Here is a 144,179-nt window from a genome sequence, read left to right as displayed (position 1 = left end):
CTGAGCAGTAAAGCATGGCCATAATCATTGCCACATACAGCACCAGGAGGTGAAGTCAGAACTCCAGTTTCACAATCCCTCAATAAAACTAGTTTAAAACTTACTGTCACTGTCCACAAAAGGAAAACACAATAAATACTGTGTTAAAAATACCTAATAAATTACAATAAGACCTTCAACAATGACCACATCTTCTTATTTCAGCTACAATCCTGCTGAGCAAAGTACATCTCCCAAAAAAACAGACTCCCAAGCAGTAAGTGAAAAAAACTAGACAGCTAGCAATGTAAATAACAACCTTCCATTGACACAAACACATGCAAACTGAAATTACTGCACACTCAGAGTGTAGGAACACTAGCAACGTGTAAATAATAAACCTATAATACAAAGCTTTACACTATATAAACCATATGACATGGAAACAAAGTACATCAAATACACATTTTCTACTTAAATTTCTTCAGTAATGAAACCAAACACAAGACATGCCATCAATAACACATAGTTTAAATCAGAATCTCCAAAACATAAAAATGTTCACTTACCTGTAAAGTCCAAGTATGTAGTCTAAACAAGTCATTAAATCATAGGAAGTTACTGGGCTATTGCCCTGAGGCCCTTACAATACAAGCCTAGCCATAAATTTAACCCACATTCCAATAAGTTAGCACCCTATAACACTGTCCAGCAGGGGCATAGGTGGAATCCCAGGGGTCCTAATGGAGAGAGGGGTCCTAGGGGGTCCTAATGGAGAGAGGGCTCCTAATGGAGAGATGAAAAGTCAGCAAGCAAAGGAGAGTAGTAATGCTGAAATTGAATTCATCCTCAAGTCTTGATTAGTACCTTCGCGAGGTGGATAGACTGTTTTTATACAGTATACATCATGGACAGACGTAAGCCAAAAACAAAAAAAGATAGCTGGGTGCACAAGACACAGGATAAAATTGCCCAATCCAGGTAGGTGTACTGGTGCCAGAACTGGAAAAAATGACAGTGTAGAATCCTTAGAATATGGAAACATCCCTACAATGGGGCCAGGTCAGGCCCAGGGGGAGGATGCCTCCCCCCATTGTAGAAGGAAGTAGCAGTCCACAAAAATCACAAAGGAAAAGCCATGAAGACAATAGTGTGGACTATTGAGGATAAGAAAGAAATTATGTATTGTTACTATTATGTAAAAAGCCCAGAATTTCCAGGCACAAGATATACAAAACAATTAAGAGAGAAATTAGAGGAAAGAAAAATACTTCCACAGGAAAAACTGTCAGAATTCATTAATACAACAGATTTTTGAAAAACAGTATATAGATACAGAAACAGTGATCTGTTTGGAAAAAGAAGCGTCTGAGGAAGTGTGAAAATATAAACAACAAAACCTAGATATATTTGAAAAATATAAAACATAAATATGGTCATGGGAAAGAAAGATTGTTTTGATACAGTACAATATTTATGCAAAGGAGAAAGCCAAGTTAACTAATATAGAGAAGGCAGTCTCAAAGATATTTGAAGAGAAATACAGGCAAAAGCATCCAGATATGGAAAATTTCACAATAAAAAAAATAATATCACAAAGGTTTAATGTGGAAAAGAAGATTAGTAAAGCAGAAGTTAAAGAAATAGAAGATGAAGTTATGGAGTACCTGCACAGTGAAGGATTTAATTTAGAAGGTCTAACACAGACTACATCACAGCATGCTGGAGTGAGTCCCCAGAATAAGGAAACGCAAGAAGATCAGGAGACATGTGAAGAAGAAATATGGACATGGGAAAGGAAAAGAGATTTAATATGGTGTAATATTTATGCAAAAGAGAAAGCAAAACTAACCAATACAAAAACAGCAGCACCAAAGATATTTGAAGTGAAATACAGGCAAAGGAATCCGGATATGGCTACAAAAAATAAGAAGACTAAGTGGAAAAGTAAAAAAAGAGATTAGTAATGGAGAAGTCAAAGAAATAGAAATTGAGGTTATGGTGCAGCTGCAAAGAGAAGGATTCAGTACAGAAAATCAAATGCAGAAAGCACCACAACGGGATAAAGCAATGGATATTCAAATGAAGGGGAACAGTGCAACAGGAAGCAATTGGTCAGATGTCATATAAAGACATTTTGGAGCCTTCCACAGAAAACCAGTACAAATGTTCACTTGAAGCTAGACAGCAATGAAAGGAACAGGAAACTGTGGAAACTGATGCAGTCAATGTTGAGGAGTGATAGGCCAGTGAGTTCCCATATGACAGAGCAACAGATGACACAGGATGAAATTGAAGAGAATGTGTCACAGGAAGATGCTATAGAACTTTTTATAGAATGCCTGCAGGAAATAGAAAACAAGGGATATGCCCTCAGTTTGGAAGAAAAGGAGGTAAGAGAAGAGTTGCTTGATTTAATGGATATGGATAGATATATTAAGATCAATGAGAGAAATAGACTGCAGAAGGTCAATAAAACCCAAAATGTAAGAAGGCTGATAAAACAAATGAATGCAGTAATTAGGACTGTCCATAGAGATTCATGTGATATAATAGAAGTAAACAGGATATATTACTGTGCAGCTAAATTAATAATTGATAAAGTTTTACTACAAGAATACAGGGGTGTGAGGGAAAGGAAGGGGAGAAATCGAATACCATCATGGAACTATCGAATAGAGAAAACTATAAAGCAGTTAAGACAAGAAGTGCCACTGTTAGAAGATTATAAAAGAGGGAATAGATCAACAAAAATACTAAGAAAGATAGATGTGATTAAAGCAATGCACAATATTAGAACAGATCAGGATCTATCATGCACTATCACAAATAAACTAAAAATTTCAGCACAGGTGGAAAAACTTAGAAGATACACAAATAAATATAAGGGGAAAAGTACAAAATAAACAATTTATTGATGACCCAAAAAAGTTTTATAGAGAATTGGGAAATAAGGTAAAAGGAATTGAAAGATCGCCGAAAAAAGAGGAAGTAGATACATTTTGGAGAAGTATCTATGAAGATCCTGTGGAACATAACAAAGATGCTAAATGGACAGAAGTAAAAGAAAGAAAGAATAAGATGTTACAGGATATGAAATGGGATGAAGTAACAGCCAGAGAGATTGAAACAAAGTTGAGAAAAGCTTCTAACTGGAAAACCCAGACCCAGATGCAGTACCTAACTTTTGGTTAAAAGTATTAACATCTTTGCACGAGGATTTAGCTATGAGTAAGAACTATTTATATTTATACCCCGAACAGACACCACACTGCCTAACAGGCAAAACAATACTCTCACTTAAGAGTGAACCTGCAAGCTACCCTAAATATTAGAGGCCAATAACTTGCCTTCCGACAACGTATAAACTATACACGGGAATTAACGCAGACAGAGTTTATAGTCATTTAGAAGAAAACAATTATGGCAGTAGAACAAAAGGGCAATAAAAGAAAGCCATATGAAACAAAGTAGCATTTGTTGTTAAAGTTATAGTGGAGAACTGTAAAAAGGGGAATAATCTAAGTATGGCATGGATTGACTACAAAAAAGCATTTGATAGTGTCCCACATTCATGGATAAAAGAGTGCTTAATAATGTATAAGACTATTGACTACATTACAGTAACCATGAAACAATGGCAGACCACTTTGCAATTAATCCATGATAAAGGACAGATAATTATTCCAGGGATAAAAATTCAAAGGGGGACATTCCAGGGTGACTCTCTGTCACCGTTGCTATTCTGCCTTGCCATTAATCTATTAAGCTGTTTACTTAACAGCTTACGCCATGGCTACAAGTTGGCTCCTACAAAACAACAAAGTCAAATGACATATCTGTTTTTTGTCGATGATTTAAAACTATATAGCTCATCAGATGAGGAACTTAAAGCACAGATGCAGGTTGTCAAAACTTTTTCAGATGATATTAGAATGTCATTTGGTCATGATAAATGTGCAAAAGCAACTTTTAAAGCAGGAAAACTGCAGCACCAGGAAAACAGTTTGGGATAAGAATGCGATATAAAAGAACTTGAGCAAGAGGGAGTGTATAAATACTTGGGAATTTATGAAGGATCAGCAATAAAACATGAACAAATGTGAATAAAACACAGTAAGGAATACTTTAGAAGATTTAAATTAATCCTGAGAACAGCATTGACATCTAGAAACAAGATCCGAGCTATTAATCAATTTGCTCTTCCTGTCCTAACGTATAGTTTTGGAGTGAATGACAGGCCCCAAAAAGTGTTGGATAGAGTAGATATTAAAACAAGAAGGATGCTTCATGCTCACTAAATGATTTATAAAAATCAGTGTATACCAAGATTATATATTCCCTGTTCCGAAGGAGGGATGGGCCTCCTTGAAATTGATTACATGTATAGATCTGCAATCGTGGGACTCCACACATATCTACTGACCTCACAAGATCCAAATGTAGTGAAAGATGAGTTCTCTGCTTAATTTAGCAGAAGCATATCGACGTCAAGCAGGAATGGAAATCAAACCAGAAGTAGATAAAAACCAGGCAGCAATTGAATGTGCCAAAAAAAAAAACAAAAGAAAGAATATAAGGTGAAGAACAAATGAGAAGGCAAGAAATGTGGAAAAAACATAAATATAGTTGCAAGTATAGAAAACTTCTGGAAGAGCCTCATGTTGCTCAAGAACGAATACTGGAATGGTTAAGGAGAGGCAAATTCAAACCAAGAAATGAAAGGTTAATATTGGCAGCCCAAGATAGTGGGCTATGTACATGTTGGTTTACAAAGTCCATCGAACATGTGGGAGAAACAGACAAATGTAGGTTTTGTAAAACCGAACTGGAAACAGTCACACACTTTGTTGCTGGTTGCGACACACTAATAGCAAGAGCACTGTATACTGAAAGGCATAATAATGTGGCGAGACTGTTGCACTGGGGATTGTGCAAACATGGTATTGAAGTGGCTGAAAAACACTGGAAACATGAGCCACAAAGTATCACAGAAAATGATGAAGTTTATATCACATGGGATCACCCATTACCAACAGTTCAAAGGACAGATGCTAGAAAGCCGGATTTAGTGGTCCAAGAAAAGAAGACAAAAGTAGCACTGATCATTGAAATTGCCACACCCAGTGATTATAATGTCCTGCATACAGAGAGACACAAAGTCATAAAATACCAGGATATGCAGGCAGAAATGACAGCAATGTGGAAGAAAGATACCCAGACAGTTCCAATAGTAGTAGGAGCAACGGGCCTTATAAAAAAATAATTTACAATCATATTTAGATATGTTACCAATCCATGTAACCCTGTACAAATTACAGAAGGAGTCATTACTGGGCACATTACAGGTGCTGTGAAGAGCACTTTTGGCTGACATCAAAGATTGAAGACATACTAATTTCATGAACTTTAATCATACTTTAAGTTAGGAATGGGGTCCATTTCTGTCATGGTATTAAAAACCCAAAAGATTTGGAGAAATTACAAAGTGTATTTTCTGTTTCCCATCCAATTATTCAGGTTGCGCCTAAAAAGGTTTAATGAGGTAGTCTGCTTTACATGGAGAGGGAGTCTATTCCACAAAAGGGGGAGTCTCTGGGACACAAATCTGTCCAGTGGACAAGTCCTATTGATGTCACAGACCAGGTTCAGGTCTCACGTGTGGGTTACTCGAGTGGAGCTTGACTTGCGGATATGCAGAAGTCCCATCAGGGCAGGGTCTGAGATTGCTCTGTATACCAGACAGAGGTCACTTCTGAGGAGTCTGTAGGAGACTGAGTAGAGGGACAGGGCTTTTAGCCTATCTGGGTAGGGTAAATGTTTCAAGCCCTGGATTCTCTGGGTGAGGAATCCCTGTGGCCTCTCCAGCTGCTGCATGTACTTTGTGAGGTACATGCCGGAAGGGGCATTGTATTCAATAATCAGTCTTATAGGAGAAGAATACAGGGATGTTATAACCACCTTCTCCCTGGAAGAGGTTCCTTTAGTAATGAGGTGGGCCATGTAGAAAGCTTTCCATACAACAAAGGCAATATGGTGGTCAAAAGTTAGTTTGCTATCAACCTGGGTTCCCAAGTCTCTCATGACTGATTGTGTGCTTAGTGCCTTATTATCAATGTGATAATTTGTGGGGACATCATTCTCCCCAAAAGGGATGATGATGATGATGATGCATTTTTTTGGCATTCAGTTTGAGGCCATGTTTCTGGCACCAGTCATTTGTTTGGGTGAGGCCCTCTTGGAAGATGTCCACATCACTTTAATTCTTCAAGCAGCCATCTCTTACAAAGCTGACTGCTTTTGCAGATGACTTGCACATACTCTACAGAACAGCTTCAACAGCATAATATAGCCATTATCTGTAAAACTTACTCCAAAATTCTATTCACCTACAGCAAATTGTGACAGTCATTTATAATCCCTCTGTCACCAACCAGAAAAAGTTAAATACTTAAAAAGGTAGTAATTTATAAAAAAAAGGCTGCACTAAGCTCCAGTCCAACCTTCCATTATGACTATGAGTTTAACAACTGAGGGGAATTATGTAGAACATGACACACACATCATTTCATAAAACAGTATACCAACCCCAAATATGACTAGCAATTTCAGAATAACTAACATGCAAACCAATTGACCCAGCCTTCTCTTGCTACAAACTGAGAATCATGTAACTATTTTTTATATATTTAGTCAACTTTTTAGTTAGTGTAACAAAGTTTAAGAAACTGAATTTTCACTGGAGATTGATATCTGCAGAAAATGATAACAAACCTACATATACTGTTTGAAGTTCCCTATTTATAGGCTTGTAAAAGACTTGGAACAGCTGTGAAAAAAACTATTTCAGTGAAAATCTGGAGAACCACAAATATCAGATGCCCAAGAGGAGAGTTAGAGAAGCAGAGGTTGGCATGAGAGGAAACATTCATTTTAATGATGCACTTCCACTGCAAGAACAAAAACCTCTAAACTTACGAGATGGGTTAAACTTACAGAAACCAACATCTCAAGATGACCTGAAACAGAAAAGCAAAAAGTACATTAAAGTATTTTGACGGATACATATATATATATTTTTTTTTTTTGTAGTCATTATGTAAATCTGTTATGGTCTTGAAATGCACTCTCCAGTGCTCATACTGTGTATAAAATACCATGCATATACATTTGTCAAAGTCTTCTTGACAAAACTGTAAACAATGTCAGCCTTCAGTGCAAACAAGACAGCACATACTTCTCCACTCCCACATACTGCAAATCCATGCAGGTCATCCAAGGCTCACCGGGAAAGCAAGCCTAAACCTGTTATGCCCACTAACTCTGCTTACAGAGGACACTTACAGATGACATACTAATGGAAATGGACAGAGAACAATTCTCAGTAGCAATGTTCTTCAACCTAACCAAAGGGTTTGACAGAGGAGACCACCTACTCTTCCACACAACTCTCCTAATCCATGTATTAGTCCCAGGCCTTCCAATGGCTTCTCTACTTTTCTTCTCATCACACATTCAGGCATTTCCTCATCAACCAAAGCATCCTTATTCAATGGAGTATCTCAGGGTTCAGTTTTTCCAACCTTGTCTTTCTCAATGTATATTAGTATCTTAGAAGATCTATCCCAACTACAAATCTTTCTGTATACAGAAGCAGTAGTCGTATACAGATCACATCCACCCAGCTACCTCTCAAGTTATTCATAACTAACTTCAGCATAATCTTCTATCCCTCGACAACTGGCTAAACTGAAGAAAGCTGATATTAAACCCAAATAAAACTAAAGCCATGCTGTTTTCTAGCTCCAAAAGACTAAAAATATGCACATCCCACTTTACCATCATTGATCACCAGCAAAACCCACTAGAAAGCACAGATGCATTTAAATACCAAGGACTCTTCCAGGACCATAACCTAAATTTTGAACTTCACATTAACAAACCCAAAGCTAAGATAAATCAAACATGTTTCTAAGTATGAAAAATCTATCACTTTTTATCAGCATGGGGTAGAGAAGCCATAGGGAAAGGCATCCTCATGGCACAGTTTGAATATGCTTCCCAATGAAATGCCTCACCCTCAAAAGAAAATCTAACCCTCACACCAAAAAACATCCAATGAAGCACACTGCTTCAGCTCCCTAGCAGCAGGAAGACTATTACTCTTCTGTCCACAAAAAAGTAAACTAGCTTCCAATTCAACAAAGAGCAAATCTACTAGTGAAAAATGTATTATTCAAATATTCATTTGAACGGATTACAGGCAATATTTTTTGTATATTATTCAAATATCTTAACCAAAACTCCTTCTGCTACCTAGTATGAACATTCACGTTAAGATAAATAAGTTATAAAATCTCAGATACTAACCTAATATTACCCCTGTCTTCACCATCTTTTCCAAAAAAAAAATATATATCAATGCCAGTTTCTCCATACTTGGCTCTAAGGTATGGGAAAGTTCATAAGTACCCTATGTCAGTTCCAAAATGCTGTCAAACAACAGTTCAGAAAGGCAGCAAAATGCCAGTGCTTTGTAGTTATTACTTTACCCTATATCTCCTTCTTGCTGCTTTCCAGTTTCTCTATCGTACATCCTCTGTCACACCCATGTACTTGCGTTTCAGAAAATATACCTGGAAATATGTGTATAATGTTACTATCTGTTCTTCACTGTACTTGTTTTGACCTTATAATTTATTTACTAAGAAAATGTATATTTACCTGTATTCAACTCCTGCAGTGTATACTCCAAAAGTTTCAACTGCAAATTGTGCTATTTACTTGTATTCTTTAGACCAAGGCTGAGCCTGAAATTGATTCACATGGATCAGCACTCCACACCAGTTATGGTAACCCATGAGCATGTAGCAGATAAAACAAATTTATTCAAATACATGTAGCAAATAAGGTCTGAGGGACACACCTCTCATCTGTACCTTATTACTATGAACATTCCTTATTTGGTATTGAAATCAATGCTGTATGCTGTTTGCTTACTTGCAGTTTGATAACCTTGTAAGTGGTCTGGTCCTTAAATCCTTTTCAATTACAAGAATACAGAGTTTCAGTTTAAGTAAATTCAAGTTTAGAGAAACTGTTTCATATGCATGAAAATACAAAAGAAATTTCCAGTGACCTAACAGCACATTCATACTATTAAGTAGTGTCAAAGAACTGGAATAGTCAGAGCGCCAGATCCAGCAGTACGCAGCATGGGCAGCCCCCTATTGCCCTGTGAAGGCTAGGGGTCTCCCAAAAAAATATAAAAATGCTGAAAATGTATAAAAACACACTGTGCTGCTGTTCATTTTTTTTTAAATCAGATTACGATCCGATAGTTTACACTGTTGTGCTCTACTACTTTGCTTGGCTTCCTTGACTTCCACTTTAGTGTGTAGGGGTTTCTACTTCTGGGATATATGAAGCAAACACCACTAAGCAGGTGCATTGGACTACCTCCCCCCTGGCCTGACTTAGTAGTTCAGTCTGCTCAGGGTTCAGAGGCAGGTCACACAGGCAGGTGTATACATTGGCCGTTAAAACTGTTGTGTTTATGTGACATTACCACCTTTTTTCTTAGTTACTACTCTGCAATCGCTGACCAGACAGACATGAAATCAGTCCTCCCTCCACTCCTCACTCGAGACGCTCACTTTGAAGAAAAAGAAAAAAAAGAATTTATTATAGTGAAGTCTATTTATTGCTGTCAGTGCTGTGGTGCTGGTGGTATGTTAAATGTATTACTGTCTTCTTGCAGCCTATACAGTGCAGTTTATTCATTTATTTTATCTATTTTTGGCAGTTTGTTAACCAGGCAGGAAAGGCAATGGGTGAGGGTCTAATGCATATTTTACCATTAAGTGAAGAAATAGTATTTCAAGACTTGAAAGTGCTTTTTTTTTTTTTTTTCTGGCATCTAATGCATACACGGACAGACTACAAATGGGATCCTTTGGGGAAATTATTTATTTTGATGTTATTTGTTGTTTGTGTGCATACATAGACAGACTACCGAAGAGGTCGTTGGTGAAACATTTTTTATTTTAGTGCTTGTACATACATAGACAAAGTACTGAATGAGTCATTGGGGAACATGTTTAATTTTTGTGCTTGTGCATACATGAACAAACTACGCAAGGGATCCTTGGGAGAAATGATTCATTCTGATGTAATTTTGTGCTTATATGCATACATAAGCAGACTACTGAAGAAGTTGTTGGGGAAAATGTTTAATTTTTGTGCTTGTGCATCATTCATAGACAAACTAGTGAAGGGGTTGGGGAAAATGTTTAATTTTTGTGCTTGTGCATACATGGACCAATGAAGTAAGGGATCCTTGGCGGAAATTATTGATTTTGATGTAATTTTGTGCTTGTATGCAGACAAGAGCAGACTACTGAAGAAGTTGTTGGGGAAAATGTTTTATTTTTCTGCTTGTGCATACATGGAAAACTAATTAAGGGAACCTTGGGGGAAATTATTCATTTTGATGTCATTTGGTGCTTGTGCATACATGGACAGACTACTGAGCGGGTCATTAGGAGAAATGTTTCATTTTGGTGCTTGTGGATACATGGACAAACCACTGAAGGGGTCATGGGAGAAAATGTATTTACTTTATTTATTTATTTTACATTTGTTGACCGGGATAGTCCAACTGGAAAAATGTCCATTTTCAGCGGAGGGCCAGGGAGAAAAGCTCCAAGATAATACATTTACTTTTAATTTAATTGAATTTAATACATTTAATTGGACATTTAGTAAATGCTAGTTTCAAACACATTACAGTCATAAGTAATACCAGCATTTAGCACATATAGTACTAGCTTATTATAGAACACTTTACAAAACATAAGATTAGTTTCAAAGTTATATATACATAACATTACATTCAGGTTTAAGACACATTGAGCAGCAGTTATACAATTGACCTTTCCTGAAATGGTGTGGTAGAAAAAAGAAGTAGCTGAAGGTAAGGCACCTAAATAATAGAGAGGTCACTAGTCGGGGTTACTGCAAGGACATAACCAATGAGTTTTGAAGTATTTCTTGAGTTTGTTTTTGAATCAATTAGTGAGGGTTCTAGGATCAAGTCAGCTGGGAGTCTGTTCCATGTTTTTCCAACAGAGTTGGCAAACAGAGGGTCCCCAGATGAGTAGTTGGATCTGTATGTTTGAAGTAGGAGTCTAGTGGATGATCACAGTGGCCAGGTGCTAGTGTAGGGGCTGATAATATTTTTTAGTGCAGGTGTATTTTCTGGTTGGTAAAGGACTTTATGTGCCACTATTAGCTGGTTGAACTGCAGAAGGCTAGGCAATTCAAGCCATCCTAGGCAATTTAGGTTGTGACAGTGGTGTGTCCGGTAGGCTGTGCCAGTAGCAAATCTGGCAATGTGGTTATAGCAGGATGATAGTTTATTAAGATCTGTTTTGTTTAAGTTGGAGAATAGAGGTGAGGCATACAGAAGAGTTGATAGTAGATGGGAATGGGCAATTGCAGTTCTAACAAGTGGGGTAAGGAAAGGTTTGATTCTGTAAAGAGAGCCAAGTTTGTTATTAATGGTTTTGATAGTTTGATTGATATGTGCATCAAACTCCAGGTAGTTATCAACTATGACACCCAGTAGTTTAGTTTGGGCTTCTGGGGAGATGATAGTGCCACAAGGATGGCAGGGGGGGGTCCTACGTGTGGGGGAAAAGAGGAGCAGCTTAGTTTTGTTGGGGTTTAGGATTAGATGTTGACTGGAGAGCCATTTTTCCACTGTATTGAATATATTTGGAGTTAATATGAATAAAGTAGCTGGTGAGGTATCAGAACAAATCAAGGTGGTGTCATCCGCATATTGAATGCAGGTAGTATCTGGGATGACTGAATGAAGGTCGTTGATAAAGATGGAGAAAAGAAGGGGTCCTAGCATCGAGCCCTGGGGGGCTCCTAATCTGATGGGTAGGCGAGATGATAGCTTGTCCTGCCATAGGACTGCTTGTTGCCTGCCCTGCAGGTAGGATTGAAACCATTGGAGTGCATGGTTGTTTAAACAGAAGGCCTTCAAGGTATTTATAAGCATTTTGTGGTCAACCATGTCAAAAGCCTTGGAAAGATCTAGAAAGAGTGCTGAGGATACTTTGTTATTATTGCAGTTGTGGTTAATGATGTTACACAAAGAGAGGAGGGCAGAAGTAGTACTGTGGTGTGGCTTAAAGCCATGCTGAAAGTTGGACAAAAGCTTGTTCTGTGTGAGGTAGTGCATGTGCTGTATGTGTACACACTTCTCCATAATTTTAGCTAGAGGTGACAGAATAGCTATGGTTCTAAAGTTTGACAGTTCAGTGGAACTGCCTCCTTTATGAAGAGGTATGACATGGAAGATTTTCCATATAGTGGGTACAGTAGCTTCAGATATATCTCTGTTGATCAAGCTTGAGATGGGGTATGCTATGGTGTCAGCAGCCTTTTGTAGATAGTCTGCTGGGAGGAGGTCGGCAGCCAGGGTGGTGGGTCTTAGTTTCTTAAAAAGGGCATGAATAAGTTGAGTAGGAACAGGTTGGAAGATAAAGTATGTTTGGGTACTGGGTGTGGCTGCATTAGAATTAGAGCCACTGGGAGAGAGTTGGCTGGCTAGAGACTGGATAGTCTCTGTGAAGAAGCTGTTGAAGTTATTAGCAATGTCTACTGGGGATTTTTGTTGGGAAGCTGGGGGGGGGGGGGTGGTGGTTTGGCCTGGGTGGAGTAGTTTGTTTATTCCTTCCCAGAACTTTTGAGGTTTGTTTTGGTGTTTTTGCAGTAGATGGTAGTAGTGGTATAGTAGTTCTTTTTGTCTAAGGTTATCGATTTTTTGGTGTCATTCCTTAGCTGTCTGAATCCTAGTTGATCAAGTGGAGCTTTTGTTTTCCGGTAGGTGGCCTATGCTTTGTTTCTGAGTGAAATTTTGGTTTTGGTATCTTTAGAAAGTCATGGTGCAATGTTAACTTTGGTTCTAATAGAGCGGCTGGGAGCATGGGAGTTAAGAACAGCAAGGAATTTGGTGTTAAAGTATGCTACTGCTTCATCTAGGGGGAGACTTTTTAGTACTGACCAGTTGCATGCTTTAAGTTCATTTTGAAACTTGGTGAGAATAAAATTCTTGTTGTTTCTTAATGTTCTATAGATGGGTTGGTAGGAGCAGTCTACTTTGAGCTTGATTACATAGGAGAGACAGTGGTCACTTAAGTCATCAGGCAAAATGCCTGATTTATAGGATTGAAGATGGGTATTGACGAGTATCCAGTCTAGGGTACTTTTCTTGTTATTGGGTTTTCCTGTCCTGGTTGGGGAGGCTATGATTTGAGTAAATCCATAGAGGTTTATGTGGGTTGTGGGGGTTTCACAAGAACAAGTGTTCCAGCCAATGTTGAAATCCCAAGAATAATTGTTTCTTGGGGGTAGTTATTGGATAACCAATATAAGAAGTTATCTAAGGTTTCTGTGTTCCTCCCTGGGGGAATGTAGATACAGACAATGTTTATTTTTGTTTTTATTAATTTGTAGTTTTGAGATAAGTATTTCAGCATTATTGAACTGGGGTGGTTGTTGGGTGTCTATGCTGACAGATAGGGTAGACTTGTAAAGTATGGCTACCCCACCACCCTTTCTGGTGGTACAGTCTAGTCGAAACATATTGTACCCTGGTGGCAGAATCTCATGGTCCTTGGTGGCAGGCTTTAGCCACGTTTATGTTAGGCATAATATATCTGGGGATTGAACAGCTAAGAGAGCATGCAGGTGCTGAGTTTTGTTATTTATGCTCCTAATGTTTATTTGGCAGGCCAGCAGTGAGTTAAGAGGTCTATTTGTTGGAGCTATGGTGGTAGGGGATATAGTAGGGGGATTAGGGTCAACAGGTGGAGATGGACCAGGGTTTGGGTGGATGTCGCTGTCCTTTGTGAGGTTGTAGTGTATCCTGAGTATGAGTTTTAAGATTTTGAATAAAGGTTTGTAATAGTGTCTAGTTTTAGGACTAATGTAACTAAGTCTAGTAAGATGGTAGTACTTAGGGGTTAAGGAGGTAAGCATGAAGGAGGTGAGTAAGGGTACATTATTATCTTTTGTAGATGGGATGGATGTTTGAAATTTAGGGTAGTGGAAACCTGCGTGACCCTGACATTCGTAGGCAGTTAGGATATATGGAATGAGTAACAGGGGTAGAAGTAGAGTTAATAAGACTATTTTGGGTGATAGCATACCTACTGAACGAGACTTGAAACTTAGGCAAAATGAATAGAAGGGTTAGAGGACTGGTGGTATCAAGTTGAGGGTGGTGCTGTTGAGTGACAAGTTGTTACTGACTGGTTTAAAAAAGTGGGGTGTGGTCTAGTACCAATAAATGTAGCAGCACCAGGGGTGGGAGGAATTTGGGGGCAGGGTGGGGTGCGAAGCGAGGGCAAGTGGACCAGGGATGAACTAATGCCTGTACTAAGTTGTAGCAGTTAAACCTGTTTGAGGAAAGAGGGGGGTGGGGAAAAGAGAAGGCAGTAGGAGTGGTTAGAGGAATACCTTGACTGACTCAAGACACCACACCAGAGGTAAGTTGAATGTAAGGGCCTAAAATCTGCACTCAGCATTTTAATGTTACTTGCACTCACCACTTTAATTTTACTTATGTTTAGCAGGAAAGACAGACCAACAGTATACAATTTTGAGGATTTTTACAAGGGTTACTTGTTCAAATGTCAAACAAGTAAGTAAAATTTTCAACAGGAATCTATGTCTCATTTTCATTTTTGGTGCTTGTGCATACATTGGACAAAACAGTGAAGGAGTCCTTGGGGGAAAAAAAATCATTGTGGTGCTTGTGCATACATGAACAAACTACTTAAGGTCACCTTGGGGGAAATTATTCATTTTGATGGAATTTCATGCTTGTGCATGCATGGACTGCTGAGGGTGTTAGGGGAAATGTTTTATTTTGTTGCTTGTGCAAACACTGACAGACTACTGAAGGGATCCTTGCGAGAAATAGGTTCATAGCTTCATAGGTGTTTACTAGGCTAATGACCACAAGGGCCTTTTTAAGCCTAGCCATGCATCCCAAATTTCTGACAAGTTCTGATACCCTTGATAAGTGTAAGCACCAGCCTGGGAGATGAACCATTTACAGGTTACCTGTGTCCATTAGAAACACAGGTGCTAAACCAGGAATGCATTTCCGGTTGCCCATGCAACTGTCCAAGTTGCACGTAAATTGGATTAGGGAGGAACGCTGCTTCACATGGATGGGGAGTCTGTTTCATAGATGGGGTAGTCTCTGGGATACATACCTGTCTCATATGTATGTTTCATTCTGATGTAATTTCATGCCTGTGTGCACACATGGACAGACTACTTGAAGCCTGAGGAGTATTTGAGGAAATTATTCATTTTGATGTCATGTTGGTGCTTGTGCACACAATGATAGACTACTGAAAGAGTGCTTGGAGGAAATGTTTTATTTTGTTGCTTGTGCATATATGGGCAAACTAGTGAAGGGATCTATCTGAGAAATGATTCATTCTAATGTCATTTGCTGCTTGTGCCCATACATGCACAGACCACTGAAGGGGTAATTTTGTAAAATGATTCATTTTGATGTCATTTGCTCCTTATGTGCTTGAATGGACAGGCAACTGAACAAGTCATTTGGGAAAATGTTTCATTTTGGTGGTTTTGCATACATGGACAAACTGCTTAAGGGAACCTTGGGGAAATTATGCATTTTGATGTCATTTGATTTTTGTGCATACATGGACAGACTACTGAGGTGGTGGTCATTAGGGGAACTGTTTCATTTTGGTGGTTGTGCACACATAGGGAACTACTGAAGCAGTCTTTGGGGGATGTTTCGCTTTGGTGCTTGTGCACACATGCATGGATGAACAGACCATGAAAGGGATTTTTGGGGGTGTTTCATTTTGATGCTTTTGCATACATACATGGATGGACAGACTACTGAAGGAGTCTTTGGTGGATTCATTTTTTTTACTTGTGCATACGTACATGGACAGACAGAGTTTTGAAAAGGACATGGGAGATGGGTATTTTATTTTGGTGCTTGTACATACAAACATGAATGGACAGAGTACTGGAGAGGTTTTTGGGGGGCTCCTTCATTTAAGTGCTTGTCCTTAAGTACATGGATGGACAGACCACTGAATGAGTCTTTGGGGGGATGTTTCATTTTGGTGCTTATACATACACACATGGATGGAATAGACTACTGAAGGGATCATTGTGGGGGTGTTTCATTTTGCTGCTTGTACATACATACATACATACATGTATGGGCAGACTACTGAAGGGGTCTTGGTGGGGTTTCATTTTGGTACTTCTACATACATACATGGACAGTCAGAATACTGAAGGGGTCTCGGGGATGTTTTATTTTGGTGCATGTGCACACATACATGTATGGACAGACTAATGAAGAAGCCTTTGAGGGGGCATTTCATTTTAATGCTTGTGCATACATACATGGATGAACAGACCACTGAAGGGATTGTTGTGGGGATGTTTCATTTTGGTGCTTGTGCATATACATGGACAGACAGACTACTGAAGGGGTCTTTGGGTGGGATGTTTCATTTTTGTGCTTGTGCATACATACATGCATACATGGATGCATAGACTACTGAAGAGTCTTGGGGGATGCTTCATTTTGGTACTTGTGCATATATAAATGGACAGACAGACTACTGAAGGGGTTGTTGGAGGAGATGTTTCATTTTGGTGCTTATGCATACATGGACAAACCACTGAAAGGGTCTTTGAGAGAACTGATCCATGCTGATGTCATTTGGTACTTGTGTGCATACATGGACAGACTGTTAAAAGGATCTATTGGGAAAATGCTTCATTTGGTGCCATTTTGGTGCTTGTGCATGCATGGACAGTCTTCTGAAGGGATACTTAACATAAGTGTTTTATTTTGATATAATTTGGTGCTTGTGTGCATACACTTACAGACTACTGAAGCCTGAAGTGGTAACTGGGGGAAATGTTTCATTTTGATGTAATTGAGTGCTTTTGTGCATACATGTACATATGTTTGAAGCCTGAATAGGTATGTGTGAAATATTTCATTCTGATGTCATTTGGTGCTTGGGTGCATACATGGACAGACTTCTGAAAGGATCTTTGAGGGAAATGATTTGTTTTGATGTCATGTTTGTACTAGTGTACACATTGACGGGCCACCAAAGGGATCCTTGGGGGAAATTATTAATTTTTATGTCATTCAGTGCTCATGCATACATGGACAGTGTACTTTTCTGGGGGCGGGCATGATGGCATCATGATGTCATGTGACAGGGGGACCACAGTCCAGTGTCCTGCCTAGGGCCCCATATGACCTTGATCCGGGTCTGGGAATAGTCATTACAAATTACATACCTCATAAGATGTACAAGTTTTCACACAGTGAAATGATTAAATGTAAGCCTAATAATAATGACAAAATTAAAAATGCACGAGGTTTCACACTGTGGTATGAGAAATAAGCAAGCACAGTATTCAGTAATTACAAACAGTATATCCACTTGTTATCTATACACAGTACGTACATCATTCATTGGATTAACCTGTCATTAGGGAAGGAGAAGGGGGATAAATTAATATGCACTATCTAGAGACTGTTGGTATTGAAAAGGTCCATCACACATTCATTAAGAATTAAAATATCTATCTATCTATGTATCTATCTGTCTGTCTATCTAACTATCCTATCTATGTATCTATCTAGCGATAGGTAGGTCGATAGATTGATACACACACACACACACACACACACACACACACACACACACACACACACACATATATTTATATACACTATGATAAATAATATTGAATAATGTTAATTCATCAACATAACTTTTTTAAGAAACAGTTGATAATCATGATGTGAGCTTCGTAGTTGCCATAGTGCTCAGCCTTCCATCTCTTGAAAGTGGCGCACTGACTCCCGTAATGTGGAACAAATGGGAAAATATGAATCACTTACTAACAACTAACAGCTTCAAATAGGATGCCTACAGAATGGCTAAAATGTGTCACTTTACAGTTACAATTTTTTTTATTAATTAATATAATTCAGTATTAAAAAGGAAACCAAAACGTAGAGACTAAGAACAGCAAAATGTGAGTCCACAGAGAAATACGAAGTACAAGCCAGGAAATAATCCAAAAGGTTTATTATATCACTCCAAAAAATCAGTCAAGCACTTTCGTTCAGTTCATACTGAGCTTTATCAAGATAAAACAATCAGACATTTAGCCTTATTTAAATAAAAATAATGAATCATGTGGTCAAATTCTTCTAATTAATTAGGGCATCTAAATGCATACTTAAAGTTATATTGCCCTATTAATTTACAATTACATCTCACAAAAACTTACAAAAACTTATGAACTTGACAAGGAAGAACATTTCATAATAAATATTAAATATTGAATGTGTTAAAAAACATACAATAATATCATATATAAATACATTATAAAAATACTTTGTATGCAAATGTATATAAAACCAAAGCCAGAGCTAGGTATTATAATTTGGCCCTTCTTAGTTTTAAAACACTACTTAAATTTATACTATCATTAAGACCGGGCCATTTACCAGCATCCAGTTTCAGCTGCCATATAAGCTCTTTAAACTCCAATTTAGTCTCCCAATCACCCCCCCCTGTTATCAGGCATAATCTACTCTAAAACCATAAACTTAATTTCCATATTGGGACATGACGTTGAATGTTTATAAAAAGCATTCGATTCTTTTTTCTTAGAAACATCATAAAAATGCTCATAAATTCTACGCTTAAGAGTCCTTTCCGTTTTTCCTATATAGAAACTGTGGCATTTTTTACAAAAACCCAAATAAACCACATATTTTGCATTACAGTTAAAATAACCACTGGCTTGATAAAAATATTTCCTTGATGGAATGGTTTAATGATGTGGTAACTAATGAGGTAAATATGAACGCAAATGTCACAAATATATTGGTTGAATTTATGGAAATAGTTTTGACAAATAATTTTGTCTGCTTTAACGGAGAGGTTTATAGTGGCGATGGGTGCCTCGTGCTTCTTTGTACGCAAACATTGTACTATATAAATGGGAACAAACTTTTATATTTAAAACGGATTGGGCAAAGTATGTAAAACATTATGTTAGATACCTGGACGACATTTGTCTTTTATGGAGTGGAATGGAAATAGATTTTCAAAATTTTGTTTATTATATCAATTCCACCACTTCTTTTTGTCTTTTACACACACTGTTAGTAACAATATGCTAAATTATTTGGATGTAACTCTTGTCAAAGATGTTGACAACAATATGTTTGCCTCTAAAATATATAGAAAACCCACTTATTCAATCTAATTTTTGCATTTTGATAGCAGCCATCCTTTTTATCAAAAGAAGGGAATTGTCAAGGGACAATTCATACGTGCATCCAGAATGTCCAGCACTTTAGACTATTTTCTTGAAGAAGTGAATTGTTTGCAGGAGAGGTTTTTTGAAAGAGGCTATTCTACCTCATTGGTGAATGCTTTGGCCGTAGAGACAATTATGTATAGGAATGAAAAATATCCACCTTTATTAGGAATGATAGGTATGCAACTAGTAAAGACGGACACTGACCTTCATAATATTGGTCAGACTAATTACATTCACACATTCTCCAATAACTCAGGTTTAATAGAAGAAGCAGTACTTAGACATTGGCCGGTTTTCACACTGCATGAAGAATTAAGAGGGGTGATTCCTGATCACCCTAAATTTGTTAGATGTAGGGACACTAATATGAAAGAAATTTTTGAGAGAAAACAGATGATAGGCACACCTGGCGATGGACAGAGAAAGGGAGCATTCAAATGTGGGATGTGCAAACAATGTAAAGCCATTATTAATAGTAATACTTTATACATTCCATCAAGGAAATATTTTTATCAAGCCAGTGGTTATTTTAACTGTAACACAAAATATGTGGTTTATTTGGGTTTTTGTAAAAAATGCCACAGTTTCTATATAGGAAAAATGGAAAGGACTCTTAGGCGTAGAATTTATGAGCATTTTTATGATGTTTCTAAGAAAAAAGAATCGAATGCTTTTTATAAACATTCAACGTCATGTCCCAATATGGAAATTAAGTTTATGGTTTTAGAGCAGATTATGGCTGATAACAGGGGGGGGGTGATTGGAAGACTAAATTGGAGTTTAAAGAGTTTATATGGCAGCTGAAACTGGATGCTGGTAAATGGCCTGGTCTTAATGATAGTATAAATTTAAGTAGTGTTTTAAAACTAAGAAGGGCCAAATTATAATACCAAGCTCTCATGAATTTATTTCATAAATGTATGGCTTTGGTTTTATATACATTTGCATACAAAGTATTTTTATAATGTATTTATATATGATATTATTGTATGTTTTTTAACACATTCAATATTTAATATTTATTATGACATGTTCTTCCTTGTCAAGTTCATAAGTTTTTGTAAGTTTTTGTGAGATGTAATTGTAAATTAATAGGGCAATATAACTTTAAGTATGCATTTAGATGCCCTAATTAATTAGAAGAATTTGACCACACGATTCATTATTTTTATTTAAATAAGGCTAAATGTCTGATTGTTTTATCTTGATAAAGCTCAGTATGAACTGTGCGAAAGCACTTGACTGATTTTTTGGAGTGATATAATAAACCTTTTGGATTATTTCCTGGCTTGTACTTCGTATTTCTCTGTGGACTCACATTTTGCTATAATTCAGTATTATTTATCAAGGATATCTCTTTAAAAAAAGTCCTGAGGGCAAAATGTACTTGAAGTAGTATCCCATGTTTCCTACTACATCCATTAGGAACACATTTTAAATATTAGACTAAGTCACTTGTACAGGTAATAGAACAGGTTTTTGCACAGATACATGCCACTGTAACATCTTGCATTATTGTCTTACCATAACGGTCAGTGATTTACCAGAAAATCAAACATTTTATGAGATACTGGGCAACAATATGAATAAAAACATGTTACAAAACCAATGACTGTCGAGCCACAAGTTGCAACTGGTCCTGATTTTCAGAGGTGTCCCATATTTTGACACATATTTTATCTCTCTTAATCACTCTTGAAACTGCCGAATTTCTATGACAAGATGGTGAATTACACTTAAGAAATAGTGACAATAATTAGATTTATAAACTTTGTTTTACTTCAGAAAATATATATCAATTGACATTCTTTTATTCTGTCAATGCCTGAAGTTAATAGTACTAATATTGTAGAAGCGTCCCTAATTAGTTTTGGGTTTGTTCCTGTTTGTAGTTGACTTCCTTGGTTGTCTCTCTTAATCCCTCCTACTACAACAGGTGACTTTTTTGAGAAATGGTGGTGAAATTACACTTTATAAATAATGATATCAATTAGAATTGTAGATTGCATTTACTTCGGAAAAAATATATTAATTAACATTCTATTACTCTGTCAACATCTCATATATTAGCACTAATATTGTAAAATGTGTCTCAGATTATTTCTGGATGTCTGTGGTTCTGCTGAGAGTTGTCTCAATTCAGTATAAAGCTATGAATTGAACTGTATGACACAACTCAAAAAGTTATTGTTAATAAACTTCATCCCTTCAAATATGAGTTGTTTGAATGCGCATGGCATATTGCGAGGCTCTTTTATATTTTTGTAAATAATGTACGTTTGCGGGTGTGAATTAAAACGCATGTACATGATGCCGGGCTGTATCCTATGTTTGCTACTGTGCTCTTCCATTGGGTTTGTTTAATGAAAGTCTTGTTGATCTGCATTGTATCAAAAATGTATACAAACACAACGATAAATAAAAATACTGGTCCTGCTTAGTTGGGAAGCTGAAATAATGTGAGTACAAATGCAGATATGCATTATCCCACATCTTTTTCTGATGACAAGAAAGAGTCAAAATTGTCAAGTTAATACTGATAAGATCTGTCACAAAACCATATATATTTTTATATTATTCACTTATAGATATGTAACCTTCGTCAGTTTTGAGAGCATGTCAAGAATTCTGAACAACTCCAAAAATAATGGGGGGGGGGGGGCAAGGACAAGATGTGTGCGTTCAATTTGGATGACATACAATAAATTTAAAATGTTTTGAAGAAAATGCTTCTCCAAACTAACTAAAATAGAGCTACATGTTTCATTGGTAAGTGCTTAACCAACTGCTCCTACCGGTAACAGTTTGCTTTTTATAAAGATCATTCATTCTGGTTACTACGGAAACGAACCACAATGAACGATCTAAAAAGCAAACTTTTAGGAGCAGCAACAGTTGGTAAGCACTTATTAATGAAACAGTTGACCTTTTTTAACTATTATCTCAATGTGGTTCAGTTAGCAAGGAACATATTGCTAAATGAACCGATCTTGCTTTGTTGCATGTGTAATATTGCCGGTATCTTTATTCTCATTCAAGAGTGAATGCAGTTCTTTTCCACTTATAATCAGCTCTCAGACTATATCTGTTTTCTTCCGTGGTTCCGACTGCTTAGCAACAGCTCCTCTGAGCTTCTTATAGTAAGAAGTCTAGGCAAATTGTAAACTACTGATTATGGGCAAGGGTTTGCAGAGCAAAAAAGCAGAAACAGGGACAGATTTTAGGCATTGACTTAAATAAACCTAGAAACTAGGACAAAAGAAAACTCATGACAGGTTGGATTAATTGTCAAATTTGAAGGCTGAAAAAATGTACTTCAATCCAAACAGCAGAACAGGAGCATTCGGCTGCATGCACATTTTACATTGAACATGTATCGGCACCATACCCTCTCAACCTGGAAACATCAAAAATCTGGACAAGGCCCATGAAAAATAGATACAAATCTGTACACTGATTAACATAACGTTTGCATACATAATTACGTAATCCTGCCCACGCCAGTGGGATTGTGGGATACCAACTTTCAAACGCAAACTGAAGAATAGACAACCAAAATATGGCACCAGAGTCCCCCTGCAGCCATTCTAATGTCCCATTACCTGGCTATTTCGCCCCATTTACCATAAACACTAATGTACATACTGCTTTACTTCTACAATGATTTGGATTTTATTTTTACATTTTACAGAACAATGCACAAGCACTAATTCACATCTGCTAAACAAAGCAATACTGTCTCACAATGAAAACTGACTTAGCATTAAAATTTTTCTGCCCTTGAAACTCACATTCATTGAAACAACACTGAAACACACACCACATCCAAAAAAAATGCATCTGGCCAGTGGTGGTGGATAAAGATTACTTTTGGGCTGTCTTCAAATCATAGGCCCCTTGCAAACAAAACAAGAAACCTACATGTGTTCTTCGCTGCACCTTCCTGACTTTATTAAATTATATTCCTTGTATAACTTAGCACACTTGTTAGACTTGAGTGCATTTTAAACTTATTGTTTGAACATTTTTCAAGTAGGCAATGAAACAAAATGCATGAACCAATAATGGCAAAACTGCCCAATTCTGAATATTTCCATCATTTAAAAAAAAAAAAATATATATATATATATATATATATATATATATATATATATATATATATATATATATATATAAATAGAATGACAGTAGTGTAAGCCATGGGCATCTTGCATAGCTCCTCAAACTAATTTTCAATTTCAGTTTTTTGCTTAACTTGCTCTGATATGTGTTATCAGACCAAATCAATAGCTGTAAATGCACAACAAAATAAACTAGGCAAACTGCATGCTTTAAGACTTCCAATTTGTAGTCCAAGTACTGACAGACCCTCTCCTACATTCATCCTGAAGCGTCAAAACTATCATTGTAATCCAGGTGCTGTTAACTGGTCACTCTTGTTTCTCCACTGTCAGCAGTGGAAAAATATGTTTTATTTTGAATGCTGGAAAATGTTCTGTACTTGTTTAAAAAATATTTTTCTTATAATGCAGCACAGAAGATAATAATTTTGACTTTCTGTACCTGAATTTGGGTTAATATTTTTGCTCTTTCCACTGAGGCAGAAATGCCCTTGTGCATGACAGTTTCTCACTTCTGTTGCATCTGTAGTTACACCCTTGACTTGTTAAACCCACCCCCTTTAAAAGTACAACAACACAGTATAGTATCAGCGATGCATCTACATACTGTGGGAGTAGAACCCACAGCCTTCTGCATCAAAAGCAAGTATTTAACTTGTTATGCTATTAACAATGCAAGCAGACACAGCATAAGCAACATTAAACTTCGCTTCCCCTGAAGTTCTCAGCTCCTTGCAAAATCCACTCGCCACTCAACTGTATCTCTTAAATTTGCAGCACAAGAAATCTGAAAAAAGACAACATTTATTGGGGGGGGGGACAAAAGCTCAAAAATCAGGGACACTTTTTAAACATTGCTTGCATAATTTTGGAAAGTTGCTAGAATAAAATGTGCTATCATGCATTTCACTGCCAAGTCTTGAACCCAGGACTCTGTGCATTACAGTTAGAGCAACATACCACTATGCCAAATCAGCAGCTTCCTGAGCAATCGAAAGACTGAAACTCAAATGGCTATCATTTAGTGAATTCAGTTCTCACTTCTCACCATAGCTCTCAACCTCTTACCACAAAAAACTGGACAAAGCCAGTAATGGGCCATACTAACATAATAATAAAATAATAACAGCCATACTGATCTTATAAACCTAGCACAAAAAAAAAATCAAAAATCTGGACAAAGCCAATAATGGGGAATACAGCCATACTGATCTTATAAACCTAGCACAAAAAAAAAAAAACTGGACAAAGCCAATAATGGGGGAATACAGCCATACTGATCTTATAAACTTAGAAAATTGCTAGAATAAAAGGTTTGGTGTTACCATTTCTTTTCTGAACTTGTAAACGTGGCAGAAAAAATCCTGGACAAAGCCAATAATGGGGAATATAGCCATGCTGATCATAATTGCTAGAATAAAAGGTTTGGTGTTACCATTTCTTTTCTGAAAAATATGAAGTTTGAAATTGAAATGCCTGTCATTATTTAGTGAATGCAATCCTTGGCTCTATATTAGAACATCGAAGTTTCAAAACTTCGAATGTTCTAATATTGACCCGTATTCAGTGAATGCTGAAAATATCGAAGCAACAGAAAACCATTTTTTTTTCCTGCAGAAAGAATTCGGTTGTCCGTTTCTGTTGCTTCGGTATTTTCAGCACTGTGGTGGAAAGTTACAGGTCAAGTTCAGGTAAGTGTGCGATTGAGCACGGGTTAGGTTAGTTAGGGTTAGGATGCAGGTTAGGTATGTTTGTGATTGTGTGGACTTGAGGGTTAGGGCGAGTTAGGTGAGTTAGGGTTAGGGCGCAGGTTAGGTATGTGTGCGATTGTGTGGACGTGAGGGTTAGGGAGGGTTAGGGTTAGGGAACGGGTCAGGTAAGTGTGCGATTGTGTGGATGTGAGAGTTAGGGTGGGGTAGGTTAGTTAGGGTTAGAGCGCGGGTGAGTGTGCGATAGTAACGGACCTTAGCGTTAAGGTTTGGGTTAAGGTAAGTGGATAGTTAGTGGTGTATGTATAGGTTAGTGTAGGGTTAGGTGTAAGATTTTAGGTGTATGCGTGTGGATTGCTGTTTGTTTGGTGTGCTTGTGTTGTGTGTATGTGTTTTGGAACAGCATTTTTTTTCCCTAGGAAAAAATCCGCTGTTCTGTATGTTTGATGTTTTCAACTTTTGTTGAATAGGGTTCGATATTAGAACATTCAAAGTTTTGAAACTTCGGTGTTCTAATATAGACCCCAATCCTTCAATGAAATCCAGAAAACTACAGATTTTATGAGAACAGAAGGTGGGTAGGGACTTTGGCTTTTGCCACCTGTACAGAAGGTACAAGGTTTGAGCCTGAGTACCTCCTGTAGCCACCAGGTTCACCTGGGGCATTTTCACACACACACAGGATAATGTGAGATACAGGAATGCAGATAAATGGGCTTATACATGGCCCTGGAAGTCAATGAGGTTTTACGCCATCTAAGATTTCACACCACAGGATAAAAGGAAAAAAAAAAAACAAATTGAAAGTAAAGCTACTTCACACCATCTGGGATAGATCACCATACCTTAAACCTTTTTATTTTGAATAGGTGACCTTTAATCTTTTATTTGACAAATGGCTAGTGTACCCTGTTATTTAAATACATTTAACAGTCATTTCCAGTTCTTATGATGGACAGCAAGGTTATCCACTAGCTTCATATTGTCTATTTCTGACAGCAACCTTCCTTTTGCATTCTTCCCAATAAAGAGTCTGCTCTTAGGCTGCTGCAGATATATGGTACTACTCTGCAAAAGAGGTCAGTCAGATATGTGCCATTATTCAGTGACTTCAATCCTCATTGATTTGCCAAAAAAACAGAAATATTATGAAAAAAGAGACCAAAGATATGAGACAAAAATCTGGGCATTCTGCAAAAGTCTGGATAGCTGAGAGATATGCTATTCACATCTCCCACGAAATCAGAATACCCACCATTCTGTTATTCAGAATGTCAGACATCTGATATCGGATACTTTTTACTCAAAGTGGCTGGAATCTTAATAGACCTTTCTACCTCCGCAGCTGGTTGAAAACTTATTAAGAAGAATAGATGAGGTAACTTAGTGGATCGAATTCAGACTTTGATTTCCCTCTTCTGATATTTTTCCCTTTACAAAATATTTTCTTTCCCCCTTCCTGCCTACAATATCCCAGTCTAAAACCTCAACATGCCCAGTTCCTGGCTTTCAGTTTGTAGTTAGAGGACAGAGTCTTCCTTTCCAATATTAACCATCTTGATAGTAGCTCACAAGAAGGATTCATGACATGGAGTCCATGAAATGAAAGCTCTTAAATGCTGGCCAGTTTATATTAGCAAGGCATTAGCCCATAGTGCTAGAAACCCTGGTTCATTTAGCAACCTAGGTTTAAGAAGTCCAGCCACCCAGGAGAGGGAGGGAGATAAAACAAGCAATAGCTTGTTCACCTTTTTCCTTGAGGTGAGAGTAAGGAACAACTCACTTTTTGCTAGAGTGTGGAAGCCAGTTCAAGGTAGGTGATGTATTAGACCAGTGGGAATGATCACTTTCCTGAAGGATATATTACATATGTTCAGGAGTGAGTTGGCTGTGCCCACCTATTAACACTACAAGCATATCTCAGACATAGGTTGGGAACAGCATATCAAAGTAAAACTTGTCTGTGTACAATGTAATGACCTCAGGCCTCTGACTTGCTGATTCTTAATCTGCTTTTCTAAGCTTGGATGCTGAAAGATATGTCTACCTGGAAATGGAAAACCCCTCCTACACACACACGCACACACATGCACACACACACACACACACACACACGCACACACACACGCACACACACGCACACACACTGCTCTCATTCAGAAACTGCAGGTGTACACACCTCTCTCCCTACCTTCGTAGACAGCATAAAAACAGTGTGTTCTTTCCAGGGCAGTAGACAGCATCAAAATGGCTCATTCTGTTCTTTCTAGAGCCAGAACAACAGCTTCGTAAATGGAGCATCAAAATGGCTCATTCGTTCTGCTTCAAATGGCTCTTCTTCCCTGTAGACAGCAGTGCAAAGCTCTTCTCTTCCCCAACGGCTCATAGCTTTGTAAACAGCTCATTTTGCTTCAGTGTTCCATACTGGGTAGATAGCAGCAGCATAGATTCCAGTCTCGCAGCAGTTGGAAATGCCCGCATATTGAGCTCTATGAGCTTCAGCTCAATTCCAACAGGCTGGAAGGCTGCTGACATCATCGCGCAGGTGATGATGTCAGCTCAAACAGCCAGGAAATAAAATTTTAAAATAAAGCGTTGGGAAATTCGGAATTGAAGGGGTGCCACTTGGGAAATTAAAAATAATAATAAAAAAAAGTGAAATAGCCAACAAAAGAAATAACAGACACTTCATAGATTGACAAGCAGAAAATTATCTGTGGAGAGACGATGTGAGGAAAGATGAAGCAAAGCTGCAAATCCACTAGCAAGGAATATAAAGCAAAAGCGTAGTTTACACTTGGAGCCTGAGTAGGATTGAAACTGAACATATACAGGATGTTTAAAAGCAAACTGACGCTGTGGGTGGGAATGTGACTGACGTGGTAAAATGGGCGTTACTGTAGTCAGCTGTAGCTTAGAACCGAATTTTAAACTCTGAGATTGTCCCTTTAAGTATCTTTAGGTCTAGTGCTATGAGGAAACTTGAAAGGGGAAGAAGAGGTGACAGGTTGTGAAGTAACATTTTTCTGAATTTGGGAAATATTACAAACATTTTTAGGAAAGAAAAATCCAGAACTGTTCTCCGAGTATTTCCTTTCTTTGGGACAAAGAACATCCTTAAATAAAACCCATCCCCACCTGGGAAGGAAGAACTAGTTCTACCACTCCTTGGGAGAGCATGTTATGAAGAACAGGAGGATACAAAAGAGTCTGAGTTGCAAGATGAAGAATGGCCCCTTGGGAAGGAGAAATTTCCACACACTACCACCTGTAACCCTGTTGATTTTCAGAACCCATTTGTCTGTAACAATCTGTTTCCAAAGAGAAACATGTTGATTCAGATTTTCTGGTAAAAAAAAAAGGGGGTCAGAGTGAGACGGGAGTCACATTGTCAGTGGTGGTACATGTACACAGCCAGTGGGAAAACAGGTGTTGTTTAAGCAAGGTCTTAAAGCATTCAGGGTTGCTAGTAGACCTAATTGAAGGAGGGAGAGCATTCCATAGTTTTGCTACAGCATATGGGTAATGCATTTGACTGGCAGAAAGGTTAGGTTTTGCTACATTAAGGAGCATCTGACTGACTGATTGCAGAGGTCTATTTGGGTGATATATGGTGAACAGAGGGGAGAGGGCAGGACAACTAGAAGGCTTATAGATTAGCTTATGAGCTGTGGTTAGTGGCATGTATGTTAGATGTTGGGAAAGTTCTAGCCAGTTTAGATGTTGGAGTGATATGCAGTGGTGGGAGGAGTGTTTGGCTCTGGTTACAAATTTTGCGATTTTAATGTAGCACAAGTGCTGTTTGGATTTAAGAGAGGACTGTATATCAGTAAGGAGAGGTGCATCACACTGCAAGGATGGTAGTAGAAAAGAAGAGGCAAAGGATAGTCTTGCTGCATAGGTGAGGAAGTGTTTTTGCTTGTACAAGATGCGTAGTTTCTGATTTTTTGTTATGTTTGTGTTAATATGCTGGTCAGAAGTTAGGTGTTCATCTATGATGACCCCTAGAAGTTTGTTATATGTGACTACTTCAAGGCAAGCATTGTTGAGTGAGTTGATAGTAAATTCATTTTTGGTTAGGGGTGTTGTTTTTTTGGGGGTGAATAACATGAGTTAGGTTTTATTAACATTTAGGGATAAATGATTATTATACATCCAGGTTTTAGTGGAGGTGAATCTCCTTGCCACTTCTCAAACACTTATTTACCTGAATTTTGTTAACTGTTTATTCTGTTTTGTGTCAAAATTAGTTGAAGAGAAAGAAAATCCCATGGACAATTTGGAAAAGGAGGGTTGAAAACCTTTACAGATTCCCTGGATCAGTGTTCCTCTTTTATCACACTTTTTATCACCTCTGCAGCAGAAGAGCCAAACAATATATCTCTATCCAAGGGAGAATTTAAAATCTTATTTTTACATTATCTGGTAGGTTCTGAGAATGCAGCCAAGCAAACCTCCTTAAAACAGTGCCAGTGACCATAGCCCTCGAAGAATTATCAACAGAGATATACACACACTGCAAACAATGAATAGTGACCTGTGCAACACACATTTTTCTTCATTAGAAGAAACTGCAGATAAAACATTCCTCATACCTTCACAATAAGTTGGCACAAACTTTAACATATGAACCTGACAATTTAAAATTCTGAAAGCAAAATTTGCAGATGTATACACTATCCCCTCACTCCTATCAATAATTTTACCACCCTTATCAGAAAAGGTAGGATTGGAATTAACTAAATGCTTAGCAGAGGAGTCAACTAAGGTTATAGCAGCTGGTTCAGGTTTGGGAATAGTGCATAAAAAATTAAAAGACTGAGCAACTTTATTCATCTTATGTGCCTTTTTACCGATAGCTGGATAACTATAAGGAAAACTGAAAGCAGTAAGACAGAGATCCTCTAAATCAGACAGTACAGGAGGAATGGGTGTAAGTTCTGGAAAATCATTCTGTAACAGCTCATAGCATTTTCTGAGGGACTGAGAAACCTCATTGCTCTCCCACTGAAAACACTGGGATATCCTAGAAATAGTCTCAGAGGAAGAGAAACCCCCACAGGGAGAATCAGAATGTGAGCTTTCCTCTGAGTCTAAATCAGAAATCTGAGGATAAAATTCTGAATCTATACTTGTATCTTCCTGTTCAGATTCAGAATCTTGTATCTCTTCAAGAAAAGAGGCAGCCTTCTTTCTTTTACCAGAAACTACTCTACAAAAAGGATCAGCAGCCTCAATCACATCCTGGGCCAGTCCCAGTAAATTACTCCTATCCAAAGAAATTTGAGGATAAGTAGATGAATGCTTGGTTTTCTGTTTCTTTTTGGAAGAAAAAAAATGGGGCCAGCCGTGCTACTAATGGCAGCTGCTGCTTCCACAGGGATAGGTACAGCATTCTGAAACAAAAGAGAAACCTCCTATTCCCTCTCCCTGGATCAACAGGAGTATCTCTGACTTGCCCACTGAGGGGACCCCAGCTGCTGCAAACAATGCGGGTAACTCCTGGTCTACAGTAGCTGTAGGTGCTATAACAGAAGTAGCCAGAGTAAAAGATGAGTGGTCTGATGTACAAAAAACTGAGATACAAAAAATAGCCACAGCAGTGTCATCCACATGTGGCTGAGGCAAATTTCTAGCATATGTGGTAGCAAAGGCTGTTTGCTTAATTTGTTCTTTTTGTGGATGTAAGAAGGACTGACCATGGGACCAGCAATCTGTTCCATGGTCAGCCAAAATAGCTGTCTCTATCCCACGGTAGGCAACCAGCAAATGTCAGTAAAACAATCAGTCCACAAAAGTTACTTTTTCTGACAGAAAAAAAAACACAGGAAAAAGTACTTTAAAACTGTATGGCAATCTCACAATGGAATAATAAACACTATTTCTCCACAGGAAAAAAATGTATCAGTCAGTTAATACTACTTTTAAAATTACAGAAAAAATGCGTACTCTGTTTAAAGTATGATGCAGTCTCAAGATAATCTGTTAAAGTACAACACTCCTAGTTTTAAAATAAATTTCCTTAAGTGGAAAGTAACAAAACATCAGTAAAATAACCAAATGGAAGTTTGTACTCAAAGGCAACTTATCTACCCAGCAAAGGAAAGCACAAGCCAACTGTCAATCCATGAAAGCCTCACATAAGCGAACTGACTGACCGTTTTGGCATGTGGAATGTGCCCTAAAGCTTTGGAAGGTGGCTGTCTGTTAAATCCTTGGCAGGATATAGCCTATACAGCTAAGACAACTGCAGCAGAGATCAATATGAAGAATATCTTAATTGCCTTGACATGCTAAGGCCTTAAGTTTGACTGTTTTGTCTGCCAAAAAAACAGAAAATGGAAATCTATGTCTAAATCTACTGTATTTGAAACATTGAATATTATAAAGAAAATAAAAGAACTGAACAAGAGCTCTTCAGAAAAGGGAATGAGTAATTTCCATAAATATGAATAGAAACTGGGAAAATGTAATATGCCGAATAATGTATTTTATACTACTTTTGGAGTATTGGCACTGGTTTGAATGCAATATATTTGTTCTAAAGCATTATTATTCTGCTATTAACATTTGTACCTCTTTCTGTTTGCTTAAAAGGAAATCTGTAGGTTTTGTCTGCACTCTTGAACTTTTTACAACACTGCTGAAGTGCAGCATCCTACTCTTTATTCCCTGTAAGAATGCACATTTCCTACATCTTTCAGTTCTCTTTTATGCTACTGTACATCTTTAAAGCAATGCATGGCATGTAAAATCCTAGCATGGAGTATACAGCAGCCAAGCATAAAAAACAGAATACCTGCTAAAAAGGCCATATACCTCGGTATTGACTGCATTACTTGATATGGTATACATGAGCTACCTGTGTGCCAAATCAGTATCTCTTATAGCCATTACTGTTGCTGTAATGTGCACTTCAAACATGTTGCTAACACGCTGCAGTTATTAAGAGTATGGTATACATTTAGTCTATGACCTGTATGGCATACATTTAGTCTATGACCTTGCATGTTTGTGTGATCCTTATTTGAACTGACATTCTTTGATCAAGACTTGACCACTGAGATGCTACCATCCACTGAAGAATTCTTATACGATATATTGAAAGGGTAACAAAAATTATGACTGCTAAGCTAACTGTAAGTAAACAAAATATTTTCTTTTCTTAACAGTACTGTATTTGTGGTGTATGGTTTTCTTTGCATGCCTTTTTCAAGTGTAATGGGGATTGTTAACAGGTGCTGTTGTTTTTCTTTTTCTCCCCTCTTCTCTCTTTCTTCTTGTACAGTTTTGAAACATATAGGCAATGCAATGTAAAAAAAAGCCTGGTTAAAAAGGCATGACAGAGTTAAAAATTATGTTTTTTTTCATTCTTGCATGGGGAAATGACTGTATTAAGGACCTTAGATTAATTAGTTTTAAGAGAGAGCAAGTAAACGAAAAAGAATATTGAATATTGAGGTTTTTTTCTAGCATATGCATGTATACTTAGTAGATATTCTGCAGCTGGTCTTCATGTTTCCATGGAAACAATCTGATAAAGAGAAACTGTCTGTCTGCTTCTTATGTCTCCATCAAGGCAATCTGATAAAGTGAAACTGGAGACAGTCTGATGAAAGGGGGATTGTCTAATGGAATAGAAAAAAAAAAGAAAAGAGAAATTGGCTAGAACATAATGTCCTCTGAAAGCAGTCAGGGTTTCCCAGCTAGTAGGGCTTTAAGGATAAGACAAATGCAATTAGATTTGAAATAAAGTGTTCTTGTTTTTTTTTTTTTTTTTTTTTTTTTTTAAATGCAATGGGGATACTAATATAAACAGGTGCTTTTTTCTTTGTTGCCCTTCTTTCTTTTTCTTTGTTCAGTTTTAAGAGATGTAGCAATGCAATGCAAAAAAAGGGGGGAGGAGAAGAGAAGTGGGGGAGAGAGGAAAGGTCTGGTTAAGAGAGTACGCCAAAAGCAAAGTCAGTATGCTTTTCCCCATGCTTGCATAGGGAAATGAATGGATTAAGACCATAGGCATTATCCAGTAACACGTTTATTACAAAGCATGTAAATAAAAAACAATATTGAATATTATAAGGTCTTTTTTGTGGTAAACAAGGTACCCACAGCAATTTTGTGCCTGGTTTGCATGTCACTAGAAGACAATGTGATAAAAAGAAATGGCTTAGAGAAAGTGTTTACTGACAGCATTCAAGTGTTTTCTCAGCTGGGAGAGCTATAAACATAGACAAAATCAAATAGCATTTATGAATAGCACAGGCTGTGCCATGTGTGTGCCATGTTAGCATGACTAACTTTTCTTTTTGGTTAACTGTAGCCTGTCTGTGTGGTTATCAACTTACAACTTTTGTTCTTATTTGAAAGCAAAAACTTCAATATTTGAAGATGTACATAGTTTTGTGTGTTATTATTAAGTTAGTAGATTTTAGGGGGGTTGAGGGGTTGTTTGTTCTGTTTGAGGGCTTTCAAAAAACAAAAGGTTATGTAAGATGTTGCATAGGCTCAAATGGATATGACAAGAAACGTGTTCCTATTACGTGATCGAAGTTTTGAAACTTCGAACACGGAAAAAAAAATAAAACATGTAACAGTAAACTAACTGTTGCAAGCAGGGGGGCAAGACTCCCTGCACCCCCCACACCCCCCGCTCTTTAAATATACCAACTCCGAGACCGCACTTTCTACACTGTAGTGCGGTCTCGGAATTGGTATATTTAAAGAACGGGGGTGTTGGGGGTGCAGGGAGGCTTGCCCCCCTGCTTGCAACAATTAGTTTACTGTTACGTTTTTTTTTTCCATGTTCGAACTTCTGCAAGTTCGACTATATAGTTTCAACCATATAGGGTTCGAACTTGTTGAAGTTTGATCACGTAATAGGAACCAGACAAGAAACAACTGTATAAAAGACCAACCTGCCAAACACTATATGCATGTAACATAAAAGCTGGAACTAGACATTTAACAAAAAAGCAGTTATACACAAAAGATGGAAATAACTATATAAGAAAATGATCCTTTATGTAATGTCTTTCAATCTGAATGGTCTTACAGATAAATATAAAAAAGAAAGAGTAGTCAACTATATTAAAAAATGTAGAGTGTAAATAGCTATGTTACAGAAAACCGAACATATAAATGTAATAAAGAAAGGTTTTCAGGATAGATATTCAGTGGAATATCTGGGGCAAAGGAAAAGAGGAGTACTTATATTAATTTCAACAGGAGCTCCAAAAGTGATAGAAGAGGAAAAAAAGATAATAATGGAAGATATACAGTACTAAGGGGTTACTGGCAAGGGAGGATGATTACACTGGGATATATTTGTATTCCACCTAAAACTGCTATAATGGTGCTTAAAAATTCTGGGAGAAATAATCAGATTTTAGCTGGGAGTATTACTTACTGTGAGGGAATGGAATTTGGCTTGCAACAGTGAAGATATATCTGGGGGACCTAGAAGGGAAAATATAACAAAGAAGGGTAGATTTCTGAAGAACTTTATAAAAATGCTTGGCATGGAAGATGTGAATTTAGTATTAGGAGTATGTAGTGAATTTCCATATTATTCTCCAAGATACAAAAACTGGACTAGGCTAGATAGAATTTATACCACATAGCAACATGTGGATTTAACTGAAGGTCTTGAAACACACTCAATAACTATTTCAGGTCATGTGCCAATAATAACTAAAATAAAAATGATGGGTAATGAAATAAAAATGAGACACCGGCGCTTTCTCACCTATCGGCTGAAAACAGAAGAATTTTAAGGAATGGGTTTTGGAATTAATTCAGGAGCTACTAGAGAAGATAGAAATTTCTCCTGACAATATAGTTATGGAGTGGAATAAAATTAACCTGGAGTTTAAAACTAGGGTGGAAAGAAAAGAAAGGGAGATGTGGCTAAGAAGTAACAAGAATTATTTAGAGGGACTGACAAATGTTAAGGTATTGCAAAACAGGGGGAATCTCTCAGAACAAGAAAAGAAGCACCTGCAGAATGGAAACAGAAGATAAGGGATTACCTCAATAATATGCACATGTTTAGATAGATTGCTGTTAAGCAACTTTTTTTTGATAATTCTAGAGCACAAAAAACTTTTAGCACAACAACTCGGGCAACAGAAAGTGGAAATGTCAGTCACCAAGCTTAGGGAGCCTATAGCAAGGAAGATAACAATAGACCCTGTAGAAGTATTAGAAATATTTCAGAAATGTTATGAAAATTTGTATAAAGCAGAGAAATATGAAAATCAAGAAAAGGTACAAATGGAAATGTTTATGGAAGAATTAAATATGCCAAAGTTAGAGGTAAGATGAGGCTCAATTACTAACTGTTAGGATAGAAAGTGATGAGATAAAAATGGCTATGTATAACCAATCTACAGTGAAATCCCCAGGAATAGATGGTATTCTTGTGGAAGTTTGGAAGTTAGGAGGGAAAAGAACTGATAAAGATCTGGAAGGTTTTGTTTAAAAGTATTTTAAGAGGAGAAGGCGGTAGAAACGGTAATATCTAAAGAGGGTAATGATCCATTGGATCCAGCTTTATACAGGCCAATTTCAATAATAAACCTTGATTATAAAGTGTTTATGTCTATAATGGCTAAAAGAATGCCAAAAGTGATACCAAAATTGATAGATATGGACCAGTGTGGTTGTGGAGGGGAGGAAAACATTTGACAATATTAACAGAACACTTATGATCCAGAGGGAAGCAGAATGCATGAAAATACTACTATTATTGGTGGGTATTGATGCAAAGAAAGCATTTGACAGAGTAGACTGGGACTTCATGAGAAGGCAATAAAAGTATTTGCTTTCCATGATAAAATTACAAGGTTGATTAGGAATATATATGAGGGACCAAAGGTGAAAATTAAAGTGGGTGTGGTCCTCTCTGATAACTTCTGTTTGAGTAGAGGAAACAGGCAGGGTTGTCCACTTTCCCTTTATTGTTTGCATTACATTTAGAACCATTAGCAAAGAAAATAAGGGACTCAGAAATTCAAGGATATAATTGGTATGGTAGTCAGGAAAAGTTGGCTCTATTTGCAGATTATATTATTTTATACATGACAAAACCAGAAGGGGATATTACAGTGTTGTGGAACATTTTAAGACTGTTTCAAATCTCATCTGGATACAAAATCAATGAAGCTAAAACAAAGGCAATAGTGGTAAATTATGTACGCACACACAAATTGGTCCAACAATATGCATATTTAATGGGACATAATAAAATGAAGTATTTAGGAGTATGGATTAGAAATAACTCTATTGTGGCAGCTAATGACATGTGGGAAGAGACTAAACAGAAGATAATACAAACACTGGGCAACTGGAAACTTTGTTATATGGATATGGATACTAAGATACAAGCAATCACAATGTTTTAGTCCCTTTAGTCTTATACACAGGTCAGACATATTTTTATCAACCAGAGGAGAAGGTGTGGATAGCAATTAAAAAAAAGTTGAAGGATTTTATCTGGGAAGGGAAGACAGCAAGAGTCAAGTGGGATAAGCTGATCCAACTGAAGAAGATGGACTAGGATTACCCAATTTGAGGGCATATTTTAGAACAATACATTTAAGGCTCTTATACATAGCACAAGCAGAAACCATAACGTTCCATGTGTGTTGTCCCTCTCACCTTCATTCTTTCACTGGATGGGCTCGGAACCGAGGACCATTTACAAAAGATTGCGGTCTCCAAGTAGCTTGTGGCTAACACCCTATCCCATAATGCTCTAAGGGAATTCCCCAGATCTTGTTTGCTGGTATACTAATATATACACATAAAATTTACAAGCCCAGAAGAGGGTCAGAGAAAAATTAGACACCAAATACATCCTCTCAGTCTTCCAGGAACCAAAGGCTGGGGGAAGGAGGGTGGGATGTAAGAATGAAGGTGAGAGGGACAACACACATGGAACGTTATGGTAAGAACATAATTTATTTATGTGATGTTGTCCTATCTCGCCTTCATTTTTCCACTGGTTGGAACAGCATCCCTAGCACCATTTTTCTTGGGTGGCTCAAGGGAAATATTCTTCAGAACAGTGGATCCAAAGGAGGCCCTGTCCTTGGAGGCCAAATCAACTTTGTAGTGAGTAATAAAGGTATGAGGTCTTGCCCATGTTGCTGCAACTCAAATGGTATCGACTGGATGTCTAGCTCAAAAGGCAGAAGAGGTAGATATAGCTCTGATCAAATGACCTCTGACTTTGTCAGAAAGTCGTTTGTTCTGGGATTTTTAAGTGAATGTAATGCAATCTGACAACTATCTGGAAAGAGTGGTCTTAACAACTGGAGCACCTTTTTTGTGGTCTGAGAAGGAGACAAATAATTGGTCAGTCTTCCTAAAGTCCTTCGTTCTGTGCAAGTAGAAGCATAATTGCCTATGCACATCTAGTTGGTGTAACATATACTCTGCCTTATTGCCATAATTAGGGAAAAAACTGGTATGTCTATGGATTGGTTCAAGTTTGATTCTGAACATACCTTTGGTAAAAAGGACAGATTTGTACATAATGAGACTCTGTCCTTGTGAAATAGCATATATGGGGGTTTGATAGACAGTGCTTGTAACTCCAAAACCCTCTTAGTTGAAGTTATAGCAACTAAGAAAATCGTCTTCCAGGTTAAGATCTTTAGGTCACATGATGATGCAGGTTCAAAGGGAGGAAGAATCATATGGGATAATACAAAATTGCGGTTCCATGGAGGTAGGGGAGGTTTAATGGGTGGTCTTAGAAGGATGGTACCCCTCAGAAAGGCTTTGCAAAGTCTGTGGGACATAACATTTGGTTCCGTTGCCCCTAAATGAAAATTAGAGGTTGCTGCTAAATGAACTCATACAGTAGCTGCTCCTTCATGAAACAGTTTTGCTAAGAATTGCAGTATCAAATGTATAGGAGCAGAGAAAGTGTTGATATGATTTTCCACGGCCCTGGAGGAAAATCATTTCCATTTGCTGACATATAATTTTCTCATAGAAGCTTTATGAGAAGAAATCAGGATATGCTGCACTGAAGGTGAAAGGTCAGGTAGCCTGGCTATGTTTGGAAGTGGAGCAGCCAGGATGTCAACTTGAGGGTTTGAAGAGATGGATGGTGCATTCTCAATGGGTTGATCAGAAGATCTGGAACTCGGTCCAGAATCCAAGGCTCCTCTTAAAGATGAGGCCACAGGAAGGGGAACCAGATTTGACAAGGCCAGTAAAGGGTGATAAGTATTAAGGTCCTTCCCAATACATTGGCTTTCTGAAGAACTTTAGGTATCAATAGAAAGGGAGGGAAGGCACAGAGGAGACCTGAGGGCCAATCGTGTACAAATGTATCCCTTGGGGACTCCCCCAGAGGGGGGATTAGGGCAAGGTCGCTGCTTCATTTGGCGTTCATTGATGTAGCAAAAAGATCACAGCAAGGCTGGGTCCATTTCTGGAAAATCATTTCTGCATTCTCTTGCTTCAGGGACCACTCGTGAGGCATTAGAATCGCCCAGCTGAGTTTGTCTGCTATCACGTTGGATTTCCCTGGGATGTGCATTGCTATCAGAAAGCGCTAGAAGGAAGTTGCCCACTGCCATACTCTCAGAACCTCTCAACAAAGGGGGTAAGATCTGGTTCCTCCTTGTTTATGTACCATATAACTGACATGTTGTCTGTCTGGATTGTAATAGTTCCCAGTGGAAGAGAGTTCTGGAATCCCTGCAATGCCAAAAGCACTGCTCTCATCTCTAGGACATTGATATGCAAATGGGCCTCATGATCTTGCTAAGTGCCCTGGACTGTCTTTCCCAGATAATGCCCCCCCTATCTGGGAAGCATCTGTGGTCACTTTGGATAAGGGTTGTGGGAGAACAAATGGATGACCTAGGGTCACATGAGTCAAGTAAATCCTGCAAGATTCTGTTATTAAGATCTGATGGGACATGGGTAGTTCTGCATGGACCACTGAGTGAACAGCAGCCACTGTAGAATCCTTATGTGTAGCCATGCCAACAGAACCTAGTTCCTAATACTTTTAGAACTAATCTTGCTTGAACCTTCCTTTTGAACAACAGGCTTATAACCTAATGCCGTAGGACTCATACTCTTTCTGGGGGAAGCTTTACTATCATTTTTGAAATATCTAAGTCTGCTCCTATAAAAATGATATGCTGAGATGGCAGTAAGGCAGATTTTTCGAAGTTTATTGTGATCCCTAACTGAGAGCAGAATTTCAGTGTAGTGTCTCTCGCTTTTATTCGTAACTGCTTGGTGGCGGCGGCTAGGAGCCAGTTGTCCAGATACGGAAACACTCGGAATCCTGGGTGCCACAAGTGAGCCATGACTACTGCCATACATTTGGTGAACACTCTGGGGGCTGTAGTGAGTCCAAAGGGCAGAGCTTGAAACTGGTAGTGACTCTCTACCAGCCAAAAACGCAAATGACTCCTGAATCACCTGTCCATTTTGATATGGTAGTATGCATCCTGGAGGTCTATAGAGCACATCCAATTGTCTTGTCCCAGAAAAGGGAGGATTGTCTGCAGTGTCATTATCCTGAACTTTGATTTTTTTTACTGAATTATTTAATTTGCTGAGATCCAGGATTGGTCTCCAGTCCCCTTTTTTTGGAACTAAAAGAACCTTGAGTAAGTTCCGGATCCTATTTGGTTTGTGGGGACTGTTTGAATGACTCTTTTGTCTAGCAACTTTTGTATTTCTAGAGTTGCCTTTTCCCTATGACTGGGTGGAATGTCTGGGATGTTTTTTATATATGGGAAGGGGAAAGAAAAAGGTATGGAGTAGCCCCTGGATATGATGCTTTGTACCCATTTGTCTTTTGTTATTTTTAGCCAGATTTCTGGGTACAAAGATAAGCGACCCCCAACTGTCTCCAGAGAGGGACAGGCGGGCCTCCATTCAGGAATGCTGGAAGGGCTTGCCAAGGAAAGATTCCCTGTCATAATGGTTCTGCAGACCCCCCTCTGCCACATGGCCTGCATCTTCCATTACTGCTTCCCCCTCTGCCTCTGGGGGAAGAATCACCACGTGTGTCTTGAAAAACTCTCTGGGACTTCTCGAACCATATTTTCCCCCTTTTGACTTTGGGATAAGGTCTAGAAGGTAAAGAAAATGGAGTTCCATGGCAGGGAGAGTCTTTCCTTCTTGATCACACCTGGTTAGTGTGTCTTTAACCTTAGGCCCAAACAAGGATGACCCATCGAAAGGGGCATTAACAAAGGAAGACTTGAAAGGCCACGCAAAGTTGCACAAGCGCATCCAAGAATGTCTCCTTAGGGGAAATTTTCAGCTGCATAGGAAATGAGTCTCATGGAGGAGTTTACCACTAAATTTAAGGTGGAGAACTGAAAAGAAACTTTATCTGATACCCCTGCAGGTACTGAACCTCGTACAGTATCTCATAGCTCTTTCAGAAGATCTCCCTGCAGCCTGGTAAAATGGGTGAGATAATTCAGCAATCTAAGCACAAAATGTCACTAAAGAAAATGTGCACTTTCCATATCTGGACAGAAGAGGGCATCTCTGACAGTTCCTTCTTTGTGGCCACTACCACCACCGCAGCATCTACCAGGATACCTTTTGTAAGGAATATTTTATCCTTGGGGGATGTAATAAATTTATTTGGCCTCCTTGGGACAGGCTTCACTGAATCTGGAATCTCCCACACCTTTCGACAAACTTTCAGGTAGACAGAATCTTCTTCAGAAGGGTTGATGGCCTTCCAGCCACCTCTCTGCTTAAGGATTTCCAGGATGTCTGCAAAGGAGACATCCTCAGAGGGTGACAATGAGGACCCTTCCGGGTCATCGAGGTCTGTGTCTGATGTGACAGACTCCTCTGGGGAGTCCAAATGCTTCCTCTTACATAATCTCTTGTGAGGGACCTTTTCAGAAGGGTATTCTAGAGAGGTTTTGGAAGGGGGATTCACCCAATGGGGTGTCCTAAGGCCATGGGTCTCCACATCTGTGTGGATGCGGTTGTGCTGAGACAGACACAAGAGCCTTTTGGGGAGAAATGATAGAATTTGAGAGTGGAGGTTTCCATGGGGACAGAGCTCTCCTCATCATCTTGAAGGCCCCCCGCCCATAGACTGAAGAAGCTTCTGGCTCTGAAGCACCAGAAGTTATCCCTGGCACCAAGGGAAGTTGGCTCCGAGGCCGATGTAAAAGCTGAGCTCACATGTGCCAAGGCCCCAAGAGGCAGGTTCAGATCCGAAAACTGTCCGATCCAACTGTCCTCCCCAGACCTGACTGGAGAACCTCAGCTCCTAGACTCCTCAGATGGCACCGATGGTTCCACTACTATCAGCTTTATGCATTCTGGCTCTGAGACCCCAAGTCAGTTCGGAGGAGGAATTGATGGTCAAAGGGCAGATCTGGATGGTGCCAAAGCTCTCTGGGTTGGTTCCGACAAAGGTTTGGCTAGCGCTGGTGTCCTCAAGAGTCTCCGCACCATGCGCTCTACATCATCATCAGAAAGGCTCCTGGAGGATCCAGAGGAGGGGGATGGAGATCTTACAGTCTGCAGAATAGGAGACCTTAGTTTCAGAGAAACTGGCTCCAAGCTTGGAACACCAATGGCTCTGATGTAGAAGGAGCCGAGGTGGATGGTGTTTTGGACCTGATAGATTTTGGGTCTATTGAAGATATCTTTGACAATTTCTTTGCTGGCTCTGATTGATCCAAAGATGTAGAGGATGATCTTTTTGAAGCTCTGTCGGATTTCTGAGAGGGAGAAGAAGTCTTTTTTTTAGGACTCTGACCTTCTTCTAAAGCCTTCGAAAATGAAGTTTTCAGTAACCCCTTTAAAATCAACTTGTTCCTTTTCTCCAGAAGAACTTTTGAACTAAAGGACTGGCAAATCGAACAAGATTCCTGCAAGTGTACTGGCCCCAATCAGTATACACACACAGTATGGCTATCTGTGATTGACATTTTTTGAGTGCATTTAGAGCACTTTTTGAACCCTGTGGGTTTTGTATCTTTTGCTTTGACATGGTACTAACAAGGAAGAAAACGACACCGCAAACTACTGTAAGTAGGAAAGTGAAAGAGGCCCTCTAACTTAAACAGGCACTCTGTAATTGAAACAAGCTAGCTCAGTATTAGTATATAAATATATAACAAACTATACACAAACACACACACACACACACACACACACACACACACACACACACACACACACACACACACACACACACACACACACCACACACACACACTCCACACACACACCACACACACTGTTCAAACTGTAACATTAGGAAAAAAACAGTTCAAAGCTGAAACTGGTAACCTGACAGGAGCATATCAAAAAACTGTCAAGGAAAAGTAAAACTAGTAACACTCTGTAATAATATAGGGTTAGAAAAAACTACCCTGTGAACTAACTACTCACAGCAATCAAAAAGGTTAACTGCTCAACAAACGAGTCTAATTAGAGAAAATGTTAGCACTCTCTATATATATATATATATATATATATATATCCTAAATATGCAACAAAGTTAGAAGATTTAGGATCTTTGCTTGGAATTGTTTATGTATGTATTTTTATACCCCAAGTAGACGCCAAAGAATTTTTCTTCGGATGGATACAAATGTTGGCAGTGTGATGGGCATGAAAGAGGTAGCTTAGAACATATTTTGTGGGAGTGTAATGAGTTGGCAGACATTAGGGATTCCCTGGAAACTGCTTTGTTGGAGATGCTGGGTGAGCAAATTGGTTTGACTGGGGAGATGATTTTTTTTGAGCTATGATACAGAATCAGAATTGACAAGACATAGTAAAGCCTTGCTGAGTCTAATTATGGTGGCACCAAAAAAAGCAATTACTAGAAAATGGAAATAAAAGTCCAGACTAACTTTAGTAGAAGTAGTGAATATAGTAACAGAGATAAAACAACTGAAATTGGGATCTTTAGAAAAGAGACAGAGCAAATTACATAGAAAAAATGGGAATTGTGGGAACAGTATACACAGAGAAGGAATGAGGTTTAAGAAAGAGGATTTGAATCAGCCATATAATGCTTAACTGACAATAAATGGATATATTATAAGTGATGTATAATGTTTGCAACTACAGTTTTTTCAATGGTGTTTGCTTTTAATTTATGTAAATGTAAGATTGTCTGTGTCATACGTAATAATTTAATAAAGATGTTTATTGAAAAAAAAAAGAATTATAGCCGCTGAAATTGACCCCAAGGCTTGAAGAATATATTTGGCTGAAATTTTGGTGGTGTGAATAATTTTTGCAACCTAGAATCTTAGTGTCTGTACTCTGTTTAGTGGAAGTGAGGCTTTCACAGATATTGTATTGAATTTTGCTCCTATGAATTCCAGTGTTTGAGATGGATGCAACTGAGATTTGTTGTAATTTATTGTGAATCCCAGAAGAGAGCAAGTCTGGAGTACCTGATCTCACTGTTATGAGTATATGTCTGGTCGGCGCAGTAATGAGCCAGTCTTCTAAATATGGAAATACCAGGAATCCCTGCAGTCTCAAGTGAGCTGCCACAACTGCCATGCATTTGGTGACCATTCTGGGGGCTGTGGTGAGACCAAAGGGCAGGGCTCAGAACTGGTAATGACTGGCTGCCAGCTGGAAGTGTAAAAACCTTCTGGACCACCTGTTCATTTTTATTCATCTTGAAGGTCTATCGGGCATATCCAGTCATCCTTGCCTAGAAACAGCAGGATGGACTGAACCATGACCATCCGAAACTTTGAGTGTCAAACTGACTTGTTGAAGTTGCTGAGATCCAGAATTAATCTCCAGTTCCCTGTTTTCTTTGACACTAAAATGAATCCAGAGTAAGTTCCGGATCCATTCTGGTCTGGTGGGACTTCTTGGATGACTCTTTTTTTCTAGCAGCTTTTGTATTTCCAGTAGTGCTGCTTTCCTCTGATTGGGTGGAACATCAGGAAACTTTTGTGAAAATGAAAGTGGAAGGGAAAAGGGAATTAAATAACCTCTGGAAATAATTATTTGCCAAGTGTCCTTTGTAATATCTAGCCAGGCTCTCTGGTGCAGGGATAAATGACCTCTGATTGCCTCAAGAGTGAGACAATTGGGCCTCCTTTCAGGAGCACTGACAGGGCCTGTCTCTAGATCCTTGTTTTTGTGGACCTTCTCTGAGCATGTCTTCTATTAGTGTTCTCCCCTCTAGCTCTGGGGGACCCATCTCCACATGGATCTTAGAATGGACCCTGAGATGTTTTGAACCACATCTTTCATCCCTTGCACTGATTCCTAGAAAATGTCCTTTTGGGGGGGGGGGGCAAACAAGGAAGATCAGAGGAAGTGTGATAATATGAGGTAATGCCAACTGTGCCAAGGAGAGTAGGGCAGAGTATGCGTAACATATGCCAGCATAGTTAGCTGGAGTTTTGTAAATAATTTCATGTCATTTGACTATCACACTGATTTGCATAAATGCTTGTGTTACAAAATGTATTTGTAAAGTTGCTTTGTATTGAAATTGCATCAACAGTGGGTTTTCTGGACAGAAGTCAGGAGGAGAAGGTAACCACACACACCACAAACCCAGTCTCACATAGAACTATCACAACTGCAAACCAAACACATAAACACACAAAAACATACTCGGAGGCGCTGATTAAAAATCTACCAAAACAACAGAGGCCACCAAAGCAGACACCCAAGCAACCACCACCTCAAGACATAGCACATGCAACACATAGTTCACAAAGTCAGTGTGCTAAACAGTCACAGCCCTTAAGGCCAAACAACATGCCAGACACACTTGTAATAGTTGACTCCATAGTCAGACACACTGACGTCCCGCTCACCAGACTGAATAAGGAAAAGGTCACAGTAAGCTGCCTGTCGGGAGCTAGAATCCGCCACATAACACAAGCACTCAGGTCACTCCACAGCAAGTACAAATATGACTCAGTCATTGTACATGCCGGTGTGAACGACCTGAGACGTACCTCCCTGGACTACATGAAAAGAGACATAGAGGAGCTCTCTGATTATGTAGCCCAGGCCGGTATGACCCTGACCCTGAGCAGCATCTTACCCTCACCAAGAATGATGCCACAGTACAAAGACAAAATGATCAGTTTTAACAATTGGCTTAATTACTGGTGTCATTCTAAGGGGATCCAATGTCTGTCTGCTTGGGATGACATGCTTGACAAGCCACGCTGCTTCAAGGGATGGCTTGCACCTGTCACCCTGGGCTTCGGATATTGGCCAAGGCTCTTGCCACCCCATAGTGCCTTTTTTAGGCAAGGCTCAAATGACAAACCTACCGCCCTAGAAAACACAAGTGGAAAAAAACTAAGGGTGATGCTGCTCAATGCCAGAAGTCTAAACCTCAAGATGCACGCCCTCGAAGCCCTCCTCAGTATGGAGAACATCGATGTCTGTGCAGTGACTGAAACCTGGTTCAAGGCTCCTGAGAGCACCCCAGCACTATCAGGTTTTACCTCATATCATGCTTTCTGGCCCCAAAACTTGGACCGAACCACAAAAGGAGGGGGAGTATCCATTTTCATCAAAGATACCCACATCTCCAGGTTAGTGGCAATGCACGAAGCATCGGAGACTATCCAGGTGCAACTAACCATAGGCAAAACTGCCTTACAGTTTGTAGCATGCTACAGACCACCCTCTCAAACTCAGGAACCCCACACAGCCTTCCTGAAGACACTGGAGAGTATGAATGTCTCTCCAAATACCATCATATTGGGAGACTTCAACTACCCAAACATAGACTGGGAACATTACTCAAGCCCCAACACCCTAGCCCAAAGGTTCCCAGAATTCATAAACTCAAATGTAATGGAACAACTAGTCACCATTCCCACAAGAGGAGACAATATACTAGACCTGATCATCACAAACATGGGGACAAAATGCTCCACACCGGAAGTATATCCCTCTTTGGTAAGATCAGACCATAAATTAATCTCACTGGAAATCCACATCCCGCCCCACCCCTGCACAAAAGACCACAGTGAAGAACTTCTCAAAAGCAAACTTCACACTTCTTAAGACTGAAGTGGTATCCTTCAAGGCCCCTGGGCCAGTGGAAACCACAACCCACACTGCTGAATCCTTTGCAAATGCCTTCTATGGGCACCTTCAAGAATGCATGGATCATGCAATCCCAAATAAAACCAAGACCCATTCCCCCAAAGGCAGGTGCCCGGTCTGGTGGACCCCAGCCATAAACAAACTTTACAACAGGAGGAGGAAGCTACTACATGACAGAGCAAAATCCCTAAAAGGGAAGGCATCTCTGATCAGTACTAGCAAAAAACTACGATCACTCAAAATCATCCAAGGCCAACTTTGAGAGAAAAATCGCAAAAGACACAAAAGACAATCACAAGGCCTTCTTTAGCTATGTTAGAAACCTGGGTGGAAACTCCCAGATATGCTCAGAGTTAGTCCAAAATGACACAAAATACACTGAACCCACTGACATTGCCAACATTCTGGCAGACAGGTTCAGTGCAAATTTCTCCTCCCCCTCACCAAAAGGAGAAATAACTATCCCAGCAGAGTGTAGCCTCCCTAACATCTCGGATGCCCAGGTGAGAGCCGCCCTCTCTAAAGCTAAAAACACAGCATCAATGGGACCAGCTGGTGTCCCGGGCTGTGTGCTACATGAACTCCAAGAGGAACTAAACCCACACATAAGGCTGCTGTTTAATCTTAGCCTTACTACAGGATACGTACCCAAAGAGTGGGGTACGGCAACAGTGGTCCCACTTCACAAGGGCGGTGCTTCTACAGACCCTGGAAATTACTGCCCCATAAGCTTGACGAGCCTGGTCTGCAAAGCTATGGAAAGAATCATTATGGAACTCATAAACAAAGACATTGGGGACCTACAGACATTGGATCCTACCCAATTTGGCTTTGTCAAGGGCAGATCCTGCCTTTTGAACTTGGTCGACTTTTTTGAAACAGTCACTAAGGCCATTGATGAGGGTAAGGCAGTTCACACAGCCTACCTTGACCTTGCAAAAGCCTTTGACACAATACCCCACTCGGGCATCATAGACAAACTCACCAGCTTAAATGTAAACCCATATGTCACAAGATGGGTTGCAAACTGGCTCAAGGACAGAACCCACAGGGTCAGAGTTGCTGGAGCTATGTCAGACTCTAAGCCAGTCAAAAGCGGTGTCCCACAGGGCTCAGTCCTGGGACCCCTCTTGTTCGGCATTCATTTTTCCGAGGTACAGGCAAACATAGGAGGATTGTGTCTGACAAAGTTCGCCGATGACTGCAAACTGGGCGCCATAATTGATACTCCAGCAGACACAAACATCCTTCAGAGAGGCCTCATAGAAACAGATAATTGGTACCAGAGCCATGGCCTTAAGCTGAACGCCAAAAAATGTATAGTCATACCCTTTGGAAAAATCAAGGTACCGACAAATTACCACATAGGTGGTAATCCATTAAGTACGGAAGAGGTAATCAGGGACCTAGGGACCCAGGTTGACAGTAACCTCTCATTTGACACTCACATTGCCAAAGTGGGTAGGAAGACCTTCTATATTGCCCACCTTATCATGAAGGGTTTCACATCTAGATCAAGAGAGGTCATTGTGCCCCTGTACTCTTCTCTTATCAGGCCAATGATTGAGTACAATGCCCCATTTGGGATGTATCTCACCCGACACCTGCAGCAGTTGGAAAGACCCCAAAAGTTCCTCACCAAGAGGATAAAGGGTCTTAAACATATGTCATATGCTGCCCGACTGAAAAAACTCCAGCTCTATTCAGTCGCATACCGCCTACTCAGAGGTGATCTGTGCCTGACGTACAAGGCCATGTCCAATCCGGAATTAATGGACATGCTCCACCTCAGAAAATCCAAATCCATCAGAGCCACGAGAACAAGAGACTTAAACCTCAACACAGAAATAAATAGGACGTGCTGGAGGGACAGATTCATAACCCAGAGGCTCCCTACACTCTGGAACAGAATCCCAGTCCATGTTAGGCAGAGCCCCTCACTGACTCTATTCAAGAGAAATCTCGACGAGTGGATGGGAGATCGTAGGTTTACCCCGGGGGTCATCTCTGTGTCACTACTGGACAGAGGCATAGTAAACTAAACCCTAAAAGGGCGTAGTATTCTCATCCAAAGGGGTGGTGAAAGCCACACACACTCTGGCTAGGCTTATAAATGCCCTAGGGCAGATAGCCTAGTACGAACCTATGAACCTATGAACATGTATGTCAGACAGTATTATTACAACTGATCAAATGTATATGTTTTCAAAGAGAACACTGAAGGGTGGAAGTTTTTGAAATTGTCTTATAGCTTTCAGATACTGCAAAAGATCTTAGCAAGGCTCTGGGTGTGTATTGTACCAGAGTCAGTTGACAAGATGCAATGTCATTCTACAACCATTACTGAAATGATTCTTTAGATTATTAGTGAGAGATATGTTGGAACTCTTGCAGCAGCAGCACTTTGAAACCTGACAGGAAAGATCTCGCACAGATATCTCACACATTCACACACCTCATCTTGCCTTTCTGTAGTAAGCAACTCAGCGCTTATCATCTTGCCTTGCTTTAGTAAGTAATCAGGGAACAGTAATTCTTTACTGTGATGGAAAAAATAAAAAAATAAATAACAAGAAAGTTGAAACACATAGTGTAGAAGGAACTGCACATGTCAGAGAAAGAGGAAGTGAGTATGTGGTCAGTGCATGGCTAAACTTTTAACCAGCATAACTGTGCATGCCCAGGAATCTACGAAGCACAAAAAATATATAAATGTATCTGCTTCATTGTTCACGATAACTTACTTAGCAAATTCCATTTATGTACTAGACATTATGCTTGATCAGTTATTTTCCTCTTCTCTCATCAGAAAGTTATGTATGTATCAATCGTAATTCTATTTTTAAGGAAAATGATGACTAGGTTCCTGTAGATGACATTAACTATATGTAATAATATAGTAAAACATAGTAATTTCTTAATGAATCGAAGTATTGAATTGTATTAACTCTGATTGGTTGATGACAGTGGCTGTTTGATAAATGTTGTTAATTCTGTTCTGGAATTCTATAAATTGATCTGAGTTTATTAGTTCGAGGAGACACATTTATAATTGCTGGGTCTCCACACACGTGTGATTTAATACATTTTGAAACTCTATACAGATTATTTAATTATTTAATTAATATTTTATTTCCTTAACATTAGTCAGTCAGGAACATATAGTGAGATTAGTTAAGTATTATTTTTCTGTATCTGTGTCAATCTATCCAACCGTGTTTTTTTTTTATATCTCCTGTGACAAACTCTGGGGTTTATTGTAACTAGATATTCAGTATTCTCATGTTTTCTATTTTATTATTTATTATTAAATAGTTCAATACCTTTCATTGTGGCTGGTCCTTTAGAGAATACTTTTAACATCTTGAAACTACTTATGCTTATTTTAGTGACACCGCAACTGCTTCTGAAAGCCTTGCTACATTGATCAAACTCTATCATTTGTTGTTGGTATTAATTTTACTCAGTGTAATTGGGTACCCTTGCAAGAGCCTTAGGGTAGCTGACTGGTGGCAGCATCATTACTTCATAGTCTGGGCATAGGGGGAAGCAATTGGTAAATCTGTGCCAGCCTTTCCCGTGTGTGTGAGTGTGTGTGTGTATGTGTGTGTGTGTGTGTGTGTGTGTGTGTGTGTGTGTGTGTGTGTGTGTGTGTGTGTGTGTGTGCGTGTGTGTGTGTTTGAAAATCAAATATCCAAGTGTGTATGTGTCAGTTACTGGGAACAGGGACGCAGAGCTCCAAAGTGGTCAGTGTGGAGTCTTGTTTGGGGCTTGGATAGAGAAAGAGAGTTCAGCTCCAGGTCTGGAGTGTGTTCCCTATGTGCTCTTAAGGGATATTGTGCTTGGTGCAGAGAGCTGCATTTGAAAATACTGTGTGCATCCATCGTTGTTCCTGGTGGCCATCTCTCATGGTGTCAGTGCTGAGGATTAAAGCTTCTTGATTACTGTCCAAGAGTAGGGTCTGTCACAGGCAGCATTGACAAAAGAAGACTTGAAGGGCTCAACAAAATCACACAACTGCATCCAGGCATGTCTCCCTATTGAGATGCCTGAACCCACTGCCCTTGAGGTACCGTCAGCGGCATGAGAGGTGAGCCTCATGGATGAGTTTGAGATGGACTGAAGGGTTGCCAACTCTGAGGCTACTGAAGCTTGAGCCTCTGCAGTAGTGGTCCCTGAAAGACTATTTGACAATTCCTTAATCAAATCTCTTTGTAACCTTGTGAAATGTGCCAGGTGATTCAGTGACCTAAGAGCAAAGGTGACTGAAGCCATAAACAAGTTTTCCATACCTGTCCAAAGCCCTGGACTCTCTATTAGGGGGATGGACAATGGAATTTCATTAACAACTTGCATTATATAGCACCCTGGCCTCTGTGCTGTTATACATGTGTTATATCCTATTGTCTGACATTTGTCTTTCAAAAGCCAGTACATAGTAACCACTGCTGTTCAGTATTTATCATTTATTCTCTTATCATAAGTAGGTCAGGTCTAGGCACATTAGCAACTGTCCTTTTGGTAGAATTCCCTTGCAGATGTTAGAGATATTTGCATCCATATTGTGACTTATGTTTGTTTTTTCAAATGCAGGCATAAATAACTGCTGGATGCAACTTTAAATCTACTTTGTAACTGCACTTTAGTTGATTATCTGTTTAACTTGTGATTCAGTACCCTCTGTTTGATATATTTGTTTTTCCATTCTCTTTCTCCCACAAATTTTGCCAATGTTAATATAATGCCTGTTCATGCCAGCTACCTTGTATGTTTCCCTACCTCACTGTGTTTTCTCATAGTTAGCAAGTTTCACAATTAAGATATTATTATTTCTGTCTGTTTGGTGGATGGTTTTAATATAGTGATTGCTTGTGTGACCACATTAGAGCTTATTTCCTAGCTGTATATATATATATATATATATATATATATATATATATATATATACATATATATATGTAATTGGTTATATGATTGGTGTTTTCTTTGCTGCTTGTGATCCTTCCTAATGTATCTTCCTTGTCTTTCTCCATTCCTCTCCCCCTCCATCATTACTTACCTCTCCACTGAAGTCTCAACTAACTAATCTTCCCCATTTTCGCTCGTCTCCTTCCTTTGCTCCCTGTATTTCTGTTACTGCCTGGCTTGTTTTTTTTTTTTTTTATTTTTTTTCATTTAATTACTTGTATCCTCTACTAACTACTTCTTTCTCATTTTCAGTGTCTGTATCTATACACTGTTTACAATTCACTTTTCTCTCACTGAGTTTCAGTCTCTCTACTTAATCTCTCTCTTCTCCCTTCCTTTTTCACAGGCTGTTATCCACTCTGCTCCAGCCTGCATCCCACACTCACAATCCTACAGAACACTGATGATACTGCTAGACACATGGAACTAAAGCCTTTTCCTAACAAGAAACCCTCAAAGCTCACATAGTTTTGCTGTTCAAAGTACGTAGCTGCTCTGAAAGTAATACTACACCTAAATAGGTACACTGGCTCCCTGTACACCACCACTCCATTTCTTGCTCCTTCCCCTCTAACTACCAGCTCCCTTTACCCCTGTCTACACACTGCATAGTGTGTAGGTCTTCATTTTTCCAAATTTGTATCATATTTTCTTATACTAGCTTTGCACTACTTCCCCCTCCCCTCACAACTAACTCTACACAGTGTTTTTGCTGTAGCTATTTATCCGTCTTTTCCTGCTCTCAAAACATCTTATTGTCCCTCATCTTTTGCTCTTTTTAACTCTAGTATACTGCATGTTATCTCAGCCCTATCTCCTGTTACTTTAACCTATCCTTTCAACCTCAAGTAGTCAGACTAGTTTTGGACAGTTACTAGCTAATTTGCTTGGCTTGTAATATTTTATTTCTGTGGTTAACTTTCATAACTTTACTGATAGGTTTTTGGCACGCTCCTCACACTTATCTGGTCCAACATGCTCCGTTTGCCCTTGCTTCGCTTGGGCTCACTCCACTTCCCTACCCTATGCCCATTCCCACTCACCCCCACTTTCCTTACACTTATACTCTCTACAACACACCTCTTTCTTCACTCAAATCAATCAGCTTTCTCCACCACGTACCAATCCTCTCTTCTATTCCACTCCCACCATATTCTCCTCCCTCCTAGTCTCACTAAATTAATCTTCCCCCTCCTTGTATCTTCCTACCTTATCTCTATCTCTAATACACTTACTTCATATACTTAGCACCTCCCCCCAGTCCTCACTATTTCTGTTTGGTACATACTCTTACCAATCTTTCAAACACTCACTCTTTATATCTCAAGCACTGCTCATCTTTCATCATGGTGATTCTATATCTTCTTACTTTCCTTCTCTTCCTTTCTCTATCAGCTTCATACCACATTTCACTCTCTTATCAGACACCACCTACTCTCCTCATCACTCACATCTCCAACACCATCCCTTACTCACAGCTACTCTTTCCATATCTCGTTCATTTCTCACTTTCACACCTCTTTAAGATTAACACCTTTCCAAACACCTCTCTCCTCTACTCTGAAGTAAAGAAGGTCTGCTAACATAGACCTCCTCACATACATTACTACTTTCATGGTTGCACTATTCCAGGATGGAGACATTCATCCCAATCCAGGTCCACCTGCCACTACCTCTCACAAACACACATCTCACACCTCACTACTTCACTTCTCACCCCCACCCCCTCTCCTTCTTGTAATACATCAAACATCTATTCTCTAAATATTCAAAGCCTCATAAATAAAACCACAGAACTGCATTCTTGGATTGCTAACATCTCCCCCCATATCTTAACCCTGTCAGAAACCTGGTTAAATCCGCATATCACAAACACCAAAATCTTACCTCCACCTTATAACATCTTTCAGTCTGACAAAACCAATAAGAGGGGTGGAGGTGTTGCCATCCTCTATACTGAACAACTTAATCTCTCCCCACTCTCCATTTCTATACCTAGTTTTGAGCCTGCTGAAATTCTTATTGTAAACTGTCACCTAAACTCACACAAAAAAATTGCCATAGCCTCTCTATATATACCTCCAGGAACAATATTCCTATCCTTGAGAACATTTTCTCATGGATCACTCAATATGTACCATACAAAATCATTATCCTTAGTGACATAAACATAAACTGGACTAAACTTACAACTACATCTCCTAATCTCAGCCTCAGTCTTTATAGCTTCCATCAATTCATCTCCTCCCTTACTCGGACTAACAAAAACTCCATTACTGGACCCACCCTAGACTGGATCCTTACCTCAGATCCTAACCTTTATCATAACTCTGGGACACTGCCAAACTCTTTAAGTGACCATTTTCCTACCTATAATCACAGATTCTCCCAGCATCCAGCTAAAGACCACCTCTATAGAGAATGTAGGAAACTCACCCACTTCAATCCAAATACTTTTAACTCTAAATTGTCTAGCATTAACTGGTCTTCCTTCATCACATCCCCTCTCAACAAGGCTGTAAAATCTTTCAATAAGATATTTCTAGACATACTCAATTCACTGGCACCTACTAGAAAAATCTAACTTTGCTCATTGGCTCATGAAACACACCAGTTTCAGTATGCATAAAAGAGACAGTGCCTGGAAAGCCTGGGTCAAAAACAAATCACCTCTCCTACTTTAAAAAATACAAACAGCTTAGAAACCTATAAAAAAAAGACTAGCCAACAATGACACATTTTTCTGTTCCACCCAATCTAACCCACAAAAAAAATCCAAAACAAATCTGGACAATCATTAATAATCTTTTTTATCCTGGCAACCCTACCTTCCCATCCCCTTCCCACATAGTTCAGCTATTGAAACAGCCACTCTCTTACACAACTATTTCATAGAAACAATCCAAAAACTAACTCAAAATAGCAATACTGCCTCTCCACCCCTCCTTTATCCCCAGCAAAACTCCTTCCAATACCTTCTCGTTTAAACCAGTTTACACCACCTTCATCAAATCTCTCTTGACCAAACTCAAACCTTATTCCCCCTCCAGTGATAAATTACCTTCCTACTTTCTTAAAATTGCCGTAGATTCCATTGCCTATCCTGCATCTATACTCATAAATCGATCCATTACCGAAGCCTGTGTCCCTGATATACAGAAATCCTTCTTTACAATCTCAGTACACAAGGGCAGAAACTCTACTGACCCTTCTAATTATAGGCCCATAGCTATCCTGTTCCCTATTTTGACAATTCTGGAGAAGTGCATACATATCCAGTTACTCAAACACCTGCCTGAGAATAACCTGATAACTTCCACCCAGCATGGATTTTGACCCCACCACAGTACATCTACTGCACTACTTTCCTTCACCCAAACAGTAGCTGAGGCCAGTAGCAACATGTGATGTCCTGCTTATTCCTTGATCTCTCTATGGCCTATGATACTGCCTGTCACTCTAAAGTTCTAACTAAACTCTTTGATATTTATCTCCCTAGCTCCTCTGTAAAGTGGTTTTCCAGCTACTTCTCCAATAGGCAACAATCTGTTTGCTGGAAAACTGTCTTCTCCTCCTCCTGGTCAACACAGGGGTTCCTCAAGGATCAATCTTGAGCCCCCTGTTGTTCACTCTTTTCATTAACAAACTACATTCTGTTTGTAAGCTCTCACCGCTATTACAATATCCCTATGATTCCACACGTATCACCACTGCTCATAGTATTCCCGGTCTTAGCGCTCACTCAGGGCACCTTCTCATCTGTCAAAACATGGCTCTCAAACAATCAACTAGTACTAAATCCTAAAAAAAAAACTCATTCTCTTCTTTCTAACACAAATCCTCCTTTGCCATCACTTCCCTCAACAATACCATTACTAAATCTGAACCTCATACCAAACTACTTGGCACCATTATCGATGATGAATTAAAATTCGGCATACACATCCAACAATGTATAAAAAAACACCAGAAACTTGCTCTACTTTACAGAAATCAAAAATTCCTTACACCTTCCTCCAAACTCTCTCTTGCTCAGTCACTCATCTTACTTTGTCTACTCTACACTGCCTCTATCCTTACTAATATTCAATCTACACTATTGTCCAAACTTGAGCAAACATGCAATAAAATAGACAGATTTGCCACTAATCTTCTTTACAGTTCCCATCACTGTCTCACCTTAAGACACTTTAATGTCCTGAATTCTCTCATCAACTACTACTTCCCCAATTACGTATCACACACTTCATTCTCTATAGTCCCTCCTCCTGCCCTTCTCTCTCCAACCTAGTATCTAACTACACCCCACCTGACACCTTCGCACAACTGACAAGCATCTTACTGACATCTACAAACCAAAAAAGAACATTGAAAAGTCCATTTACAAATACGCAGTAGCTCATGTCTGGAAAACACTCCCCCTCAATATAACCCTCAATATAAGAAACATTTCCCAAAAACACCAGTTTAAAAGAGAACTAAAGCACCATCTACAAAAGACTTGGTCCTGCCCATGCCAACCCCCCACATGACAACTATTTCACTTACTCCTCTTCTAATCTGTTTGAACTATCACCTATTTTGTCTTTTCTAGCTGACATTAGAAGCACAAATGTTTTTCTAATGCTATATCTCATATCTTTAACTACTGAGAGCACCTCTTCACATTGTATACTTTTGTAATGGTATTTTCATTGCATTATAGAGTACTGTGCCGTGAACTGCATCTTATATCTTTATGTTATGTGCTTGTACATTAGACCACTATATATTTGTATATCTTTTGTATGACTGTAAACTGCCGGAGCTTTTCTCCTCGGTTCTCCACTGAAAATGGGCCCCTGGCTCAGCTGGACTAACCCAGCTAACAAATGTCAAATATATAAAATAAATAAATATACTTTGTTCCTCAAGTTCCTTCTTTATGGCTGCCGCTATGGCCATGGCATCTACTGGTACTCCCTTGCTCCAGTGTTCCATTCCTGTCAGAGTTACCAGAATTTGGTCTGGTCTCTTGCAGATGGGTTCAACTACATCAAGTTCCTTCCATGCCCACTGAGGAAATCAAATCAATGAGCCCATCAGTGGGCAGAGTTACCCAGGAGGTAGACAGGCCAAATCTAAACACCTCATGAAACGCTGATTCCTCCAGGGAAGTATTTTTGGAGGACCAATCACCCCATTGCTTGAGGATCTCCAGAATGTTTCCAGACATGATGTCTTAAGACTGGTGATCTCAGGGATCCTTCCGCTTCATCGAAATCTGTGTATTCCATGACAAATTTTTGATTGGGAATCTAAGTGCCTGCTTTTGCACTTTCTTTTCCAGGGAAGTGTTGGAAGAGATGGTAATACCCTGATGGGTAGCCTGAAGGGGGTGGACTGGTAGTCCCTGTGTAGTCGAATGTCAAGGCTCTTGGCACATATACACATGGGATGTTGTAGGAGGATCTGAGAGGGAAAAGACTATCAATCCTGCCAAAGAAGAGAAAACTCTCTCCACTACCTTGAAGCCAGACCATTTCAGGAAGAAGGAGGCTGATGCTCGACTCCGTCTGCCCTGAAGGCAATCCAAAGGAGGCAGAGGCAGGAGCTGAGCTGTCCAGGCTGAGGCTCTGAGGGGTAGAGAACTCTCCAAAAACTTTGAAGATGACTCCAACATCTCAGATTCGAGTGAGATGTTTCGGCTCCAACAGCCATTTGGCTCCAAACTCGTCGGAGCTGGGGAACTCAGAAAAACCTTTGGATCTGAGGACACTGGTGCTTCTGAATCCAAACCAAATGGTCTCAGCAAACTCAGATCCAAAGACTCTGAAAAGAAGTGTCAGATCAGAGAAGCAGCTGGTACTGGAGGGTAGATCTGGCTAAGGCTTCCTGACCCGAGAGAGTCAAAGCCAGGAGAAATCACATCTGTATTTGTGGCAAGAGAAACTTCCTCATTTTTCTATTCATATTGGCTTCAGTGAGACTTCTGGAAGAATTAGATGAAGCAACAGATGGTGACTTGGACTGCCGTGTCTCGAGGAATGGAGATGGGACCCTAGAAGGTACAGGATCTATAGTCAGACAGTAATAGACCTGAGGAAGCACCTTCTGATCTGAAGTACTCTGATTCAAAGAAACTTTGGGAGATGCTGCCTTGGAGCTGGATGGCTTCAGATCCAACTTGGATTTCTTTCTTAAAAGGAGGCTCCATTGATGAAGTAGTTGAAGAACCTGCCTTTTCTTGGGACTTTTCTAGTAGCATCCTAGGAAGCTACTTTAGGTGGATGAGTCCAAGATATGGCTTCTGAAAAAGAAGTACCCAAAAGACTCTTAAGAATTAATTTATTCTTCTGATCCATTAATTAAAACTTTGGCATATGTCACAGTGCACATTATTTACTGAAATATACAACTGTGACAACCATATTGCAGATATAGTTAATTGTCTATGTAGTTTAGAACTGTATTTTATAAGACTTTTCACTGCATTTTGTCCATGATATAATAGATTTCTGATGTCTATGACCTTATTATAAACCATATCCAGTAATCTATGCCTTTTGCTTAAGTATATATGTTACTGGTGCTCTCTCTCTCCCTCTCTCTCTCTCTCTCTCTCTCTCTCTATTGTAACTATTTTTCCTCTCATGTAATCCATATCTGTGTACTAAAATAAAAAGCCAGGCCACCGTTCAGCCCAGTCTACTTTTCAACTCACCCTGAATTCCTTTCATAGGCATTCTATACAACTGCCAAAACGTTTTTCAGTGGAATAGTGGAACTTTTGGCATTGATATATATCACACTAATCCAGGGTGTGAAAAATGTATCCATATGCGAGTGCCACTAATACTACTAACTCAGTTTCCATATACACTGTACTACTACCTATTTTATCTTCCAGCATTTACCCCATTTTTTTAATTAACTACAAAGTGCCACTAGAACTCCCACTCATCCTGAATTTAGCTGAAAATATAACATCACCAGAAAAACTAAGTAACAGCAATCAAGAACCCCCCACTAAAGGACTGCAAAAAAGTATGCTTGATATATTTAAATGCTTGTAATAGTCTATAAGTCTCTCATCAAGTGCTTAACTCTGCCAGTTTTGTAATGTGCATACTATTATAAGACTCCAAGCCCTCGCTACATTAATACCTCCCACCCTCCAAGATATTTTATTGAAACCATTCCCAGTATAGTTACTGTGCATGTTCCCAGTATAATCTGTACATGATTAGCACAGTGATTAATATGACAGACTGAGCAACATTTTCTCTCTACTTAATTCATCCCACTTTCGCTCGTAAATATATGTTTTCATTCCATTTCTTTTTTAGATTTCAAAAGTAAATACATAATAAATAACACCCCACATATACCCATAGCAAATTTAATCCCATTTTTTCTCTGTGCAAACATAGCTTCAAGGCTGCACAGTACTCTTCTCCTTATCTGCATTAATCTGCAAATTTCTAATAGCTTTTGGAGCTGCAAGTTACCCCCCCCCCCACTGTGGATTAAAGCCCACTCCATTCCTCCCTCTCTATGCTCAGGCTCCCCTACCCTATCCCCAGTTCCCACTCACCTCAATTGCATCTATGTTTACAATTATCTAGCACAACCCACAAAACAAACCCTTTAGCTAGTCACCTTCTAGTAAAACCCCACCCACTCATAAAAGCAATCTACACTCCTATATTGTATCAGCCCATACACCTCCAAAGCTTTTATCACTATCCACATTTCCATTACACTAATACATTATTTTACTAACTCTAGATATACATCAAATCCTCATCCACCCCTACCCCCTCACCACTGCTTGCCAACCATAACCTATTCTTTGAAACATACCTCATAACTAGTAAATGCACTATTACAATATTCCAATAACTACTACATTCTCATTCAAAAATGCCTTTTTCACATGTTACCAAATCCTAAGTACTTACAATACTGTGAAGTACCTATTATACCTCATACTCCTTTCTAGGACACAACTTCTTATACAACCACCATCACTATTCTTATCTCATTCACACACATCACAATCTTAGAATCACAACTACAGCCTTTAAATTCCCCTTCCACAAAACCGCAAACACATTAATCCTTTACGACATCAAATTTCTCAATGATATCTCCCAAACTGCTTCCACATTTACTACTAAACACACACCTTTAAACACATAAAATCCAGCAAAGTGTAACACATATACTACAAATGCCTAAATAATTCTATTAATATCTGCATATTACAGCTAAACTTTTCAAAACTAGTGACATCGACCCCAACCCTGGTCCATGTAGTAATACTCAACCAAAACCAACCCCTCAATCTCACAGTACAACTCCTTTCCCAACCCACAAATAAGACCAAAATCTATTTTTAAACATATTTCTAAGTATATGCAAAAAAACCTTAGACCTCCACATGTTCCTCTCACATTGCACCCCTGACATAGTTACTGAACTGAAACCTGGCTAAGGCCAGAAATAGCTAATTTCAAAATACTCCCCACTGAATACAACATAATCCAAACATAAAGATTAGCAAAAAGAGGATCTGAAGTAGTAATAATCTTTAAGAACACCATAGAACTAATCAAACACACTCAAAATATCCCAAATTAAAATGCCAAAATTCTTCTTCCCCACCATAAGCTGAATAACAGCAAATCCATCTGCCTAATAGGACTTTACATCCCCTCAGGAAATAATTTAGTTACAAATGAAGAATTTCTGCAGGGGATACACAACATAAATAAAGACAATATACTCTTAGGCAACGTAAACATTGACTGGAAACAAATAACCAATACTTCACCTGACCTAAAGTTATTTAAAGCAAGTAATGAAACCACACTGGACCTCTGCTAATTACTTTCAAGGTTATGTAATGTTACTAGCAACATACATGCCATAAATACTACAACATTCCATCAGAAAACCATAAGGAGCAGTGCTAAACCACAACTGTCAAAACTGATTTCTGTGTGTTATGCACTGCTTCTGAGCAAGCTAAATCAGAAAATATATTTGTGTTTTGTGAGACATTATTTCTAAGCAAGCTAGACTAGATTTGTGTTGTTTGTGAATTATTTCAGATATTACAACTGCTTATTTCAAGATGAGGTAAAACAGCATAGATACACTGCTCACCATTGTATTTTTGCTTTGGATTATAACATATGCTGATATGAACATATGTGTAAGCGAAAATTACTGCATGTGACTGATATCATGCAAAACTTGTTCAGAGTTTGAGAACATTCTAGGCTGTTACTAGCTGACAATTACGTGATATAATGGACAGATGGAAAATCTGGTGATGGGTTGTACTGCTTCAAATATATATATTAGCCTTTGTAATTTACCACCTTAAATCTGCATTCTGTATAACCTCAGTAGCTGTTGTGTTTTTCTGGAAAAAATAAACTTATTGCCACAAAGATTTTATCTCATTGAACTTTGAGACAGTCAAGTGAAGACAGTTGACAAACTCACTAGCCATCAAACAAAAAATATGACATTAAATCAAAAACAACCAAATTAACACACACACATTAATTTAATGACTGTGAATTGTAAGCATTTTCTTTATCTCAATGGAAAGTACAGTTGTGTACACTTACCATAAATGTAGATGTTCGAGTGTATTCACTGTTGCAGTCATTACATCTGGGTAATCCTGCTGGCAGGTTGCCCTCAGTTGGCCTGAATTCCAAAGTCTTGAGTCCTGTGTCAGTTGCTGTCGCCCCTTCCCTGACGTCAGGTTGTCAGGGGTATAAAGATGCAGCCGATGCCATTTTCTTCAGTTTTTCTTGCCCCAGATGTCAGGTGCCCCCTAAAGGGTAGCCAAAAGTATATATATATATATATATATATATATATATATATATATATATATATATATATTTATATATATAAAAACAGATGTACCAATATAAACTTTACCTTCATCTACAAGCAAATACACCACATAGGTTGTATAAATCAGAGAAGGAAAGATAAGTTCCAGCAGAAATAAGGGGGATGGTGGGTGGGTAACCTGGACTGCAACAGTGAATACACGTGAACATCTACATTTATGGTAAGTGTACACAACTGTATTATGTTGTTCGTGTTTCACTGTTGCAGTCATTACATTTGGGTAGAGTCCCAAAGCTATGGTTGGGAGGCTGGTGCTAAAAAGCATTAGGAGCGGCTATGAGGCCCTGCAGAACTGCAGTGGCAAAGCCTGCCCTAGATTTAGAGTAGAGTGGCAGATGATAATACTTTATAAAAGTGTGCACTGAACTCCAAGTAGCTGCTTCTAAAATGTCTTTGGTTGGTACTCCCCTGAGAAAGGCTGCTGAAGTGGCTGCAGCTCTGGTTGAGTGTGGCCTAATGCCCTTAGGCACTGGCTTGCCATGCTGTAAATAGCAGAAACGAATGCAGTGGCCTATCCACTTTGGAATAGTCTGCTTGGAGATAGTCATTCCTTGTGATCCTGCAGCATATGCCACTAGTAATTGCTCTGTCTTCCTGAAAACGTTGGTTCTGTCCAAATAGAATCTAAGCTGTCTGTGTACGTCCAAAGAATGCAGAATTCTCTCCCCCTTGTTCTGTGGTTTTGGATAAAAAGTTGGCAAATGAATAGTTTGGTTAAGGGCCACACTGGACACCACCTTAGGCATAAATGTTGGGTTTGTCCTCACAGAGACCCTGTCTGGATAAAAAATGATAAAAGGTTCCACAGCCATGAGTGCCTGTAGCTCTGATACTCGTCTTGCAGAAGTTATTGCTAGGAGCAGAGCTGTTTTCCAAGATAAAAACTTTATATCAGCAGTAGCAGCTGGCTCAAAAGGAGGCAGGGTGAGGTTTTCCAAGACATAGTTGAGGTCCCAATGCAGGTATTGGTGATCTCCTTGGAGGCCTTAAGTTTTTGGCTCCTCTGAGGTACTGCCTTAATAAAGGATGAGAAAAGATTGGTGGCTCTGTATTGTAATGAACCGAAATGGCAGAGGCATGAATTTTAATTGATGAAAAAGATAGGCCTTTGTCCAGCATCTCAGTTAAGTATTGCAAAATCTGAGGAATATTTGGCACAGCTGTATCAGTTCCTTATGTCTGGTTCCAAGCACAAAATCTCTTCCATTTCCAGCACATGATTTTCTAGTACTAGGCATTCTGGCTTACAAAATGACATCCATCACAGCTTTACTGAGAGGTGTGTTTGGTATGCCTACAATATCTGCCATGCTACCAGGTTTAGAGTCTTGAGTTGGCTGTACAGGATCTGATTGTTTTGTTGGGAGAGTAGATAAGGTATTTGAGGTAAGATCCAGGCTGGGCATTGAGACAAGTTCCTTAAGATCAGATACCAGTACTGGTGGGGCCAGTCTGGGGCAATCAGTATCATCTTTGGCTTTACCTGTCTGACCTTTAGGAGTACCTTGGGGAGGAGAGGCAGTGGAGGAAAGGCATATACTGACAGGTTTTTCCAGCTGAAAGATAGGGCGTTCACTTTCCATGCTTGTCTGTGATAAGTCCTTGTGCAGAATCTTTTTAGTTGGTAGTTGTGAGGGGAGGCAAATAGATCTATGTCCGGGCATCCCCATTTCCTTGTTATCATGCTGAAGACTTGTGGATTCAGCTGCCACTCATGGGGATCCATGAGGTTTCTACTTAGTTTGTCTGTCAGAGTATTTTCCTTTACTGGCAGGAATTGTGCCTGCAGATGAACTTGGTAAGTCAATGCTGTGTCCCACAAAGCCATGGCTAGTCTGCAAAAGGGGTAAGAATGTGTGCCCCCCTGCTTGTTTATATACCGCATGACCGTGGTGTTGTCTGTCTTTATCAGTGGCTGCCCCGGATGAAATAGGTCCTTGAAGGCTGTCAGGGCATTTTGAACAGCTAGCATCTCTTTTTAATTGATATGTAGATGCATTTGGTTTGCGGACCATGAGCCCTGAATGCATCTTCCTGCCATGTGGGCCCCCCAGGCATAATCTGATGCATCCGTTGTTAGGTTTTGCCTGGCTGGGGGTAATGTGAATGGCTGTCTCTTGTTCTGGTGACAAGTCTTCGCCCACCATTGAAACTCCTGTTGCAGGCAGGGAATGAGAGTAATCATTGTTTCCAGGCTGTGGCAATGTTGAGTCCAAACACTTTTTAGGTACCATTGAAATTTCCTCATATGCAGTCTTGCATATGGAATTAGTAGGATGCAGGATGCCATGAAGCCCAAAGCCTGCAGAATTTTTCTTGCAGATAACTGGGCCTTTGTTGCCAATATTTTGAAATAGATAGTCAGTTACCTTTGTTTGTCTGGTGTGAGATAAGCCATCTGGGCAGTTGTATTTAAGCTTGCACCCAAGAATATTATCTCTTGAGAGGGTACTAGTTTTGATTTCTTTTCGTTGACTGTGTACCCTAGGCATGTTAGAAGTCTTTTCACAAATGCCAGATGCTGTAGAAGAATGTCCTTGTTCTCTGCTTGAATTAGGCAGTCATCCAATTAAAAATATATTTGTATTCCTCTTTGTCTGCAGAATGCAATTACTGGTGCCAGGCACTTTGTAAAGACCCTGGGAGCAGTAGATAAGCCAAAGGGCAGTGCAGAGAATTGATAATGCACTGAGCCAGCCTTGAATCTGAGGTATCTTCTGCATGACTGCCTGATTGGGACATGCAGGTATGCCTCTTTTAGGTCTAAAGTCACAAGCCAAGCCTTCATGCCCAGCATGGGCAGAAGCTGCTGCAAGGTCAACATTTTGAATTTTGGTATATCCAGGAATGTGTTTAGAATAGATAGGTCCAGTATTGGTCTCCAGGCTTTGTCCTTTCTGGGTACCTAGAACAGTCTTGAGTAAAATCCTTGTCCCTGCTCTTGCTCTGGTACTTGTTGAATGGCCCCCATGTCCATGAGGGACGAGACTTGTTTTTGTGCCTCTGCCCATTGATTTTTTGGCAGATCTGGCCAACCATTTGCCTTTGGCAGGGTATGGAAGTGGAACTTGTAGCCTTGTGACACTATGTTTAAAACCCACTTGTCCTGGGTTATAATATGCCAATTTTGAGAAAAAAGTGCTATTTTTCCCCCTAAGGGTGCTGCCAGGAGATAAGTGCTTGGTGCAGGCAGGGGGAAGTCATTGATTTCTCTTCTCCACTTTTGGAGGTAGAAGCACCCCATTGCTTTGACCTGTATGAACCCTGCGCCTGGGATCTGCCTCTAGGGCATCTGGATCTGCCCCTTTGAGGTCTGTCTGACACAGGAAAGGACCACTTCTTTGTAGGCCAGTGTCTACTAAACCTAGGTGGCTGTACTTGTAAAAAATCTTTGACAGTTTGCATAGATTTAGCTTTTGTCCTCCATTTTCTTTAACACCTCTTCTGCCTTAACACCAAACAAAGTATCATGCTGTAAAGGTGCATCTAATAATTTAACTTTGACATGATCAGGCAGAATTTGTTCCTTTAACCAAGCATGACTCCTAATTACAGAACCCATAACTGCGGCCCTGCAGGAGGCCTCCAGAGAATCAAAACCACATTGCAAAGTATGCTTTCCAACTTGTTCAGCTGCATGCAATAAATCCTGCATTTCCTTGTTTTCTGCACATTCAGAATTTAACAACATTTTCTGTTTAAGCAATGCCATGACATGTTGCTGATATTTGAGCATATGAAACTGACAGTTTAAGGCCCTTATAGCCAAGGTAGCAGATGTGTAAACCTTTTTTCCCCATCTATCCAGTGCCCTAGAATCTCTGTCAGAGGGGGTAGGGTTTTTTGCAGTAGAAGCCTTAACCCCTTTGGGACCCTGTGAAATAGATTCTGGGTCTGCAGCAGGGTTTTTGAAAAGGAATTTATGAGAGTCAGGGACCCTGTAGTATCTGTCAGGCTTAACAGGAGCTGGAGGTAAGGAGCCAGGGGTCAGACTAGACTGTGAAAATACATCATCTACAATGTCTAACACAGGTGGAATGGCTAGAGGCCTGTGTTGAGGTAGTAAAAGGAAGTCCCTGAGCCTCTTTTTAGATTCTGAAAAATCTTGGCTCTCCCAGTGGAAGTGCTCCCTCATGGTATGCAAGGTTTCCCCAAAAGAGTAGCCCCCAGGAGGAGAAGCTGAAGGAATAGATTCTTCAGCATCAGAATCCTCATAGGGGGGAAGAGAATATTCCTGATCAGAAGAGGGATCAGAAGAAATAGAAACCTGATCTGAAGATTCATAGTCTGTCTCTTGCCTAGGCCTTTTATCAGGAGGGGGATGGGAACCCCTGATCAAGGTAATCAAGTCTTCAGCCATTTTGAGCATCTGTTTTTTGGGCATGGAGGCCTGTCCACATGGCTCTTGAGTTTGTTTCTTTGTCTTTGAAGGTGCTTTAGTCTTTGCCTTTGAAGTCGGTTTAATGTATAGATGTTTAGGTCTGAATATACCCTCAGAAGCCGGTGCCTGCTCAGCGGCTCCAGACCCATATGAAGGAATAGTGTCCAAGGCTACAATACCTTGAGTTTCCAGCGGCATAGCCAACTCCACGTGGGAGTCGGTAGCGGCCTGCAGCTCTAAAGTAGTGGGCGTCAGGGGCTGCGAAAGCACCTCACTGAGAACCGGCGAACCGGCGACTGGCTTAGGAGAAGCTTTGTCGTCAGTTTTGGGCCTCGGTTGTCTACTTTTTTCTTTTTCCTTGCATTTTTTGTGAACTCCAGTAGTCGGATGGCTATCCGAAGACATTTCTGGATAATTAAATCTGCATCCAAAATAATTTAATGCAAAATCATACCGACGCTTAATAGTGCGTTGGTTAAATCTTGCACAAAACCGACAACCTGAAACGTTATGATCAGGGCCTAGGCAAGGAATACAGTAAGAATGAAAGTCCTTATGAGGTATTTGCTTTCCACAAGAAATGCAATTATTAACTTTTTCTGACATCGGTCTGGAGCAAGAAAAAAGTTTCTCCAATGGGGTACTTAGCTTTAATGAAGACTTCGGATCTGAAATTCGAACACGAAAATCTCAAGAGTCGGCCGACTGGCACTTGCAAACTGCTTCTGCTTCCGGCACCGTGTGGCAAGAAAGACTGAAGAAAATGGCGTCGGCTGCATCTTTATACCCCTGATGACCTGATGTCAGGGAAGGGGCGACAGCAACCGACGCAGGACCCAATACTTTGGAATTCAGGCCGACTGAGGGCAACCTGCCAGCAGGATTACCCAAATGTAATGACTGCAACAGTGAAACACGAAGAACATCTTCTTCAGACAAATCTTGAATACGCTTAAAATAATTAATATGTACACATCTGAGATCACACAATACTTTACGTTAATGATCATTTATAGCTAATGCTTCAATCCATTCCTTTTCAAATATACTTTAAAAAATTCTTTATCATTCAGACCAGTAAAATGGCAGGATTCTAATTTAAACTGCTATACATATTCTCTCCAACCAAATTATTTTTTGCATCTAATCTAATCTCAGCATTCTTGACCTGATCTATTAAACTAAGTACAAATTTATCCTTTTTAATGGATGTTTTATTGCACCATATTGCATTTTTTAGCAACTGCATTGCTTGTATCTGATGTCTCTACAGCATCACATCAGGCCTTAGGTCAACTGGTGCCCTAGGCAAAAGGGCTCCACAGTGCCCCCCATCACATCAGCCTGTGCCCCCATCCTGGTCTACCTACACCAAAAATGTACTGAAAAAGAGCCCCTGCTAGAGCTGAGCCCTAGGCGGCTACCTAGTTGACCTATGCTTAAGGCCAGCTATGTACAGCATACAAATGTTAATAAATTCTTAGGTAAAACTCTCTAACTGTTCTACTCACATAAACTCCTCACAATGTTAGACTTACATTTGTAACTATCAAATATGTTAACATCAATCATTCTACTAACTATAGATTTTAGTGGTACATTCTAGCTAAAATGCACATAAAACATCTAACATAGACTGAATAAATGTTAATTTGTAAGCTTAAATAAACCAAAGGATTAATATCGACTATATGGGTGATATGGTCAAAGACCAGATTTTAAACAATATTTTACCAAGGATGGAGAAAATATGCAAGTCCCAGGTTCAAAAGTTTTGATTGACGTCTTATCCTTACTGTCATAATATGACTATACCATGTAAACTGGAATCAGCAGTAAACTGAATTAATCAATATTACAAAAGGGAAAATCTGTTCCTATGTTTGTGGTATTAGACACAGTTATTTTCTAAAATGTTTCACAAGATAGGAGAGGTAACCGACAATGCAGGCATTGATCCAGGAAAATAATTTTCCTGGGTGGTGAAAGCCGGGGTACCTTTTTGGCTAGGCTTATATAGGCCCTAGGGCCAATAGTCTAGTACCTACCTATGAACCTATGAACCTATGTAAAAGCTAACTACATACAAAATATAAAAGAAGCTTCACTGACCTTTCAGTGGAGTAAAAGACAGTCATGGCTTGACACTTGAAACACAAAAAAGGGCTAAAAGGTCACCACTGTTCCAAATTCGACCCAGCATGAATTCAAATGTCAAACAAATCAGCTGTAACTGAGGAAAACAGAAGATTGTGATAGGAAGAAATTTCTGTTGTTGTGTTAGTAATTAAGTTAAAATGTAAGGCTTGTATACTAACAGAAGATGTAACATGGCTGGGATGTTTAAAGATTACAATGCTTTGGGTGTTTACAATAAAGATGAAAGGATTCAATATATGTAAATCAGAAAATTTAGTGTTCATTTCCTGGAGAATTAATAACTGCTGATCTGACATATAAAAAAGTAGGTATGTGGTAGTAGTGCATGGTAGATTCAAGTAAAATATTCATTATGTGTCAGGAAACCACAAATAATGTTTTAACGTCTATTCCACAATTCGTAAAAAGAAATTAACTTATGTTTTGTAAAATGGTTTCAAAACTGGTAAAATTGTGGGTAGAAATACGGAAACCTTCATTCATGTACACAGTAGTAACCAAATAGACTTGACAAGTGCTTAAAACTAAAGGCAATTAGTACATTCAAATTATATCCAGATTACTTTATGCATATGCACGACTAGATTTTCACAAAAGCAGTTATTTTGTTTCTGAAATTAAAGGAAGCATTTATATCGTGAAGAGCAATTTTTTTATTTATATTTTTTCCTACTTGAGTTGAGCAATATGTTTCAGTAATTTTCAAATCATTTTGAGGGGGGAAGTAGATGAAATAGGACTAAAAAGATAACTTAATTAATTAATTAAGGGGAAAGTGAGAAAAGGTAACCTAGCTACAGAAATTTAGAGAAAATAATGTAAAATATGTTAAAAATCATGAAACAAAAGTATCAGGGCTACTTGCAAAAATAAGTGTGATGCATCAGAAAGAGTTAAATGGCATGAACAACATTATTTTGTCTGTGAACCGGGGTGGGGGGTAGTTATTTAGGAAGCGTAAGACACATTTACTGTAGTTTTCTTTTATAGTGACAGTACATAGAGACTGATTTGTTCATTAACTCATTAACACCTATGTGGTGTGGAATGTTACATTTCCAGCAGCCTATACACATTCTGCATTTTGTAGCATTTTTTGAAAAATGCACTTAAAAGCATACTTTAAACAAATACAAATATTTTGTGAACAATAAAAGGTATTAAAAGTGTGCAAATAGCAATATTATCGTTAAGGCATTCTTTACAGTGATTATAGTTGGTGCATCCAAAGTCTTTTCCACAAATACTGTAATATATTATACTACACACTAACCCCAAATTATATTTTTATAAGCTTTTGCAAACAAATTTTCATATCTTGAAAACTGTACAACACAGGCATTTATTCTTAGAACATTTTTTTAACAAGACATACGTTTTCAAACAAGACATTCCTCTATAAGTGCATGCTCTTTCAGGTATTTGCAGAAATATGAAAACATATGCTTAATTGTATAATTAACAAATCAAATAATATTGGATATCTCTCAAGATGTGCAAGTTAATTTACAAATATCAAAGACAGTCTTCTTCAACAAAATCTAAGGTTTTACATAATGTCATGCAACAGTTTATAAGTCAATCATTTTTTGAAGTATTAAGTACATATGAAAATATTGCTTTTTTCATACTTACTAGCAAACAACTAGTAATATTTCCAGTATAGTGTGATATAAAGCAGCACTGACAGTGAATTCCCCTGTCTCCCACGTTGGTGTTTCACAGTGTACACCTCAATAACCTGCAGGTGTTTCAGTTATAAAAATGTGAACATAAATTTGAAAATATGAATAATAAGTGGCAAACAAAGATTAAGCTCTCCACTGCAGGACGTCCTAGGCTAACAATCTTTGTTAATGACTACATGCCTTTTCTAATACTGTCTATTATTAGCTGGTAAGACATTTAGTTAAAGAAGCCAGCCAGGTCCTTCACCATATCATGGCTAGCTACAGGTCACCGTCTATACCCCTAGAGGAGGTCACCATCCAGCCAAACACCCTATTCATAGGTGACTTTAAATATCTCTCTGTATACTGGGAAATGTACACTGCCTCAAACTCATAGGCACAGCACTTCCTAGACTTTATTTGTACAGACACCCTGGAACAGATTGTGCACGCTCTAAACAGATGATCAAACACAGTGGATCTGACAGTCACCAACATGGGAGAGAGTTGCACCCTCTTCCATGTTCCCTGTGTTATGTCCTCATTAGTGAGGTTGTTTCACAAAGGTGTCTCCCTTGAAATAAAAATCAACCCAGAAAGCCCAGCTAAACCATTAACAGTTAGGAGCTATTTTAAGTAAAACTACAGAAACCATTTTAGAATCCCCTTCTGCAGCTGGATGTTCCCCTTGGTGCCTGTGTGCCCTATGACTAGATTTAAGCCTACAGTTTGTTAAGAAAAAACAGTGACCTCATACAATCAGTGGTCCCCCCCCCCCACCAAAACTGAAAGTGCTCTCCTGGACAGCCTTCCAGTGGATCGTGCTGCAATGGCTTTTATTATAATATTGACAGGATGCTACTTTACTCTACAAGTGAATAAAAAACAGTGGCCTCATACATTCGGCAGTCCCTCCCAAACTAAAAGTGCTCTCCTTGACAATCTTCCAGTGGATCACGTTGCAACAGCTTTTATTATAACATTGATAGGACACTACTTTATTTTAGAAATGAATGTAGGTGCCTCTTTCATGGTGAACATGCTCCTAATCTTTTATACTTACAAGCTACTTTGTACTGAACAAGTATTGACAAAATAGATGAATACAGCATCCTAGTGCTCACTAAGCCAGGGGCAACACCTGCATATGACCTTCTTGTAGCCCACCCCCGCATTCTTTCAGACTAACAGACTTCCCTCCAGTGACTCCCTTCAATACTTCTTGTAGTTTGGTGACCCTGTTTTACAGAAGAGTATTTGGACCCAGGGCTTAAACTTCCCTAACAAAAGGATATCTTCGACCCTCTATCTTACTACCAGGCTTTTCTCTTGGACTTTCACAAACTAGTGCATCAAATTCTTATTTGACTTTCAAAAGTTAGTGCAAGTACTTTCTTTAACTCGTCTATAATGTAAACCCATTCTATACTACTTTTTTTCTATTCTTGACTTATATGATTGTCTACACTGATACTGATAACTTTTATTCTGCAGGCTCATTTCTGCTATCACTTTGCTAGCTCCAGGTGTTGGCTGCCCACTCTGTTCACCTTCGCTGCACTTGGGCTCACTCCACTACCCTACCCTACACCCATTCCCACCCATCCCATGATTAATTTCCTTTATTCCTAGACAGTCGCCTCCCCTTCTCCCTATCCTCAATCAGCACTCCACCTAAAGTTTTCAATCTTAATTTATTCATTATCTCATCAAGTCTCCTTTTCTGACTCTTCTACACAAGACTTTTTTTTTACTTTAGCGACAATCTATCACCCCTGACCTTAGCTATAATCTACCTTCTTTACTACGCCTCAAATAAAACCTATCATCTCTCTCCCTGTCCTGCTAGCTCTGTTACTCCTAGCCCTTTACACCACCTACTTCCAATCATACCTTCTCATAAACAACCCTTCCCCTACCATGCCAGTAATTGAGGACCTGCATCATGACAAACCCACTGCTCACATCTCCCATACCTTTTCAACACCTCCCCTACTCAACTATTCTCTCTCAGATATTTTCAAACCCACAGCTCTGCTACTACACTATATATATATATATATATATATATATATATATATATATATGTGTGTGTGTATATATATATATATATATATATATATATATGTGTATGTATATATATATATATATATATATATATATATATATATATATATATATATATGTGTGTGTGTGTGTGTGTGTGTATGTATATCACAGTCTGTCTTCCAAACTAAGATGTTTTACCCACCATTCCCTTATCCATATTAAACTCCAACGTGACATCCATCCTAATCCAGGTCCAACCCTGACTACATTCTGTACCCCACCTCCCCCTCCAAATCCACATTCTGACACCTCCCCTTACTCCACACCTAACTCCTATCTGCCAGTGAAAAAAGTTACTATGACCTTCACATCATTAACGTCAACCTCAGAAGCTTGATAAACAAAGTACATGAATTTCATGCTGCTATTGCCCTTTACTCCCCTGATATAGCTGTCACTACTGAAACACAGCTTAAGCCTCATATTAATTCTGAAGAATTCTTTCCCAATGGTTATAACATCCTCAGAACTGACAGAGTATCTAGACATGGTGGTGGGATTGTCATTTTGTTTAAAGACCATCTTAAATTGTCACATCTTAACTCTACTTCACCTGATATCCCTAACTCAGAAGTTTCAGTAGCATGCCCAGATATAAATAATCATAAGTCCATTATCTTTATAGCAATCTACCTGCCCCCTGCTAATAACTTCCAGAATATTGAAAACATCCTTGAATGGGCCTCTACCAACTTCAGCCATGAAACCATTATTTTTGGAGATTTTAACCTTGACTGGACTACCTGCTCTTCTAACCCACCTACTAACTTTATAAACCTGTACAATTTCTGTCAAAAAATTAACCACACTACATGCATCGACATGCACACCAAGAGGCAATTCATTCTTGACTGGATTTTAACAAACAAATCCAGTATTAGCTATGATGCTGAGTGTCTCCCTGACACACTAAGCGATCACTTCCCTACCTACTTGATTAGAAAACATACACACTAGTCCTGTAACATTTCATTTTGCTACATTCTCAATAAAAAAAATCTTTTCTCCTACCTTATGTAATACTCTTCTTCAACAATATGACTGGGCACCTCTAAAAACTCTACATTTGGACCATGCAGTACAGTACTTCAGTAGTGCATTCCTACAAATACTTAATCATCTAGCCCCAATTAGAAAAATTCATACCAAATCCAAACAGCTTCCTTGGTTGTCAAAAGACACAATTCTTCTACTAAAACAAAGGGCCAGAGCCTGGTATCTCATTCAGAATAATAGAAGTAAACAAAATCTCATTACCTACCAAAAACTTTGAAATTAAACCAAAAAATGAATTAAACAAGACAAAAAAAAAACTACTTCCAAACAAGTCAGCTAAAATACCGGAAAAATCCCAAAACATTCTGGCAAACAATCAATCTCCTTCTCATCCCAGGAAAACCCACTACCCCAGCCCCATCTCTGACCAACTCAAATGATTGCTTAGCCACTCAGTTTAACTCCAATTTTATTAATTAAATAACCTCTCTACTAAAAAGAACCCCTAATATGCCTCTGTCCATATCTCAAACCTCCAACAACAATTCTACCCTCCTCTATCTCAAACCTATCCAAACAAGTTATGTTAAAAAGTCTCCTTTCTAAACTAAAACCCTGCACATTAGCTGCAGACCAGCTACATGGTGATTTTCTACAACTAGCTGCTACTTCACTATATCTGTTCTTATTAACCGTTCTATTTCTGAACAGTACGTACCACTCCTCTGGAAAATATCTCACGTCATACTCTTACATAAAGGCAGTCCCCTCTACTGATGTATCCAACTACATACCCATAGCCATTTTGTCGCCACTTTCAAAATCTTATAAAAAGATCTATACAAACAGATCTTAGACCACTTTCTGTCAAATAATCTATTACCTAATACACAACATGGCTTTCGACCTAGGCATAGCACCAGTACAGCTCTAATTAGCTTTACTAATACCGTAAATCAACTCAAAAACAAACAAAAAAAAAAAACTAGTCTCTACTACCTTCCTAGATATGTCAAAAGCATTTGACACTGTATCTCATCAAATACTTCTCAATAAACTGGCTTTCTACCACTGCATCTCTGAAGCCCTAAGCTGGTTTCATAGCTACCTATCAGTTAGGAAACAAACCACTTTATGGGATAATAAATTCTCCCCCAGCTCCCTGTATGTGTAGAAGTCCCACAAGAATCTATCCTTGGCCCACTTTTATTCACAGTTTTTACCAATGACCTAAACACCTCAGCAAACACAGCCTCAATCATGCAATATGCCGATGAGGCTTCCCTAATCTGCTCTGCCCCCTCTATCAAGGAACTCCAAGAAAAACTCAGGCAGCCCTCCACAATATTGAAAATGTCTTAACAGCCCACCAACTTATACTTAACCCCAATAAAACCAAGCTTATGGTCTTCTATAATACCTCAACAATGACCAACCAGACACCTACCTCTATTTCCTCCTCCAATGGCACAAAAATAGAACCTGATGAACATACAAAACTTCTTGATGTCACAAATGATAGTGTACTTAAGTTTCACAAACACCTTGCACTAACAATTAAAAAGGTTCATGTCAAACTGGGATCTCTCTATAGGGGCTAAATCGTATCTTACTGACCATGCCAGACTTGCAACAGCCAGAACCATCTCTTATCTTCCATGTTTTACTGTTCACAAATATTTACCAATCTTTGCAAATCTGAAATGAATAGCCTTGAATCTTGCTATAACAAAATAGCCAAATTTGCCAATAATCAGTCTCAAAGATCTCACCATTGCACTGCCCTTCTCTAGCTGAACTAGTTAGAGCTCCCTCGCCTGCTTAGTCTGACTCAGCTACTAACTGTCCATACAGTCTTATACAAACCTGACAACTGCCCAGCTCTATCTGACCTTGTCCAACCCTACACTAACCTAAAATCTCTTAGGTCTGCTGATAAAGTATTGTTGAAGGTTAACAAAACCTAAAACTCTCACGGCATCTCCTTATACTCACATATCATTGCCAAACACTGGAATTCTCTACCTCAGCATATTCTGTCCATCAATGATACACATTCGTTTAAACAGTCTCTAAAGGAATATTTCACCAAACATAGGCTTTGCTCATGTTCCCCACCAGGTTAGCTAATTTAACCCCTTACTGTATAACTTCCTTCTCTCCACCACCCATTGTCAATATTTCTTGGTAATTGAGCCTTCTTAGCTTGATTTTCTGATATTTTTATCCTGAAAAGAAATATGTATCTATATATATATATCTATATATTTGTTTTGTCTGTATGAATAGTATAAGCTAATTGTACTACCATTGTTATATACTGTTAGATTCAATGTCAAGGAACTTGTGTTTGAACTTCTATTGTAATTGTCATATGTACAAATGTATAATTATGTAATCTTCCTTGGAGCTTTTCTCCTTGGTTCTCCGCTGAAAATGAGCTGCTGGCCCAGTTGGGCACTATTCAGTTATCAAATGTAAACAAGTAAATAATAAATAAATCCTATTAAGTGACAGTTTATGAAAATTCAAGACACTCCTTAATGCCGAGACGAGAGCTACTTATACGGAATTATTCAAAGAGTCCTTATAAAAACATGTGAATGACTACATAGAGGCTGTCATACCAACCAGAAATAAACCTAAAACAAACCTAAAAAAAACACTGATAGATTCCTCAATCATGGTCAAAATCAGGAAGACAAACAAAACAATAATTTCAAAACTAGAACGAAAACCAGTAGCTCTTACAACGCCAAGTCTCATAACATGTTTATTGAACAAAAAGCTAAAAAATTAGCACTTTCATCTCTTCTTTCTAGGCCTTTTTCAAAGTTAAAAAAACAACTGCTTGACATTTTAAATTGTGACAGCAAAAGGTTCCAAGACTAAACTGTTGGCAATTTTTGCTGATACATGCTGTAAATCTCTATTACAATATAAAAATGACATCTTACATGATTCGTCACACCTACTGAGGAGTTTAAATATGCTGCCCTTTGATAAGCAAGTTATGTTTATAACTGTTGATGTGATTAACTTGTTCTCAGTTATACCCCACAAACAAGAGATGGAGGTTTTTCCCTTCATTTTAGAAACTCAATTGGGCGGCCGTGGTGGTGCAGTGGTTAGCATTACCACCTCACAGCAAGAGGTTCTCCAGTTCGATCCTCGGCTGGGGTGCCTTCTGTGTGGAGTCTGCATGTCCTCCCTGTGATCGTGTGGGTTTCCTCCAGGTGCTCTGGTTTCCTCCCACATCCCAAAGATATGCTGTAGGTGGATTGGACACTCTAAATATTGGCCCTAGGTGTGAGTGTGTGGGTGTGTGCATGCCTTCTGTGGAAGGCTGGCAACTCAACACCAGTAAACTCCACTGCCAATCATGAGCGGACAGGTGATCCACTGTGGTGACCCCTAACCAGGAAAAGCCAAAAGATGAAGAAGATTTTAGAAACTAAATTAGACTTCAAATCTGGACATCATTGTGTCAAATTACTTTTGTATTTTTTGAAAACGAATATTTCTACTGGACAGCTGGGGTAGCTATAAATGCTGCCTGTGCTCCGCTGTATGCTGATGTGGTACTAGCTGTATGGGAAGAGAGAGATTCATCTTCAGTTGCACTTTTTTCAAAAGTGTATATGCACATTACAAGTTCCCTGATGGCATACTGATTTTATGGAAGGGAAGCCTACATGATTTCAAGTTATTTATGTGCTATGTAGAAAATTCTAGTGACCAGCTGAGGTTTATTCACTACACTGGTTATGATACTATTAATTATCTTGATATAAAATGGCTACCTAATAATACACTTCCACTTTTTTCATAAACACATGTTTTTCCAACTTTTATCTCCACATTGACATTTGTCATCCACATCACCAAAAGGTTGGTATAGTGACAGGGACAGATAGTGAGAGTATCAAGTATTATTAGTGAAGGCCTTTGGATCACATCTGAACTGAAGAAATTGGTGGAGATGTTCATGAATAGGGATTATCCACAACATTTGTTGAACAAAGTTAAATTTGAGGTGGATGAGCATAGAAATGACAGGTTTGTCCCACAACTTAGGTCTAGGAGGGCCCTTTCAGGACCAACTGGTTTTGAACACTTCTAAAGTTATTTATATGAAACTGATTCTTGCATTGCTTTTTGATGCTGATGCACAAAAATACACAACCATTATTAAAAGGACATGGAGCAAAGTCTTTCCTACTGAACTGAAGGTGAGGTTAGGTGAAGTTCCACAAGTTGTGTTCAGTAACGGAATGAACATCAAAAATCTATTGGCGAGCCGGGCCAAACCTAATGGATCAACTAGAAGGGGTAGGTTAATGAACAAATGTGGCAGATGTAAATATTGCAAGTTCTTCAACAACAGTGTATATATACAATGGTTAATTTTATTAGAAAGATAGGGTGTCTGGGTAATTACAACTGTGACACTACAAATGTAGACATATCGACCTGTGCTACTTAAGCAGCATTTTATTTTGGGAACACCAATAGACAATTGGGAGATAAGATAAAAAAAAACATCTATACAATGTGAAGAAAAATAGGTCGACAACATCTATACATTTTGAAGAAGAAGAGGTCGGCCAATGCCCAGTACAGACACTCAATAGGGTGTCCTTATTTTAAAAGGTTTATTTTCTTTACTGTAAATAAGGTTGGTCACAGTGAGAGAAGGGGCAACATGGAAACAACCCTTTAATTCAGAGGGCTGGTATGGCAACTAAAGTTGAATGCCACCAGCGTACCTGGATTAAATGATCACATCAAAAGTAGCACTGCAATTTTAAAGTTTGCATATGCTTTATCATATACTTCATATTACATTTTTGACATAATGTTTGTTGCTGCACTATTAAGTTGATTAAACTATTAAACATTTTTCATAATTACTGCAGTTTTAAGGACAATAGAGTGTAATGTAAATTTATTTATCTGAAATCTATTTGCATCATTATTGAAGCGTTTCTATTTAAAAACAACCTTAACATATATTGGACTATCTCTTACAAATTGAGCTGTACTCATAACTTATAAAGTATGAAGAGCAGCAAAGCTTGCTGGGAAAAAATGTGAAATAGTAACAATCAGAACTGTAGAAAAAAAAAGCTTACATCCAATAAACATGAAGGAGCATCAGTAGTGTGCTGCTAATGGCTTTCTAGTCAAAACAGGAAAAATAAAAAAAAACAGGTCTGAATGTGGGCAAGGCACTTTGCCCTGAAAACACTGTGCCAGTTTACCCCCCCCCCCCCAAAATAAAATATACCATGCACCTAACTGCAGCCGAGCAAAAATATTCAAAAACAGAACACATATCCACCATGCTGTGAGTTCAAGTAGGTGATTGTTGTGGATTGATCCACTTTGTTGGGGCTTGAACACCCTTTGTAGGTCTATGAACCACCTTTTAAAAAGAGGGAAAGGTTTGGGAAGTTGCAATGTTACTGAATTGGCTGGACATCAGTCTCAATCAAAACAGTGCAGTTTTATTCTTTTGAGAGGGTGCATTAATGCTTAAACTCAGGTGGGAACACAGCTTTGTATCTGCTTTTTTCTGGTGTTGACAACATAACCCGACCACTGGGCAGAACATCCTTAGCTGGGCTGGGTAGTTAAATCTAAATTCATAAGCCTTCTCCCTGCAGATTTTCATCAAAGGCTAAAAGGCTTATGAGTCTCCATGGAAAAATAAAATCACCATTTGATTGTTGCACATAATGGAAACCTCCAGTAACCACAGCTTGGAAAGCACCTTTTCCTTCAACTGGTAGCTAACAAAATGGGCTAAAATTGTTCTGGGAATCCTGGATCTTAAAGACTGAGGAAAGGTCTGAATGACAGGCAAATGTTCCCTCCACATCCTCTACCCACCTGTCAGTTTTCACTGCATAACAACTCAGAGGGGAGCAAATTCTCTTTACTTCATATGTGATCTGTTCCAGTTTTGCATCTGTTGACTGACTTGCTGACTTGCTGCTATCTCTTAAGTAGAATTTAAAGAACATGCACTCTATACAGCATCTGAGTCATCGCTGTTATCGGCCACAGGAAATTCCTGCTCTTCAGATGGCAAAGGAGGTGCAGAAACGTGCTTCTTTCCAACTTTTGTTTCAGGTTCTAAAGATTTAAGTTTGATCAGTACGCACTCATATACTTATCTGTTCCAACTAAAAGGAAATGTGGACAAATTAACAATCACTTTATAATTCTCCATGGATTGAGAAAGAAGGCTTCCCCAAGGAAAATTAATTTGAATGGATGTTACTTGCAGAACACATGAATCACTATCCATGTCTAGCCTCAAAAACAGGGACAATGGTCTTCTCTAAATCCCTTGGTCAAGAGAATTCAGAAGAGGAAGAATATAACCTCATGGTGTTAACTCACAAAAGGGCAAACATGTACTCTTCTAACAGAACAGTCATGGGATGGGACACAGATACCTGCCAAGGGATAGGTGATTCACCTCTATTTCCAAGCATGAGAGGAAGTACTTGCCAAAGGCAGTGTTAGTTCTCAAAAGGCCTGCGCTGACGTCTGCATTGGAATCAGGTTGTACAACGCTAAACGTGTGCTACCTCATCTGCCATTCATGACCAACTGTGTGTTAAACAATAAAATGAGATTTAACATAGCAGATGAGAATGAAAGATCATCATTCATGAGGAGTCTTATGGGAGCTTGTTGAACTGTTACTGGTAAGCCTTCAACCCTGGAATCTTCTTCTTCTTCTTTTGGCTTTTCCCAGTTAGGGGTCACCACAGCGGATCACCTGTCCGCTCATGATTGGCAGTGAAGTTTTACAGTGTTGAGTTGCCAGCCCAGCACCCAACCTTCCACAGAAGGCACACACATGCACACACTCACACCTAGGGCCAATTTAGAGTGTCCAATCCATCTACAGCATGTCTTTGGGATGTGGGAGGAAACCGGAGCTCCCAGAGGAAACCCACGTGACCACAGGGAGGACATGCAGACTCCACACAGAAGGCACCCCAGCTGAGGATTGAACCGGAGAACCTCTTGCTGTGAGGCGGCAAAGTTAACCGCTGCACCACCGTGGCTGCCCCCTTTAACCCCGGAATAAATTACACAAATACATACTAGTTGGCGGCCTACCACACAGCATGTAACAGGGAACTCAAGGCCTGCTCTATTTAAGATAGCCATATGGCTATATGATAAAGCACAGAAGGTAGAGAAAGTACAGTTGTCTAAGTATACTTACCATAACAGTAGATATTCAACTAACCACTGCTGCAGTAGGCTTAGCTATACTGATAGATTACTTTAGCTTACTGCATTTGGGAGGTGGAAGGAGAAGGGTCCAGAGCCCCTGGAAATTAAGCCTGATCTAGACCTAGAGAAGGAATCAAGATTGCAATGCATAGTTATCGTGTCTACCAGCACAGCTATGACATCAATAAGAGGGATGAGCGTAATGCCCTATTCAGACATGTCAAAATGCATCCAACACACACCTTCAAATTTATTGTCATAGAGGGATTGGCACATGACCCTTGTGGGGGACCCAATGACATTACATTAGAGTTCCTGGAATTAAAGTGGCAACTCAGAGTCAATGCTGGACGACATCCAGGGCTAAACAATGTTATTTCCATTTCAAGCTATTTAAAGTTGAAATCAGTGTTAGCATTATAAATATTGAAGGCTTTGATTAGTGTGCTCATGTTTTAATGATGGTTTTATGATTTTATTACATATTTGTTTGCATTAGTTTAAATATTTTTCATGGGTATGTATTTTGCTTTAAAAGTTAATTAATGACATGGGGGCATGTTTTTCTATCATCTTAAAAGTGTTTGGGAATTTTTATATTTCATTCTGAAGAAGTCCAGACATTGTGTGGACGAAAGCGCTAAATATTTTATTGGATTAAACTCAGTGTTGTGTGGAACCTAAGGTGGTCGTTTCTTACATTATTTCAGAAATCTAAGATGACAAAGGGTGGGGGATGGTGGGTGGGAAATTGAGGAAGAATGAAAATGGACAACACAGATGGAATGTTATGCTAAGTACAGAACTTCTTTATCTGATGTTGCCAATGTTTATTCATTCCTCAACCACTGGGACACAGTTCCCAGCTACCTTATATATCAGGTGGACTCTACTGGAAGGATATTCCTGAGCACGGCTGAACCAAAGGCTGCTCTTCCCCTCAATACCAGATCCAATTTGTAATGAGTAACAAAAGTATGACGATTATCCAAGTAGCAGCTGAGCATATGTCATGCATGGAATGGCTGGATGAAAGTACTAACAAGCTTGCCATAGATCTTGTAGAGTGAGCTTTTAAAGGTTTAGCTAATAGAATGCCCAATTTATTATATACAAAGGCTATGTAGTCTGTAATCCATATTGATAATGTCACTTTTGTTACAGATTTGCCCAATTTGTTAACTGCAAAGGTTATAAATAATATATCAAATTTTGTAATGTCTTTTTGCCTATGTAAATAGAAATGTAGCTATCTATGAACGTCTAGTAAATGTAACATGTATTCACCTCTGTTTTAGAATTTGGAGAAGAAAACAGGAAAGGAAGGAAGGGTTGGTTCTTAATGTCACCTTATCCTTATGGAAAATCAAGTAAAAAAGTTTACAGGATAACACTTGAAGTTCTGAAATTCTCCTGGGAGAGGTAATAACCACTAGAAATAAGGTCTTCCAGGTCAAAAATTAAAGATCACATTTGCAGCTGGTTCAGAGGGGGAATGGATTAAGGCCTGCAGAACAAATTTCAAATCCCATGGAGGACTAGGATCTTTATAAGGTGGTTAAGTAAAATATTACCACTTAGAAAAGCCTTGCATATCTTAGTAGAAGCTAGGGAAGAACTGTCATCTCTTGTAAGAAAGTTAGAGATTGCTGCCAATTGAACTTTAATGGCAGAGGTGCTAGCTCCCTCAAACATTTCTGCCAAAAATTCTAGTACACTTTGTGTAAGAGCTGAAAAGGGATCAATATTTTTTAATGTGCCCAACAAACAGACCTTTTCCACTTACTCTTGTAGATTTTTCTAGTGGAAGCTTTATGGGAAGACAAAAGTATATGCTGGACAGGGGACAAGAGCATAGTTTGTCTGGCTATTAACGGAAGTGGGGAAACCACACTGTCAGCTTTACGTTTGAGATATCCGGGTGAACTATGCCAGTCAAGTGAGACAGGAGTTCTGGAATTGGATCTAGAATCCAAGGTGGGTGAACCAGATGAGGCCAAAGGAAGGGGAACCAAACTTATCAAGGCCAATAAGGTACAATGAGGATGATTTTGCTCTTAAACCTTACAACTTTCTGTAGGAATTTGGGAATCAATGGGGTTGGTGGATAAACATAGAGAAGACCAGAGGGTCAACTGTGGAGCACAGCATCCCACGGTGATTCCTGCATTAGGAAGATTAGGGCAAAGAAGCTGCTGCACTTGTTGTTTATGGGAAACACAAAAAGATCACAGCAAGACTGGCACCACTGATGGAAAATCATGTCTGTCACTTTACTGTTGCAACATCTCTCATGAGGTAGAAGAATGGACTTGCTCAATTTGTCTGCTATCACGTTGGACTTCCCCAGAATGTGTGCTCCTATCAGAAAATGGTTGGATGAGGTCACCCATTGCCACACTCTGACAGCTTTTCGACACAGACCTGGTTGGTTCCTCCTTGTTTATTGTTGTACCAAACTCCTGGTATATTGACTGTTTAGATCACAACTGTTCCCAGAGGTAGAGCATCTTGAAAGGCTTCCCACACTAAAAGCATTGCCCTCATCTCCAAAATATTTATATGCAAATTGGCTTCTTTGGGGGACCAAGTGCCTTGGGGAATTTTCCCCAGTAAGTACACACCCAATCTGGGAAGTGTCCATGGTCACTATGGCTTGGGGTTGAGGGATAATGAATAGATGACCTTGTAAAAGGTGGCCTGTCCTTATCCACCACTAAAGGTACTTCTTGCATGTTTGTGTGATCCTTATTTGAACTGACATCCTCTGATATAGACTTGACCATTGGGATTCTGGCATCCACTGAAGAATTCTCAAATTATATCTTGCCAGGGCAACAAGAATTATGGCTGCTGACATTGACCCCAAACTTGAGGAATAAATCAGGCTCAAATTTTGGTGTTGTGAATAATTCTTGCAATCTGGAATCTTAAAATTTGAACTCTATGTAGGGAAAGTGAGGCTGTCACCAGTACTGTATTGCAATGTGTTCCTATGAATTCCACTGATTGTGATGGATGCAGTTGAGATTTATTGTAGTTTACTGTGATTTCCAGAAGGGAGAAAGTTTGGAATACCTCATCTCTTGCTATTATGAGTAGATGCCTAGTCAGAGCAGTAATGAGCCAGTCATCTAAATATGGAAACACCCAGAATCTCTGCAATCTCAAGTGAACTGCCACCACTGCTATGCATTTAGTTAACACCCTGGGGGCTGTGGTGAGACCATAAAGCAGACTGCTGAACTTGTAATGACTGGCTTCCAGCAGGAAGCATAAGAACCTTATAGACCACCTGTTAATTTCTGTGTGATACTACGCCTCTCAAAGGTCTGTTAACCACATCTAATCATCCTTGCCTAGAAAAGGCAGTATGGACTGAATTGTGACCATCCGAAACTTTGAGTGTCAAACTGAATTGTTCAAGTTGCTGAGATCTAGAATTGGTCTCCAGTCCCCTGTTTTCTTTGGCACTAAAAATAATCTTGAGTAAACTCCAGATCCTAACTGGTCTGGTGGGACTTCTTGGATAACTCATTTTTTCTAGCAGCATTTTGTATCTGTAGTCCTGCTGCTTCCCTCTGACTGGGTGGAACATCGGGAAACTTTTGAGAGGTGGAGGGAAAAAGGGAATTATATAACCTCTGGAAATAATTCCTGCACCTAAGTGTTTTTTGTGATATCTAGCCAGGCTGTCTGGTTCAGGGATAAGTGACCCCCAACTGCCTCCAGAGGGGAACAATTGGGACTCCTTTCAGGAGCGTTAGTAGGGTCTATCAGAGAAGGAATCTCTAGACCCTTAGTTTTGCGGACTACCTCTGCCATGTGGGTGGTGTCTTCCATTAGTGTCCCCCCTCTGCCTACTGTGGGAACCATCACATTTTTTGAACCACATCTTTCATCCCCCATGTTGATTCCTAGAAAAAAGTCCTTTGGTGGGAGGGGGGTTAAAAATGTAGTCCTACAGCAGCGAGAGTCTTTCCATCCTTTTCGCACTTGGAGAGTGTGTCCTTCATTTTTGGCCAAATAAAGAAGATCCATCAAATGGAGCATTGACGAAAGAAGACTTTAAGGGCTCTTCCTGAACCCGCTGCCCTTGAGGTACCCTCAGCTGCATGAGAGATAAGCCTCATGGATGAATTTGAGAAGGATTGAATGGCTGCCAACTGTAAGGCTACCATAGCATGAGCCTCTGCAGTAATGAACCCCGAAAGAGTATTTGACAACTCCTTAATCAAATCTCTTTGTAATCTTGGTGAAATTTGCCAGGTAATTCAGTGATCAAAGAGCAAAGGTAGCTGAAGCATAGGCATGCTTTCCAAACCTGTCCAAAGCCTTGGACTCTCTTTTAGGGGGATGGACAGTGGAACTTTGTTCCACAATTTCCTTTTTCATGGTCATCATCACAACCATTCCATCTACAGCCACTCCCTTGCTCCAGTGTTACCTCTCTGTCGGAGGTGCAAGAATTTGGTCTGGTTTCTTGGGGATGGGTTTAACCATATCAGGTTCCTCCCACTGAGAGATCAAATCAATGAGCTCATCAGCACGTGGAGTTACCCTGGAGGTAGATGGACCAGATCCAAATGAATCCAGAAAGACTGATTCCTCTTGGGAACGATTTTGGAAAGACCAGTTACCCTGTTGCTTAAGGATCTCCAGAATGTCTCCAATTGGGACATCTTCTGGTGATGAACTGTGGTACCCTTCCCTCTTTGTTAAAATCTGTGTCTTCCATGATAGATTCCTGAGGGGAATCTAAGTGCCTTCTTTTGCACTTTCTCTTCTGGGTACTTCCTCAGTGGGATGTTCTGGGGAAGTGTCAGAAGAGAAAGTACCCCCTGCTGGGTAGTCCAGAGGGATTGGACTGGCTGCCCATGTGGAGTTGAATGTCAAGGCTGTTGGCACATATACACATGGGACATAGAAGGTAGATCCGAGGGGGGGGGGGACCCTCCATCCTGCCAAAGCAGAGAAAACTCTCTCTACTACCTGAAATGCAGACCATCCTGAGGAAAAGAAAGCCAATGGAAACAAGAAGCCATGCTTCTGTCCCACTGGCTCTATCTGTCCTGAAGGCAATCCACCTGAGGCAGGAGCTGAGCTGTCCAAGACAGAAAATCTGAGAGGCAGAGACGGCTCTGAAAACTTCATAGTTGACTCCAACATCTCAGATCCGACTGGGACACTATGGCTGCAAGAGCCACTCAGATCCGACTGGGACACTATGGCTGCAAGAGCCACTCATCTCCTAGCTCGGTGGAGTCAGTGCGCTCAGAGAAACCTCTGGATCTGAGGACACCAGTACTCTCGGGTCCAAACCAGATGGTCTTGGCAAACTCGTTTCCAGACTCCAAAAAGAAGTGTCGGATTGGAGAAGGAGCCATTACTAGAGGGGTAGATCTAGCTAAGGCTTCCTGACCCAAAGGGATTTCAGCTGGGAGAACCCCCTTCTGTATTTGAGCTGAGAGAAACTTCCTCATCATACTATACACGTTGACTCCTGGAAGAATGAGATGATGCAATGGATGGCGATTTGGACTGCCATCACTCGACGAAGGGAGACGGAACTGAGTCAATTGTTGGGGAGTAACAGACCCAAATAAGACTCTTTGGAGATGAAGTACTCTGATCTGAAGGTGTTTTAAGAGGCATAGAAGACATCTTGTAGCCAGACGGCTTTAGATCCAATTTGGCTTTTTTGAGAGTAAGCTCCATAGCAGATGGAGTGGAAGAACCCGACTTCTTCGGGCACTTTTTTGGAGTGTCTTTAGAAGATGTTTTAGAGGGGTGAGTCCCAGATATGGCTTCTGAGAAAGAGGTTGGAAGCAACATTTTAATATTAATTTGTTTCTTCTGTCTGCTGAAGCTAGCGAACTAAAAGTTTGACATATCTCACAGTTAACATTAAGATGGTCTGCACCTAAACAGTAGACACAAATGTCATGAGCATCAAAATAAGGCAACTTATGGCTGCAATTGTTATACTTTTTAAAACCTTTTTCAGATATCCTTATATAGAAATAAAAAATATAGATAAACGTATACATAAATCTATATATATATATATATATATATATATATATATATATATATATATATATATATATATATATATATATATACATATATATATATCTACATATGTATATATATATCTATCTATCTATCTATATATATATATATATATATATATATATATATATATATATATTCATAGAGGTTTACTATCAAAATAAAGAATGAAGGTTTGGCAAACACGGGATGTTGAATTACAGTTAGCTGAATACCATAATTTCAGCCTCCATGTTTGCAAGTGTCTTTTGCAGCGAATGTTACTGTGCTTTTGCTGATACACTGTTGATGCTATAACTAGAGATCGCAGTACAGTGTGGAATGGTAAACCTATCCTTTTCCTCGCTGTAGTGCGATCTCAGAGTTGAAATATATAATTTGCAGGGGGTGTGGGGGTGCTCCACTGCAAAAATGTGCAGTACAGTGTTGTGCAGTACATTCATGCTGCTGAAAAAGAGACATTAACTGATTATTGTAAAAGGTGTAGGGGAAACAGTATGTCAAATAATGCCGAATTCAAATAGTTGGCATGACATTTGACATACTGACCTACTTACTCTGCCATCATCGGTGTTGTGAGTTGCTCATATGAACAGATCACGTTGTGTAATTTGTGATTTTTATAGTAAAACATATTTATACACACACACACACACACACACATATATATATATATATATATATATATATATAGATATAGATATATACATATATAGATATTTTTCATAAATAAGTACTAAAAATATTACTAAAGAATACACATATGTATGAAAGTTAAATTTAAGAGAAAGGTGTATGGAAAAAAATGCCAGCAATGTTAAACAAGAATACTCAAGTATATGTATGAAGAAATTAGGGTAGAAAAAGTTTTAAGAATAAATTTTACTTACCTCTTGATATGCTTGAGTATAAAGCTGAACACATCTACATGCAAAAGTGGCAAACAAGATCTGGGGTATGATAGGTCTTGGTGCATTATGAGTAGTGAGGAGCTCGAGAGTTTCAGTTGGTCACGAGCTATAGTACTGGTCGAGTTGGATCTGAGGATTGGATCCAAACCCAGTGGTTGAGGAACTAATGAAAATTGACAACATCACATCTAGTGTTTCTAGGAAACATAAATGAAAAGGAAGAGGCAACAGTTTGAAGTGATAGCATCTTGAATGGGTCTATGTCAGAACATCGAAAACTCAAAAAATCGAACACTCACATGAGCAAATAATCAGGAACTCGAAATCGCTATTGTGGGGGGCTATGCCCCCCACCCCTGCTAAATATATATTCCTACTCCAAGATTGCACTACAGTGAGGAAAGGGCAAATATTCCAATCTTCACTGTACTGCGATCCAAAAAACTAAATATCGAATTCCTGATTTTTCGCTCATGTGAGCACTCAATATTTTAATTTTTCGTTGTTCTAAAGTAGACCCTCTTGAACATGGGCACTATTAAAAATAGGTTTAGGAAAGAAAGATATAGAAAAAGAAGTTATGTACCTACCATAACGTTCCATGTTAGTTGTCTTCATCTTGCCTTCCTTCTTGTTGTTTAGTTCGGAGCCGATCCTCGGCTCAGACTCGGCCATCTTCTATAGCTCGAGAGCTATTTACTGGCTCGAGGCTACCCCTTATCCCAGAATCCCCAGCACCAGCTACCCAGATCTCGTTTGTGATAGTGCACACTAGACATTAGTAGAGTAACCAGTTAATAAAACTGGTTGTCCAATACACCTAAACAAGGAAAGTGTTATAGATTTACCTGGCAAGTGAAGTAATAAAAGATGCTCAGCCAGTGAAAAACAAAAGGGAACTCCTCACAATCTTCTAGGAAGGGGGAAGGAAGGAGGGATGCAAGAAGGAAGGCGAGATGAAGACAACTAACATGGAACGTTATGGTAGGTACATAACTTCTTTATGTTAAGTTGTCTATCTCGCCTTCGTTCTTGCTGTTTGGGACAGCATCCCTAGCACCTAAAATTCCGGGTGGCTCATTGGAACAAACTCTTCAGAACATTAGAACCAAAGGAAGCTCTGCTCCGGGAGACCATATCTACCTTGTAATGAGAGATAAAAGTGTGGGGGTTTGCCCAAGTGGCAGCTGCACAGATTGAGTCTATGGGCAACCTAGACTAAAACGCTACAGAGGTGGCTAATGCTCTAGTGGAATGACCTTTTAGTTTAGCTGGTAGCTCTTTATTTCGTAACTGATAAATAAAGGCAATAGTATCAGATAACCATCAGGATCAGGTCACTTTGGAAACTGGAAGGCCTTGTTTGTTGAAAGCATAAGAAAGAAATAACTGGTCTGACTTTCTTAGTTCCTTAGTTCTATGGAGGTAAAAACGCAATTGTCTGTGTACATCCAATTGGTGGAGCTTGTATTTTGCCTTGTTGCTGTGATTAGGAAAGAAAACTGGGAGATCTATGGATTGATGTAAATTGTTCTCTTTGCAGACTTTAGGAATAAAGGATGGATTGGTCCTCAGAGGAACTCTGTCCTTGTGAAACACCAGGTAAGGAGGACGAACACAAAGTGCTTGAAGTTCTGAGACACGTCTAGCTGAAGTGATAGCAACCAGAAAAAGTGTCTTCCAAGAAACAAATTTTAAAGAGCATGATGCTGCCGGTTCAAAGGGAGGCAACATTAAGGAGGCTAAAACTAAATTGAGATCCCAAGAAGGGGGAGGATCTCTAACTGGGGGTCTAAGAAGAGATGTTCCTTTCATAAAGGCTTTGCAGAGCTTATGAGACATTATCCTAGAATTAAGCATATCTATATGAAAATTAGAAATGGCAGCTAGTTGTATTCTAATGGTAGCGGAAGCCGCACCAGGCTGAAAAAGCTGTGTTAGAAACTCAAGAATTTCATGAAGTGGGGCTGAGAAAGGATCCAAATTTCTAGATTCTGTCCAGTAAGAAAACCATTTCCATTTACTAGCATACGTTTTCCTCGTAGTAGACTTATGTGAGGAAACAATAATATCACGGGATGCTGGGGAGATATTGGAAAGCCTGGCTAAGGTTGGAAGTGGAGCAACCAAGCTGTGAGCTGGAGAGTTTGAAAGGATTGGTGCAACCTGCCTGATTGGTGAATCAGAAGATCTGGAACCGGGTCCAGAATCCACGGTTGATCCAGAAGGTGGAGGTGTAGGAACAGGAACCATATTTGTCGAGGCCAGTATGGGGCAATGAGGATCATTTTGCAACCCAACAATTTTGCTTTCTGTATGAGTCTTGGAATTAGAGGAAAAGGGGGAAAAGTGTAAAGGAGTCCCTGAGGCCAATCGTGGACTAGAGCATCTCTGGGTATATGACCTGGAAGAGGAAGAAGGGTGAAGTAGCTGCTGCATTTGTTGTTGAGAGGAGTGGCAAATAGGTTGCAGCAAGGCTGTCCCCATTTGCAGAAGATAAGATCTGCAACTTCCTGATTCAGAGACCACTCGTGAGGCATGAGGATAGCTCTGCTGAGCCTGTCCACTATAACACTGGATTTCCCAGGGATGTGCGTTGCTATCAGAAAATGCTGGGAGGAAATCGCCCATTGTCACAGTCTGAGTGCTTCTCAACACAAGGGGTAAGACCTGGTCCTGCCCTGTTTGTTGATGTACCACACCACTGACATGTTGTCCGTTTGGATTGCAATGGTCCCAAAAGGAAGAGAGTCTTGAAGGGCTTGCAACGCTAGGAGAACCGCTCTCATTTCTAAGACATTGATATGCAGATGGTACTCTTGAGGTTGCCAAGTGCCTTGGACTGTCCTGCCTAGATAATGCCCCCCCCCCACCCTATCAGGGAGGCGTCTGTGGTCACTGTGGTTACCGGAGGGGGTTGTATGAAAGGTCTGCCCTGAATCACTAGTGCAGAGACCATCCACCAAGAAAGGTGCCTTTTGCATGTTTCTGTGATCAGGATCATGTGAGACATGGATAGTTCCTGGAAAGACCACTGCGTGAAAAGAAGCCACTGGAGGATTCTCATGTGGAACCGCGCTAATGGAACAAGAAGAATTGCAGCTGCCATGGAGCCTAGAGCTTGGAGGACATGTCTAACTTGAACCCTTTTGCTCTACATTAGAATTAACACTTGTTGACGAATAGTGGAAACTCATTCTTGTGGTAATCTTGCAAACATTTCTTTTGTGTTTAATTCTGCTCCTATGTATGTAATAGACTGACAGGGCAACAAGGCAGATTTTTCGAAATTTACTGTAATGCTTAGTTGAGTGCATGATGTGATTGCATAATCCCGTGCCTCTAAGAGTTGATGCCTGGTGGTAGCAGTCAGGAGTCAGTCGTCTAGATAGGGAAACACCTGGAATTCTTGACGCCTCAGGTGAGCCATGACTACTACCATACACTTGGTGAACACCCTGGGGGCTGAGGTGAGACCAAAGGGCAGAGCTCTGAACTGGTAATAACTGGCCCCTACCCAGAAGCGAAGAAATCTCCTGGAGCATCTGTCCATCTTGATATGGTAGTACGCGTCCTGAAGATCTATGGAGCACATCCAATTGTCCTGACCCAGAAAAGGGAAAATGGACTGCAGTGTCACCTTCTGGAACTTTTCTTTTTGTACAGATTTGTTCAATCTGCTGAGATCCAGTATTGGTCTCTAGTCCCCTGTCTTTTTTGGTACTAAAAAGAATCTTGAGTAAGTTCCGGATCCTAGTTGGTCTGCGGGGACTTCTTGAATGGCTCTTTTTTCTAGCAGTCTTGAAACTTCTGTGACTGTTTGATCCCTTAGATTGGGTGGGACATCTGGGACGGGCTTTTCTGATTCTATGGGGGATTGATGGAAGGGAATTTTGTAACCTCCGGATATGATGGATAGTACCCATCTGTCTCTTGTTATATTTTGCAAGGCTTTTGGGTACAGTGAAAGTCTTCCCCTGACTGCCTCCAGAGGTGAGCAGTCGGGCAACCCTTCAGGGATGCTGGAAGGGTTTGGCAGAGAAAGTTTCTCTGTCACCCTAGTTTTGCAGTCCCCCTCTGCTATGATGGTGGCGTCTGTTACTGTTGTTTCCCCCTCTGCCCCTGGGGGAAAAATTACCAAGTGTGTCAGGCAAGGGTCCCTGAGATTTTCGGAACCGCATCTTTCCACTCTTCTTGGGATAAGGTCAGGAAGGAGTGGAAAAATGGACTCCCATGGCAGAGAGACTCTTGCCTTCCTGCTCACACCTGGTCAATGTGTTTTTCACCTGAGGCCCAAAGAGAAAAGAGCCATCAAAGGGAGTATTGGTGAAGGATGCTTGAAAGGGTTCCGCAAATTGACACAGCCACATCCAAGCATGTCTCCTGACAGCCACACCTGTCCCTACGGCTCTGCTCGCTCCATCGGCTGCATAAAAAGTCAGCCTCATGGAGGAGTTAACTATGGAATTAAGAGTCGCAAGCTGAGAAGCTACTTTGGCTGGTGCTCCCTCAGCTGTAGGATCTTGAAGGGTATCTCCAAGCTCTTTCAGGAGATCCCTTTGAAGACGTGTAAAATGGCATAGATAATTCAGGGACCTCATTGAAAAGGTCGCTGAAGCAAACATTCGCTTTCCATATCTGTCCGTTGTCCAAGACACTTTGATCGGAGGATGAACAAATGAGGTCTCTGCTAACTCTTTCTTGGTGGCTGCTGTTACCACCATGGCATCAACGGGTGCACCTTTTGAGAGGAATTGCTTGTCCTGGGGGGCTGTTATAAATTTATTTGGTCTTCTCGGAGTAGGTTCCACAGAATCTGAAGCTGACCAAGCCTTTCGAGCCACTACAGACATGAGTGGATCGAAAGGAGGAGATACCCAGGAGGTGGAAGGTTGGGAACCGAATCCACCCAGGTATACAGACTCGTCCTCAGTAGGGGCTAGGTAAGTCCAGTCCCTCCTCTGTCTAAGCATTTCAAGGATGTCCGAAAAGGAAACATCTTCAGAGGGAGAGCTTGGGGACCCTTCCAATTCATCCATGTCTGTATCTGAAGTGACAGACTCAGGGGAGTCTATGTGCTTCCTCTTGCACTTCTTCTTCTGGGGAGGCTCCTCTGAGTGATCAAGGGAGGCTTCGGAAGAAGAGGGAATCACCCAATGGGGTGTCCTGGGGCATAGGTTCCCTACGCTTGGGGTCTGGAGGAGGAGTAGAGGTTGGCACAGACACAACAGTGGGAGGAACCGGTGGAGCTGGCAGTAGAGCTATCTCGGGGGACAGCACACTCTGCATGACCTCGAAGGCATCCCGACCTCTAGGCACAGAGTCTTTCTCCGCATCGAGGGTGACGGCTCCAAGGCCGATGTTGGGGCTGAGCTCACCTGCGCCGAAGCTCCGAGGGGGAGAACGGGGTCGGACAAGGGTCCGATGCCACTCCCCCCCTCGGAGCCGACGAGAGAGCCTCGGTGCCCAGATCCCTCAATAGAAGGTACAATCGAGGTAATTGGAGCCGACGTTGGAACCGAAGGGGAAATGATGATTGGCGCCGACTGTTCTACTGCGTGCGGATCCATGGTCTCCGGCTCTGAGCTAAATGTGGTCAGAGGAGGAATAGAAATAGAGGCAGATATGGTCTCCCGATACCTGTTGAGGTGGGCTGGACAGAATTTTTGCAAATGCCTGTGATTTAAGCAACCTACTTACTACTCTCTCCACATTATGATCCGATAATCTAGAGGATCGAGAGGAGTGGGAAGAATGATGGCTACGTTCACTCTGTAATAGAGGTGACTGTGGTGCCAAGTGGATGGACTCCAAGGATGGCGACCTCAGTCTCTTATGGCTCCACGACGGCTCCGAAATAGCAGATGGAGCCAATGGAGGAGTTGTCTTGTCAGTGCCAGCCAGTATCGACATACTTGGTTGGTCAAGTAAAGGATTCTGCTCCGAAGGTGGAGTCGACGGCTTGACAGACTTAGGGGATTTCGCTGGCTGAGTACTTTTAGCCGGAGAATCCTGAGGCTTCAATAATCCCCGAAGGATTAATTTGTTTTTGCGCTCCTGCAGGACCCTTGGACTAAAAGCATGACATATAGAACTGGAGTCCTGCAGGTGAACAGCGCCCAAACCATAAACACAACTAGTGTGCCCATCTGTCAGAGACATTTTCTGACGGCATGAGTCACACTTTTTGAAGCCAGATACCTTAGTATCTTTAGACATTATAGTAACGACAACCACACAACAATAATGAAAAGCTATACTATAAAAAGCAAGAACAAATAGACTTTTTTTTTTTTTTTTTACAGTTAAAGAATAGAAGGAAAGCCTCTAACTTAAATGGCTATCCTGGGGTGGGGTGGGGGGGGACTCTCTAATTTAAACAAGTTCAAGGGAACAGAAGGCCTGAGAATTATGGAGTGACGGCCAACAAAGCTAAAATACACAAGAATGCAAAAAAAGGGATAAAGGAATATCATCTATATACAAAATAGACAATTACTTGACAAACTTTCAAGAAAAACAGGAATATATAATAGAAAAAAGATTATACTAAGCCTGAGCCAGTAAGGAAGCACCCTCGCAGCTGAAGCGGCAAACGAGATCTGAGTAGCTGATGCTGGGCATTCTGGGATAAGGGGTAGGCTCGAGCCAGTAAATAGCTCTCGAGCTATAGAAGATGTCTGAGTCGGAGCTCAGGATTGGCTCCGAACCAAACAGCAAGAACAAAGGTGAGATAGACAACTTAACATCTGGTATTTCAGTGCCTTCTTTCTTTGGCACTAAAAACCTTTCCAAACCTGGAATGTAGAAACTGACTTTAAGACTCCTTGAGGCAATATGTTTTGAAGGACAGGGGCAATAGAGGAGTCAGATCTGGTGATTGAGGAATTACATCCAGAGAGGAGGGGTTTCCTCCAACTGCCATCTAAAACCTCGATTAATGATTTTCAGAACCCATTTGTCTAAAACTGTTGCCAAAGATAAAAGTCGAGATTCATACTTTCTGAATGAGAAAAGGGACTGTTGGGGGTGGGGTGGAGGTAGAGAGGCAGGGTCCCTTAAACAGTTGTTCTGACTTGTTGGGCTGTCTTTCATTTTGGGACAGGTTCCTGATTCCCCTGCCATTTCGTCATAAACATCTGGTTACCCACATTTTGATGAGACTGTTTGTTTTTTTGCTGAAACTGGCTGAGGGATAAGAGAATCCAAGGAGAGCTGAAAAGTCTCAGAGATTCCCTTTCATCACACCTTTTGATAACCTCTGCAGCAGTAGAACCAAATACTAAATCCTTATGCAAAGAAGAATTTAAAGTGCCATTTTCACATCATCTGGGAGGTTCTGAGAATGCAGTCAAGGAAACGTCCTTAAAACAGTACCTGTGGCCAATGACCTGGAAGAACTATCAGCTGAGCCATACACATGCTATAAACAATTAGTTGTGACTTGTAAAATGGAAGAAACTACATTATTTAAATCAGTTTTTTTCTCAGTTACAAACTGAAGATAAAACATTCCTCCCACTTTCACATTTAGTCAGAATAAATTAGCACATGAGCCTAACAATTCAAAATTCTGCAAATCAAAGTCAGAAAGAGCAGGATTGGAATTAACCAAATGTTTAGCTGCAGTATGGTTAACTAAAGATATAGCTGTGGAATTAGGTTTGGGATGAGTGAACAGAAACTGAAAAGAATTAGTAGCATTATACATTCTAGCTGCCTTTTTAGGGGCAGCAGGATAACAATCAGAATAACTGCAGGCAGTGACACACATCCTCCACAGCTGACAGAACTGGAGGAATGGGTGTAAATTCTGGTTTCTGGAAACACTGGCATATTCTTTAAAATAGTGCTGGAGGTAGATACACCCCACAGGAAGAAATCAGAAACTTAGCTCTCCTCTGAGTCAGAAACAAAATCTGAGGAGAAAACCCTGCATCTGTCCTTTCATTTTCCTGTCCAGATTCAGAATCTTGAATCTCTTCAGAATGAGTTTTTCTCTCTCTCTGTCTCTCTCTCTCTCTCTCTGTCTCTGTCTCTCTCTCTCTCCCTCTTCCTCTCTCTTTATTTTACAAGAAACAACTTCATAAGAAAGATCAACAGCCTGAATTAAACCCTGGGCCAGACCCAGTAAATTCAAGGAAATTTGAGGATTAGATATGCTTAGCTTTCTTTGTGACAGGAAAAATGGGGCCAACAGTGTTATTATTGGCAGGAGTAACTTTCCCAGAGATATGCACAACATTACAGCTAAACAGGTAAGTCTTCCCTTTTCCCAGGACCCCAGCAGCTGCAGAGGAACTTGCTAACTGCAGGTCCAGAGTGGCTGTAGGTGCTATACCAGAGGGATCTGGGAAGGTGAGTGGTCTGAGGAGCAGGCTCTTGCCACAGCAGATTCACCTACTTGCAGCTGACACATTGCTAGTCTTCTGTGCTGGCAAATGGCTGTTTGCTTAACTTTCTCTTTTGTGGGTAAAATAAGGAATGATGGTTGGACCAGACATTTGTTTCATGGTCAAGTTGAAAGTGGTGCCTCTTTGGGGAGAACAAGCAGCAACAGCAGATAAAACTATAAAGTCATTATAAGCCACTATTATTTCACAAAAAATGTATTAAAAACACTTTAAAACACTTTTGTCAGCCCCCCCCCCCAAAGTAAAATCAATACAATTTCTCCTCAGGAAAAAAACATTTTCAATTGCTTTAAACAATTTATAAAATGACAAGAAAAAAGTGCACTCCCGTTTAAAAGTGCAGTTAAATCTTGTGACAGTCTATTAAAACACAAACTCATAGCTTAAAAATAACATTCCTAAACAGAAACAGGAAAGCACAATAAAATAAACATTTTTTAAGTGGAAGGTCTTTCCCTAAAGGGTACTTTTCTACCCAGCAACAGAGCAGCACAAGCCAGTCAACAATTCAAGAAAGCCCACAGAGGAATGCTTTGAAGTATTTGGCACCCAAACCTGTCTTTGTTAGTCAGCTCAACTCAAGCTGACTGGTGGTTTGTGTGCATGGAATGTGCCCTGAAGCTTTGGAAGTTGGGCAACTGTTATATCCTTGGTCAGATATAACTCATATAGCAAAGGCTACTGCAGCAGTGATTAATATGATGAACATCCTTGGGACCCACTTCTAAACTGTGCTTCAGGGGCACATCTTTCCTGCTACCATCTTCTTTATCATCTGATGGTGAAAATTAGATCAGTGCCTTGCTAGTGGGAAAAGTATTCACAGGCTTCCAAAATGTAGAACCAAACAAGATGGCAGCCTCAGAAGCAGGAATAGCCTTTGGCCACTACCTGTCTCTTGATCCTTGCCTTCTCTTTACTCTTGAAGTCCAGGCCAGATCGCTCACAGGAATTTTCTGTTGATTCCTTGACCAGTTCCTCTTCACTGTAGCCAGCCTGCTATTTTTGAGACATCCATACAGTTTTTCACTATACATGTGATTAGTGACCAGGATAAAGCTCTGGCAATTGGGGTAATGCTACATACTGCATTCCTTCGATAGGCAGTAGAGGTAGCTTCTCTGCAGAACCTGGCTAATGATTTGGTGGCTTGCATTGCTGTTTTGGGGAGGAATCATGATAACTAATTGGTTCATAAGTTCAAAGAAGGTTACGAGTCTAAAGGCCCTTGAGCCCTTACAAGCCTATTCATATATATCCTGAGTTGCTCCAATTGTCGGTCATTAGGTGAGTGAATTTCACACAGGTAAAGGTCTATGGTAATTAATACTAACTCCCTCTGTCTAGGAGGACATGGGTGCCACATCACGAGTGAATTTGCAGTCATCCACCCATTGATCTAGGTTGTGTTTGAAGAAGGTCAGGGAGGGGCTCTGTTTCACATGAATTGGAAGCCTGTTCCAGAGAAGTGGCAGTCACTGGAAGATGTAACTATCTCTTCAGCATGACCTGTTCATGTCAGAGGCTACATTAAGAACCCTGGATTGCGTGACCCTCTTGCAATTTGATTTACGACTGTGTAGCATTTCCATCAGGGCTGCGTCAGAGACTGCTCTGTAATCCAGGCATAGGTTACCCCTTAGCAACCTGTAGGAGAAGAAAACAGTGACAGGGATTTAAGTCTTTCCATGTAAGACTTGTTTTGTGTACCCTGTAATTTACTGGTGAGAAACCTCTGTGGTCTCTCCAATTGTTGCAGGTGTTTGGTAAGGTACATGCAAAATGGAGCACTGTACTCAATTATTTGTCTGATGATGGCCAAGTATAATGGAATTACAACATCCTTAGATATAGATGCATCGCCTTTACTTATAAGATGTGCCACATAGAAGGATTTCCTTACTACTGTGGATATGTGGTGGTCAAAGTTCAGATTGCTATCAACCTGACTATCCAGATCACGTACCACTGGGTCTACACTTGGGGGAGGTTGTCTATAATGTAAAAAGCAATGATGTCAGTTTTCCCAAAGGGAATAATAATGCATTTATTTTTGCATTTAGCTTCAATCCTTGGCTTTGACACCAATGATTTGTTTGTGTTAACCCTATCTGCAGTATATTAACATTGCTGAGGGACTCAATGATTGCTCCTAATTTGTAATCGTCAGTGAACTTGGTAAGCCATGGGCCGGCCAAGCTTGCCTGGACTTCTGAGAAATAATTTCCAAACAGTAAGGGGCCCAGCACAGAGCCCTGTGGTACACCACTGGTGACTCTAATTTGTTTAATTTAAAGAAGGATTTCCTTCTCTGCTGAGCCAGTTCCCTCTTGTTCTTGGACATTAGTTTATTTCTCTTGTTGCATAGCCTGTTTATACTAGGGGTCCCCAAGAGTGACTTGTTTTTAAAGCAAGATCTTGTTTTAATTCGGTCAGGTACAGCCAATTCTATACAACTGCTTAAGTGGCTATAGAGGGTATTGGTGTACACCTCTACATAGGAGTCCATGTTATCTTCATTTGAAGGGGCCTTAAAACTTCTTATACCAACACTTATTAAGAGGTAATTTGTCTTTGAAAAATCCTTAAGGATTTTTGAGCTTGATGGGGTCTTATAATCTTATAATTACATCAAATGAGACTGATTTATGGTCCGATCTTACCAGTGAGGACATCTCACAGGGGGGTGCAATGCTTTCCCATGTTAATGAGTACTATATCCAGGACATTGGAGCCTCTTGTGGGTGTACTGACTAGCTGTTCCAAACCACTTGCATTGACAAAGTCCAAGAACCTCTGAGCTAGCATGTTTGTGGTCGTATATGTTTCCCAGATTGTGACAGGCTAATTAACATCATCCATAAATAAGATGATGGGCTGTATGACATGTAACTCCCGTAAGTCCAGATATGTGGTATGTTTTTCCTGTTTCATGGTGCGGGACCTATAGCTAGCTATGATGTGGTAGGGGGCTTTGCTTACAGTTAATAGGACATGGAGTAGCTCAAGAGAGTCATACTGTTTGACCAGTCTTGAGGTGCACTTATCCTTAATGAAGAGGGATATACCTCCTCCTTTGGTTCTTTCATGCGATCTGAACATATGGAAGGCACTGTAGCCATTCACAGCTGGGGTGCTTTCCATGCCTTTGAAGCATGTCTCGGTGACTGAAGAGACGTCAGCATCTTTCAAAGTGAGGAGTGCTTCTGCAGTTTCTTGTTTAGACTCTTAGCATTAAGCAGCAGTACCTTGAGTTTATATAAGAGAGGATTTTGTTATGTTGAGAGATTGGTTATTTTGAAACTACCTAAAAAAGGTACAATGGGGTTGGATAATGCCTTTGCCAGTATCTGAAAGCCTAGAGGACACAGGTGAAGATGGTCTCTGGCAAAGCAGCATAGCCTGTCGACCAGGCTGACAGATATTGGATCCTCTTAGAGTGACACCAGAAGCTAAACCAATTGTTGAAGTCAATCATTTTTTGTTTGTATTGCCGCATCATCCTTGAAAAGGTAGAATGCTGCTTAAGGCAAGGCTTATACCTGCTGTGACACATAATCTGAGAGCTCAGTCATGTCTCTCTCCATATGGTCCAGTGAGGTATGTCTCAAGTCTTTCATCTCTACATGGACTATGATGAAGTCATACCTGTACTTCTGGTTGATTGACTTGAGTGCTTAAGTGACTTGATGGATCCTGGCACCTCACAGGCAGCTAGCTAACCATAACCAGAAGCTAAGCCAATTGTTAAAGTCAATAATTTTTTGTTTGTATTGTTGCATCATCCTTGGAAAAGGTAGAATGCTGCTTAAGGTAAGGCTTATACCTGCCTGTGACACATAATCTGAGAGCTCAGTCATGTCTCTCTTCATATGGTCCAGTGAGGTATGTCTCAAGTCTTTCATCTGTACATGGACTATGATGAAGTCATACCTGTACTTCTGGTTGATTGACTTGAGTGCTTAAGTGACTTGATGGATCCTGGCACCTCACAGGCAGCTAGCTAACCATAACACACTCCTTGTCTAGCATGGTGAGGGAAACATCCATGTGCCTCACAATGGAGTAACCTATGACCAATACATTAGGTTTTGTGGTGTTACACCTAATGGGCTTATTTGTTGGAATGCTGGTGTGTGTGTGTGTGTGTGTGTGTGTGTGTGTGTGTGTGTGTGTGTGTGTGTGTGTGTGTGTGTGTGTGTGTGTGTGTGTGTGTGTGTGGGGGGTTTATGTGTGTGTGTGTGGGTTTGTGTGGGTTTGTGTGTGTGTGTGTGTGTGTGTGTGTGTGTGTGTGTGTGCTGACAACCTGTTTGGCATTTAATTTGGCCTTATGTGGGAGTCTTGCCTCCAATTTCATAGTGTAACTACATCTCTCACACAAAGTATTTGTTTATTTCAGGAGTAAGTGGTTGTCAGTATACATGAGACAATTGCTACATTGCCTCAGGATGTCCATGTCTACCAGGCTGGCAGACAGATGATGGGAAACTGCCTGTCCATGATAGCTGGCTCTTACTGTATGTTTTATTAGGGAAGGGAATGGGTTCATTTGACAAGACTGTGCTGGTAGGGCCGATACCACAAAAGGGACCTATACTTTGTGTAGGCTAAAGTTTATCAACAAGGCAGCACTGTTCAGTGACCAACTAAGTTGTTCCCAGATCACAAGAAAAGCTTGGAAGGGTTTCATTGACAGCTGTTTAGGAAAAGCAGCATCACTTAAATGACAGGCTTAAATATGAGCAAAGAGAAACAAGTTTTAAGTTAACTACCAATCATGAAAGCACACAATAAACCTTCCACCAGCAATTCCCAACTCAGAATAATCCAGCAGACTTCTGCCACAAGGGTGCAGATAAACATCTTCTTAATGTAAAATAGCTGGTATGAAGTCCAAGTGTAACAAGACCACACAAACAACCTAAGCAGCCCTACAACTAACAGATACAATGTAATACAGTGCAACTATACTTAAAGCAGCAGAAGACAGTACAGTTTTTTTAAACTGCTAAAGTACAGTCACAGTATATAAGAGAAGTCCCTTTTGTGTGCTTCCCAGCTCAGTTAGACCAGGTAAACACCTACTGCCACTGGATGAATAATCCCAGTCCTCCTAATGTAAAAGCACAGTAAAGGAGTATCCAGAGCGAAATGCTACCACAAACAAACTTAAACTATATGACACGCTACCACAAACAAACTTAAAGATACAGATACAGCAATGTGTACTTTAGACATCGTATAAAAGTGTGATTATTTGGTAAAGGTACTTTGCTTTGTATAAATGAGCCAAGTGCCACTCAATTGTACAGAATTTATAAAGGCACTAAAAAACAAGATAAGCTGATTAATAAGCCCTCCAGCCAATAATACTACATGCAGAAATCTCAAGTTTTTCCCTAACCTAAACAGACCAGGCTGCCTCCCACTGCACTAGCTGGAAAATCCACTGACCTCTTGATATAAAAACAAGTGCTTACTAGAATCTAGAAATACATTACTTTATCCAGCAGCTAGCTAGATAATGAATTCAGAGCAAGTAAACAAGTAGAACAGACAATGAGAGACAAAATGCACTCTTTCAATATAAGCACAAAGAAAGGCAAATACATAATTCAAGATATCAACAGAAGTGTGGAAAGGGAGGAGCTTATTAATCTCAATTTACAGTAGGGATAGGCAGTTTGAGAAACTAGCAGATAATCATCAGCAGTGCATTTAGTTTATGCAGGCTTGAACTGGGAGAAAACTCAGAATCTAAAGGAAATTGGTAGTATGAATTTAGGAGCTCCATTTGAGTTTGTATCAGTAATGCCATGAATTGCAATTAAGGAAGGCATTTACTCTATGAGTGTATGAGGTAGATACTTTTGAAGAACTTATATACTGAGTGTAGATTCTCAAAGAAGAAGGATATCTCAACTGTCACTCAGTGCAAAAGCATGACAGAAATAAGGTCTTGCATTTTTTCATTGAAATGTATCTGACAGTGCTCTGCCTAACTGTCTCCTTACAGTGATCTCCATCACTAGCCAACACCCCAGTCTTAGTATCTACAAAAAAGTCTGTCCATGTCTTGATCCTGTATTAGATGTCTGATGTAGACATATGGAAGAATACTGTCACTTATCACATCTTCTTCCTTTGATAGCTTCTCATAAACATAACTTTTGCACCATTCCTGACAGTCTTCTGCCCAGGTTACCATCCTCAGTACTACCTTTCGCCCGTTTCAGTCTGACCATACATCTGTCATTGGAGACCATGTCATAAGTCCTTCTAAGTCATATATCTTTCTAAGGTCTAGGTGCACAATCTGAAAAATTTCCCCTATCAACTTCTTCTAGTTATCTAGGCATAACAGTGAATGCTAAATATACAAGCTTTGAAATTTAATGCAATAAGGTTGAACAAGATACAGAAAGCATGTTTTCCAAGTATGCAGCCCTTGACAATATATTTTTTTGACAATATCATTGCTTACTCTCACATGATTCTGTCAAAAGAAAAATAAGTGTTTCTGACCTGGTGAAGCCCCACCTGTGGGATGTACTGCAGCATATCATTCACTTACAAGATCTTTATCAGAACATATGCCAAGAATTGTCTGGGAAGTACTAATACAAGTTCTGTTCAACAGTCAAGAAAACAAGTTTGATTTTATCTTTTCAAAGTCAGACTGAAGAAAAATTCTGACTAGATGCAAATAAGAACTGCATTTACTGCACAATATTATTTTATATAATATGATGTCACATTATTAACTGATGAGCAAATGGTAAACTATTCATTATATCTATTTAAGAAAGGAAGCCTGTGTACCTGGACATTGGTGTTTCTAAACTTTTCCATGATGGTGATCATAAACTCTTTGATCCTTTCAAAGTCTTCAGGTTTAAGACTTTCAGAGCCATCAAACAGAAATACAATGTCAAGTTCCTTCTTTGAACATTCTGAAAAGGTAAAAGAAAACCTATGTAATTATAACTATATTAATAAACACTCTTCACATATCAGTTTCAAAACTGAAAGTTTGTGATGCACTTATTTAGCTTTTTTTGTCTTTTCTGGTCTGTAATAATAGTCAATAGCTCCTGAGCTTTAAATCTAGTAACCACATTTCCCATAACTGACTCACAGCTAACCCAGTATGATCAAGAAATGAGGCAGCATTTCCAATAGTCCAAAGTACTTGAGTTTAAATGTATTGGTCATGTTCCAAAGCAAATGTAAGTAACAAAACTTTGGAGGTGGATATAAACTCCTTGCCATATAAAATATGAAATTATACAGTTTTTGATGCCAAAAGTGAATCTTGCATTTTAGTTTGTAGGTAAGGTCAGCCATCTGAATATATTTCTCAAAGCTGAAAATCATTGCCATGACATCATGAACAAATGAACCCTCAATGCCTCACTACCTAATTTGTTTATTTATTTATTTATTCATTCATTCATTCATTCTTTTTTTGACCAGGGCAGTTTGACTGGGCTGTGGCTGCCCCCTTTCAGTGGAGGCTCAAGAAGAAAAGCTTCAGTAACAAAATATAGCAATAACCCATGCCTGGGTGTGGGTAATGCTGGATTTACCCATGGTTGGCGTGGTTTGGTCCCGAGGACCAAACAAAGACAACTGTGGGTAAATCCAGCATTACCCACACCCAGAAGTGGTTATTGTTATATTAATGACATTATTTAAGAAAAGAAATAATTACTTTTCTTAAATAATGGCATTGTATAATGCCTCTTTGCTGCCCTTCCGCAGCTGTCTGGTGTTCCGCGGCAGTTCTGATGTACTGCGCATGCCTACGCAGTACATCAGAGCTGTGGGCAAAAGCAACGGAGAACGCAAGATCTCTGTTGCTTTTACTGTCTCGCTATGTTAAATGGGTTTAACATAGCGAGACAGCTTTAAAATAAGCAACGGAGATCTCCGCTTATTTTAACTGTCTCGCTATGTTAAACTCATTTAACATAGCGAGACAGGTTTAAAAGCAACGGAGATCGCAAGATCTCCATTGCTTTACATTGTGTCGCTATGTTAAAGGAGTTTAACATAGCGAGACAGCTTTAAAAAGCAACGGAGATCTCCGTTGCTTTTTAAACCTGTGTCGCTATGTTAAACTCTTTTAACATAGCGAGATAGTTTATACTAACGGAAAAAGTCCGGGCGACCGGACCTTTTTCCGTTAGTATATTGAGGGATTTACAACGGGCACACTGGTTGGGCTGGCCAATCAGCGTGCACGTTTTAGAGGAGGCATTGTATAATAGACAATTATATACAATAAAGAAAAATATAACATGTGCATTACTGGTGTACAATAACTGAAAGGCAGCTATGATAGATAAATCTGCAATCAGTAAAATATACAATCCTTCCATATTATCACAAGGCAAATGGCATGTATGGTGAGGTTTAAAATGTCAGATTACAATTTCGCATTTAAAGGTAGGAGGAAAAATAAGAGAAAGAAGAAGTGTGGGAGATATGAGTAGAAAGTAGAGAGTAGGTGGGGAAAAGTGAGTAGCGTATACATCTGTTAGGTGAGACAGAGAAAAACTGTAGTGAAGCTGAGATAGGTACAGAATATACATACTATAGAAGTGGTAGTAAGGGCAAAGGGATAAAAGAGGGTATGAAATTTACACTTAGAATTTGCTCTGTTGATATATATATATATATATATATATATATATATATATGTGTGTGTGTGTGTGTGTGTGTGTGTGTGTGTGTGTAAAAAAACATATAAGCAATGAAAATGTGCTAAAGCCAGGGTAATTAAGCCTGGGAAGGTACAAGAACAGAGCCAAGTGTTTATAAAGTGTTGTTTTCAGCAAGTTTATGAATCTAGATAGGTTGCTTTGTTGTCTGATGCTGGTAGGGAATGAATTCCAGACTTTGTAGATAATTTGAGTACAAGGACAGACCAGCAAAGTTGTGGTTTTAGTTATGGTTAATAAGGACTCTTCCATGGTGCACAGTGATCATGCAGGGGTACAAGGTTCCACTAAGGCTTGCAGTGCTGGACAGTTTTGAGGTTTGTAGATTATTTTACGAACAGTTGGGGATCGGTGTAGTGGTTAAGATGTTTAACTCAGAGACACAGGGTTTGATTCTCACCTTTGAAAGGGAAATTGTCAAGGCTTAAAACATCCCTCAAGGGTAGTTGGTCTAGTACTTAGCTGTGAACCTATAACTGGGTGTTGGAGAGGTAGTATGGGAGTTCTAGATGGTCTATTTTAAGTCTAGGCAGTGGCATGATTTTAGCACATTGTTTAGTGGTGAATTTAGCTATGTTGTTATAGCATTGTTCAGTTTTTGTTAGTGGAGATTGCTGAAGACTGGTGTAGATGGGGGGTATACAGTTGTGAAGGTAGAAGATATGCACAGTCTATTGTTTTTTCTTGGCACTGCTAGGTAAAAGGTGTTTGCTGCTATACAGGAGTCCAGTTTTTCTGTGGGTTTTCTAGACAGTGTGTTGTATTTCAGTATCAAACTTTAGTTGGTTTCCTGAAATTATACCAAGTAACTTTGTGTGGGACAAACTTCCAAAAACAGTGCTGTTTGATGAAGTGATAGAAAAGTCATTTTTTTGTGTAGGATAAAGATTTTTTTAGCAACAAGTATCTCTTAAATTATCACTTATGACATAGGCAATCATACATTTATATAAATGAAATCAAACCATCTTGGCATAGTCTTAGTTGCAAGCATTTTACGTCACAGACCATATGAACATACTTTTAGTTGCAAAGAATACACATCACTTACAATCTAACCAATCACTGTCAGTCAAACATTACATAGCTCATTCAAATCCTGCCTTCTTTTAAACCTCATTCCTGCCCTATATTTATTGTTCCCACAGTTCCCATTTTTCCTATGTAATTTGCTCCTACCATTTTCTAAAGATCCCAATTCCAGTTGTTTTATATCTGTTACTATATTCACTACTTTTAGTACAGTTGGTTTAGATTTTTATTTCCATTTTCTAGTAATTTCTTTTTTGGCAGCCACCATAATTAGACTCAGCAAGGTCTTACTATGTCTAGGCAATTCTGATTCTGTATTATAGCTCAGAAAAATCATTGTCTAGATAAATTAATTTGCTCAACCAGTTTACTCTGATAGAGTAGTCTGCAGGGAATATTTAAAGTCTACCAACTCATTAGACTTCCAGAAAATATGTACTCGATTACATCTTTCTTCCCTATCACACTTCCAACATTTGCCGTCTACCTGAGGAAAAATTCTCTGGAGTCTCCTTACACTATAAACATATCTATATAAACATTTCCAAGCAAATATCCTAAATCTTCTGGGTTTTGTTGCATATTTGAGAGATAAGCATATAACCCCATTGTTTCTTTGTGGATTGCGTATCTATTCTCTCTTCCCAATCCTTTCTAACCTCCTCTGACTGATTCTTATAGTTATCACGCAATATTTTGTATGCTCAATTAATTATTCCTTTTTTAACAGCAGCTTCTGTTCTAGATTCTACTAAAAAGCTGCTAGTGCTACTCTTTCATTTAAGACCCCATATTTCTTTCTATTTACCTATACTTTGATATCAGTCCTTGGTAGGCAAGGCAATCTCTAACCTGCAGTCCAAATAAATTCTTGGCCTCTTCCCATTCTATTACCTTTTCTTCTCTAGTTATTTGCTTCCAATACCTTGGTTCCTTTGCCAGTTTTCTCCAATAAATTCCAGCCCCCTTTTGCCAATTGTCTGTATCCCTTTTGCAGTCATCTCTATCAGTAGAATCTCATTTTTCCATTCTCATTTTTGCTTAGTTCTTAGAATACTTTCTGCAACTTTATGAATATAATATTCTGCATGATTATTGTTATTCCCCTCAAAGGTCTGCATCCAAAATCCAAGTCTCTCTTTCTTGAGCTTCCTTCCTGTTTCATCATCTTCCCTTTCCACTTTGAATTATAGGTTTTTGCTTGTGCTATGTGTAGAAGCCTTAACTGTGTTGCTCTGAAATACCCCTTCAAATTGGGCAATCCCAATTCACCTTGTTCTATTGGAAGAATCATTTTATCCTACTTGATTCTTGCCATCTTGTCTTCCCAGATAAACTATTTCACCTCTTTAATTGCTATCCACAATTTCTCCTCTGGATAATACAAATATGCCTGACCTGTGTATAAGACTAAAGGGACTAAAACATTTTAACTGCTTGTATCTTATTATCCATATCCATATAAAAAGCTTCAATTTTTTTTCAGTTTTTGTATTATCTTTTGTTTAGTCTCTTTCCACACATCCTTAGCTGTGTACCAGAATCATTTTAATCCATACTTCTAAATACTTCATTTTATCATATCCACATAAATATAGACATTGCTGAACCAATTTGTATGTAGGTACATAATTTACCACTATTGCCATTGTTTTAGCTTCATTAATTTTGTATCCTGAAAAAAATTTGAAACTGTCTCAAAATGTTTCACAAAACTGTATGGTCCTTTTCTGGTTTTATCAGATATGAAATAATATCATAGGTTGGTACTAGGTTATCGGCCCTAGGGCCTATACAAGCCTAGCCATATAAATATGCCAGTTTGTAGGCAAGTACCAGACTAGCTTGCCTTTGTGGACTAGTTTAAGCCTAGCCAGTTTTCTTTTGTGAGAACCAAACCCTGTACCTCTTATTTGTGAGGTAAACACCGTAACCGTTATGCTAGTCTCCAACCTGCAAATTTTCTTGGCTACCATGCTAATTATATCCTTGAATTTCTGAGACTCTTATTTTCTTTGCCAATGGTTCTAAACATAATTCAAATAACAAAGAAGAAAGAGGATACCCCTGTCTGGTTGCCCTACTGAAACAGAATTTATCAGAGAGGAACACACCCACTTTAATTTTCACATCTAATCCCTCATACATCCTTCTAATCAACCTAATGATTTTATAAGTGAATGCAAATTCTTCCATTGCCCTGCTCATAAAGTCAAAGCTTATATTGTCAAATGCTTTCTCTGCATCAAGGCCCACCTACAACAGTGGTATTTTCTTATATTCTGCTTCCCTCTAGATCATCAATGTTCTGTTAATGTTGTCAAATGTTTGCCTTCCCTCCACAAAACCACACTGATCCAGATCTATCACATTTGGCATCACCTCTGCCATTATTTTGGCCATTACAGACATGAATAGTTTCATAAGTATGCTTTAGTATTGAAATAGGCCTGTATGCAGCTGGATGTAATGGATCTTTACCTGCTTTAGGTATTACAGCTGCCACTGCTTTCTTCCAGGATGTTGGTACTTCTCCTCTTAAAATACTGTTAAATAAAACTTTCCATATCTTTATCAGTTTTCCCTCCTAGCTTCCAAATTTCCACAAGAATACCATCTATTCCTGGGAACTTTACTGCAGTTTGGTTGTACATCACAACCTTTATCTCATCTCCTCCTATCCTGACTGTTAGTAATTGAGCCTAATCTACCTCTAACCTGGGCATACTTAATACTCCCATAAACATTTCCATTTGTACCTTTTCTTGATTTCTATACTTCTCTGCTTTATACAGAATTTCATAGAATTTCCAAAATATTTCTAATACTTCTATAGGATCTCTTGTTATCTTCCTTGTTATAGTCTCCCTAAGCTTGGCAACAGTCCTTTCTACTTTCTGTTGCCTGAGTCATTGTGGTAAAAGTTTTTGTGTTCTAGAGTTATTATCAAAAAACAGCTACTCAACAGCAATCTTTCTAAACTCTTGCATATTATTGTGGTAATCCACTATTTTTTGTTTAGCATTCTGCAGTTGCTCCTCTTCTTGTTCTGTGGAATTCCCATATTTTGCAATACTATAAAATTTGTCAGTGTCTCTAAATAATTATTGTTACTTCTTAACCATATCTCCCTTTCTTTTATTTCCACCCTATTTGTAAAGGGTCTATATTATACCCTTGAATGATTAAAAAAGCGAACGCTCTTTAGTCCACCCCTTAAAATCAAAAGCACTATATCCCGAACACACGGAGCAGTGAATTTTTTCCCAGGGAAAAAAATCACTCCTCTGCAAAAAAAAAAATCCAAACACAAAATAAAGTGGGGGCCTTCACCCCCCCACACCCCCCAATTTAAATATACCAATTCCGAGATCACACCACAGTGGAGGAAATGGCAAAAGTCCTGAAAACAGCCCAGTGATTTTTTTTTTCCCTTTGGAAAAAAATCGCTGTTCCGTGTGATCGGGATTTAGTACTTTCAATTTTAAGGGGTCGATTAAAGAGCGTTCGCTCTTTCAATTGTTCAAAGATATAATATAGACACTTTTTAAACTTCATTTTAATACTATACCACTCCCTAACTATATTTTCAGAAGAAATTTCTATCTTCTCTAATAGTTCCTGAATAATTTTCACTACCCATTTCTTTTCTTTTCAACAGACAGGTGGGAAAGCACCAGTGTCTCATTTTTATTTCTCTACCCTGTGTTTTTATTTTAGTTATTACTGGTGCATGACCTGAAACATTTATTGTGTGCATATTAATATCCCTGATTAAATGTACATGTTCCTGTGAAATGTAAATTCTGTCTAGCCTAGCCCAGTTGTTGTATCGTGGGGAATAATGTGTAATTTCACGCCAAATTCCTAGTTCTGAATTCACATCTTTCATGCCAAATATTTTCATAACATTTCTTCACAAATCTACCCTCTTTTGTTATATTTTCCATTCTGGGCCCCCAGAAACAGCTTCAATGTTGCACCCCACCTATAAGTAATATTCCTAGCTGAAAGCTGATTATTTATCCCAGAATTGTCTTAAGTTCCATTACAGCAGTTTTAGGTGGAGTATAAATACATGCCAGTGTAATCCTCCTCCCTTGCCAGTAACCTGTTAGTACTACAAATCTACCATTATTATCTTTTTTTATCCACTTCTGTCACTATTGGAGCTCTTCTTGCAATTAATATAAGTAAGCCTCTTTTCCTTTGTCCCAGATATTCTACTGAATAGCCATCCTAAAAACCTTTCTTTATCAACTTCACATGTTCAGTTCTTTCCAAGTGCGTCTCCTACAGCATAGTTGTTAGCACTCTACATTTTAATATAGTTCACTCTAGTATTGCGGTGGTGGTGCTGCGGTAGCGTTGTCGCCTCACAGTAAGATGTCCTGTTCAATTCTCAGCTACAGCATCTTCTGTGTGGAGACATGTGTGAATGGGTGTACCTTCATTGAAGGTTGTGCATCAGGGCCGGCAACTTGGCACGTAAAAAAATCTACTGCCAATCATTAGCAAACCAGAGTTCCGCTGTGGCGACCCCTAACTGGGAAAAAGACACAACAACTCTACTATTTTTTTATGTTTATCTGTGAGACCATTGACATTTAAGGACATAACAGAAAGCATCAATGTCTTAAAAAGTTAAAAAGTTAGTATTCCCCACTTTTATGTATAACAGCTTTTTTGTTAAATCACTAGTTCCAGTTTTTTGTTACTTTAATATGCTGTTTGGCAGGTTGAACTTTCACATAGCTGTTTCTTGTCATATCCATTTCAGCCTATGTCACATCTTACAAACCTTATTTTTTTAAAAGCCCTCAAACACACACAAACACACACACACACATACACACACACACACACACACACACACACACACACACACACACACACACACACACACACACATATCCAATACCCCCTAAAACATATTAACTGAATAATAATGCTCAGAACTATGTACATCTCAAATATTGAATTTTTACTCTCCTAAAGGAACAAATGTTCCAAACTGACAGCCTCACTCTCAGACTTGAGTTAACCTAAAAGACAGGTTATCAATGCTAAGATGCATAGTGCAACCTGTGCTTCTACTGAGTGTTGTCTGCTTTTGTCTTCTCTTTATAGCTCTCTAAGCTAGGAAAACACATGGATGCTTTCAGAAAACATTACATCCAAGCCATTTCTCTTGATCAGACTGTCTCCTAGAGTCATGAGAGCCATATACAAAGCTGCCGAGCATACATTTATTTACTAGTAAAAAGATGTATAATATTCAATATTTTTTTCACTTACTTGCTTTCACTTAAAACTTATCACATTAAGCTAAGGGCTTTAACTCTGTCAATTCCCTATGTAAGAATGAGAAAAAGCACATCAGTTTTTCTTTTGTCGTGCTCCTTTAACCACACTTTTTTTTACATTGCAGTGCTTACAGTTCTTAAATCTGAAGAAGAAAAAGAGAAAAGAAGGAAAGAAGAAAAAAAAATAAAGAAAAGGAGTGCCTATTTACATTAGTATTACCATTACACTTAAAAAATGAGAAATCTTTATAGCATGAGAAGAAAATCATGCACTATTAAAATAGTACCATTAAGAAAAAAATTGTTTTACTTACAGTTAACTTTCTCCCTCCTCTTCCCCTCTCATAAATATTTTTCTAAATATTAATGGCATGAAGTAGGGCATATGCTATAGAGTGCCCTGCAAGTTTAACAAAGTCCAAAAAAAGTCCAATATTTCCAGATTGTTTTTGTTCTGTCACACTGCACATAACTAATTATTGCTTTGTAATCCCACATTTGTCAATTTCCAAGTTACTGATTTTATTCCTGCTTATCTCCATCTCAAAAATCCTGTCTCTGCTTCATTTCCAATGTACTCTTTATTCTTCTAGTCAACTCTTGGTTTTTTTTTCCTTCTCTCAAGCATTTCCATTAAAACACTGGAAAATATTTCACTGGCATAGTCTTTCTGTAGTCTTTATTACCAGAAGAACAAGAAGCAGACTTTCCTTCTGTTTCACATCTCACTTTTTGTTGGACAAACTTTTTTATTTCCTCTTAGCATGTACTCCATCAAAAAATAATTCTGTTGCCCCAGGGAAAAAGATAGCTGGGCACAGCAGTTTGAATATCACACTTGCTTCTCAACATTTCCTGAATAATGGAATGAATTTACTCCTTTTCTGTTTTGTGTACAATAAGTTGTCATTCCCAACAAACACTTTGCTGTCTCCCACTTTTAGTGCTTTGTCCTTCTGTCACAGTTTTGTCAGAATCAACTCCTTCTGCTAGCAAGATTGCATATTTACCACTGAAGCTCTAGTTGCTTTTTCATAGTCAGGTTTGGAGCATACACATGCTGTGCCCTTTCAATTAACAATTCCTGCTGTGGAATACCAGTCTAGTTGCTTATTTGTGCTTTCATAAAATTAATAAGTCTGTTCCTTCCAGTTTCTCTGGTATAGCAGAAAATCTCAGGTTGGTTTTCCCTACATGCTCTGTCCTCTAATTCTATTTTTTTAAACATCTTTTCTTGTGAGTTTATATACTCCATCAGTGTTTTGTTTATTTTAATTTGTTCTGTGTGCAGTTGTCTTACACATTCCTCTAGGCTACTGAAAGTCATGTCTGGAGATTGCATTGATTTTTGCTGAGCAGCAGCAGTACTTTTCCCAGTCAATGTTTTATCGTCACCTTTTGTAGCTAATTTTCCTTCAGGTCCTCTGTATCTCTTTTTTTTCCTGGCATCCAGGAAGTGCACTTACTAGCCAGTTACTGAAATTTACCCAGAAGTTTAAGTCCACTGCCTTTCTCTGCTAAGTTTCAGTTTTCACACTGACACAGCTAGAATTAATCTGTTACTCAGTGTGCAGCCATCTTGGAAGTCGTGTAGGATAAAGATTTTGTTGCAAAAGGAAATGACTCAGTTTTAACGTATAAACTACTGCATTTCAATGTTAAATGCATCAGAAAGAGTTTTTTACTTCCTACAAAGATAGGTTGCCAACTAGTTCTTGCAGATATAATACCTCACATTGAAAGTTAACACAATGATATAGTAGTACAACCACAATCTAAATAAGTAGCAGCTCCTCTAAAGAGGTACAATGGTGTTGATTTACCACAATGCTTTGCAGTTGCATGTAAAACATCACTCAATACCTTCCATGACATCAGTTTGTTGGTGTGGTTAAACATAAGTCAAACAACATACAACAAATGTAATATTTTGCAAAATCACTTGTAACATTATAATGAGAAATGTATCAAATATATCAAGAACTGAAATTAATTAATTGATTAAAATGAAATTAATTACAAGAGAAAGATGCTTCCAAATGTGATCAATACACTTTAAAAGAGAAGTTAGTAGATGAAAAATGCTTTTCTAGAAATAATACCAAAGACAAATACAGCTGTGTAAGTTGCACTTACCCTTAACTGTAGATGTTTGAATTTTTCACTATTGTAGTAGCCTTTTTCCATATCAAGGATACATTACCCAGCCAGCTTCCTAAAGCTCTAATTCCCTCCCACACAGCCACTCTGGCTGCCTACAGGCTAATCCCTTTTGAAAGGAAGTAGGAAAGCAGAAAAAGTAAGTAAAAATATTCAGGACTTTTTTGCCCCCAAAAAGGGGAACTAATCATGAAATAATCACAAGTACAGAAACTGATAAAAACTCACCAAAATGAACAGTACAACAATCTCAACAAGAAAAGTTGTAACCTGCAGCAACTATGTACCACAAGGAGGATAGGTGTGGGTGCAGCTACTGCAGCAATGAATAATTCGAACTTCAACTGTTATGTGTAAGTGCAGCTTACACAACTGTACTATGGTCATCATTCTCATTGTTGCAGTAGCCTATGGTTACATTACTAAAGCTTACCCAACCAAGGAGGAGGACAGATAATGGTCAAGAAGCCCCTTGAGAATGATCCTTGTAAGGCCTGTCTGGATTTAGAGAAGGAAACCAGACTGTAACATTTTGTAAAAGCATGGATCGAAGACCAAGTAGCTCCCTCTAGAATGCTTCTAGAGTCTACCCCTTTCCAATATACCGTTGCAGAAGTTAAGGTTATGGTAGAATGCTCCCTAACCCTGCATGGAATCATTTCTCCATGGTGGGAGTAACAAAATACAACAGTAGAGGACAACTACCTAGGGGTAGTCTATTTAGTGCATTTTTGGTCACTGTATAGGAAATAAATATCTGGTCAGCTTTCCTGAAGAACTTAGATCTGTCAGGATAATACCTGAGTTGCCTGTGCACATCCTAAATAATTTAAATAGCCTTGTACCTTTTAGAAGGAAGATACTAAAAATTAATCATGCAATATGGCTATCTAAAAATAGTAGCAAGCTAATGCATGATAGAGAAATAGCATGAAAAGAATGGCAAAAATATAAAATACCATAATATCTTGAAAAATTCAAAATGCTCTGTACTAAAAAGCAAATATACAATAACAAAAAGCTATACTATAAAAACTTTCAGGACAATAGCAAACATGACCAGAACAAAATCTGGACAGCCATTAAAGAAATCTCACATCCCAGCCAAAAATTCAACACCACCAGAAACTGCAATGCAATTCAACTCTTATTTCTAGATACTATTGCCTCCATAACCAATGATTCTTTCTCTAAAGATGGTATGACCCTGCTTTTCTCTCACTTCATATTGTAATTCCTGTTTTTATCATACTAACTTACCTTTAATTTCTCTATAAACCGGCTAACATTTCTCTAAAATTTATATCACTGCAATACAAGTTTTCTATTTTTTTTAACCAATGATTTCATAACATGTCTAATTTGTTAATTTAAACTGTAGGTGTTTTTGTATTTTTCTGAAGATTGTAAAATTATTATTCTTAAAATATTTTTCCAGATATTTCTATTAAAATCTATACATTCTGATAACAATTTATGACATTTAAATTGTATAGAAATACACAACCAGAGAGAAAAAAAATCAACAAAAAAAGGAATATTAAAAACACAACAAAAGCAACTATTTATAATATAAAATGTCTACTATATTGTAAAATTTCTAAAATATTTCAATAGTTAGCATATATTATAGAAGTATTAACAATTATTTATTTAATGGTGCTTTAAATTTCATCCACATGCTGTACGAAGAAGTAATTCTGGTTGTTCTTGTCTTGTGTATAATAAGTTCTAGTTGACAAACTTCGGTTGAAATATTTATAATTTCATTCAAGGTTGGAGCACATTAATTTTTCCAATTTTTGGTAATAGCTTTCCATGCTATTATTTATTTCATGCTATTGTTAAAATAATCCATAAAAGTGGGTATTTTAATCTCATGACACAAGCAGAATTAATGCTTTAGTTAAAGTAAAATTATCATTGAATAAAGCCTGCAAAAAAAAAAAAAAAAAAAAAAAAAAAAAAGATTAATGCTATCCCAGAATGGTTTAATTACAACACAATCAAAAAACATATTGCCAGTCAGCTTTAACATTAAACTTACATCTTCAACATTATAGTTTTTTTGTAGATTAATTCAACTTGGTGTGGTATGGTGAAAGATCTATGTAAGAATTTCCAAGATAATAATTATCATTTTTGAGAGGAAGTTGCTTGTTTTTTTTGTGATTTTTATCATCTTCACTTGGAAAGTTATTATTAATAAGTCTGTAGTATTCCTAATAACTTTGTAATATTTTTATACATTTTAACCAGTTTATATAATTTGAACAAAAGGCCATTCCCAAATATACTGTATTACATCAAAATAATTAAAAGATCAATATGCTTACAAACAGAATTTCTTACCATTGGTTGCATTAATTTAATTTTATATTCAGTTGACTGTCTACAGTTTTGAATGTCCAAACGCATATTAGCATACCTCTCAACTGTACCAAATTCCTCAGAATTTCCCAGTTTTGAGACTAAAATAATCGGGTGCCACAAATTCCTGAGTAACATCATGATTTTTTTTCTTTTTCTACAAATTTTAGTTAAAGGACCACTAAGTGCTTATTCAGATGCTTCCTCATTTCAGAGATGTTTTTGTCCCCTATCGGTTGAATCTAGATCCATACAGCTGTCACAGTGCTTTGGAAAATACCAATTTTGACTGTTTCTTCCATTCCCTGTACTTACAGCTCTAGTCCTTTCAGCCTTCTTTAAGACTGTGACAATCTCACAGAGCTGTACAGATAGTATAGGTGCTCTAATGACTTAATAATAATAATGTTCTTTGCTTTTTTAACTGTTTACTTTGCTGATGTTCAAGGATCACCCATGAACCACCCTCCTGTAGTCCTTTTGGCCTGGAGATGCCCCTGCTAATTTCATCATGTAGAAGTTGTTTTTGTTATTTGTCTACCACATTTACATGCCACTACTCCTCTGAGTATGCATGGAGTAGCTGTCAGAGGGCAAAGAAAGGACAAGCAAACTGAAATTTACCAGGTAAACTTGTAGGTATGAATTGTAGATCGTAACTGAATACCTCTTGATTGATAGGAGCTGCACTAAAGAACGTAGTCCCATGCATTGTGGTTATTATCCATTATGGATGGTTTCATTCTTTGCTACATTTACAGATATCACTGTCCTTATCATATCCTCTCTGCCAATACAAGTTGAAGTTGCAATACTTGTCTTGAATTTACTCTTTGAAAAGTATTCATTATATGAATTCTGAGAAAGAAACTACATGTTAAATCTAGTAGAACTCAAACAGCTGCATAATACATTTAAACTGATTATCATATAGCAATGTTCAATGCATTATATATCAGTTACAATAGTCCTATATGATACTGCACTGTCACTTGTCATAAGATGTAGAGTTATCTTCTCCTAACTGCTTGGCAATGACACTTTGTAATTTAAAAATTATGGTTTAAAAGGGGGTTCCAATTTCCCAACAGAAACTGAAAGCTTCTCTAAATTAAGCTGTCCATTTCACCTTTACAATAAGGCATCTGTCTACCTTAATAAATTTTAATTTGTTAACTTAACACTTTGAAGGAACTACTGCTGCTTTAGCCAAACCAAGTTGCTTATAAGCCTGTAACCATGACAATACATAAGGCAACTCTCAGTGGAGTCAAACTCACACACAAACAGGATTACAAAAACAACACAGAAGCAGAGGGTGTGATGGGAAATGAACACCTGTAATCATGCTTTTGCTAGCTCTATTTAATTGTTAAAGAGTTAATGAAATGCTGATCCCAGTAAGCAAGCATAAATATTATTTTAAAATTTATTTTTCCTTTTTTTGACAGAAACCTACAGTTCCCATGATGCTGTAGCATAGGATACACTTCCAGGTGAATGAGGGTGAACTGGTCTAGGTCGGTTTATGATCATACTGTGGTGTGCAACATGTGTCAGATCCTTTTAATATGGCTATTAAACCCAATTAAAAGATGAAGCTGGGCATCTCTGGGAAGTGGGAACTAATTTGCTCACTCTAGTTGGTGGACACATGTATTTTCTTGAGGGATCTTAACTGCAACTGCAATAACAGGGAGAAAGTCATCTCCTGGAAACATTTCTTTTCTTTCAATCCCGATAAGTTATTTGCATTCTCCACTGCCCTTACAGTTTTACTGGCCAACATTCTTATCCTTCAGTCATAATTATTTTTTGGTAAGGTTCTGTAATGTGATTGTTTGCTGTTAGTTAAGGTAGTGATCGCATTACAGACATCATCATAGACTATTTTTGCTCGTTTGTTCTGCTTGCAACAATACTCTGAACAACTTACACCACAGGCAGTCAACCCTTTTTCCTGGTTTATAGCTCAAGCAGTACAGATTATCACACTTTCAGTTCTCCAGTATGATTTATTTCTACAGCAAAAAATATACAAAGGGACTTCTGTGAAAAAGGCATGTAGTTGAATATGCAGTTGGTCTTTTCACTCTGTGTTGCAGTGGTCCTTATATTTATTTTTATTATTATTATTATTATTATTATTATTATTATTATTATTATTGTTGTTGTTTATTTTTGGAGTGAATAGTCTGTCTGAGCTGTAATACTCTGCTGAGTTATAAGACACTTAAATATTTAAAAGGGACAATCCCACTGTTTAAAATTCAGTCAAAATTGTTCTTTGAAGGGGCAGTGATAATGTGCTTCTCAGCAACACCCACTATGTTGCATACATTATCATGGAACTTCTCATTCCTCTGTCATCTTACTCTAGATGAGTGCTGAGTATGCTGTTCTGTCTATGCTCGTGTTACACAAGGGAAACAGGTAGCTATTTTTTTATTTTGTTTGAGCTAATTTGCTCCTAAAATACATAGTTCTCATAAGCTACAAGTTCATATTATAATTATCCACAGAACAAGTTTTGTCTACAAGTTCTTGTTTACAACTGCAGGAAGTTCTAAAGTGATTTTGAAACTTGCTGCATGTATAAAAGACGACTTATAGAAAAATGGATCACTGAACTCTTATTGCTTGTACTGTCAAGGAATGACATCCTATACCTGTAAATGAAAATTGGTAGTGGGGGAGAGAAAAAAATAGTTAAATCTGATACTCCATTAGTTTTAAAATGCAGAAGCAAACTCTGTAATCAGATGGCAAGTATATGCAGACTAAGTTAGAAAAGGCCATTCATTGATCCTTTTATTTTTTTTTGTTTATGTGTTTTGAAAGATGTCACTTACAAAGACAGCATGCCTAGTTCTTGCTGCCTTTTTAAAAGAAAAGTTATAGAAAAAGATCTCTGAATTAGCATTCCTATACCATGTGTGTGTGTGTGTGTGTGTGTGTGTGTGTGTGTGTGTGTGTGTGTGTGTGTGTGTGTGTCTTCATAGGTTCATAGGTATTTACTAGACTATTTATCTGCAAGAGTCTTAAGAAGCCTAACCTTACATACCCATGGTAGTTTTCAGCCCTTATATTTTTAGTACAAATCACTGGAGATAGGCAGTGTGTTATTTAATATTAGTGTAACAGCAATTAATTTTATTTTTGTAAAAGAAAATTGAATTTTAGATTTTTACAAGTTCAAAGGTTGATACAAATTCAAATATTAATATAAATAAAACATTATTGTTCTGGTTATATCTTATGTTTAATATATTCTCTGTTCTTCAATTTCCATTTGAATGTTGGTATCCCACAATTCCACTGGAGTGGGTGGGGTTACATAATTATGTATGCACATTTTATGGTAATCACCACCCAGATTTTTGTCCGATTGTACCTATTTTTCTTGGGCCTTTGTCCAGATTTTTGATGTTTCCAGGCTGAGAGGTAAGATTATTACCTAAATCAAATTTGTTTATTATATAATCTACACAATGCACTTTTTTCTCTATCCATGAACTGAAAGCACTATATCAAGTTCTTCTCTTTAAATGTAGGAATTTTTGATAACTTAAATGTAGAAATATTGCTCTGAGTATAAGCTATAGAAAAAAGAATAAAATGCCATGCTTTATATCCCAGATTTCTGAACATAAAGTTTCTAAAGATGGTTAATATAATGGAGATATAAGATAAACTGATTGCTACTTGAACCACTTTCCATTTGGCCTTATAGTTGCCATTTAACCACAGAGACAGTCTTCATAATTGACAACAGAGAATATAATTCTACATCTGGTAGGCCAATGCCACAATCTCTAATGTGGTGGTTTAAAACTACTCTAGGTTTGTTAGGAAACCAAAGAAACCTCAGGATTAAAGAATTAAAACTCTTTTATACAATTTTAGGGTGGAGGCAAAGATAGAGATTGAATTACATACAACATTTTTGGTAAAATAATCATTTTAATTATAGAAAGTCCCTCTTCCATAGTGTTCACTAGTGTTCGATGTTTTGTGATTCGAAGTTGTAAAATTTCAACAATTTAATATAGACCCATTATGATTATCCCTACATAATTACTTTTGTCTTCTACAATATATTTAATAAATCTTTTGTCCATATATAAGTATTTAAATGTATAGGTAGAATTTTTGTTTTGTTATCATTAAAGCTAAGTCCATATTATTTTCTGAAAGAATTCCATTGCCTTAAAGACAACAAACAGAGCACTATTACATTCATTCAAGATCAAAAAATATTGTCAGCAAACAGATGGATTTTGGAAATTAAAGTCTTGTTAATCTGCATGCATTTAATGTCTGGATTTGATCTTATATAATTTGCAAATGTTTCCATAACTAAAGTGAAGAGTAGAGGCGAAACAAGACATCCTTGTTTCGTTCCTTTGGAAATCCTAATTGACTCTGAAGTATATGGAGTAATTTCTATGTTAAGTATAAGAATTTTCATAAAGGAGATTAAAAGGTATAAAAATTATATGAAAAATGACATTCCTCTAAAACTAATAAAAGATAATTCCAATTAACTGAGTCAAAAGTAATATTAATGTCTAAACTTATTAATGCTATCTCTTGTTCTATTTGCATAAACAATTATTGTTAATAATCTTTTAATATTATTATAGGCATTCCTATTTATTATAAAACCAGTTTGGCCATTACTGATCAGCGACTGTAAAAACTGCTGTATTCTATTAAAGTGAATATCCATACATTTTTTATAGTCTATATTTAATAATGAGATCAACCTGTAAGAAGAATAATCAGCAGGGTCTTTATCAACTTTTTAGACTGAAGAAATAAGGGTATACTTCCATGATGGTGAAACATTTGGTAGATCTTTTACTATGGAAAAATACTTTGAGCAAAATACTTGAGGCATTAGTTTATATGGTTCAGGTATGCACTGTCATTACCAGGAGCCTTATTGGGTTTTAGTTTATTAAGGAGCCTTATTGGGTTTTAGTTTATTAATTTTAAGTTTAGAAATTAATACAGGTCTATCAATTATTTTCATTTGGTCTTCAGTTAATTTATTTTTAGTATGGTTTCTGATAAAAGTTTTAATTACATCTTGAGAATGCATTGTTGGATTATACTGATTGATTTTATTAAAGTGAATTCTAAATTCTCTAAGCATATCCTCTATTTCAGTAACTCTTTTTACTATTAGGAAAATATAGTTCTCTGACATGATTAGATTTAATAAGCACTTTTGTTCTTGTAGCTAACTTAAGCATGGATTTTGGGTTAACAGAATAGCTATTTATTTTAATGCATTCTAAATTAATTGTAGTTTTATGATTAAGAGTTTCTAAATATTTACAATTTAAATTATTAATTTATTTTGCAAGTTGGAGTTCCCTTTTTGACCATCTAATTTAAAATGATCATTTTTTTCTTGTAAATGTATCAATTCCGTATCCAATTGCTTTTTGTTAAGGAGATACCAACTCAAAACTTTGCCATATAAATATTCGTTTAGAGCATCCCATAAATAGGTTTCTGAGATATCTTCTGTATAGTTAATTGCAATAAATATCTACATTTCTTTGTTAAAGAAATCTTTAAAATCCTTCAAGTAGGTTATGTAGGCAAGTTTCCTTTTAATGGGGATATTGTTATTACATTTTAAGAATAACTCAAAAGTTATGGTATTATGGTCAGAAAATGGACAAGAGACAATGTACTCCTAGCTAATCTAGTGGTTAAATTGTTCAAAACATATACTCTATCAGTTCTAGGCTATGACCAATGTCTGTGTGAAAAATGGGTAAAAAAGTGAATCTGGGTCTGAACATTTGTTGATATGCTTAATATGAAATAATTATATAAATTCTATTAATGCTTTAGCTGAGACAGATGTCTTTCACTTTCTATTATTATTATAATCTTCATCCTTTAATATAAAATTAAAATCTCCTGCCAATATAATACTGCATTTTGAGATTTGAATAATCTGGTCTAATTTATGCTTAACAGTTTTAACACTTATTCCAGGGATCCAATACACATTAATAAAGGTGTATAGTTATCTTTTGATTTCTTGAGTTACTGAACAAATCATTCATCATCATTGTACATGCAAAGGATTTTAGGCATAGGTAAAGAATTTTTCCACAAATTAACTACCCCTGTTCTTTCTGGTTATGTTGAAAGCTGGATAACACAGTGTAATATTTATTATTGTCTGTCTATGCCTATTTGCAACAGATGTGTCTCCTGTAAAAAGATAATCTGAGAATCAAATAATTTTGGAAACTTAAGATAAAAGTAAGAATGGCCTCCTAACAAGACAAAGCTGGAACTTCCCAAAATAGTAAAATAACAGAGACAAAACGAAAAGTAATTTTGGAAACTTGTTTAAACTACCCCTCTTGCAACCATTCTTTAATCCATTAATATTGATGGAAAGGCACTTTAGATATAAAATATAATAAATAAGATAAAGATACAAATAATTTCATCATAATTCAAAATATATGATAATAACAATGAACCACTCCTAAAATTATTGAACTACTTATTAATAAATATATAACCAGTAAGCTTGAGACCATTAACTAAATGCTAATTACTAATGACAGCAGACACCCATAACAAAGTATTTCCCAAGAGATTAAACAGAAAAATTCTAATAGCCTTCTTTCCTGTCATGGAGTTTAATACTCCTACTTTGAATAGTGGAGCTATCCAGAATTTACCACCCATCAAAAAAAGTAAGCCCAATACCACTTGGCTACATTTAGAACACTGAAAGGAAAGGAAAACAACAAAAAATGTAATTTAAAAAGATCACACACAAAAACACTATGAATGTTTTAACAACTTTTGATTTAAAGAGTGTATATGTAAAAAAAAGTGTTTCAAGTAATAAGTTATGCATTATTAACACTGCAAGAAAATATTTAAGGATTTAAGGAGAGCTCTTCATATAATTCATACTGGGTTGGTAAAGAGAAGTTAACCAATCATAATCAAAAGACCAGAAGAGGAAAAATTGACTAGAACTAACATCTTTCAAATCTACAGAAACAATGAAAATGTCATCTCCCAATCCCACAGGAGAAAAGTGGTCCCCCTCAGAAGATTACCCTTTTCTGTATGCTAAATGACACTCAAATGATCTAGTAACTAATATACAAATTGTTTCACAAAATCTTAACACCAGACAGGGTCAGTAGGATATGATTATGTTGATGAAGAGACTCTTAGTATAATTTATCTCTACAACATTAAATTATATTGTTATGTTTGCTATATATATAAGGCATCACTTAATTAATAAAATATTAAAAATAAACACAGCTATGACCCTTATATGATAAAGAAATAAAACATGTAAAGATTAAACACATTGTATGCAACAGACTATGATATTTTTTGTCTCTATGCCAGCTGTTCATCTTCCTGATGGCATTTACATATATAAGTATTAAAGCTTTAGCCAAATGAAAAGTCACACACACACATTACAGCAAGTTTTGGGACAGCATAAAAAACAACATGCATGCACATGTCACAAAATATATCTTGTACAGCCTGCAATAGCCCATAGGACAGTATGAAGAACACCTGAGTGACCATTCTGTTTATATTTGCCACATAATCTATGAGTATTCCTTTTGACAGTCATAAAAAATAAGTTATGTCTTACCATAATGTTCCATCTGTGTTGTTCATCTTCTTTCATTCATCACTGATGGGTTTGGTTCTGAGCCCTCAGAACCGAGTCAGCCTTTTTACCAAGCTCGTGCCAGCCAAAAAAAGCTCTCAAGCTAAGTTTCTAACCAGAATGCCCTTCTCCCTGTTACCTCATATCGAGTTTGCTAGAGAAAAGGAAGTAAAGCCAAGGCCATTTCTGCACAAATACCCTAGGGCACCACTTAGACCCAAAGCATCCCCCAGGAGCCTTTGGAGGGGGAAGGAGGGTGGGAAGTGATGAATGAAAGAAGATGAACAACACAGATGGAACATTATGGTAAGACATAACTTCTTTATCTGATGTTGTTTATCTTCTTTCCATTCATCATTGATGGGACAGAATCCCAAGCTACCTTGAGGTTCATGGGTAGCCCTTACGGAAGAACATTCCTGAATACCACTGAGCCGAAGGTAGCTCTCCCTCTGGAGACCAAGTCCAATTTGTAATGATTGACAAAGGTATGAGGCTTAGCCCAAACAGCTGCTGTGCAGATGCCATCTATGGAAGCCCTGCAATGGAATGCTACAGATGTTGCCATAGATCTAGTGGAGTGAGCTTTAACTTTTGGCATAGGTTCATTATTGAGAAAATAGATGAAACATATGCAGTCCCTTAGCCTTCTTGATAATGTAACCTTGGATACAGCCACTCCCATTTTGGGCCCAGAAAAGGAGATGAAAATCTGTTCAGATTTACGGATAGGGTTAGTCCTGTCTAGGTAAAATCTCAATTGTCTATGTACATCTAAGGACTGAAGGCAATACACCCCTCTATTGGCAAAATTAAAAAAAAAACACTGGTAGATCAATGGTCTAGTTAATGGAGAATTCAAAAACAACTTTGGGAAGAAAGGATGGATTCATCCGAAGTGATACTCTGTCTTTATGAAAAAATAGATAGGACCTTTTGATACACAATGCCTGCAGCTCCTAGACTCTTCTGGCAGAGGTAATGGCTACTAAAAACAAGGATTTCCAAGACAAAAACTTTAGGCCACACTTTGCAGCAGATTCAAAAGGTTTTTGACTCAAAGACTGAAGGACTAGAGAGAGGTTCCATGGTTCCATGATCTGTCTGATAGGAGGCCTGATATGAGAGGTCCCCTTGAGGAAAGCCTTGCAAAGGTGTAAAGAGATAAGAGGGGTGCCATCTATACCATTGTGGAAATTAGAAATTGCAGCTAGATGTACTTGTACCATACAGGCAGAGACTCCATTATCAAAAACCTTAGCCAAGTATTGAAGAACTGCAGTAACTGGAGCTGAATACGGGTCTAGCATGTTATCCTTGGACCAGATGGAGAACCTTTTCCATTTATTCTGATATAGTCTTCTGGTGGATGGTTTGTGAGAGGACAGAATGATGTCTTGAACAGGCGAGGAGAGATTAGCTTGCCTGGCGACTAGTGGAAGTGGAGAAACCAAGCTGTCAGCTTGAGACTGGACAGATTTGGATGACTCCTCTCTTGGGGGTGAGTAATCAGATCTGGTAGAGGATCCAGAATCCATGGCGGGTATACTAGGTGAGGCCGAAGGAAGGGGAACCAAACTTGTCGAGGCCAGAATGGGGCTATGAGGATCATCTTGCATCTCAACCGAAGACCTTTCTTTAGAAATTGTGGGATCAGAGGGATGGGAGGATAAGCATAAAGAAGGCCCATGGGCCAATCATAGATCAGATCATCCCTCTGTGACTCCCCCTCTGGGGGAATAAGGGTGAAATAACTGCTTCACTTGGTGTTTGATGGGGAGGCGAAAAGATCACAGCAAGACTGGCTCCAGTGGATGAAGACTGCTGATGCCACCACAGGGTTGAGGGACCACTCGTGAGGCAGGAGGATGCATCTGCTCAGTTATTCCGCAATCACGTTGGAGCTCCGAGGGATATGCATTGCTATCAGAAAGTGGTTGGAAGCTATTGCCCACTGCCAAATTCTCATGGCTCTCGACATAGGGGGTAGGAGTTGGCTCCTCCTTGCTTGCTGATATACCAGATCACTGTCATATTGTCTGATTGAATTGCAATTGTCCCGGAAGGGAGAGCCAAATGGAAGGCCTGCAACACTAACAACACAGCTCTCTCCTCCAGAACACTGATATGCAGGTGGGCCTCTGAGGTGGACCATGTGCCTTGGACAGTCTTTCCCTAGAAATGCCCCCCCCCACACCCAATCAGGGAAGCATTCATGGTCACAATGGCTGTGGGCTGATGAGATTGAAATGGACAACTCCAAAGTTCCACGTCTGGCCTCATCACCAAAGCAGATTCTGTTTGCAGGAGTTGGTCATTCGAATCTGGTAACTGAGAGGGTGATAGTTTGGGAACCATTGACACAGAAGGAGCCATTGCAGAATCTGCATATGTAGCTTTGCTAGAGGCACTATTGGGATTGACACTGCCACAGAACCTAGGGCCTGAAGAATTTCCCTTGCAGAGACTGTTGTTTGAGAGAGTATCACCAGGTGTTGAAGCCTCAATCAATGGAGTCTGTGAATTGGGAGTGATACCAGACAGGACTGAGTACTGAACACTGCTTCAATGAACTCTATTTGTTGTGTAGGGATAAGGTTTGATTTCTCCCAGTGTATCGTTATTCCCAACAACTTTGCCAGACAGAGATAGTATAATGCAGTGCTGTTACCAGAAGATGCTCGGTTCGGACGGTAAGGAGCCAGTCGTCCAGATATGGAAACACCTGGAATCCTTTTAGTCTCAAGTGAGCTGTTACCACTGCCATGCATTTCATGAACACTCTGGGGGCTGTAGAGTGACTGAACAGCAGGGCACAGAATTGATAATGACTGGCTCCTAGCTGGAAGCGAAGCAGGCTCCTGGAGTGTTTGTCCATCTTGATGTGGTAATGCGCATACTGGAGATCTATAGAGCACATCCAATCGCCTTCTCTTAAAAAGGGGAGAAAGGACTGAACTGTGACCATCTGGAACTTGGTTTGGGTGACAGACTTGTTTAAGCTGCTGAGATCCAAAATGGGTCTCCAGTCCCCTATCTTTTATGGCACCACAAAGAATCTCGAGTAAAATCCAGATCCACGCTGGTCTGGTGGGACTGGCTGGATCACTCTTTTTTGAGACAGCTTTATAATCTCTGAAGCTGCTTCTTCCCTTTGACTGGGTGGAACATCGAGAAGTTTTCTTGGAAGATTTGGCTGACAAGAAAGGGGAATGGTGTAACCTCCCGTGATAATGCTCTGCACCAAAAGATCGGTGGTGATAGACTCCCAAGCAGCTTGGTGTAGAGAGAAATTACCTCTGACTGCTTTCAGAGGTAAGCAATCGGGCTGCTCCTCAGGAGCGCTGATAAGGCTGTCCAGAAAAAGAGTTTCTGGGGCCTTGGTTACGAGGACCCCCTCTGTCTCTATAGGGGTGTCTTCCATAACTGTTACCCTCTCTGCCTCTGGGAGTATCATCACCATGTGTGGCACGGAAGGGACCCTGAGATTTCTTATGCCACATTTTTCCACTCCTCTGATTCCTGAAGAAGGTACGTTGAGGATTGGAAAACCATAGGCCTATGGCAGACAAGGTTTTTCCATCTTGCGCACACCTGGCTAGCATGATCTTCACCTTGGAGCCAAAAAGGGACGAAGCTTCGATGGGAGCATTCAGAAAGGAAGACTTGAAGAGATCCGTGAGGTCACAAATGAGCATCCAGGCATAAAGCCTCATAACCATGCCCAAACCCGCTGCTCTAGCTGCCCCTTCAGTCACATGTGACAGCAATCTCATGGATGAGTTGGATATTGATTCCAGGGTTGTAAGCTGTGAGGCTACTTTGTCCCTGACCTCATCAGACAAATGTCCTGCGAGCGTCCCAGGGAGTTTGGAGATCAAGTCCTTCTGGAGCCTTGTAAAATGTGCCAAATAATTCACGGACCATATAACAAAGGGCCCTGATGCAAAAAGTCACTTCCCAAGTCTGTCTATCATCTGGGACCCCCCATTGGCTGGGTGGACAGTGGGACTTTCCTCAGCCAAGTCCTTTTTCATGGCCGCCGCCACCACCATAGCATCAACTGGTAACCCTTTGGACCAAAGCGGGTTCTCCTCGGGAGGGGAAAGAATTTTGTCTGGTCTCCAAGGGATTGCCTTAATGGAATCAGGGTTCTTCCAAGTGCGTTGCATAACAAGCTGGATGAGTTTGTCAGCAGGTGGGGTCACCCAAGAGGTAGAAGACTGGGCATGAAAAGCCTGCAGGAACACGGACTCCTCAGATGAAGGGTTGGACGGCTTCCAGTCACCTCTCTGCTTTAACATTTCCAGGATGTTTCTGAAGGAAGCATCATCAGGAGGTGACCGTGGGGACCCTTAACCATCATCGTAAGCCATGTCTTCTGTTAAGGACTCCTCAGGTGAGTCCATGTGCTTCCTCTTGCACATCTTCTTTCGAGGGGACTCCTCAGTCGGGGTCTCTGAGGAGGACTCAGAAGAGCAGGTATCCTGAACAGGGGTGGCCTGCGGTTTCTCTGCCCGGTGTCCCGGGGAGTGGTCTGTAACAGCTGCAGCTCAGGGGGTAAAAACTGGGGTTCTGACATCAAAGGATTGCTGCTAGAAGCAAAAGCCCTCTCCATCACCCGCCCAAAGAAGGATGGGAGCCCAGAACCGAGAAAGACAACCTCGGGACCAGGGTCACATCCTGCTCTGATTAAACCGCCCCCATGGATGAAGCCTCAAACAGGATTGGCTAGGACATGGCTATCAGTGCCGAGGATGGAACTGAGGAGAGAGGTGGCTCCGTACCCCGGGATGGCACGCCCATTCACCAATCCCCAGATTGAGGAAGGACCAGCTCAGCAGGAACCAAAGACCAAAGGGACAAACTCAGAGCCAGAGTGAGATGCACCATAGGCACCAAGGTGATGGGTTCCAAGAAGGATGTCGGAGCAGAAGGCTTCGGAACTGAGATGGTCAAAGGAGGAGTGTAAGATGGAGTCCACGGGTAAGACAACCAAGTCCTGCAGGTGGATGGGTCTTAGAAAATGAGGGAATCCCCCTGGCTAACAACAGCTGGTATACAAGATACACCACATCATGTTCTGACAGGTTCCTGGTGGATCTAGTGAATACTCAGGATGGGGAGTCAGGAAGTTTGATGAAGGGGCTTTAATGCTTTCCCAGAAATTGATCTATGAGAGGGGCATATCGGGTCCATGGTGCAAGGTCTGCCAGCACCGAAGTCTCTAGTTTCGACCGGAAGTAAAGGGGTGAAATCCAATGAGTTTGGTACAACATTCGGTGCCGAAGTGGCACTCAGAGCCGAAATGGTCGGTTCCAAAATGGAAACTAATGGCGTAGTCGAAGGTATGAGCCAAAGTGGCCACAGGTGCTGAAGACAAAATAGGCATAGTAAGGTCTATGACTGGTGCTGGAGGCAGGAACGGTGTCAAAATGGGTGCCGGTATCGAAGGTTTTGTGATAATCGGAGCCGAAGAGGCACATTTACGCTCTGAAGATAACTTTGGGACATTTGATTTCCCAGGCTTGCTCTGATCACCTGCTGGTGAAAAAGGAACAGAGTGAGATCTCTTTTTGTCCTTAGAAGGAGGGGTTGAGACCTCCATCACAGAAATTGCCTCTGAGAAGGGAGACTTGAGTAACCCTTTCAGAATGAGTTTATTTTTGCACTCATTAAGATTGCGTTGACTGAAATTTTGACAAATGTCACATGGAGGTAGCACCGACAGGTGGGACACTCCCAAACAGTATACACAGTCATCATGAGAATCACTGTTAGGTAACTTGCCCTTACATGTAGTACAATGCTTAAAACCTGAAGTACCCTTCTTATCTGACATCTTGAAAGAAAAAAAACACCACAGGCCAACTCTACAATCCAACTATAATAAAGTCAACTCCATTCAGAAAAGTCACAAATATAACAATACACTGGTATGATAGAGAAAAGAAGGGAAACACCTGAATAAAAGTCAAAGCTAAAAGGTTAAACAGAAGAGACAATACCAACTATGGTATTGAAGAAATACCACAAGGGTAAGGGAGAAAAGGCCATACCAAGAATGGTACTTAAAAGTTTACCAACAGTAACAATGGATAGAGAGGAAAAACCAAGGTTAGACAAAAGAAAAAACACTAGAAATACTAAATGCTTAATAAAATATGAAGATACATACAATTTTGCACACAAATATCAAAAACGTTTCACTTAGCTGAGAGCTCGGCTGAAATGCAGATTTACAGCTAAGCGGCAAATGAGATCTGAGGTAACAAGGAAAAGGGCATTTTGAGAGACTTAGCTCGAGAGTTTTTTTGGCTGGTGCGAGCTTGGTAAAAAGGCCAACTTGGTTCCGAGGGCTCAGAACTGAATCCATCAGTGATGAATGGAAAGATAAACAACATCAGATTTAATAGTTATATACTTACCATAACTTGGTATCTGTGTTGTCTTCTTTCATTCCTCCTCACAAATGGATTACAGAGCTGTGCTCAGATCTGACTCGGCCACATTTTTTCAGACTAGGATCCAAATCTCAAGCTCCACCCACTACCCACAATGCCCTGCACTCTAACCAACCTCCACAGATCGATTTTCCTGCCCATAGATAACAGAGAGCGACAGATAGAGAGATCTTAAAATATACAATTAGATATGTATAAATATAGGTGTCTCCATGACCAGAGGCTTGAAAACCAGGAACAACAGTTCCAAAAGATAGTTCTCTCCATGTCTTCTATAGTAACAGGAAGGGGGATGGTTGGGAAAGAAGGTGAGAAGGAATGAAAGAAGACAGCACAGATACCAAGTTATGGTAAGTACATAACTAAAAAATCGGATGTTATCTCTTTCATTCCTCCTCACGAATGGGTAGAGTCCCCAGCTATACAACTCTTGGGTGGTCTCAAGAAAGAATATGACAGAGCACAGCCAAACTGAATGAAGCCCTCCTCCAGGAAATAAGATGCAATTTATAATGTGATACAAAAGTATGAGCCTTAGACCAAGTGGTTGCTGGACAGATATCATCTAACGAGGCCCTGGAAGAGAAGGCAGATGAGGTGGACATAGACTTGGTGGAGTGGGCTTTAAGGGAGCGAGGTAGTTACAAACAATTTTTGTCATAAATAAAGGAGATACAGTCTGTAATGCACTTGGCAACAGTAACCTTGGAAACTGCCTGACATAGGCGGCTAGCAGAGAAGGAGACAAATAACTGATCTGATTTTCAAAAGAGCTTGGTCTTGTGCAAATAACAATGTAACTGTCTGTGAGCATCCAATGAATGTAACAATTGTTCTCCATCATTGAAGAAATTAGGGAAAATGTCTTGTATTTGTACAGACTGTTTGAGGTTGGCCTCTGTAGCTACCTTGGGCATAAAGGAAAGATTTGTGTGAAGGGACACTCTATCCTTGTGGAAAATTATATAAAGTGGCTAAGAGGATCAGGCCTGAATTTCTGATATTGTCTTGGCTGAGGTGATGGCAATTAGAAGAACTGTGTTCCATGAAAGAAACTTTAGGTCACAGTCACCCGCTGATTCAATGGGTTTCTGAGTTAATCTCTGTAAAACCACAGCAGGATCCTATGGTAGAGAGGGATCCTTTACTGGAGGCCTGAGGAGGAAAAAAACCCTTTCAATAAGGCCTTGCATAGGCTGGAAGCTGAAGGGCAGTTTAGAACATTGCCAGAGTGAAAAATTAAAAATAGCCACTAACTGGAGTTTGATGGTGGAAAACTAGCTTTTGTCTTTGAAAGGAGATGCAAGGAAACAGAGAAAATGCTTCTGCATGCCTCTTAGAGGGGATTTAAGCCCCTGGAGTGGAAGCAGGCAAAAGGCCATTCAAGATCAACTTGTTGCAGCGGTCAGCTGTGGCTCTAGGGTTAAAGCTTTCACAAATAGAGCAGACCGACCACAGATGCTCCGCACCCAAGCAGTAGACACATGAGTGTGCATTGGAATGTAAGAACTTATGTCCACACAGCACCATTTGAATCCCAGTGGTTTATCAGCCATCACTCAGGAACAAAACAAACTGCACACAGTCTCTCACACACACACACACACACACACACACACACACACACACACACACACACACACACACTATATATATATATATATATATATATATATATATATATATATATATATATATATATATATATATATACATATATATATATATAGAGAGAGAGAGAGAAAGACAAGGGAAAAAGGGAGCCCAATGGCAAGAAACAGCTACTGAGAGCATGGGAAAAGACTTTCAATACAAAGGGGTGAAAGAGAGAACTTCACAGACACTTTAAGGGATACGGGAGGAAATTAACGAGTAAGTAGCAAGTAAATAAGAAAATAACACGTATGACAGGAGATACCAAAAATTACCAAAGAACGCGCTTGAGACTCAAGCAGCAAACAAGATCTGAGGAGGTTGGTTAGAGTGCAGAGCATTATGGGTAGTGGGAGGAGTTCAAGACTTGGATCCTAGTCTGAAAAAATGTGGCCGAGTCAGATCTGAGTACGGATCCGTAACCCATTTGTGAGGAGGAATGAAAGAGAAAACTTCAGATCTATAAGTTTAGATCTGCTATCAAATATATCAAGACATCTTATCTCACAAATCAACAGTCTCTCTAATATCAGAACTAGGGATTAAAATTTGCTTTAGAAAATAAACAAAACATTCTGAGAGTCAGATTTGTTATAAAATGTTATAAAAGTCTCTGTAACAAGTTACACTATTCATTATCCAAGGCAAAATAATTCAAAAATGAGTTAGACAAGTGGATGAAAATCTAAAAATACACCCCTGGCATGACTGGTCTGTTAATCCTTGAGTAAAGAGGCAAGGTCTAAGGATGGGTGCTGAGAAAGTGAAAAGGACCGCTTGGGCCCAGTTGTATTTTATATTTTATGAATCTATGATTCTATGATTCTGTCCAAGACTGAGTATTTGGCTAAGTCTACATATCCTGTCAAAGGACTTGTTCGAGCTAAATGGCTATGAATGATTATGGTGCCATTTTTGGAAAGTAACAAGACTTTGCTTGTAAGGAGCCAGTATATTAGTTATTTGTGAAAAAAGATGTGAAGATGTGAAGATGTGAAGATGTGAAAACTTGGACCGAACCACAAAAGGAGGGGGAGTATCAATATTCGTCAAAGATACCCACACCTCCAGGTTGGTGGCACAGCACAAAGCATCAGAGACTATCCATGTGCAACTAACAGTGGGTAAAACTGCCTTCCAATTTATAGCCTGCTACAGACCACCCTCCCAAACCCAGGAACCCCACTCGGCCTTCCTGAGAACACTGGAAAATATGAAGGTCTCTCCAAACACCATTATATTGGGTGACTTCAACTACCCAACCATAGACTGGGAGCATTACTCTAGCTCCAACACCCTAGACCAAAGGTTCCTAGAATTTATAAACTCAAATGCTATGGAACAACTTGTTACCACTCCCACAAGAGGGGAAAACATACTGGACCTGATCATCACCAACATGGGGACTCTATGCTCCAGACCAGAAGTGTATCCCTCACTGGTAAGATCAGACCATAAACTAATCTCACTGGATATTCACATCCCGACCCCACCCCATGCCCAGAAAACCACAGTGAAAAACTTCTCTAAAGCAAATTTCACACTCCTCAAAACCAAGGTGGAATCCTTCAAAGCCCCCGGGCCTCTGGATAATATGGCCCAGACCACAAAATCCTTTATAAATGCATTCTATGAACACCTTCAGGAATGCATGGATCATGCAATCCCAAATAAAACCAAGACCCAATCCTCCAAAGGCAGACGTCCTGTCTGGTGGACCCCAGCCATAAACAAACTATACAATAGAAGGAGAAAGCTACTACATGACAGAGCAAAATCCCAAAAAGGGAAGGCATCTCTGATCAGTATTAGCAAAAAACTATGGGCACTCATAAATTGTCTAAGGCCAGCTTCGAAAGAAAAATTGCACAGGACACTAAGGATAATCACAAGGCTTTCTTTAGTTATGTTAGGAACCTGGGTGGGAATTCCCAGATATGCTCAGAATTAGTCCAAAATGACAAAAATACACCGAACCCACAGACATTGCCAACATCCTAGCTGACAGGTTCAGCGCAAACTTCTCCCCCCCTCCCCACCAAAAGGGCTAATATCTATCCCAGCAGAGTGCTGCCCCCCTAACATCTCAGATGCTCAGGTAAGAGCTGCCCTCTCCAAAGCAAGAAACACAGCATCAATGGGACCAGACGGTGTCCCGGGCGTCCTACATGAACTCCAAGAAGAGCTAAACCCAAACCTAAAACTACTGTTCAATCTCAGCCTTACTACAGGATATGTACCCAAAGAGTGGCGTACAGCAACAGTGGTCCCTCTCCACAAAGGTGGTGCCTCAACAGATCCTGGAAACTATCGCCCATAAGTCTCACTAGCTTGGTCTGCAAAGCTATGGAAAGGATCATCATGGACCTTATAAATAAAGATATTGGGGACCTACAGACACTGGATCCTACCCAGTTTGGCTTTGTTAAGGGCAGATCCTGCCTCTTAAACCTGGTCGATTTCTTTGAAACAGTCACCAAGGCCATTGACAAGGGGAAGGTGGTCCACACAGCCTACCTGGACCTCAAAAGCCTTCGATACAATACCCCACTCGGGCATTATAGATAAGCTCACCAGCTTAAATATAAACCCCTATGTCACTAGATGGGTTGCAAACTGGCTCAAGGACAGAACCCACATGGTTAGAATAGCTGGAGCCATGTCAGACTCCAAACCAGTTACAAGTGGCGTCCCACAAGGCTCAGTCTTGGGACCTCTCTTGTTAGGTATATATTTCTTGGAGGTACAGGCCAACATGGAAGGACTGTGGCTGACCAAGTTCGCAGATGACTGCAAACTGGGCGCCATAATAGACTGTCCAGCTGACACAAGCATCCTCCAAAAGGGCCTCATAGAAACAGACAACTGGTGCCAGAGCCATGGCCTCAAGCTAAACGCCAAAAGTGTATAGTCATCCACTTTGGCAAAAACAAAGTGCCCACAAATTACCACATAGGTGGTAATCCATTAAGTACAGAAGAAGTAATTAGGGACCTGGGGACCCAAGTTGATAGCAATCTCTCATTTGACAACCACGTGGCCAAAGTTGTTAGAAAAACATTTTATATAGCCCACCTAATCATGAAGGGATTCACATCTAGATCAGGGGAGGTCATCGTGCCTCTTTACTCATCCCTCATCAGGCCCATAATTGAGTACAATGCCCCTTTTGGAATGTACCTTACCAGACATCTGCAGCAACTGGAAAGACCCCAAAAGTACCTCACCAAGAGGATCAAGGGGCTCAAACAGATGCCGTATGCTGCCCGGTTAAAGAAACTCCAGCTCTACTCAGTGGCATACCGCCTGCTCAGAGGCGATCTGTGCCTGACGTATAAAGCCATGTCCAACCCGGAATTAATGGACATGCTGCACCTCAGAAAATCCAAATCCCATCGAGCTACGTGCTCGAGGGACTTAAACCTCAGCACTGAAATAAATAGGACATGCTGGAGGGACAGACCATAACCCAGAGGCTCCCTTCACTCTGGAATAAAATCCCAGTCCAGGTTAGGCAGAGTCCCTCATTGACTCTCTTCAAGAGGAATCTTGATGAGTGGATGGGAGATCGTAGGTTTACCCCGGGTATCACTTCTGTGTCACTGTTAGACAGAAGCACAGTATACTAACCTCGAAAAAGGGCATAGCAAAATTAATTTAAAATGGGTGGCGAAAGCCATACACACTCTGGCTAGGCTTATAAATGCCCGAGGGCAGATAGCCTAGTATGAACTAAGAGATATTAAACCTATATAATTATCATAAAGCCTACTGTGATATGCATCCTGCCCTTATATTCTAATCCTACAAGATGATTTTAGAATGACAAACCCTTTACGAGAATTACCTGCAAATTCTGTTGAGAGCACATATGAGCATTTGCTCCCAGCTATACACGGAAAAAATGAATTGCTATAAATCTATTTATCTTGGTATGATATCACATTAATTCATTATTAAAATGTGTAACAATAAGTGCACGGTATCAAAATTCAGTATTAATGAATACATCACAACCATATACATTAATTAATATAAAGACTATTCATAGCGTTGCTTTAGAAAACTACAGATATTACCTCATCTAATACACTTTCAAATAAGTTGAACATTTACCTCTCCTGTTGTTTCACTTGAGTTTGATCATAAATCTCACGTATTGTACTTCTACATGTTATAAACTTTAGAGAAAGAGAGAAATGCATAGATATACATTAACTACAATCTGCATGAAAATGTATGAAAAGGAATTCTATCATGGAAGCAGGGAACAGGGAAATGCTTCTGTTGGAGATGGAACACAAGGTAGAAATTCAATAAAATGTGTACTGCTAAAATACAGTTCCAACAAATAATTAATGGAAGTACATTTCTTTTTAAAACAATTTAATGCGAGTGAACAGCCTCTGAATTTAGTATCTAATGAGACAAGAGAATTATACACCAAGTATTCTTTGTGAAGTCATCCATCCCTGGTAACTATCATATTGACAACACATACCTTAGAGTTGACCCAGTAGTCAGGGACTTAGAGACACACACACATAATACTATAGCCTTTGATCATCATGTGTCTACAGTGGTGAGTAAATCATTCTATGTTGCACAACTTCTAAACAAAGGTATGGCATCTAAGCCCAAGGAAGTCATTGTTCCACTGTATTCAGCGTTCATCAGACCTATCATTGAGTACAGTGCTCCCTTTGGCATGTACCTAACCAAGCATATCCAACAACTGGAACATCCACAGAGGTTCTTCACTAAAAAAAATACAGGGCGTAAGTAATATGTCCTATGCAGACTGCCTCAAGGCCCTATCCCTGTATTCTGTCTCCTACAGGCTTTTGAGGAGAGATCTATGTCTGGCATACAGGGCATTGTCAGGACCCACTCTGATGGACCTCCTGCATATCCACAAAACAAACAGTACCAGAATTACCCGTTCTAAAGACTTAAACCTTGCCTGTGATATAAACAGGACCTGCTGGAGAGATAGGTATGTATCTCAGAGACTACCCTGTCTATGGAACAGGCTCCCCATCCATGTGAGGCAGAGTTCCTCCCTAATCCAATTCAAGTGCAACTTGGACAATTGGATGGGAAACTGGAAATTCATCCCAGGTTTGGCACCTATGTTTCTAATAGACACAGGTAACCTGTAAATGGTTCATCTTCCAGGCCCATGCTTACACTTATCAAGGGTATCAAAACTTGTCAGAGATTTGGGATGCATGGCTAGGCTTAAAAAGGCCCTTGTGACTGTTAACCTAGTAAACACCTATGAACCTATAAGAAAGAGGATATAATAGAGAAGTTAGCACTGATTTATAGGGAATATCTCAGTCTGCATTAAGGTGTAACTATCAAAAGTGTAGTTCATCCCAAGGAAATATCATAGTGACTCACTGCTATAGTATTAATCTCTAACATGTCCTAACACTTGTTTAGTCATCTACTGAAGAACAGATCTTGGTTATTTTCAGTCTGAGATGTGAAGTGATCCCCAATTTCTGAATGGTGGCCTTGGACAATTTGAAGGGGGACTAGGTGCTAAGCAGGTTGCAATGTACCTGACAATGTTTTCCAGATGTAACTGGAACTTTCATCCACAATTTTTTACTGTGCTAGGATACCTTTAGTAAAGAGCAAGAATGTTAGAAAGTGCTTGAAGCACATCTTCAGCATCACACTGCACTGTGAATATATTGGTATCTCAAGTTATCAATGGCAGGACTAGGATATAATGTATTGCCACCCCTTGAACTAGAATGAAATTCACTCAGCCCCAAAACAATGCTGCTGACATTATCAGAAGAGAGTATGATGAACACGCTGGCTGCTATCCATCTACCTTATAGATAAACTAGACTATTAAATGAGATGATAAAATTCCATGTGTGCTAATTTAAGTTTAGACATGGCAGCTTTGGATCAGGCACTTATCTAACATTTAACTTCTTAGCAGGTAACATAGCATATGTTGTCCATTCCTAATGATAACCAAATACACTCAAAAACAATTAAGAAACTCTGCTTTTCTATACAAAATAAATTCGTAATACATACTTTTTTCACTGCTATAGCTATTTGGATGTAACGTACAAAACAGCAGAAAAAAACTGCACAGAATTACAGGCATTTGAAGGGGAATGGGACTGTATTTTGTAGTGCTTTTATACTATTTAACTATATTCACCTATGTAGGAACATCAGGGTAACCTGTTACTCCTAGATTCTGTTGCCCCTCCCCTATTTACCTGCCCACTCCTTCTGGATCTCCTCCTCCTCCTACCTCATATCCTGCCCTAAGGGCATATAGTGGGGAAACCAATCGTGGTGCCATCTTTATTCTCCCTGAATTTGCCCTGGCTGCTGTGCGTCCCTGGTCCCTTGAGGAATAGTGCTCATGTAAGTACTTTAACTGGCTATTAGCGTTGTTGTTAAGACTCTCAACTGTTGTAGCTGTCCTTTCTGCTATTTAGCAGAACGGTGTTTACGTTAGCCGCTTGTTTCTGCATTAACTAGATACCATGTGCAGTTTAATTTTTTAACGACTTTTATTTGCTGTTTTATACTCTGTATGATATGTTTATTAGGACTTGTTGACAACTGTGGACTATTACCGGCCCAAACTATTTACAATTGGAAAGGCTTTGATTTAGATGCATTAGTAGAGAAGTAAAGTGTTGAGGGTTACGGACTTGCTTAACGGCCAACTTGATAAGTGCTGTGCCTCCCACGTGAACTTATACACGCTACGCTGCTGCCAGCAGGGACTGCAAATCCTTGTAGCTCCTCTGAAGGTTGCAAACAAGCCTCCGGAGAAAGCGCTGCTTTACTGAAGCAGGTACTAACACTCCGTAGGTATTTCTTCTTCATTTCTTGCAATCTCTTTGCCCTAGTATCTCTCGCAGTTGCCGCTAATGTATCCAAGACAGTGTTTATGCGAAAGCAGTTGTCTGGCGGCATTGTTTTGTATCTAAGCTATATTTTGACGTGAAACCCTTATCTTCTTATTGCTAACAGAGGACGCAACAGTCTATTTATTTATTCCTTTCTGAAGGTTGCAAACAAGCATCCGGAGAAAGCGCTGCTTTACTGAAGCAGGTACTAACACTCCGTAGGTATTTCTTCCTCATTTCTTGCAATCTCTTTGCCCTAGTATCTCTTGCAGTTGCCGCTAATGTTTCCAAGACAGCGTTTATGCGAAAGCAGTTGTCTGGCGGCATTGTTTTGTATCTAAGCTATATTTTGTTGTGGAACCCTTATCTTCTTATTGTTAACAGAGGACGCAACAGTCTATTTATTTTTTTTTCATAAAATAGCGCTCATGCCAATGCATATATTTTATTTTTAACCAGCAATTTTGTATGTCCATCTTGAAGATTGCTTCCTGGGCTTTTTAACCTGTCCTATACGCTAGAATTGCTCTCCTAATCTAATCTTAAGAACTTTATTCACGGCGGGAGAATCATACATTTAACAAGTGGCTGCTACCCGCACACCATGTTTTATGGAACTAGCTGTACACATCCTGTGTAATCGCATTAACTCTCATTTAGTGCATTCTTAGTTTCAGTGATTTCTATGAATTACTTTTTGCATGCTCTGTAACTGTTACTGTTAGAGAATCTAAACTGTGACTGCTTTATCTGCTTGCTTACCTGATGGCATTGAATGTACCTGTAAATGCTGACTGAAATTAGTAACCATTGCATCTATTAATAGTCTATTTTTGTATTGCTGGCATAAACCTGTGTCTTACCTAGATTGTTTTTACTGTACAGCTTATTTTATTGTTTGTCCTCACACCTAAAGGTTTTTTATCTTTCTATCCCTCTTAGCTCTTTACCTCCTATCCTATACTAAGGGAGCTGCTTGATCTTTCAGGACCCCTTTCTGCTTTTTTGTCTCTGCCATCCCAACGTCTGGCCAAGGAAACCTGCTGCCCCAACTCATATATTGTGTTCCCAGCTACCGAAAAGGACTAAGAAAGTATGTTCCACCTTGGATCTACCTATTAAGCTGTATTATTTATTTATACCTATCTAGTACCATGAGAAACTAAGCTAGCGAGCAGGGAAACCAGCAGCATCGTTCTTCTCCCCTACACCCCTATAGCAATCTGCTATTTTCCTCCCATTACCTTTTGTTAACTGTAACTCCGTCTTGTAGCTTTATCTAATATCTATACCTTTGTGTACTATACTTTCTGCCCACTAGGTGGCACTCTTCTCCTGTCTAAGGTTTCACCCTGTTCTCCACCTTCCCAAATAACTACTCTTAATACTCTTGCATCTCGTATCCCTCGACTAGTTGCTAATCCTCCTGCTACTTTCACTATACTATTGCCTTTTCTTCCTCCCTCTAACTGTACTCTGTTTCTTTTCTGCCCTTTATTCCCACAAACTTTTCCCTACCTCTCTCCTGCATTTACCATACGCTACTCAGCTGGACATACTTAACTTGCCTCAGGAGCCTGCTGCTCCCTGATTGTCTCTGAAGACTCTCACTTGCCTTCTGTAACCCGCTCCGTTCCCAAGTGGCTCACTCCTCCCCTACCCTACCCCCAATTCCCACCCACCCCCAGTGGTCCTACCTTTATACTTATAAAGCCACACCCCCCTACTTCCTATCCAATAGCCATCCACAACTCATCACACACATACCATCTGCACACCCACTCACATACCAACAACTACTCTCAATTACCTCTTACACACCTTAATACTCCACACTCTCTTACTCCCACCTCCTAATTCTGAACTATACTCTATCATCTCCTTTACCATGCCCTTAACTTATACACTCACCTACATAAAACTACCTCTCCTACTCTCACTACTATCTATCCTTTCTATTCCCTATACTCTCACCTTTTATGAAAACCTACAAGCCACATTATCTCACCAACCCCTTAAACAAATATTAGTAATAAATGAGCTTGTATTCCATAGTCACTCTAACATAACATCCACCTCAACCTATCTATCACCTAAATATCACAGAGTTGCCCATTTCTCATTTACCCTATATAGAAAATCACAACCTAATTACAGCAAACCACTGAAGCATCCTTATTACCCATTTAGACATCCTCTCCTTCACGGTGACATTCATCCCAACCCAGGACCAAATAACAACACCCTAACTCACCCCTCACCCCTCTTCACTCCCTGTACAAGCACAAATTCTCTACTCATAGCTCATCTCAATATAAGAAGTGTTAACAATAAAGTAAGCCAACTACACGCTCTACTAGATATTCACTCTTTCGATATATTATGCTTAACTGAAACCTGGCTTAAACCAGCTACAAAAGACAATGAAATACTCCCACCTGGTTATAATATCTTGAGGTTAGACCGAACTACCAAAAAAGGTGGTGGGGTAGCAATACTGCACAAATCTCATTTACAGGTCACGCCCTTACTACTACAACCACCTCTAGAAACTAATGTGGAAATTCTTATCTCCAAACTCCAGCTAAATACAACTAAATCTATATACATAATATGCTCCTACCTACCCCCAGGCAATAACATCAGCATCTTAGAAAATATCCTCTGCTGGCTTTCTACATCCTTCCCTCAAGAAACCATTGTACTCGGTGATTTTAATATAGACTGGAACACATGTACCACTCTAGAACCCACAACCCATATAAACCTCTATGGCTTCTCACAAACTATTACTACCCCCACCAGAATCCATAAACCCAGCTGCAAAGAAAGTATATTAGACTGGATCTTAATTAACAGCCACCCTCTCCTACAAAGTAGGTATCCTTCCTGATGATATTAGCGACCATTCACTAACCTATCTATCTAGACATAAATCCTTTATCCCAAATCAAACCACCTTTAAAATCACCCGCAACAAAAAAAATTTTGATCCAGCCAACTTTAAGGCTGAACTTCAAGCCTGTGACTGGTCACCCCTAAGGCACCTGCCAATTGATGATGCAGTATCCCATTTTAACTCCAAATTCCTACAAATTTTAGAATTCCACGCCCCTCACGCACTATAAGAACTAGATACAAAACAGCCCCATGGCTCACCAAAGAAAGACAACAAATCCTACAAAGAAATAAAATCTGGTCCAAATGGAGAAACACTAAAGACCCAATTGATCAGCAGTACTTTAGACAGCTAAGAAATGCCACCAAAAATTAATAATCCAAGATAAAAAACTATTTCTTTAAACTCCAGCAAAATCACCATAATCACCCTCAAAGCTTCTGGTCAGGCATAAATAAACTTTTACATCCAGGCCACTCCAAAACACCTACCCCATCTGGTCTTTCCCTAAACTCTCCTACCCAGATTGCAGATGCTTTCAATACCTTTTTTACTGAAACTGTACAATCTCTAGCTAGCACCTTACCACCTGTGAACTCTACTCTCTCATCCCCTCCAACTACCTTAACAGCTACCTTTCACTTAAAACCTATTCCTACAACCCTCATCTACACTCTACTTCATAAACTTAAACCTTGTACTCCCTCAGTGGATCTCCTACCACCTGAATACCTTCAAACTGCTGCAAAAGCTCTTGCCTATCCCATTTCAATTCTAATCAATAGAACCATAACTGAAGGCTCCATTCCCTCATTCTGGAAAGTCTCTCACATAATCCCACTTCACAAAGGAGGGAATTCAACTGAACTCTCTAACTTTCGGCCCATAGCCATATTATCACCACTAGCCAAAATAATGGAAAAATGTATCCATCAACAATTCCTTGACCACATTCTCCAATATAACCTACTAGCTGACTGTCAACATGGTTTCAGACCATTCCACAGTACCACCACTGCTCTCCTATCCTTTACAGACTGCATCAATAAACATCGCAACAATAACACGCACTCCTCTGCTCTGTTCATTGACCTCTCTAAAGCTTTTGATATGGTCAACCATCAAATACTACTCAACATACTCAAATCTCTCTCACTTGACACACAGGCACTACAATGGTTTAAATCCTATATGCACAATAGACAGCAGGCTGTCCTTTGGGATAATAACCTATCCACACTTCTCCCTATTACCCTTGGTGTCCCTCAGGGTTCTATCCTGGGTCCTCTACTCTTCTCCATATTCATTAACGACCTTTCTACTAATTTACCTCTACCTACCAGCATACAATATGCAGATGACTCCACTCTGATTTCTAAAGGAACCACCTCATCTGAACTCCAGTCCATCACCCAAACAGTATTTAACCAAGTAGAAAACTGGTTCCAACAACATTGCCTCCTCCTTAATGCAAAAAAAAACTAAACTATTACTTTTTTCTCCAACTTTTAAATCCACCCCAATGGATTTCTCTATTATATCCATCGACGGTACTATCATAGCTCCTGACCCAACTACAAAACTATTAGGTGTATTGATTGACCACAAACTCAACTTTGACTCACATATTAATGCCACTATTAAAATTGTAAACAGAAAACTTGGATCCTTATATAGGATAAAACCTTTTCTCACCCCAGAAGCCAGAACTACTATTGCCCAGACACACCTGCTCTCCACCCTCCTCTATGCATCACCAATTTATACCAATCTTTCCAAAAGCAACCTAAACAAATTGTCCACCTCTTATAACAATATTGCCAGGTTTGCTACTGGGTCCTCTTTTAGGACTCATCACTGCCTAAATCTCAAACTTCTTGGATGGCTTGAACTAAATAACCAGCTAGAATTTCAACAACTCTCCATTACCCATAAAATTCTGTACCAGCCTAGTAATACTCCTATTCTCAGTAGCCTCATCCCCCCCTACACAAACCTTACTAACCTTCGCTCAGCAAATAAACTACTGGTTACCATCCAGAAATCCCACAACAAGGCTGGTGATTCTCTTTTCTCTAATACAGTAGGGAAAGTTTGGAACAAGCTTCCCACTAAACTTACATCTCTCTCATCATTACCACTCTTTAAAAAGCAACTAAAGATTCAACTAAAAACACAATGGCTTTGTCCTTGTACTAACCCTGACTAACCCCCCCCCCAATATAACATCACTCAATAACTCTCTTCCAATAACCCTCTTTGCAGTATTAGCAATTTCTTCCCCCCCTTCTCAGCATCTTTTTCCCAAGCTGCTTATACTGAATATGCTCCAAACAACCTTGCTTTCTTCTGAGAGCTCTTATCTTTCCACCTTGTATATATAAACCAATTTATTCTCTTTCACTATGAATGTAACTTCTTCCCCTTGTACTTACATTCATTAATCCTTTTACTTCTCAGTATTACTCCCTTAATCTTAGCCATTTTATATCTTTTCAAAGGCTCATCAATATCCAATTTTCTAATCAAGTATTATCTATCTCTCTCCCTTGATTATAACTCTGTATCTTACCTTATTAAACTTAGCAGTCACAATATGTATATTTATAATTCTGTACACCTCAATTGATGAAATAATTCTTTAGGTTTATGTACTGTATATATTGCATGGACTTTTCGATTGTTTTGATTTAGTTAGTTTAAAGAGGAGCTTTTCTCCCCGGGCCTCTACTGAAAATGGACATGTATCCAGTTAGACTAGCCCGGTCAACAAATGTAAAATAAATAAATAAATAAATAAATAAATAAAATTTAAGCTAGAAGTACAGGTTCTGCTAGGACTGAAATCAAAAAGAGACTTCTGAAATAAGGTTCATACACTGGCTTATATGTGCACACATGTAACAAATCAGACTGACTGTAACATAGCCATGAAATATTTACTCAATATTCAACTGTAAACAAATTATGCTCCTTTTAAACTAAGTAAAGCAAAAGCACACCTGCACCTTGAGTCAAATCAGAGATAAGGCAATCCTTCATACACCACTGTGAAAGGTTCATTAACTAGGCAAAGACTGAATTCATGCAGCAAAAGGAAAAAAAAATAAAAAAAAAAAACTGCTATGAAAAACGAGGTGCTTGGGAAAAGTTAATTCCTTAGTAGGCATGGGTAAAAAAACCCTCAGTTTTTCCTTCAGCATAAAAGAAACACCAGCAGTGAGAGTTGTAGACTACTTTACTCAGTTTTTTTAATCAACAACATGAAGCATGAACTTTTGGTCCATTGAAATAACTTCAGAAAATAATCCAGGTTTCTATATAAATTTCCACTTCACTAAAAATATCTGAAAAGTAAATGCATTTCTCGGGTCTATATTATAAAACCGAAAGTGCATATGTGCGACTACATAAAATTCGACACATAATGCAAGAAACCTGAAAACAGCGAACGGCCACGTAATCAAATTTTTCCCTAGGGAAAAAACGTATATGGCCGTTCGCTAAAACAAATAATTTAACACAATAAACAGGTGGGAGGGCTTCACCCCCAAACCCCCCTAACTAAATATACCAACTCAGAAAGGGCAACGCCGTGAAGTTGGCCAACTATCGCCTTGCCCTAGGACATATTCATTGAATTGCTTAAATGTGATTTGATGAATATGTGTCGCTGTTTCCGTATTCGCTCAGAAGCCTTTTTGTGGTTCTGATATAGACCCACAATTCTGTAGCTTCTCTTTCCT

Source organism: Protopterus annectens, chromosome 10.part0 (assembly GCF_019279795.1).
Source record: "Protopterus annectens isolate FY-2018-M chromosome 10.part0, PAN1.0, whole genome shotgun sequence".
Taxonomy (NCBI): Eukaryota; Metazoa; Chordata; order Ceratodontiformes; family Protopteridae; genus Protopterus; species Protopterus annectens.
The sequence above is the reverse complement of the archived record's forward strand: the minus strand, read 5'-3'. Positions refer to the sequence as shown.